The sequence below is a fragment of the Pteropus medius genome, unplaced genomic scaffold (assembly GCF_902729225.1).
Source record: "Pteropus medius unplaced genomic scaffold, Ma_sr-lr_union100, whole genome shotgun sequence".
NCBI classification, from domain to species: domain Eukaryota; kingdom Metazoa; phylum Chordata; class Mammalia; order Chiroptera; family Pteropodidae; genus Pteropus; species Pteropus medius.
Window position 1 is genome coordinate 12,412,789 of NW_024340701.1, and position 102,115 is coordinate 12,514,903.

The 102,115-nt window shown below is 34.3% G+C and overlaps 2 protein-coding genes across 3 annotated transcripts in view; one reads left to right on the forward strand and one right to left on the reverse strand.

Moving 5' to 3' along the window:
- Nucleotides 1-23,318: 23,318 nt before the first annotated feature.
- Nucleotides 23,319-78,092, forward strand: HOOK1 (hook microtubule tethering protein 1). 2 transcript variants are annotated; one of them, XM_039887754.1, is made up of 23 exons: nt 23,319-23,337; nt 23,586-23,725; nt 30,298-30,383; nt 36,576-36,648; nt 39,381-39,431; nt 40,600-40,732; nt 43,354-43,421; nt 44,720-44,782; nt 45,623-45,706; nt 50,808-50,974; nt 56,896-57,036; nt 58,132-58,333; nt 58,883-58,993; nt 63,481-63,568; nt 63,644-63,704; nt 65,303-65,443; nt 67,087-67,180; nt 68,891-68,925; nt 69,507-69,589; nt 70,212-70,312; nt 73,107-73,208; nt 75,287-75,355; nt 77,067-77,240. In XM_039887754.1, the coding sequence occupies exons 2-23, from the start codon at nt 23,663-23,665 to the stop codon at nt 77,235-77,237; spliced, it is 2,187 nt and encodes a 728-aa protein (XP_039743688.1). In that variant the 5' UTR covers nt 23,319-23,337; nt 23,586-23,662; the 3' UTR covers nt 77,238-77,240. The 2 variants fall into 2 exon arrangements, with proteins under 2 accessions (XP_039743688.1, XP_039743680.1); XM_039887746.1 differs by lacking the exon at nt 23,319-23,337 and having other exon boundaries at nt 23,459-23,725; nt 77,067-78,092.
- A 15,264-nt stretch (nt 78,093-93,356) lies between these two features.
- The window catches only part of CYP2J2 (cytochrome P450 family 2 subfamily J member 2), a 22,628-nt gene continuing 13,869 nt past the window's right edge, over nt 93,357-102,115 (reverse strand). Inside the window, exons 7-9 of the mRNA XM_039887763.1 lie at nt 100,152-100,339; nt 97,306-97,444; nt 93,357-93,869 (exon numbers count right to left, since the gene is read on the reverse strand). Of these exons, the coding sequence (XP_039743697.1) occupies nt 93,691-93,869; nt 97,306-97,444; nt 100,152-100,339 (506 nt within the window). The 3' untranslated portion in view covers nt 93,357-93,690. The remainder of the gene's footprint in view (nt 93,870-97,305; nt 97,445-100,151; nt 100,340-102,115) is intronic.

Sequence of the window (102,115 nt, forward strand, 5' to 3'; positions counted from 1 at the left end):
CCAACTTCTTTCCCCTCTGGTATCTCCCTAGATTGTCTTCTATATTCATCTGTTTTTGATTAGTTTGTTCTTTTTGTTTCTTAGATTCTGCATATAAGTGAAATCATATGGTATTTATCTTTCTTTATTGACTTATTTCACTCAGCATAATGACCTCTAGGTCCAGTAGCATCTTTTTATATGAAGTTCCAGGATGAGTAAGCCAGATTTAAAAGGGCCGGAATGGTATGGGTACCCTGACTCCAATATTCTGGCATTTTTCTGAGCAGGGGTGCTCTTTAGCCATAATGTATAAAAAACCCCTGATGGATCCGTCACTGGCATTGGCTGTTATGTCACTGGGATTCTGAAACTTCCTCCTCCCATTAGATTTTTCAGATCTTTTGGGACTGTCCAGAAAGCAATCCTAAACAGACTGTCACCAGCTCCTCTTTCTAAATGTCTCCATACCCTGAAGCCCAGGATTGTTATAGCACACTGCCTATATAACAGATAATTAGAAAACCAACCAGTTTCTTTGCCTATGGTAGCACTGAAAACCCTTTTTCCAGAGTTTCAGTCTGTCTGGAAAACAAGGAACTTTATCATGACTTTTGTTTCTGTCAGAATCTAACCAGGAAATAGAAGCCACCTGAGCATTCATAACAGGGATTTCAAACTCAGGAATAAGGTAATGGAGGAACCGAGGGCCTGAGGACAGTGAGGCAACCCACAGAATAATTACAGAAGGAAGCCACTAAGACCCTAGGCTAGAGAGACAGAAGAAGAGGTGATGTTACTGGCCCCTGGGCAAACGCTGAGATCCTGGCAGGACTGTTCGTGGAGAGATGTAGCTGCTGCTTGATGTAGCTGCTAAGGCAGAGAGGTAAAGGAAGAAAATCTCTGGCTTCTCCCTTCTTCCCATCATCCAATCCCCACCAGTGCCTCCCACTGGCCGTATTCAGCTGAAAACCAGCTGAAGTGGAGGCTGAGAAAGGCAGCCTGCAGGGGTTAGCCCCCTGTAAATACAGAGCAGAGTAGGGAAGAGTGGAGAACCTTACTGGAGGGCAAAATGCCTTGGAGAAGCTAATTGCTCTTCTTTGTCGACCTTCACTCCTGATCAGAATACTAGGGCCTTAGAAGTACTTCCACACCAGTGTTGCCCCTTGCTTCATCACACACAGTTTATCCTTATACTTCTGCCATCCTTACACCAACCCATCTGCTGTGCCTCATGGAGCCCCCATTCCATTCATATTACTGTGAACATTTTCTTCAAACTCTCTTTCTGACTTTAATTGAATCCTAACTCACATTTAGCAAAAACCTGTCATTCATTTTCTCATTGGGAATTGTATCAATAATAACTAATCTTGCACTATTGTGTTTTACACGTATTAAGCCCTCCAATTCTCACAATTACCTTATATATTTTTTATAGATGAGAAAACTGAGACATGGAGTGCTTAAGAAACTTGCTAGTAACATGGTTTATAAGTAGCAGAGCTAGGAATCAAACATTCAGCCAGGCTCCAGAGCCCAAAGTCTTATACTACATATATCCCTGTTCTAAGAATGTACATACAGTAGTGATCACTATAGAGATGATCCCTACTAATGTAGTTATAGTTTAGGGGGAGAAAATATTTTTAACTTCTCACTTTGAAATAATTGTAGTTTTACAGAACAGTTGCAAACAGGATAGAGTTTCCATACTCACTTCCTACTGTTCCCCCTAATGTTAACATCTTCCACAGCCTTCGTATTTATCATTACTAAACAATTAACATTAGGAACAATACTATTTCTTGAACCGCAGATTTTAATAGACTTCACCAGCTTTTCCACTAATGTTTTTGTTCCAGGACCCCACACAGGATACCACACTGCATTTAGTCATCATGTCTCTCTAGTCTCCTCCGGTCTGTGACAGTTTCTCAGAATTCCTTTGTTTTTTATGACCTTGGCACTCTTGAAAATTACTGGTCAGGTATTTAGTAGGAAATCCCTCAATTTGGATTTGTCTGATGTTTTCTCATAATTGCTCGGAGTTATGGATTTTGGGGGATGAATAATATAAGGGTGGAGTGCCCTTCTCATTACATCATGTCAAGGATATATGCTATAAACATGATTTATCACTGATAATGTTAACCTTAATCATTTAGTGTCAGGTTTCCTTACTGTAAAGTTACTATTTTTTATGCTTTCACATTCTATTAGTTAGAAGTGAGTGATTAAGTCTCCCCACACTCAAGGGGAGAGGAATTAAGCTCTGCTTTCTGGAGGGAGTGTACAACTACATTTCTTTGTGATTTTGTAGGAAACATCTGTCCCTTCTCTCTCAATTGTTTACTTATTTATTCAATCATCTATATCAGTATGGATTCATAGATGTTTATTTTTTCTTTAGCTATAATCTAGTACTATTATTATTTATTTTGTTGCTCAAATTATTCCAGCTTTGGCCATGGGGAGCTTTTTCAGTTTGACTACTGTGTTCTTTTCATGTATCACCATTTTTAAAAGCAATTCTTTGTTTTCTGTCATTACATAGTACTCTAGGCTCATCTCATGTATTTCTTGCCCCAGCCTTAGAATCAGTCATTTCTACAAGGAGCCTTAATTCCTTTATTGGAGAATAGAATTAGAAGCACATCTAGCACCAAGATTTGGGTGCTAGATGTGCTTCTAGGCTCTCTCAGTGGTCAATGGCAGAAAACTTAGGTACATATGTATACTAACCCATGTATATGCACATAGGAAGACTTCAAGTAAATAAAAGTACAAATAGGTTGTTATAAATGCCATGAAGAAAAATGCCACATTCTATGTACAATACTTATAGGTGTGATTTAATACAAATGGTGTGAGGGGGAGGTCAGGGCAGTCTTCTCTGCATCAGGAATACTCAAGCCAAAATCTATTAATTGAACAGGAATTAGCTAGGTGAAAGAGCAGAGAAAGAGCATTTCAGGTAGAAGGAGTAGCATCCAAAGAAGCAGTAAGTAGGGAGAACTCAATGCATTGGACAAATTGGAAGAGGTCCATCACTGTATAAGCAGAGTGATCCAGGGGAAATGCAGACTGCAAATGGGCAGAGGCTAGATCATGTAGGGTCTTGAAGATGGTAAGGATTTCAGATTTTTCCATGAATGCAATCGGTTTCCACATAAGTGTTTTAAACAGGGGAGGGAGGTGCATCCGTCTTCACATAGAAATTTAGGGCTATGTGAAGTAGTTACCTCCCCAACTTCCTCAGCTCTCCCACCCACCTCCTCTAAGATTTTCTCTGCCGGCAGTCATCTGCAGGAAGCTTTACATCTGGCCATATCACTCTGGTCCATACCACACTCTTATCTTTCCAGTTTGAGGATTTCACCAAGGCCATACCTACAAAATGCACTCACATGAGGGATACTCATGTACTATCATTGTAATGTATGCTCTCATTTATATTATTTGTTATTTCAAAGTATTTTCTGGACAGATTTCTATCCAATGCCTCACATAACTCCAAGCTCTACTGAAGATTAAGAATGTTTCCCTCTTTTCCTCAGTTGCTAAGAAGCTCGTGACTACATTTAATATATTCAGTTGTCTTTTCATCAGCTATGAATTCTTAATAAAATATTTCTCTTTGACTGATTGGTTGCCTTTAGTGAACACTAGGATCGTTTATTTTATTATACCTGTACTTTTATTATAAGAAAATTGAAGATCTTTTTTGAAATTAAGACAAATAAATTTTTTTTTTAATTAACAAAGAAATAAAAAAGTCCATCCTACCATTCATTGACAGAATTTTCACTTTGATACCACTACCAGCCTTAGTCCAAGGACTCCAGTAACATGGAGCTCTTGAGGTGATGATTTCTCTGAAGAACTCTCATTACTGCAGTTACTAGATGTTTATTGATTGTTGGGCCAAATGAATTAACAATGGTCTGTTCTTGTTAAATAATGAGGCAGTGGTTGTTTAAAAATGTTGGTAGTGTCTTATGTAAAATCTTAAGGTTTACTAAGTTTAAAACATTAAGAAAACAATTTTTTTTATTAAAAACATAGGTTTAAAAATGCATGGAAAATTCTAACTATAAAAATGAAAATAAAAGGTTCTATATGATCTACAGAGTAGTACTTTTAGAATGCAATAAAGACAAATAATTATCCCTAGAGGAACACTATTACCACCATGGCTTAATTATGCTTTATTTTCCTTTTCCTCTTGTGATAATTATTCACTCCTTTGGACTAAGAGATGCTGACAGTTCACTAACAGCATGGTTATTTTTGTCCCACGCGCCCCGTGGTTTCCTCTAATTTTAGTCCTAAGACAATGTGTTCAATTATTTTCAGGTCTTGAATTTGTTTCAATGGTGTTTATGTTTATTTAGATGAACGATTCTCTAACTTTTAAAAAATTAGAACGACTTCATTTTCATATTTAAAAAATATTGAATGCCATTTAACATGTTAAGGAATTCTCAGCCTTATATCATACATAAATTTAAGTTTGAAAGTCAAGCGAGAAGAGCATGAAGACTTGGAGTCAGAAGACTTGGGTTCGAGGGAACTCTATCACACACGAGCTATGTGTAAACTGGGACAAATCGATGAATACCTCTAGAGTGTTCTTTTTTCCTTTTTAAGATGGAGTTAGTAATCATTCCTCTGCCCAACTCACTGGATTGTTATGAAGTTCAAGTGGAATAATGGCTGGAAAACTGTTCACTTTGTATACTATAAAGTTCTTATAAAATATCAGTCATAGGAAATGTATTCATTCATTTCAAACACATTTGCTGGCACACACTAAGTGCCAGGCCCTGTGCTCATGCCAGAAATGTAAAGATGTTTGAATAGGAAGTTATAATGATGATGATGACAAAATTTCATAGGGTTAAATATGTGCATATTTCTTTTATCTGTGTAACATCAGTATTATTATGGAGTTATGATCTTTCTTCCTATTAAATCTTTTAAATTTGGGTTTTACTCATTTTGGAAGCAATAATTTTATTCTAACTTTGTCATAGTATATGCTGAATGTTATCAATTAACATAGCTGAAAATCTGGACTTGCAAACAGGACATAATTTATGATTGTATTATTTCTAGTGCAAAAAAAGTTTTAAAAAAGTTAATTTTTTATTAAACTGATAAATTTTATCAGGCTTTATGTTTAGTTCCCAGTGTTGTCTCTGATCAACTCTTCCAATTTTGGACTGACAACAGACCCAGCCAGAGTTTTAATACAAATTGTCTCTGGGAAAGACAACCTCTACTACCTACTTTTTAGGACTTTTTTTAAAAGTCGGAAACAGAAATGACAATAAGGACTCCAAGAGCAAGAAAAACATGAATTGCAATTGCAGCAGGGCAGCAAGGAATTATAATTACCACAGGAGAAGTAAGAGACAAGATAATATGCCAAGTTCAATCATATAGCAAATACTGATGGAGCATTTACTATGTAGAAAGCACTGTGCTTATGACAGGGGATATAGTAATGAATACACTGATTCTCCCTACTGTGGAGTTTAGAGAAATGAAGAAGATTTAAGAAAGGTTAGGAAGAATCTTCTAGGCATAGAAAATAGCACTTGGAAAGGCCTAGAGGTAGGAAGAAATTACTGCCTTTAAGTTGTTCCTGGAGCATAGAAGACGTGTTCTGATGTGTTCTGTATATCTGCATCTCCCTCACAGGGTCTGGTATTGTGATGAACATGCAGTGACAAATAATGAATATTTCTGAATTAATAATAAACTATGAACACCAATGACTCTGGCACCATCAGTTGATGCTCCTAGAGCTTGTCTAGTGCTAAATGCCAGAGCATTCATACATTCATTGGTAAAGTGTGAATCATGAGATCTACTATACAGGAATGGGAATATAATGAGATGGTATATGTGAAAGCAATTTTTCCAAATGTGAAGACATCACCAAAGTGTTCATTGTCCATCTTTGAAACAATTAGAGGAGTGGAAAGAACATGGAAAAGAACAATATCAAAGATGATCCATTATTGAAAGGGGTCAGAATCCTGAATGTGTTCTTAATTTTAATTCTCAAACATATCAAATAATAGAATGTTTCTGAAGCAGACATAGCCTCATCTGTGTCAATGTCAAAGTCTCATAAACTTGGGAGAGAAAGGAGAAGTGCTCAGGTGGTCAGCTTGAATCATTCCTCATTATCAAAGCTCACAGGCCAGTGCATGTAAGTTTCAAATGACAGAAAAGAAGGTGAACAATTTGGTTAAAGAACATATTAATGACACCGATCAGAGAGTTTGGATACTCCCAGGCACAACCAAACCCTCGTTTTAATTACATATTTACATACACATAGAGAGATTATGTGTGAAAAGAAACCTGTTAAAGATTTGTTTTGAGCTTATACGGTAATGTATGTAAAAACATTATAATCTATAAATATAGAACTCTAAGAAACTGCTATTATCAATATTTTGATCATTATACTGCTACATGTTGTTATAACCTTATAGGCAAGGCTTCTTGGTAACAATCCTTTGGGAACTTTCACTAAATGGTCTTGAATGGAATCCAAGTCTTGAATTGCTTAAATGAATTCCACTCTCCTAAATGGTGTTGTAGTGCTACTTCAGGATGTTAGAAAATGGAATTGTGACCCGACAGCTTTAGCAGAACTAACTCTATTAATAAAGCCAAATAGGCCTTTATCTGGAATGATAAAAACAAATGGCATGGCACTGTTGTTTTTTTTAATAATTATTGAGCTATCCTTGGAATAATGCCACAAATTTAATTCTGGAGAAGAAAAATTAATTATTTGGAGAGGGAGTGCATTCACATATTGCTCATCTTGCCTTTACTAAAGTACATGGAGTATGGGAAACAAATATAACGGTGCTCATCACATACAAGGAGCCTGAGTAAAACACTCTCAGGATGTCTGCTATTAAACATGGAAGCCTCTACCTCCATAGAGCATTTCTATATTAAAAATCCTGTAGTATCATCAGTTAGTTTACTGGTTATGTTATAGCAAGCGTAGCAAATAGGTTTCTACACCCCTGCCAGTACTAATTTATGGGTAGTGGCTGCTGGGGCACTTTGTTGAAAAAAACCATGGTGGTAAAACCAACTCTAAAGAAAAATCATGGATCTGTATGTTTGAGGGTGGAGATGAGGGGTTAGCAGTCCCTATGCAGTGACTATTAAGGCTTTGTATTAGGGAAAAGGCTGATTAAGCAAAAGCCTAAAGTTACCTAGTTACTCATTGATTCATTTATCCTTCGCCTCTTCTAAAGAGATGAAAGGAAATATGTAATATAAAAAGAAATAAATCAAGGCAAAAGGAAAGTAAGATAAGGTCCCTAAGAAATACAACCCATAAAATCCCGAACACTTAGCTGAAGGGGCTTAAAATCTGTCTCTGAATTCCCTAATAGCAAAACTAAAAATGGAGATCATAATCATTTATGAGATTCACATTGTGAAAAATACAAGCCAGGTCATATAAGTAAAGTGTGAGACAGACATTTTGGTAAAAAAAGAAATGGAACTAGAAGATGTGAATTTAAACCCTAGGTCTGCAAGTTAGTAGCCATGTAACTTTGAGCAACTAACACTTAACTGCCTCAACAACACTTAACTGCCTTCATTTGTAAAGTCTCGCTAATAATACTGCTTCATGACTTATTCTGAGTTAAATTATGAAGTGACCATGCTCTTTATTTTCCCTTCGGTCATCTAGATCCATTCCCTTCACTGCTCTGCCCTGCTCCATGCCCTGGAAGGTCGATCCTGCAATCTGCATCATCCAGGCTTCCTTTGCCCCTGGCTTCCTGTTCGGTTCAGCCAATAAGAAATAACCTCTTCTCGCTTGCCTTAATGCCAAGCTGTTCCTTTTATGACAATAGCTCCTGATGGGCATTTGCCTTCCATAGAGCCGGCTCTTACCAAAGTGCCAAGATTGCTGCCTCTCCTTGCTCCTTAAGGCACAGGGAGTAACAGCTTCTCAATGTTGTTCTCCTTAGGTGCCTCGGGATCATCCCTTGGTTTCCTCAAACCCCATCATACCCCTAAAAGTAGTCCCTTTATTAAATTCTCATCAGAATCCAAGGTGAACATGTATTCTCTTGATAGAATGAATATTTATAACAAGATAGAAGAAGGAGGGAGTAGAGTCCCATTTTTGAGCCCCCACTACAGGCCAACCACAGAGCCAGGCACTGTTCATAGTAGATATTCAACACGTGTTGATAAATCTGAAACGGAATGAGACAGGGTAAGGGAGAGCAGATTTCACAACAATTTGAGAAATGGAATTCAAATCCTTTCCATCGGATGATCCTCTTTCCCCAATATGGAATGTGAACAGAAGAGAAAAAAATCAGGATTTATCAGCTCATTTAGCCCGAGAAAACAACAACAAAATGCAAGCACTTATGAAGACATAAAATATTGTTCCAAGTTTTAATAAAATTCAAAGAGAAATGGTGCGACAAAGAGATTTTCCTTTGTGCCATTTTAGGTTCTGAATGTAGCATGAAGGTAAGAGGGCATAAAACAATTAATGGAATGCCTAGCATTACCATGTGCCTAACCATTTTTGTAATGATTTATACTTTTCAAATGTGCCATCAGAAAGGAGGCATTTTGCCTTCTTTTCACAAAGAGGATCAGCTTTAAGAATGACTTAGAGTAAGTAGTGCCCACAAAGTGCATTATTCACAGTGTCTAACACAGGCTCAAGAAGAGGTTTGTGGGCATCCAGCAAATTGTGCCTAGAAACCACCAAAGTCAGATCATTCCAAGTGCTTCTCTTAATAAAGTATCCTACATGTTATTGTGGTCAGGAGATACCCTTTTCCTCGGTCTACATTTATTGGTAGAGTTTTGTTTTGTTTTTCTGTTTTGACACATGATTTTACAGAAGAGCAGAGATGTTTTAGATCCTTTGTGGAAAAGTTGTACCCATAACCAAACAGACAGATCTTATATAAAATAACCACAGCATAGAGGAGAACTCACAAAGAAAAAAATTCATAAAAGTAAAATGTTTTGCTTTTCTTTTTGCCATTTTCATCCTGTTTTGATTTTTGACATGTGTAAATCGTTCTGTTGCTTATAAAACTTATTAAATGAAGTAAAGGAGCAAAGACCAAAAATATAATAATGAGGTGAAGTTTTAATCCTTTACAATTTTTTGGCATGATCGGCTTGATTATATTTGATATACACTTAAGGGTTTTGTGCTTCAGAAGGAAATTTTCTTAAAACTGTTCACGTGTCCCAGATGTGACCTAGTTTCATTCTGGGAAATAGATGCTGAGTGCTGCACAGGCAAGTCAAACAGAAATGGCTATTTTAGGAGCCATTAATGTATTATACTTACAGGAACCAAATATGCAATTCCAGATGGCCAGTGAAAACCTTTATTGAGCGTGTACTCTGTGCTGAGCACAGAAATGTAAACACAAAGGACAAGTCCCGGTCATGAGGCACTCATGAACCAGTAAGAGAGAAAGATAGCATGTCACATTGTAAAAGAAAACAAATGTAAAAATAAAAACCAAAGCATAATACGATTAAATATCAGAACCTGGAAAAAAGCGGGAAAGGATTACATAAAATGTCACCATTTTTTCTATCTTAGGAGTGTTAAGGGAATTCTTCACAGAGGAGGTGGAATTTTAAATTCTAGGAACAAATTCTAAAGTTTTAATTCCAATTTGGAAATTCTCCTCAATTAAGTCATGACCTGTTTATGGAAAAATATTCACAGATCAATGAGAAAACAGATGGAATATGCCCAGGATGAGGCTGGGCATAAAATAAGAATCATTAAATGCTTCCCCTCTCCTCCTGTATTATTTTAATTGAGGTAAAATTCACATAACATAAAATCCACCTTGGAATCACTTTAAAGTGTACAGTTCGTTGGTGTTTAGTACATTCAGTGTTTTGTAACCATTGCCACTACCTAATTCCAGAATACCTTCATTATCCTACAGAGAAATGCTATATCTAATAAATAGTCACAGGCCATTTCCCTCTCCCCCAGCACCTTGCAGCTACTAATCTGCTTCTTGTCCCCGTGCCCATTCTGTATATATCATCTAAATGCAACTATACAATACGTGGCCTTTTGTGTTTGGCTTCTTTCACTTAGCATAATGTTTTCAATGTTCATCCATGTTGTAGCATGAATCAGTACTGCACTCCTTTTTAAAGCTGAATAATATCCCAATGCATGCATATACCACATTTTGTTTTTTTCATCTATTGATGAGCACAATAAAATGACGGCATAATGTTGTACAGATGACCTCCAGAATTTATTAATCTTGCATAACTAAAACTTCATACCCTTTGAACGGCAACTCCCCATTTCTCCCTTTCTTCAGCCCCTGGCAACCACCAGTCTACTCTGTTCTAGGAGTATGACCATTTTAGGTATTTCATATAAGTGGAACCGGGAGGTATTTGTCCTCTAGTGGCTGTCTTATTTTACTCCGCATAGTGTCTCCCAGGTTTATCATGTTGTCACATATGGCAGGATTTCCTTCTTTTTAAAGGCTGAATAATAATCCATTGTGTGTGTGTGCATATACACATACATGCATCACATTTTCTTTATCCATTCATCCATGATGGACATTTCAGTTATTTCTGTATGTTAGCTATTGTCAATAATGTTGCAGTGAACATAGGAGAGCATATATCTTGTTGAGATCCTAATTTCAGTACTTTTGGATATAAACCCTGAAGTAAGACACCTGGATCATATGGTAATTCAGATTTTAATTTTTTGAGGAAACTCCATATTGTTTTCCAGAGGCTACACCATTTTACATTTTACATGTACCAGCATGTACAAGGGTCCCAAATTCTCCACATCCTCATCAACACTTGTTACCTTTTTAAAAATATAACACCCATCTTAACAGATGTGATTGATATCTCGTTGTGGTTTTAATTTGTATTTCCCTGATGATTAGTGATGCTGAACCTCTTTTCATATACCACTTATATGTCTTTGGAGAAATATCAACTCAAGTTCTTGCCCCATTTTTTAATCAAGTTTTTTTGTTGTTTTTGTTTTGCTGCTAAGTTGTAGGAGTTCTTCGTATATTTTGGATATTAATCCCTTATTGGTTTTATGATTTAAAATATTTTTCCTCATTCTGTAGTTTGTCTTTTCACTCTGTTGTTTACTTTACAAAAGCTTTTTAGTTTAAGCATTCATGTAGTTTTGCTTTTGTTGCTTGTGCTTTTAATATCATAGACAAGATATAATTACTAAACCCAATGTCAAGAGCTTTCTCCCTGTTTTCTTCTAGGAGCTTTATAGTGAATTCTAATTTTATTCCATTGTAGTCAGAGAAAATACTTTGTATAGTTTCAGTCTTTTAAAATGTATTGAGACTTATTTTGTGGCCTCTCATATGGTGATTTCTGGAGAATGTTCTATGTGCCCTTGGAAAGAATGAGTATTATGCTGTTGTTGGGTGGAGTGTTCTATATATGCCTCTTAAATCTAGTTGTTTTATAGTATTGTTCAAGTCTTCTTTTTACTTGTTGATCTTTTGTCTAGTTCTTCTATCCATTATTGAAAGTGAGGTATATAAGTGTCTTACTATTATTGTTGAACTATTTCCCCCTTTGTCAGTTTTTGCTTCATATATTTTGAGACTCTGCTTATGTGTTTATAATTGATATATCTTCTTGATAGATTGATCCTTTGATAGATTGATAGATTGTGCAATGTCCTTTGTTGCAGAAATTTTTTCTTATACTCTATCTTTTATGATATTAATATAGCCAATCCAGCTGTCTTTTGGTTAGTGTGTACATAGAATATCTTTTCGCATCCTTTAATTTTTCAACCTAGCTTGTCTTTGGATCTAAGCTGAGTCTCTTATAGACAGTATTGTTGGATCATGGTTGTTTTTTTTTAATCCATTCTGACATTATTTGTCTATTGATTGGAGTTTTTACTTCATTTACATTTAATGTAATTACTGATAAGGAACAACATCTATTTTGCTATACATTTTCTATGTGTCATATCTTTTATTATTCCTCAATTCCTGCATTACTGCCTTATTTTGTGTTAAATACACATATTTTTAGTATACCATTTTGATTTTTTTTCTGATTTTTTTCTATACATTTTCAAGCTATTTTCTTAGTGGCTGCCCTGGGGACTACAATTAACATTTTTATTTATAACAATCTAGTTTGAATTAATATTAACTTAGTTTTAATCATATATTAAAAGATTGCTCCTATACAGTTCCATCCCTCCCTTTATGTTGTTATTGTCACAAATTAACCTTTTTACACATTGTCTATCTGTCAACATCAACATAGATTTATAATTATTATTTTACGCAGTTTTCATGAAATTAGATGGGAAAAACAAGAAATTACAAAATAAAAATATATTAATATTGACTTTTATATTTACCTTTATCATTCCTCCTGTGCTTTTTTCCTTCTCTTCCCCACTTCCTTTTTTATTTATTCCTTTTTCCTTTGTTTCTGCCTTCCTTGTTCTTTTTGAGAACATTGGTTGGAAAAAAGAAAGTTGTATTTTTTTATTATTTTAAATTGGGAAGCTTATAATGTTCTCTTTTTTTATTTGTTTACTTTTCAATTAGAGTTGACATTCAATATTACTTTAGTATTAGTTTCAGATGTACAGCATAGTGATTAGACATTTATATTATTTATGAAGTGATCCCTCGATTGGTCTAGTACCCACCTGGCACTATACAGTTATTACAATATTACTGACTATATTCCCTATGCTGTACTTTACATTGCAGTGACTATTTTGTAGCTTACAATGTTCTTGGTGATTAATCCTTTCTCTCACCTTTGACACTCACATGGTATGTTACAATTATGTTTCTATGTTACTTATTTGCCTTTTTTACGCAAGTCTGGCATCCCCAATTAGATAGTAAGCACAGTAAGATTGGAGGCTCTGACTTATATTTCTCCACACTTCCAGTGTCAAAGGGAATGTTTCGTTTACAGAAACACTTAATATGTGGTTGTTGATGTTGTCCTCGACATCCTGCCTCCTGTTTTCAGGCAGGCAAGCTATTATTATCTCCAATAACAGTGAGAAAACTGAGAACCAAGGGAATTCAGGAACTTGACCACGGCAATAATAAGAAAAGGGAAAACACATGTTCTTCTGGGCTTTGTACCCAACATTGTTTTTCAAGCAGCTTGCCCCGGTTATCTCTTACAAGCCTACAACAAGCTTTCCCACCACTAGTGCTAACTTCTGGCAACAGACAGTACTTGTAATGAGTAATCCAACTGAGACAGCCTTCAACTTGAGATGCCTATCTGTTCTTTTAAATAAACACTGAAAGCAAATAAAATAGAATTGTTTCCCACAGACTTCCTGAGTGGTAGAAGAAAACATTTGAACTTTATTCTCAACTGAAGGGCAATGTTTGTGAGGGCAGCTGTGCATGCAAGTCACAATGACAGCTTCAAGTGAAATGAAGAAGGCAACATGGCCACAGTTTGCTCTTCTCAATCCTGAAAGTGGATGAACCTTGCCTTCTCAGCCCAAGGCTTGGAGGATGGCATGTGGCAGTAGAAGGCAAAGATGAGGCTATTTGGGTCAAACAAAAAATGAATTTTAGTTCTGGCTATCTGTCACACACATTGCAACTTTGAACAAGTTACTTCCTTATTTGTAAAAAGGATTGTTGTGAAGTTTAATCTAAATCGTGTATGTGATAGTGCCTGGAAGAGAAGAAATTGATATTAGCTTTCTTTCCTCCTCCATGAGTCCCTCTCACTTCTCCATTGCCCCTCCCACTCTCATATTTTCCAGTGTCCGAATTCTCTCAGCCTCCAATCCCTTGTAAAATAAATGTGCTGATACATACTTTCACCCTAAAGTGTAAGTGACTATTAGGTTAAATATTTTAGTTTTTACAGGATGTTTTTATTTTAACAAAGATTAAAATCTAATGTCCAAGGAATGAAATTATAATTATGAAATGGAACCTGCTTTGGTTAAATAGAATTCAGCCTTACTTAACACTATTCCTCACAAAATGGAGCCAAGTCTTCTTGGAGAAATGGCTGATTCCAGGATAAGAACGGGAAAGTACAAGTGAACCTGGAACATCTTGTGCCAGGAAATATGGAAGCGGTTAAATTAAAAAATAGTAGAGTATACAGAAGCCAACCTGAGGAGGTTCCCACTGGTGAACTTGGGACATTTTGATGATTGAATAGTGTGACAAGAATGAATTATATCATATTGAATTAAAAGTAAATTTATGAGTCCGTATTTACACTTAAAAATTCTTTAAGTGATTATGGACAGAAGAGGAAAATTTTTTTTAAAATAGAATAATTACAATGAATCAATGTAAAAGGAATAATGGAAATAGAAAACGACCATTTTATGACCTCCACAGTAATAATTAATTCAGGCAATAATTAACAATGGATACTAAAAGCATTGGGTGACAAACTTTTGAGGAATCGTATATTTACAGTCTCAAATTACTTAGCAATTACAATGAGAAAAAACATCTTTACAATGAAGAAATCTGGTGGACACCCATTTAACCAAATGACATCCCTCCAATTTGGACAGTTTGCTACCATGTTCCTGTCAATGTAATGCACTGTGCTCACAATATAATCTCTGCTAAAAATGACTGAATCGAATATGATCACAAAACAACAATCTGACAAATCTTACTGTACTAAACTATTCAAAACTGGAGCCATCATGAATTATCACATCACACACACACACACACACACACACACACACACAGCCACACACACAGAGGCTAGGAAACTGACCTAGATTAGAGGAGACTAAAACTACATGGCAATAAACCTAATACATGATCCTTAATTCCTTGATTTTTGGATCCCAGGATGAAAAAAAGAAAAAAAAAGTTGGAGATGATTATGTAAATTTAAAGAACCGTTGCATGTTAAAAAATATTGTGTCAATGTTAAATTTTCCAAGTGTGATAATTATATGTGGTTATGTAAGGAAATATCCTTATTCTTAGAAGACATATTCTGAAGTATTTAAGGGTAAAGAGTTATTTTTATTCCTTTTGAAATATATATAATATATGCATTATATATAATATAGAGAGAGTTGATAATATGTAGCAACTATAACCTTAAAAAGAACTTTGAACATAAAAAAATACACCCTCAAGAGTAGGCTAGTTATTTAATCCAAATGGTCAACTTAATTATTCTTCAGAAAAATCATCTGACATTTATAAGAAAATTATATTTGAAATAATAGTTCAAGCTCATCTTCAAGTAAACAATGTCAAAAGCTGAATACATTCAAAGTCATTGACCCTCAGTCAGCAGATTTTCTAAGAGATAATAATTAATTTCATTTATCTAGGCATGATGGTTTCGCTTGCTTCACAGTGTTGAACAAAAAGAATCTTGCCCGAAGAAGTATTTCAGTAACAAGGGAAAATATAGAAAAAACAACTGAAGAATTGTATGTGCAGTGATTATCTTTAAAAATAAATTCTTACCATAAAACACACACAAAAGAACACAAGGAAATTTTTGGAGGTGATAGATATGTTTAGGATCTTGCTCGTGGTGATGATATCATGGGTGTATTCATATGTCCAAACTCATTAAAATGCATGTGTTAAATGTATGTAAATTTTTATATATCAATTATATTTCAATAAAGCTTAAAAAGCCATTTATGATCTCCCCCAGAGGGTTCTCCTCTTCACATATGGAAAGAGATTTCTGAAATATGTAACTTATTCATTATATGAGCTTGGGTACCTCTTACATATCAGTTACCTCATCTCTAAAATAAAAAGCATTACTCGTCACATTTTTGAGGTTAAGTGAATTAGCATAGATGAATCACTTAGAATTGTGCATAGCACCTATTAAATATTCCATAAATTTTAGTTACTATTATTATTGTTGTTGTTATTATTTATAGCCTCTGGATTGGATATCTTCTTGGTTATCAATCATGTTCATACAAAACATTGTTACAATGTGAAGTCCCCTACTTTAATGAAATGTATAAGGCTAAGCCCTGATCAGTTTTTTTTCTTTATGGTTTGTTTTGTTTTGTTTTTAGGATCTCTAGAAAATGTTCCAATTACATTAGGAAGTATTTGTTTATTTGGTTAATTTCCTACAACTGCTCACATTAACAAATCCTTCATACATGTTTTCTGGCATTTCCTTACAGCCCAACGTGTTTTTTCTCAAGGTTAGGGAGCTCACCTCTTCTACTGTCCTTCAATGATCTGATACATTACTTCCTTTTGGATTTGGTATTTTAAGATGCATTATATTCTATGTAGGTTATATATTTAATACATGGAGAGTGAGCAAGATATATCTCCTCAGGCAAACATCACTTTAATGTATTTTCAGTTGATATACGTGTGGAGGTTTCAGAATATCTATAGTTTTCTCAATTTTTAATAAAATATAAAATATGTAAAATAAAAAATAAAATATAAAATAAATATAAAATATCACTGAGCTAACACAGGGATCTCTCCTCTTTAGAAATCATGCTCTTATCATTTTTGTGAATCCTGTCTCGTGAACATGATTTCATTTACTTTCCATTTATATAGTGTAAATGAAAGAACTTCTTGTTTTATAATATTACAATAGGAAGTACCTCGGGTAACTAATATTGTAAAGTTAGATTTTACTTGCTTTTTAGAGACAAACATCTGTAGATTAAATGATTAGCCACTATGTGTCACTGTTTGGTCTTTATTTTTAAAATCTGCTTACATGGATTAGAAGGAATTTTGTACATAAAAAAAAAAAAAATAGGTCACCAGAGGAGACAGAGTATGGATTATCTCTTATAACAGAGTATAAAACGATGACATGTCTTGCGATTTACTTAGATAACTGACAAAGTACAGGATTTATATCTTTAAATGATACTTTAGGTTGGTTACATTATCAGTACATTTTTACTAAATGTCTATTTTTGTTACCTATTGTTTTTAACTTTTTAAAAGTATACTTTGCTGTATACTATTATTTTTTCTCATTTGAGTTACTTAGCATAAGATAAAATAATTATGTCCAATTTTATTTGACTTGGAGCTTTGGGATGAGTTTAAACATGCTTAATCAATGAAATGGTTATATTCATTTTGACTCATTAAAAGGCAAAGTAAATATTATTTCCCATCAGTTTAAAATACTTCATATTATTGCCTTGCATTGCGATTTATCTTTTTGTAACTTTTGTTTCCCCAGGTACCTCAGTCTCAAGTACTCCATGACAGCATTCTTTAGTTGTTTAACAGCAAGCCCCTACACAAAATGATAACTGGCTACAACCTCTTTCCGTTTTGGAGCCTTCTTGATGCAAGAACCAAGAACGCCAACATTCTGCTTCTGTGACCATTTTAAATTTATAGTCATGACACTATTGATACAGTTAGAGTTACTTGTCCATGCTTGTTCTGATACCATGCTTTACCATCCTGAGTAATGGCACCCCTATACCACCCAGAATAACTGTGGGCACTACTTTTGTTCAGAGGATACTGTGATGTGATACCCAGATCTCCAACATCTGGAAGTGCTGTTGGTAGACAGCCATCAGCCTTGGAGATTTGCCTTGGCTGTCACACCACCTTTCCAGGGCAGCCTGCATCCAATTCAATAACTTGTCAGTATGGAGGCACAATGACCAGGTCCCTTTCATCCAAACTCAGACAACGTGGAAGGGCCATTCCAGCTTCAGAACTCCCCAGGGGTTGGTTGAGACTTTCATTAGGACTGCACCACCGCCTGCTTTCTCCCTCTGCTCACGTCTACTTCCTTTCCTTTCCTTCCACAGCTGTTATCCCCAAGAGCACTTCTTAATAAAACTCCTGCATGCTAATCTCCATCTCACAGTTTACTTCCTGCAATTTTTTCTTATAGTGTAATTTTAAAATCTCTTGCACTATAGATGTACATTCTCTAGTGACAGAGATGCCTTCACCTTTATTTTGAACTTGAACTTGGCTTGAACTTCTCCACTGAAATCTTAGAATAATCTCTCTTTGGGCAGTCCAAGATGTTAGTAATAACCACTTTTAAGCATTGAACTGCTTAAATTAAACACTGCATTAAAAGGCCATGTCATTAGTGACATAAAATCTCTTAAAGTCAAGCCTATTAAACATCCCAGAAGCAAGATTCTCAGTGTCACATACAGTCTCCAGATGAGCATTAATTTCCTAACAGGAGTCAGTTCCTGGCCAGAGTGAGGAATAGATAAGTATTATTCTCTTTTATATACAGTGGGAAGGAGTCCACATCTTCGATCCCTTTTCTCCAGTTTCTACCTCAATAGTCAAACTGGCTGAAAACATGAAAACATGAGGGGATGAAGTTTATCCCAACCCCAGACCCACTGATTATCTATATCAATTCTGTTCAACATTGTCTCTTTATCAGAACGTTAAAGCTTACCATGGTTAGTGTCTGGGACTGGTTTTGCTTCCCTAAACTCAGTATAGCATTTAATAGAGCTAGGCATTTGTGCCCCACTGTAGTCATAGGCCTAATAACTAGAAGCTGTTTTAAAATATTAATTTTAGTCACCATCTTTCTTCCCTAGGACTCTACTTAGGGTTTGTAAATCTCCTTTCCCAAGGCCTGGAAACTATTATTGCAAAGGATCTCTAAGATTCTGGAAAGTCTTACAGTCTAAAAGTGTCTGATATTGTATTTAACTGCCTTTGGACCATGATGCTCACCAGATGTAGCCTGAGTTTGCTTATTCTTTGAATATTGTAACTGAAGGCAACTCTCGGTATCATCCAGACAACCAAATTAACCTCTATGGTGGATCTTACATCATTCTAACTTCTCTTCGTTGCTGAGATCTAGCCTATATTGCAGTTCTTTCCTTTCTCTCTACTTCTCTCCCTTCCTTTATTCCTTCTTCCTTCCTTCTACCTTAAAACATCTGTAGGACTTCTGTTTGGGGGATTATGAAAAGTATAGCTGCACCTACGCAATGCTGTAAGGATCTTCTGTGTATGGGCCCAATAATTTGCTTCAAGAATCCATGCTTTGTTGGTGAGGTCCACTTGGACTGCTTGCTACTAATATGGTCACTCTGCTAGTATGGCTGCTCTGTCTAAATGTTTGGATCTATGCCTGTCCAGGCCAGAGTTTTCTTCTAGCTGGTGTCCACCCTCAGCCATTTAGGGTATTTAGATATCAATAAGGAAAACCTTAGACTTCTCCATTTCTTCATTCCATCACTTGTATGTGCAAAGCATGGAATTTCTCTTGACAAGTAGAGCCTACTACAGTTCTAATTACAGTACCTAATTAGGGACTCTCTTCTCCATCTATTTACATCCCAATCCAGAGCTAAAACTCTCATCCTGACCCTGTTTTCCCCTCTCTTAAAAATAGTTTGGTTTTATTTTCATTGAAAAGGTAATATTTGTCCATTTTTGTGAAATTGGAAAAGATAATAATCATGAAGAACCTCTACTAATAATATATTTTCTTTCAGGTTTTTAAAAAATCAGTACAAAAATACACACACACGCACATACACACACCAAGACATACACACACTGTATATAATAGCTGAAATGTATTGAGCAACTATAATGAGCTAGGGTTTCTATTAAGCATTTATATGCATTTGATGCCCACAAGAATCATATGAGATTGTGTGGAGACAATTGTTTTTATTTTTGTCTGCAGGTGGCATCCATCATCCCACCCTCCATCTACATTGGAAACCACCCTGTGATTTCACTTTGGGTCTGCAGTCTTGGTGGCATAGCCAGTCTAGGTGCTCTTTCCTATTCTGGCAAAGGGTTGGACACATACCCCATGAAAAACCAATCGTACTTGGATCTTGACTAGAATGACTCAGAAAGACTTAGCAACTATTTTATCCTGTTCATCCAGGTAGTGCTGTCCCAAAAAGACTTCCCATAGTTTTGCTACTAGGTTTAATGAGCTACTCTGTGACCTGCCTTTTCTCATGATGGGTTCCTCAGATTTTCCTTACAACAACATTGTTTTTTATAAAGTTACCTAATTTGATTTCTCACACACACTATCAAAAAAAATCCCTAACCAATATAAAAATATACAGAAATAAATAGGTGTTATTCTAGTTTACAGAGACTGAAACTGAGGCTTAATGAAATTAAGCAACTTGCCAGGCAGTAAGAAGAGGTATCAAGTCTCTATAACATTAAAATTGGTGCTTAATTTTAACCAACTCTCTTCTCATTCTCTGTATAGATAACGTAGATGTAGGAGTGTGTATTCTTATATATAGTCTTCCACAGTTGATATCTAACCATATTCACAATTTTAATCATTTCCAGCCTTTAATTTTTTTGGCTAATAATAAAATTACTTTAGAAAATTACTCTAGTAATTACTCTAGCAATTTTCTAAATTACTTTAGAAAATTAAACTTTTCTAATTACTTTAGAAAAGTTTCTTTAAAGTACAAAGAAAGTAAAACTTAACCATTATTCTAATACCTAGATAACATCATATAACTATGAACATTTAGGTTTATTTCCTTTAGTCTCTCTCCCTCTCTCTGTGTATACACATGCACACATGTATACATAAATAGAACATATATATATACACATATATAGATATATATATATCTCCACACACATACATACACATAGACAGAGACGGAGAGATCCATACTGTATGTATAGATTTGTATCATCACTTTTTACTTGGAACATTATTTTGTAAGCATTTTCCTTAGCAATTAAACTTCTTTCAAAATATTTTAATAGCTACAATATAGTTCATTGTATGGACATACCCTATTGTATTTAATCACTCCTCTTTCAGACATTTAATAGCTGTTTCTTTTCTGGCTTTTAAAAATAGCACTGTAATCAACAACTTTGTAGGCATCTGATTATTTTCGTAGACTAGATTCTGGAAGTGAAATTATTGACTTAAAGGCTTTGAACATTATAAAGACTTTTGATATATACTGTCAAAAAGTTATCAGAAAAATTGTTCCAATCTACAATCCCACGACTAGTGTTTAAAAGTTAGTTTCATTCAATGGTCCACACATACATGCCAACTTTTAGAAATGAATGCCAGTGTGTAGAAAATGATAGCTTACTTTGTATTCAACATTTCTTTTGATATCTTTTTTCTGATTATAAAGTAATACAAGCTAATTGCAGAGATTGAAAAACTTAAAAATTACAGAAAATAATTATGCCATCCATATATGAAAATGACAGTCATGTAACAAACATGTCTTCTGTGCACATATCAAATATATAAGTAATATTTATAATGTTGAAATCTTATGGCTCATACTTTTATATCTAAATTTTTAATTTAATGTTATATATCATGAAAACGTTATTATCAAATATTCCCCCAAACCATTATTCCATTAGTTGCTAAATATTCTATCTTATGAACCTGCGATAACATAGTTAACCTTTCATGCTTACTGGACATGTATTGATCAGTATATACAGAATTGCATTACATATTATTGTTCATAACCTTTGACTGCCTTTTTTATGATTTCAACAGAATTTATGACAAGAAGTGGAATTATGGACTCGGGTTTAAATAGAATGTACATTTTAAAGTTTCTTGATAAAAAATTAGAAAAAAACATTTTCTAAAATGCTTCAGCTGTGTATGAAGGTGCACTTCACTCTTCTTGGCATTATTTTTTGTTGTTTTAGTTCAACAATTCATGATTTGCATTTTCTAACTTTTTCATATTTGTTTAAAATATTTAGATTTCTTTTTTGAATCCAATGATCATGTTCTTTGTGTATTTTTTACATTAAATCTAGTATTGTGAAGAGAATTGAGCACCCTTCCCTGAGAATCTATTTTCCGTACAGAGCCCATCTTCTTAAATATTTTGAGTAGTTCAGTCATCTGTGGGTCTTGGTGATAAGGATCCTCACATGCTTCTAAGCATATATGATTGTAGTAACTAATGTTTGCAAAGGAGTTTTAAATTCACAAAACTCTTCCATTATCGTTTTTGTCTACCTGTGAAGTAGTCAGGGCAAGTTAGTGTCATTGGCATTATTTTAGGAACGTGGAGGTTAGGCTCCACGGAAGAAAGCTATCAATAGCCAGTGGAGAATGAAATCAAGAGTCTAACCAGGTCAATTCCTAGATCTTTTACTTTTCGTTAAGTCTTACTACCAATGTTGGTAATGTCCAGACATATAAAATGATTCTATATGGAGAAAGTAAGTTCTGGAATAATGTTAAGGGACTCAATAGCAAATGCATATACTGTATTTTTAGAATGAGACTGATTTACATTTAAGGGCTTTTAATTGCAGTCATCCATCAGTTTTAAACTTTCAATGTCTAAATATAAAGACGCAGCAATATAAATGAGCCAGCTGCATTTTTTTACACAGAGCATGAATTGATGAGTTTATGAATGAGTGATGGAATTCAATAACAAGAGTAACAATATTCTAGTCCATTTCAATTGCCCTAAGCCATATGTCAGTCAGTACCTTGGAGAGCAGACCCTCTCCCAAAAAAACATTCTCAGAAAAGACAGGCTTTCAACCGCCAAAGGAAAATAGGAAGCATTGCGCATTGATGTCCTCCATGTTTTCTGAAAAGTAAAATATAATTTTTCATTTTCCTACCTAAAAATGGTTTTCCTCTTTGCCCCATTTAAAATTGCCCATGGTTTGTGATCTTGTGACGCTCGATTTAAGCAGCTTTATGGTATTTCTCCTCCTACAGAAAACACATTTCTTTGCCACGTCTACAAATTAAAATATCCTTTTTCAGTAAGCGCTAGGAGATAATCAGCTTTCCTTATCTCCACTGGTTTTTATTTAAAGGAAAGATCTATTATGGAAGTTGAGCGTGGGTCTCCACAGGTGTAGCCACAGGTGTAGCCAGGAGCTGCCCTACAGCGAGGTAGGAGGGGAGAAGAAGCCTGAGCCAACCCTACAAACGTTCGAGGCCTCGCTGCCGCTTCTGCCCTTGGGGCTGCGCGAGCATTTGCTTCGCTAACTCCCCGCCGCGCACGCGCGCTCCTCGCCCCGCCTTTCACTGCACCTGCCAGGTCATAATCCCCTTCCCACCCGCTGGTGCCCGCTCGCGGAGGCTGTCTTGTCTCACGTTGATTAATAAGAGGCGCACCTAATCAACAATCCTCCTGCGCCACCATTCCTGCTCTTCCTGCCCCTTTCTCCCGTTCCTCCCCTCCCTCTCTCGGGCACTGCACCTTCTTTAGACTGTGCAAGCGCCCCAGGTCTCTCAGTGTGGCGGGGAGAGGTGCGTGGTAGTGGGAAGCCAGCGGGCTGGGAGGCAGTGGGAGGTAAGAGGTGGGGCGGGAGGAGCAGGCCCAGGGTGTGGGATGATGATGCGGCCCGCGCCAGTCGGGGAGGGGCACGATGAGCCGGGGGAGGGGCCGGGGGTTGCGTCGAGGAGGGGTTTACGCCGGCGACGTCTGCAGCGCGAGGCTTCGCGCGTGAGCGGCGTGGGCGCTGGGCCTGTCTACCGAGCTTTTCTTGGGCGCACAGATCGTCGACGCCGGCTCCTGGGGGAGCGCGGGGGGGAGGCGTCGGGGTCAGCGGCGTGATCTACGGCGGCCTCAGCCATGGAAGAGACGCAGCCGCTTCCGCAGTCCGAGCTGCAGCTGTGCGACAGCCTTATCATCTGGGTGAGTACCGTGGGGCAAGGTGGGCCGAAGAAGACGCAGCGACTTAACCTGGGCGTCCAGTTTTCCCCAGGTGAGCTCGAGGAGTACCCGGGGCCGCCTGCGTCGTGGACTCAGCGCATTGCCCTCCGCGCCTCCTGGCGTCCTTGACCGGGAGAGTGCCAACTGCGGGTCGCGGTGCAGGTGTGTGTGTGTGTGTAAAAGAGCGCCAACTGTGGGTCGCGGGGCAGGTGTGTGTGTGTGTGTGGTGTGTGTGTGTGCGTGTGTGTGTGTGTCGGCGTGCGGCGCGCGTGCACGTTTGTCGGGACGAGGGAGGGTAAGGGAGCTCTGGGGGACGGGACTAAAAAGGCTTGTCTTAAACTCCTGGCTCCTGACAGCTGTGGCTGGAGCCAAGCGCCCATCCCCTTTACTCCTCTCCTGTCCCATTTTCTCTTTCTGCCCCGCATCCAAGCCCTAGACTTTATAGATCGCAGACACTCTCGCCGTCCATCTTCTGTGTTACCTTCCCAGCAGGACCTTTGTGCCACTTGGGAGTGAACACCCCTCCGAAAAAAGCTCTAGTTGGAGCTTCCACCCCAACCACCTTGCTTTACTTGTACACAGGTGGCCAAGGGGTGATATTAGTTCTTGTATCAGCGTTTCTGCACGACCCCAGGTCATCCGATTTTGTTAGAAGCCGCTTAGAAGAGATGTTTACCTGTATTTCCTCTGTGGAGAAAAAGATATGTTGGCGGGGGGGGGCTCTTAATCATTTTTTCTGGCTACCCTCCTCCCCGCCCCCCGGCGGACAGGCATTTTCTTTAAAGGAAAAGCTTGGCATTTTCGTTTATACTTTAGCTATGCTTAGTATTTCTATTAAATTGTGTTGAGTTTGGACAGGTAGTATCTGTCCCTAGTATTCTCGTCAGCAAAATGAGGTCTAACCTTTTGGAGGTGCTCAGCGATCAGAAAGCTGACATGATGTGATTTCTCATCCATGTTGGGCAAGGTTGGTGCTGGATGATCCACAAGGTGGTGTTAATGATGCCCATCCCCAAACCATTTGCTTAGTTTTGTGTACGGGAACGTGTGCAGAATGGAATGTAAACAGACGGGATCATGAGGCGGTAATTGGTTGATGAGATTCCGAAGCGATCTCTTAATGCGTGTAATTCAAAAGAATGAGGGAAGGTTTCTGGCAGTGTATGAAGTGTATTAAAAATAACCACGACTTAAAGCAACTTTTACACTTCTAGGTAAATAACTTTCTCTAAGTGTATTGCAAGTGTCTAGGGTTTCTGAGTTAAAAGCAATTAGCTAACTATTCATCTGTATTTTCATTTAAAATAAGTATTGGGGTTTAGATGCTCTATTAAGACTAATGAAACAAAGCAACATTACTTTTAATGATGTGTTTTGTTAAAACAAATTTACTAATTAGAGGGTGTATTCTAATCTGTTAACATTGTTGCTCTAAACATCTGACTTAAATAGTAACCTAGTCTTTATGATGTCATCGACATATATGAAGTGGTAGAGAAGCATAGGATTTCTTTGAATTGCAGTATTTTTAAATATTGTGTGGATTTCTTTGAAGCGTACTGCAATATTTTTAAATATTGTGTGACTACATCTATTTTTTAATCATTATTTATTGAGTCCTACTTTGTATAAGGCACCGAGGAAAACAGATATCACGATAATCAAAGAACTTTCCATTTTAATTGGAGTGGTACGCATAGCTGTGTTTTTTTACAGTGGAAGGCAAAATTTCTTAAAAACTCCAAAATGTTATAAACCAAATGATAAGGAGTTATAGATGATGGTATAATTGGTTGCTTGCTTCTCCATTTCTCTAGAGCTGCAGAAACACTGTGGAGAAAATGGAATTATTGTGCAGACTGTTGCCTCTACAAATGCTACTACAGCCAAATTCACCTGTTCCCATAACACTGTCGAGCTTTATGATTAAGAAACGCCACACAGTTCCTCTCACATTTCTCTTCGTAAACTTTTTTCAGTACCCCAAGTGAGTCCTCAACTCTTCTCCCCCTTGGGAAAATGACCTCCTCCTGTCTTTGGCTCTGGCTCTAGATCCCATCCCTACCACCTCTTCTAAAACTTTGCACTGTATTTCCTCTTTCTGTATTTACAACTTCTTTCTCTCTATGAGCTCCTGTCTCTCCACATGTAAACTTGCTCAGATCTTCCCTATCTTAAAAAGAGAATGAAGAACCACCACTCGCTATTAAAACCACATTGCATTTCCTCTTCTCTTTACAAATTTCTTGAATTTTTTTGTACTCCTCCTTTACACTTTTTGAATTTTCATTCACTCATCAACTCACTGTACTTGAGCGTCTTTTTTTAAGGCCTCTACTTAGCTTACTTGATTTGGCAAACTGATAACTGTTATATTATCTTTATGTTATTTGATGGATCCTTTGTGAAATTACTTTCTGCCTTAGTTTCTTGGGTACCTGCCCTTTGGATTTTCTTTACCTCTCTAGATGAGTCCTAGTGAAATTTCCTGTCCTCTTTTGCCTTCGCCAGCCACTGCGTTCTTGATATTACCTCACCTTCCTAAATTTCTCCAGACTCCCCTTATGCCATACTCTTCCATGCCCACTATGCTACATTGACTTTATATTTCTTGAGGATGTCAAGCCCTTTTTTTTTTCTTTAATACATCAGGCTTTTTAATTTGTTTTCCCTCTCCCTATAATATTTTCCTAGTTCTTCTAGTCACTGGCTGGCTTCTCACTATTCAGTTCTTGGGTCTGTTGTCATTTTTCACAGAGACTTGATGAAAGCGAATGACCTATTTATACCCCACTCCTACCCCACCATAACCTGTTAACCACTTTCTGTCATGTCTGTAATACTTAACACTTTCTGAAGTCATTCTATTTGCTCCTTGGGGTCAGAGCTCTATCTGACTTGTTTTCTGCTTTATCCCCAGAATCAAGAACTGGCTAGGATCACCAGTAAAACATCGAATCAAAATAGTGAGAATAAATATCCTTGTCTTGGTCCTGATCTGAGACCAGCATTCTACCATTCAGTATTTCACTATTAAGTATGTAGGTTTTTGTAGATACTTGGGGTGAATTTTGAACTGTATCATAGAGGATTAATAGATTTTAGTAAGTAGAGGATATGAGTTTTCCAGACACAAGGAAGAACCCCTAGCAGTAAGATAATTGGTCTCCTTTGGCCATTGTTGGTTGGCTAAAGATGGGAAGGAGGAGGTGGAAGATGTGTTTGTCAGGATATCCCTGCTCTCTTACTGTGCCCCCTGCCATGCTATGTAATGTCACATGTTGAGGGAAAGTAATAAGAGATATAAGATTAAGAAGTTATAATGGGGGCTAAATCACAGAGGCGAGAAGGTTCTTTCAGCACTGGACATTGTTGTAGGACAGTAGAGCCACCATTAACAGAATTAAAGAAGTCACCAAGAAAAACTGGTTAGGTGAAGAGATGCCTCTTTTGGAAGTTTTTAATATGTTATGTTTTATGATTTAGATCTCTTCTTGAAATAACTAGTTCTTAGAAATATTATACTGCTCCTTAGCAAAAAATTCAGGGCTGAGTGATAAAATTGGACATCGTTTACATGGTGGAAAGAGTATATTAGAGTTTGAAGTATTTGTATGAAGGTAAATTTAATTCTGCCTCTTGGCTCTGTGAATTGGAAGTTAAAAATCTTTAGAATGTTTACTAATCTTTACTAATAAAATTGGAGGGCTGGACAGGATTTTTTTTTTACTGATTTCCGGGTTCTTGCATTCTTTGACTTTATAGGCAGGTGAAAGAAAGCCTAACATCAAATATACGCCCAAATTAGCAAAGAATATTAAAGGCCAAAACATTTTAAGATCTTAAAATTCAAAACAGTGATCTTTTTTTTTTCTGAAATGAGCAGCTAGAAAAGGAGAATGTGACCATACAGTTGACCCAAAGTTGAGTTTTTGTTGGTGATCAGTCCACATTTCTGATTATTCACTTTATTTAAAAATACAGAAGAAATCAGAACACCGTGCTGAGTGGTGGAAGCCCTATCTGTCCTCTTTGGTTCGCTCTGTAAAGACTTTTGCCTCTTCACCTCTATGAAGAGTAGCATGAAAGAATACATTTCCTTTTGTCCCTTTGTTTTGGTCTCATCCCTCCCGCTGAGCCTTTTAATTAATCTACTCTTCTAGGTTATAAAGTCTTTCAGTGTAGCCAAATGAAATTGCATTCTCTGTTTTCTAATTTATTTTGTAGCTAGTTTAACAACTTCCAAGACACACTCCAATATCCATGACTGTAAGAAGGAGAAATCAATCTTAATCTGAGCATGTGGGCAACTAGGCATCCACTTAGCACATATCTTCCTTTTACATATTTCTTTACTATTTTGTCTAATATTCCAATTAAAATTGCCTCTGAAATTGTCCTTTTAAAATTACTAATCATATCCATTTTGTAAAAAGTTAACGATGTGAAGTGTTAATAGGAAGAATTGAAAAGTGGGAGCCACAGTTTACCTGAAAGTATATGATTTTCTTCCTTTTAAAGATGTTCTAAACCCTGGAGTTTCTCATCTCTATACATCCACCCAATTGCAAAATTTTTATTTTATGTTTTAAATATTTTATGAATTCATCCTGTCCTCTCAGCATTACCTTTGTTGTCTCTAAGCTTAATCCATTTTACCAATACGACCATTGCAGGAGCCTTCTAACTGACTCAAGCATAAAGCTTCTCTCTTCCATTTTTTGTGTCACTATTGCTGTTATGGAAAACATACTGAAGATTTCACTCACTCACTCTCTTCCTTATTACTCTCTAGTGATTTTTCATACCCAAACTAATTTTTCTAAAAAAAAAAAAAAAAAAAATTGATGTGCATAAGAATCACTTGAGGATTCTCTGATTTAATATTATCTGGAGATTGTGATACATATTGTTCTTAGATCTCCCGTACTTTAGAAACCCTGACTCATAGCTGATGTGCTAACAGGCATTGAACTTGTACCACATGCCAGGCACTGATCTAAGTACACTGCTAATTCATTTAATTCTCACAACCATCTTGTAAGGTAGAAACTATTCTGTTTCCTATTATATAGAAGATACCATTAAGGATAAGGCCAAGCTTTTTGTCATGGCCCTTCAGAGTCCTGGCCCATGACTTTTCTTTAACTCTGTTGGTTGTTACTCCTCCCTGTCCATCTTTGTACTGGAAATCCAGTAATTGAACTGCATGTTGCCTAAAAATACCAGCTCTTCATATATCATGTTCCTATTTCTTGAAGTTTCCTTCCCTTGGCCCCTTCTTTACTCAAGACATTCCCTTTAGGAATCATCTCTAAGGAGTCTTTCTGAAATACGAGCCCTAATTCAATTGATTAGTCAACTCTGGTATATTTCTGAACATTTTGTGCATACTATAATCATGAGACTAGAATGGCATTTTTTCTAGAAATGATTTACGTCTTTTTATCCTCTCCTTACCTTTTGATTCAAGCTCCTTGAGGGTAGAAACCTGGTGACTTTCCTTTGCAATTCCAGTCTATACTACAGTGCCCCACAAAGATTAGGAGTCCAATAAAGTATCTACGTGAACTTTGAAAATAACTGTGGCTAGATTTAGTTTGTCTATGCCATTCTTCCATGTTGTATTAAGATAAGGGAGACAGATTTGTAGAATCTCGAAATATATAAAACCACTAAAGGAGAATTATAGTGGGAGAGAATTTTATTGGATTAAGGTAAGTAGTAAACTAGGGAATTAAACTGAGTAGTAAAGGAAATGGATATGTGCAGGAAAAAAATCATATTTAATTTAAGATAATTATGGGTTGAGATTAGATTTCTAGAAAGTATATGATACAGTTTAGCTTTGTTGTAATTTGCTTTTTAAATTTTTTTTATCTTGTGTTTGTTTATTAGAAAAAGACATCACCATTTCACTTCTCTTTTTAATAGGTAAACATGAATGTTTAACAAATAGAGATTTGAAAAATTATAATATCTAAAATGAAACGAGATAGAAACAACTTCACATGGTAGGTGGGCTCTGGACTGTTCATGCCCTAAGGCTAATTGTTAGATAGCAGGCACAGTTCTACCTTAAATTAGAGCTCATTGATTAAGTAGTTTTAGACTTGACATTTCTAGCCTTTGTTTTCCTACCAAATGATATGAGTGAAATTTTAATTTGCATAATGTTAGGTTATTTAAAGGGTTTTTTTCTGATGTTGTTCTCTTAAAAATAGGCAAAACACAAACTGTACTATCTTAAGAGTTCTATATATGCCTTTCAGAAATTCTAAAGTGCTTCATACATGACATCATTATATTTTATTATTTTAGGTACAATTTTTCACGATTTTATGAAATGTTAAATGTTTATTTTTATAAAAATATTACACAGCTACAGAAACATATTAGTATCATTTCATTTGTTTAGCAGCGTCTAAATTTAAACAAATAGGACAGTTATTAACTATTTTTCTCTCTAGTGTTCATATATACATTTGAGGGAGGATAACACGATCTCGTAGATATAAAGAGGCAGTAAAGTCATTTGCTTTATGTCATTTTAGCTGCAGACATTCAATACCACCGCACCTTGTCAAGATGTGAAACAGCTGACTAATGGAGTTGCCATGGCACAAGTTCTTCATCAAATGTAAGTAGGGCTCTTCCTGAAAGAATTGTAAACCCAATACCAAGGAAGAAAATTTAGACTTGTATTCTAAAGTTTATTGAAACTTTATCCTATTCAGTGGTGACAAGCCTATGACGGTACCAAGACATTCTTGCATCTAGGGAACAAAAAAGTTTTATCACCTGATTATTCTTTGTTTGTTCATAGAGATACATCTTAATTAAATAAGCAATCAGAATTCCTATCTATTCAAGAGAGGTTAATTTTAAACTTGTTCTCATCATATTCACAAGTTATAGTAACTGGGAAAGGAACAGGTTAAATAAATGATATAATTGCTTATAATGTTTCCTACTGTTATACTATTGTCCTTTTAAGGTATCAGTGTGTGGAGATTATTATTTTAGAGATAATTATGACAAATATAGGATTTGGAAAAAATATTAAATTTTAAAATATATATCCGAACTAATAGTAATGGTATAAATCCACCAATAATGAAACGATGTATAAATTCAATTTGAAGTCACAAATGCTGGGGAACATTAACTACTAATAAAGTGATTCTGGTTGGGTTAGGCCCATTTTGTATAATTACACAATATCAAAAGTTCTTGCATCCACTATTTTCTAATTTTTGCCAAACATTGTTCAAGGATTAAGGTTTATAACATCTACATTATGAGCTGTGCTCTTTGTAGGATAAACATGGCCAATTCTGTAGTCATAATTTATTCATTAGTAGTCATTGATTTTGTATTAGTTTACTTTCATGATGATATATCTTCAGTGAGTCCAGAATCCTATTTCTTCTACATTGTTTTATAGTCAGAAATTTTGTATTTAATTGTTGCCATCATTTTGTAAAGGTTTGTTGTAATTGACATTGTACCCTATAGATGAGTTAGGAGAAATACTTTACCACTCTTTAAAAAACAGCTTAAAATAGTGTCAAAATCCTAATTACCTGGAAAATTCAAAATGATCTAATTTGAATAGACAGATTTTATAGATAAGATTAACATTTTAAGAAACAAGTATAACATGTTAACTTTTTTGTGTCGATCATTATGACATATGCCTTACTTCCCTCCTTTCTTAAATATTTTATTCCTATGCTGATTAGTTTCAAAGAGATTTAACTGGTCAGAGCCAAGCATTCTGAACAAGATTCTTTTTTCTTTTTTTTTCTTGATAATTTAGGAAAGTTATTATTTTTTGTCATTGAGATATACACATTGCCTTTTCTCATTGCAGTATGTTGTAGGTATTGGTTTAGATGCAGCTACATTGTGATTGGTGTGGACGTAATGCTGGTGTGTGCTCACTCACTTCAACAGCACTATCCAAAGATGTAATTTGTATATATCATGGTGGCTTCAGTAACTTAATAGCACAGTATGAGACCTGTTTTTACTCTAATAGATAACTCTTTGATCTCCTATACTCTAGCACTGTACCTGATGTTTAGAGTATAGAGTCAGGTCAGTTTTAGTTAAACTGTATCCTTTATCAACTCATTTTTCTATTATCTGTTGGATGCTGATCCTCTGTCTCTCTGATTTTTCTTTTCTTTCTTTTGTCTCTTATTGTCTTCTAATAATAGCTTTTCTGCAGGAATAATAAAGTAGCCAATCAGAAAGCTCTCTTTCTTCATAAAATAAAGGACAGTGTCCTAAAATTGGACCTTAATCTTTTTATTTGTTTGCCTATTTTCACATGTGGTTAGTTAGATATCTAAGTCTCCTTATCATCTAAGTAAATTTTAAATTTGTTTTTCTTTAGAACTGCTTTCCAGTTTTAGCTTTTTAGAAGTCAAGATCCAGACAGTGAAACTTATAGCATACATTTTCCCCTAGCTGGGTCAATGTAACATATTTCTCCTAAAAGGACAGATTTTACCATAATTCTTCAAACACTTCAAAGCATTTCTTCTGTTACATTTTATTATGTATTGAATTGATGGCAATTCTGACATCAAATCACATCAAAATTGTTACTGAAGTTGAGAAGGAAAATTTTGCTTTTTAAGGAAGTAGCAAAATTTAATGAATAATTCTTTTATTATATACCTGAAGCCAGTAGGCTTCTAAATAGTAAAATCCTAAACCAGTGCCCAAACTATGTGATTTAGACATGGAATGTCATGAGATTATTGCTAGAGTTCTACAGCTTCTCAATTATTATCTTTAGTCTGAAATGTGTGTCGAAGTTGTTATTTAAAAAACAAATGGGGGAAAAACTATAACCACAACCGTGTGTTTCCTGAGGTTGCTGTAACAAAGTACTACAAACTTGTATGGTTTAGAGCAACAAAAATTTGTTCTCTCATGGTTCTGGAGGTTAGATGTCCTAAATCCAGGTATTGGCCTGGCCGTGCTCCCTCTGAAGCCTCTAGGGCAGGATCCTTCCTTGCTTTGTCCAGCTTCTGGTAGCCCCAGGCATCCCTTGATTTGTGGGAGCATAACTCCAATCTCTGTCTCCATCTTCACGTGGCCATCTTCTCTCTGTGTCTGTGTGCCTTCTTTTCTTAGAAGGGCACCAGTTATATTGGATTAGGGCACACCCTAATTTAGTATGACCTCATATTAACTTGATTATATTTACAAAGACCTTACCAGTTTCCATAAAAGATCACATTCACAAAGGTACTAGGGGTTAGCCTTAAACATATTTTTTAGGGGGACATAATTCAGCACACAACTATAAATACTGCTTGCCATTTCCCCTAAAAGAAAGGCTTAGCTTTGTCACTTTAAGTACCAGATAACTTCTCTGCTTTTTGCTATTGTCTTTGACAGTTTTTGCAAGCAAGAAAAAAATGAGACAGAGAATATAGTATATTCAGAGACCTCAGGTATCATGCACTTACTTGTTCATTCATTTATTCAGCAGATATTTGAGCATTTAAAATGATAAATCATGATAGCCAACATGAGTATTTATTAAATATATCATTATATAGCCTATACATGTTATTTCATGTATATTTACTGTTCAATGAGGTAGACATTTTTATCCTCAATTTATAGATGAGGAAATAGGTTCAGAGAAGTGAAATGACTTTTGTAAAGTCAAGTAATGAGTAATTAGAAAAGCCGGGGTTTGCCTCAGTTTGGCCAGCCTTGAAAGCCAGGGCTCTCGGTCAGCTATAATCATTGAAATCTAGTATTTTGATCCCCTCCTGATAGAAGTTTACTTTGGGGTCTTAACAAATGAAAGACCAGGTGTGCTTGTTCAAATTACAGATGACAATTTGATGTGTTAAGCATAGAAGTCCCTTTGATTATTTAAGAAGAATGTCGGGGTATCCATTGAAGCAACACAACTATGTTATATACAGTAATCAGTAGGCACTAATTATTACTTGTGTTTAGTTGGTGAAATTGTTGAAGACAAATACCATGGGTGGAGTTAAAAAATAATTGTGTAGTGATTCTTACCTAGTTTTAATTAGAAAACAATTGGACCATTCCTTAATCTCATGTACCCTTCTTATTTGGTGCCCCTTGAGTTTCACTGAATTTCTGGGAAATATGAGAAAATGAGCTAATTGTTGGAGCCAAGAGTCTCATTAAGGCAAGTAGATGTGGCAGAGCAAAAGAGTAAAACAAGGATATGTCCAGAGAGTTCTGAGTTTGCATATCAAGTTTAATAGGGTAAAAGATTGGCTGTCATCATGATTGAGAAGGATAGATTTGTTTATAAGAAGGAAAGCTGGAGACTTAATGGATAAGTTAGAAAATATTTCTCAGTTAGGGTTTAATGAACTGAATGTTTTGTGCCCCTTTGAAATTCATACGTTGAAGCCCTAACTGTGCAGAGCTTCACTGTGTAGCTATATGGAAGCTAGGGCCTCTAAGGAAGTAATTAAGGTTAAATAAGGTGATAAGAGTGAGGCCCTGATCTGCTAGGATTAGACCCCTTATAAAAAGAAACACTGAAAAGGTCATTCTCTGAACATATAAAGAAGAGTCCATATGATCACACAGCAAGGTGGTAGCCACCTAGAAGCCAAGAGACCTCAGAATGAAACCTACTTTGCCAACATCTCAATCTTGGACTTCCCAGCCTCCAGAACTGTGAGAAATAAATTTTTATTCATTAAGCCACCCAGTCTGTAGTACTCATCTGTAGTCTGATCAGACTAAGTATAGAGCCAAAGTCGATTTGGGATGGAAAGGAAGACAAGAAGGAATGCAAGACAAAAAGAGGAAAAACTTAGAAGAGGTTACCTTCTTCTAATAGGATCCATTTTCTAAAGATAATTTCAACATAATTATAGAATCAAATATGAAGATTTTTTGTTTTAGGGTCAAAAGAGCAATGTAGTAGTCAGGATTCTCCAGAGAAATAGAACCAATAAAATTTGTATATATACAATAAGATGTATACACACACACACACACACACACACACACACACACACACACACACGAGGAGAGAGAGAGTTGTTTTAAGAAATTGACTTATGTGATTGTAGAGGCTGGCAAGTTCAAAATCCACAGAGTGGGCAAGCCAGCAGGCTGGAGATCTATGGAAGGGTTGATGTTGCTGTTAGAGGGTGCACACAGTGTATTGGGAGAACTGCTCTTCTCAGGGGAGGTCAGTCTTTTAAAGCCTTCAGATAGATGTGGATCACCCAGATTATGGAGGATTATCTGCTTTACTCAAAGCCTGCTGTTTTTAATATTAATCTCATCTAAAAAAATACCTTCACTACAACATCTAAATGTGTATGACCAAAATATATGAGTACTGTGGTCTTGCCAAATTGGCACATAAAATTAATCTTCACAACTGGCATACCTCTGATGTCAGGAGAAAGTAAACTTACTTTGACAGTTTTGACTTATTAATTAAATCCAGACTTTTCAGGTAAATACCTGGTTAGCAATACATTATTTATACATTTAGTGAAATTATTTTGGTAATTGTAGCTTTAGCACTTGGGAAAAGTTAAACATAATTAACATTGATTTGCTTTAAAAAAAAATGTTTAAAATTCCATAAATGTATTAAAAATGGTGAAGCCATTTTTAGTCACTCCAGTCAGAAGTGTTATCTTCTATATTAGAACATTTAAGGTAGAATGATATCTAGAAAGCTAATCACTGTGTTCTGCTCTTGGCTTTGCATTTTTAAATTCAAGATACTGCCTTGGAAAAGAATTCCTTTAATTTCTTTCCTCATTTTAATTGGCTTACCTGTAAAGTAAAAATTTAGATGAGACTTTTGAGACCTTTTCTAGCACTGTATTCTGCGATTTTGTAGTGCTTGCTTAACCCTTAAAGCATTTATCACATTTTCCTTTGAGTATAGTTATTTGTGCTCTTTACTTTCCCCCTCTAATAGCTATTTCTCTAAAAGTCAGAATAGTAAATTATTCATCTTCATATTAATCTTGCTCAATACCTTACTCAGAGCAAGCATCCAAAAAGTTGTTTAGAACATAATCTATCAATATAGTATATAAAATATTAATAGGCTATTAATATAATCTATTAATATATTATAGTGAACTAATTATAGTTAAATGTTATTCTTCAAGACCTTATTAAATAAATATTTGCTATAGCAGTTTTTTGTCTTGGCCTTCAATATCAATAGGACTTACCTTGAAAGAATAAAGCTAAATTGATCCTTATAGATTTCTCATTACACTCATCCACTCAGTTACAATCAAATAGATTTATTTTGAGGTTTGTCAGATACTAGTGTCACTTGAGGCAAATTACTTAGGCTCTGTCATCCTCAGTTTCCTGAAGAATAAGATTGGGAATCATATTCTTGGCAATAAGATTGGCAATAAGATTGGCGGTAGATCCTTTGCTCAACATACTATGATATTTAAATGAAATAATATGGAAAAACATTAAGCACGGTGCTTGATAATAGTAGACATATTAAAATATTAGTTTCCCACCCCCGCATAGCATTGGGACTTTTACATCTTCTGCTATCAGTGTGCCTATTATGAGATATTTAGTAAATGTTTCTTATATTGAAGATATTAATTCCTTAAATAGTTTACTATGAGAAATTCCATAAAACTTAAGAATAACAAAAAATTTAGAGGGTCTTTTAAATTATATTTACTATTCTTATTAAGGACAGGCTTTAAGACATAAAATAACTTTTCTTGTTGATTAAATTTGGTATTTTTATGTTATAAAAACATTTTAATGTTTAGCATTTGTATTTTTGTTTTAGTGATGTAGCTTGGTTCAACGAATCTTGGTTAAGCAGAATTAAAGAAGATATTGGTGACAACTGGAGAATAAAGGTATGCAGAATGAATAGTAGAAGCACTTTATCCAAACAGTGGCTCTAAAATTAGCACTGTACTCAACTAACTCTTTTTTTAAAAATTAATTTAAGGGCGAATTTATTGTATACAATTTGAACTTTGATACATGTATGTTCTTATGAAACAATCATTATAAAAAGATATAAAAAATTTTTATTAACCCAAAACGTGCTTATTCTCCTTCCCAGTTAATCCTTACTCCTAACTTGGCTCCAGGTGGCCAGAGATCTGCTTTTTGTCAATATAGATTTCATTTCTAGCATTCCATATGAATGGAATTAGACTTTATGTACACTTTGTCTCTAGCATCTTTTATTCAGTGTATTGTTTTTGATACTCATCCACGTTGTCTGTATTATTAGTAAATTTCTTTTTTTGATCCATAGTATTTCATTACATTGATATACCACAATTTGTTTATTCATTTACCTATTGATGGATGTTTGAATTGTTTGTGTGCTCTGTCTTTCCTAATATTGGTAATTTATGTCTTTTGTATCTCTTTTTCTTGATAAGTCTGGTTTGATGTTTTTCAATTTTATTAATTTTTTTCAAAGAACTAGCTTTCGTTTTCTGTTTTATTGATTTCCTCTCTGATCTTTATTATTTCCTTTTACTTACACCTGCTCTTCTTTTTCTTACTTCTTAAGGTAGAAGCATAAATCATCAGTTTTAGGCCCTTTTTCCCTAATATTAAGCACTGCCTTAGCCATATCTCATGCATTTGACAGACTGTTTTGTTTTCATTCAGTTCAAAATATTTGGTAATTTTTCTTGTGATTTTACCTTTGACCCATGGGTAAAATAGAAGTAGATATTTCAAATTCTAAATATTAGAGGATTTTCTAGGTACCTTTTTATTTCTTAATTGCTAATTTAATTCCAGTTTGATTTAGGAATATACTCTATTAAGAAACTTTTTTAATTTCCTGAGACTTATATTGTGACCTAACATATGATCTGTCTTGGTGAATATTCCTTGTACACTTGAAAACAACATGTATTCTACAATTCTACAAATACAGATTATGTGAAATTTGTTGATAGTACTGTTTATATCTTTTGTATCTTTATTAATTTTCTGTATTTTATCAAGATAGAAGGACTTCTTAAATTTCTAACAATGATTGTGGATTTGTGAATTTCTTTTAATTCTGTTAAGTTTTAAACCAAGTAATTTGAATATCTGTTATTATGTTTATATACATTAATTTTTTATCTTATTGATGAATGAATCTACTTATTGTTATGAAATGCTTTTATTTATCCTTGATAATATTCCTTGTTCTGAAGTCTAATTTGTCTGATATTAATGTAGCCACTTCAGTTTTGTTACGATTATTTTTGCTTTAGTATATCTTTTTCTCTTCCTTTACTACATATGTCTTTATACTGGAAGTGTTTTGTGTAGACACCTAATAGTTGAGTCTTGCTTTTTTATCCACTGACAATCTCTTTATTTGGTTCTTTAAAAAAAAAAAAATTCATTTCTTATATTCATGTTTCATTTAAATCATTGGACATTTTTAAACTAGCAGTTTTAACATTTTCTAATTCTTTAATTTCCTATTTCTTGGCCAATTTTTATTGATTGAATTTTGTCTTCATTACAGTCCACATTTTCTTGCTTCTTCATGTGTAATAATTTTTTTGGATACAAGACAGTGTAAATTTTATTGATGAGTGCTGGCGTTTTTGTTTGGGGGTTTGGTTTTTTTGTATTTTTTAAAGAGTATTGGACTTTGGACTTTGTTCTTGTAGGCAGTTAAGAAACTTGTGAATCAGTTTGATCCTTTCAAGGTTTAGGGAGGCTAGAGGCAGATGTAGAATGATTTTTTTTCTTTTAGGGTTAGGTTAGACTCATTGCTAAGTTGTAACCTTGTGAGGTTGTTAGTAAGTGTTTGCCTATACAGCATAGTCTCTTCACTCTGGCTGGTGGGAATTTCAACAATTTCTAGCCAGTGTAATCTTTGGGAATTGTTCAATTTATAGTTCCCTGGATTGTTCTTTCCTTGGAAATTATTTTTATCTCATTGAGTTTCACCCATGCACATGCAAATTAGTATTCTGCCAAAAAGTCAAAGGATCCATTATCCAGATTTCTGGAGTTCTTTCCATAGCTCTCACCTCTTCATTTGTCTGCCCTATAAATTCTAACCACCTTCACCTTCCTGACCTTCTGATGTCTATCTCCTCAACTCAGCAAGAACATCAGGCTTTGTTTAGTTTCCACCTCCCTACGCCATGGTGTGAAAATTGACCCCAGAGAGAAATCTTGGTCTAGTATAGGGCTCATATTTATTATTTTCTTTCTCTCAGAAATTAGAGTTCTATATTGCCTGTTGGCAAATTTTGAATTTTTGTCCTTTTTTCTAGTTGTTTGTGACAGGAAAGTAAGTCTGGACCCTGTTACTCACTCATGACTGAAGGTGGACATGGTCATAGCTAAATCTTTAAAGTTGGTACTTAAATTCATTGCAGCTAACTTTAAATAGAATCACCGTGGTTAAACTATGTAAGCATGAAGACATTTTTTCTTTTGATCAAACTGATTGAAGCTTTGATGTTTAAAAATTATCATATACTTGTATTTTTAGGACTCTAACATATATTTTATCAGGGGGAAGTTTTTATTGTCTTTCACCTTGGCATACATTTTCTTTCATTATTAATATGAAATAATTTAATTATTATTTTCTCCCCATTAGGCTAGTAATTTAAAGAAGGTACTTCAAGGAATTATGAGTTATTACAATGAGGTATGGAAAACATCTGACTTTGTTTAAATACAAATGCTATTTGATAATTATGCTGACACTGAAAAATGACTTAGCTTTTTGTTTATAACATTTTACTGGAAAATAATTCATAATTGGAATATATTATTTTGCCATTTTTAGAACACTCAAATTTTGTGGACATAAACAGGCTTCAACTTAATATAACATTTCTAAAATAATGTTGCTTCTATATTGATACTCTTTAAATTGATTTTTTTCTGAAATAGAATTACCTTTATATAATAAGATTTTATGCAGTAATGTAAAATAGACCTTTAAATTGAAGTTATTCCCTATTTAAAACATGACATTTCTTTTCAATGTAAACAGCCAGAATATACTATGAAATTATGCTTGTACAAGTGAATTGGGGGAAAATGCAAAATGAAAGTAGTATTAAACTCATATTAGCTAGAACATTATTCAAGTAGTTTTGTTTTTTTTTTCTTTATTCAGCATCTTAAGTTCTCTGGTAGGATTATTTGATATAAGAAAGTTTATTGCTTAATGTTTGGAAGCTTTTGATTTGGTTTGCTATTAAAAAATTATGTTTCTGTTTTTTAAAGTTGTCACAGTTAAACTTGTAATTTCTTTCAAACAATTTTAAGACCCAAAATTCTCAATTTATTTATGCCTAAAACTCATTTCGAAGCTTTTTTTTTTTTTATGTTACAAAACTTTTTAATAAGCTAAAAATAGAAAGATAAGGCCAGGAAAGATTAATCCATTATATTTGTTATTTATGTGTGACGGTTTAATTTGTAGGTCTCTTAATCGATCAAAAATCAAAATATCTTGACTATGCTTTGGCTTAACATAGGTCTGTTTACTTTTTAAATAAAAGGCATAGGTTTTGTCATGATAGACCAGGCCATAGGCTTCCTAAGCAATTCCTCTCTCTGACAGTGGGACCAAAGGATATTTAGTATAAAAGCATTTCAGTTGCTTTTGGTTGGTTACTCAAAATTTTGGGATGTTGCTTAAACTTTGCTAACTGGTTTTAGTCAATAATTATGGATTTATCATTTGTTAATTTATCTGAATCATTTCATGAACCTATGTATAATTTATTTTCCTAGTAATAATTAAGTGTAGTAAATTCTTTGTACATAAATGAGTAATATAATTTATTATTTCAATACTGCAGTTTTTGGGGCAACAGATTTCTGAAGAACTTATCCCTGATTTAAACCAAATAACTGAATGTTCAGATTCTGTGGAGCTTGGGAGGTTGCTCCAGCTTATTTTAGGTTGTGCAGTCAACTGTGAAAAGAAGCAAGGTAAGTGTATTTCAATTATTTGAGAATATATACTTTCTAGAAACAACCTACATTGCTATGGAAAGTAGCATAAAAATGTACTATTTCAACTTGACAGAAAAGCACCCTGAAATGTAAACCAGGAGATCTGAATTTGATTGCAGCTCTGCCACTAAAAAGCTACAAATCTTGAGCATCCTAATTATACCTGGATTCTGAGATTCATATTTAGTGGCTAAATATAATGTATTTTAATTTAATTAGTTTAATATAGTCAATGCTTAAGACATTGGAGAATCAGTAAAAATTATACTTAATCGTCTGATACATTATCTCTTTCATATTTAAGATATAGAACCTTAGGTGGACACAGATTTTCATAAATAAATATACAGGTACTAAATTATAATCCAGGTTTCTTTCCTCAGGTGATATTCTCTTCAGAAGAATGTTTCCTCCAGATAAGCAGTCTGATGATATAAATGGAATTGGCGTATTATATTGATATATCCAAACACAGTGATCTGTATTCTACTGAATACAAAAAGATTATATCAGGTTGAATATAGTGAATAAAATAATGAACGGAACAGGCCAAGGGGCTTGGATAAGTCAGGGTTGTGAGTTTTTTTGATGCTGATGTTTTTTGCACAATTCATCCAAACTTGGCTCTGGTACATTATCCTTAAAAGAGAATGTTGAGTGCTTAAGTTTGTAAAATACTTTAAGTCAGGTCTTTAGAAAACAAATTCGATGTTATCTAACTAATGAATAAAGCATATGCATATGAGACAGGACAATTTCAATAAAAACAAATTCAGAAGGAGAAAAAATACATAAAATCAATTGTAGTTTATCAGTAGGAAAGGAATTGGGTATCAGAAAATTTTGATACTGGTTTATTTCTCTCATTAGCTATCTACTTTTTTCTAAAGTAGGTCATTACTTCTTTAGAGTCTGTTTCTCACATGTAGTGTCAAAGATCTATATATTATTGTGTTTTTTTTCCCATAAAAATGAGGAATGTTTGCTTGTGGAAAGTTAAAACTTCTGTAAATGTTTAATTACAAATTGTCAGATAGTAACTTATTTTTAAATCAGCAATTTTCTGTTATCGTGATCCTTTTTATTAATACTTTGTTTCTATTTCAATTACTGATAAAACCTTTTTGCTTAATTTAGCATATTTGTCCATTTTAATACTCTTTTTCAAAGAACCAGCTTTGGCTTCGATTCTATTTTATTCATACTATTTAATATCCTTTTATCTTATTTTTCTGTTGTGAATTAATCAATTTTTTTTTATTCTAAGCTATAATTGACATTTTAAATTGTAACTTTCTCTTGTTGTGATTCCGTTGCCTCCTACAAATTTAAATGTGATAGGTAGTATTTTGATAATTTAGTTCTAAGCATTACTTAGCAATTTTGTCTTCAGATGTTTAAAAGAAAATTCAGTTCTTGGATTCATAAGTAAAAGTTTACTAAGAAATGTAAAATAGTTTAATTTTCATTATTAAAAAAATTGGGATTATCCGATTGAATTTATTTTTGGAGATACACGTCTGGGTTCTTAATTTTGGGAAGTGAGCAGATAAATGGAAAAAAAACTTTTAACAATTTAATTGAGATTTAAAAACAAAACAGTCCAGAATATAAAACAACTTCCACACCTTTATACTTTGTAAAATTGATTTTCAAAATGATTTCAAGGTATTGCAACAATCTCAATTTGAAAGAATGAACTAATTAGATTTACAGTGTCCTGTTTATTTTGGTGGAGAAAGTGATCATTTTTATTAAGATTTCAGCAACCTTGAAACACTTCATTATCAAAACAACAAAAAAATTTAAAGGAAACTATTCCATTACCTGTGCATTCTCTAGTTAATTCTTTCCTCTCCCCTACCCCAGCAGCACTTTGGGAGAATCTTCGGTTTGGCTTCACAAATAAAAGAAAGGTTTAGAGAACTTTCTGAAATTTTCCAAAGGAGTCATTAAAACAATAAAAGTATTGGAAAATAATAAGTCCTTAAAACTTTTAGAAAATTGTTTTAACTGGTGAATATACAGTTGAAATGGATTTAAATCTGTTAATACTCATGATTCTTCATTTGTAAGTGGGGTAGAATCAGTTTAATTTATTATATGTGTATTTGTGGAAAGGCATAAGGATCTCCTTGAGATGAGAATAGGTAAAAGTTGAGCAGGTCTTTACAGGAAGCTAAATAAGTTCCTTCTCTGAAAGCTTTCCTGAAATGAACTGAGTAGGTAGTAAAGTGAAACATCCTGGGTTTAAGATTTTAGGAGTTCATTTAATACACATGAATTCATCCCATTAATATTGAATATTTAACAAGAGAAAAGAAGTTGTCATAATTGTTTTAAGATTAATTGCAATTTATTTTTCTCTTATAAGAAAATTAAAGGTTTCATTTAAAAAACATGTAAAATACTTAGTTAATATCATCAATTCTGCTTATTTATTTTCAATGGATACATTACTTGTGGAAAAATAATATACTTGCATAGAGAACATTATGCAGGTACATTATTTGCATAATGTACTGTTAATTGAGTGGCTTAAAAGTATTATGAGTAAAGAGTAGATTTTTTTCATATTTGATTTTTTTAAATCATAGAACATATTCAAAATATAATGACACTGGAAGAGTCTGTTCAACATGTGGTCATGACTGCTATTCAGGAGGTAAGTTATATTCACATATGTATGAAAACCCTAAACCAAAATATATAAAAGTTCACATAAATTTTATGGATGTTTATTTTTCTGTTTGTATAAACTTGCCATTTGCAGCAGGTTTACTTATCTTTAGCTATTGTGTCTTCCTTTTTTTTTTGCCTCCAAAATACGTTAAAAGAACGTCCAGCCCAATTTTAATCCCTGTGCATTTTAAAAGATAAATCGATATTATCAAGTTTCTTTAAATAACTTCAGCTAAGCAGTCTAAACAACCGCTGCCTAGATAAAAATTTTTATTTCTTCTCTTTTTTCTGCCAGTTAGAGCAATCTTTTCTGAAATTTTACAGAAGGGGAGAGAGGGAGAAAGAGAGGGTGTATGTGTGTGTCATGCATTTTTGGAATGTTAGAACTGTGAGTGAATGTGGTCATACTTAGGGTTTGGAGCCAGGTAGCCTGGGTTTATCTAAGTTGACCATAAAGATTCAGAATTTCTTTGGTGCATGTTTTTCCTTAAAATCAGACTGAAAAGGCTGAGACAAGTAGAGTGCAGAGATATGAGGGAAAGTAGAGTGTGGGATTAGTAAGGACAAATGTAGTTTGGAAGCGGGTGTTTGAATTAGAGGGAGATAACATTTAGGACTTTAGAAGTCTATATACTGTGAGTTTGCATTGTTGGTTAGGATCCAAAGCATCACTAAACATAAATAAATCTACCTTTCATATGCAAAATAGTTACTTTACAGGATTTTTTTCTCTGTAACTCCTACTTTTTTATTATTTATTGAGGTGACATTGGTTAATAAAATTATGTTTCAAGTATATAATTTAATAATACATCATCTGTATATTTCATTGTGTGTTCATCTCCCAAAGTCAAATCTTCCATCACCATATATTTGACTCCCTTTACCCTTATCTACCTCTTACTTTTAAAACGACTTCTCAAATTAGTAATTTTGTCATGTCACGTACTTAAAGGCTTTATTTTAAGAATTAATTTATGTTATGGAAGAATCATTTTTTATTATAGTGTTCAGTTTTATTTAGAACTTGGATTATAATTTTTTACTATATAAGTATTTTCAATATAACTACATATTTCAAGCACACTATTTCTTCACCAATATGTTCGAACATTGTATTATTAAACCTCTATAAAGTTTTTATTTGAATACTATTCAAAGGATTATCAAATTAAGACAAGGAAAACTAAAAGAAAGCATTTTACTGTTGTTTCAAGTAAACTTATTTTTACTGCATAAACATCACTTTTTGTACTTAATTTTACTCTTTTAATTTCCTAGTTGATGAGTAAAGAAATACTGAGCTCTCCTACAAATGATGCTGTTGGAGAATTAGAGCAACAGGTGAGTAAATATGTGAGGAAAACGTTGAAAACAATTATATAGCACTTTGCCAGTTGCTATATAAAGCTTACAGAGGAGAGCTTACACACATTATTTTCCTCCATGAAGTTTAGTTTATTCTGTTATGAGATCACAATTGAATATATGCATTCCTTTCTGAATGCAAGTAGTGTTGGTCTGCAGAGTTTTTTTATGTTTGAAGAGTGGTATTGAACTTTCTTTCTGACACTTGTAATGCATATATGGCCCATTTTATATGGTTACACAGTTAAATAGTAGACAATTTAAAAAATTCTGCTATATAATAAGGCAATATAATTTTTATCACAGTTATCCTGATTTTGAAGAAACAACTCAACGACCATGTACTCAAGTATCCTTTCCCTGGTTTTATTACACGACTATGTCACATGGGGGAAAAGGTATTCTCCTATGTATAACCCAATCTGGTTATAAGGGAAAGGTTAAGAAAAGACGCAAATGCCTCAAGTACTTTTGCTGTTATATTTTTGGTAATCTGTTTTTCATGAGTGTCATCAGTTATGTCAAGAAGTATTTTTTTATGTGATGAAATTAAGCAATGCATCATCTAATACTCTTGTTTAAATATTTCACAAGAATTTATATAAAATTTTATTTCTGTGGGATCTTAGTCTTAAATGTTAATGAAACTGTAAATATTATTCACACAAAAACAAGTTAAGACTTACTTGTTAATAGGTAAGGTAAAATTTTAAAATTGTTTCTAGTATCAGTGTATATATGTGTTGTGATAAAAGTATATTTTTCAATTTGTGTCAAAGCATGATTTATTAATAATTAGGACATTTTATATTTCAGCTTAAAAGGGCCCTGGAAGAACTTCAGGAAGCACTAGCAGAAAAAGAAGAACTGAGGCAAAGATGCCAAGAACTAGATATGCAGGTGCGAAAAAGGAACCTGATCTAAGAAAAATTTCCTCTTTAAGTTTAATTTTATTTTAATTAATTAATTGGCAAAGTGTTTTGGAGGTTGGATTTTATTTCATGGAGAGACCATTAAAATAATTTTTTATAGACTTGAATATTCAAGCATGCATTTCATAATTTTTCTCTTATAAGAGTTGAAAATTGCTGGCTTAACTATTTCTTTGAGAAGATCATTCTGATTGTAGAATTTCAACTACAGTATTTAGATGAAGCCTTAGTTTTTTCTTTTGTAAAAAGGAGAAAGAAAAGTAGCTACTTCATAGGATATGAATATTAAATGAGGTGATTTATGGAAGTACTGAGAAATGCTTAACTCCCAATAAATGCGAGTGCCAAGTTCATTTTGCTAACATGTACATGTGTATGTATTCTTGTGTTCATACACACATACATGTTAGCAGAATAAACTTGGCATGAGAGACAGTAGTTAATGGTTAAAGGGATAGATTTCAAACCAGGGCACCTATATTCAGAACCTGACTGTGTTAATTAGATGGTTGTAGACTCTAAGGCAAATTACTTAATTTCTCTATACTCCAATTCTCTCTTTTGTGAAATGGTGTGTTAATAGTATATATCTCCCAGAGTGATTATGAGAATTAAATGAATAATATGCATAAAGCACCTAGAGGAGGGCCTGGCACATAGCACTTTGTATGCATTTGCATATATCGTTGTTATATGCAAATGCAATGTGAAAGTTATGCAGTAAGTCTTGAAAAATTATACAGAAGATTAAATGTACCATCATAATATGCAGTATGTAAATTGCACTTTTTGTTCAAATAATGGGCTGCATAAGTAGGTGACACACCGAAAAGTCAAGAACAAGGGTTGTGGTAGCAACATCCTTGCTTAATGAGATAAATGTCTACGGTAATAAGGCTGTGTCATATTTCTAATCCTTAAGGGTTTGCGAATAAGGAAAAGAGAGATGATTCGGTCAGGGTGATTAGCTACTTAGGACAGTGACAATACCAGAATCCAGGTCTTCCTACTTTATTTCTAAAAATCAGTCCTCTGTGTTCACATAAAGCCAATGGTTCAATTTTAGAGGAAATTCTACCTGTTTTTCTTTCATCTTTTCTAACCATACTCATCTTGCACATTATAACACACACACGTAAGCATCTGAGATGTATCATTTTCAAATAAGATCATATCCACCCTCCAGAATACCTCATATAAAGAATAGAAAATTGAACCATTCAGATATTACCAGTATCGTATAGGATCTGCATATAGTTTTCTGAGAAATTCTTATTCAATAAATTTTGTGTTAAAATATTTAAGTGTTTGTAACAGTATAGAGTATGATGATCTGATTTTAGTTGAAAAGTACAGACATCTTAAGTTTTGACATTTTAATTCCAGTATTAAAATAGTGTCAACCTGTATCTCTTTGCTATGCACATAAAATGAATGATTACTGCATATAACCAGAAGAAAATAATTTATTTAACATGGAATCCATACAAGTATATATGATACAAATCCCAATTTTATAAGGAAAATTGTTTTTGAAAAATGTTTAATTTTAATCATATATCACTTGAGAATGATTTTAAAATTTGGGGGGATTCTTTTTTAATACTCAACCAAATGAAACAGAAAAGAAAAATAAGCTGTAAAGAAATTTACCAAGGACAGGTAAACAAGAAAAAAGACATACTTAATGAAGTGAAAATAAAAATACTGGTAATCAAGGAAAGAAGCAGGCACATGGCGTTGACAGAGGTACAGCACAGCAGGCTCCTACTATTGGTCCCTTATTCCCAGCCCATGTAGGGGAGTCAACAAAAATCTAAAATCTTGAGACTTCTCACTGCAGACTACCCAGTCAGAAGGAAATTCACCCTTTACTTCCTTCAGGGTTTTAGTTTTTGTTTTTGTTTTTTTAATTTTTCCTTTGTACTGGGGAGGAGTGGAAATGATGGTTAAGAAGAAACAAAGGCTATAGGGCTACACTGAATTGGGGAAACAGTTTGATGCTCAAAAGAGTTTCCCAATGGGAATGGATGGCATACACTTCTCACCACCCTGGTATAAGATACTTGAAAACCTCAAAAGTGAGAGCCTAGCCCATGTGTTGTAAAAAGGTTGCCCATTGCCTCAATTGATCAGCCCCCCACCCCCACCCCCGCCGCCCTTTCCTGACCATTCACAAGACAATATAGAGCAGTGTGGAAGAAAACAGTTCCAACCATAACATAAAGGGGAAAATATACTGGGTCTTGGGTATAGTAGAGAAGGTGTCAAGAAGTTAACACTGTACCGGAACAGATCAGGTATCTTGACTGCCAACAAAGCATGAGCTAGATGAAAAGAGGAAAAGCATGAGATCTGTGCAAACACTTCAGATGAAAAACAAAGAAAAAAGTGTGTAAAAGACAATAGCTAAGTTTAGAAAATAACTTTTGCTTCATATTGTATAACAATTTCATAAGAACAGATCAGTAAAATAGACTAGGTGGTAGGACAAAAAAGGGAGGTTTGAAAGAAAATTGCAGACATGTAGAAACAAATCAATTGAGTAACATTTAGCACAAGACTTATTCTAGTTAAGCTAATGAACTTTAAGAGTAAAGGAAAAAAAACTACTCATTTAGTTAGAAAAGATAAATCACCCAAAGACAAGAAAATCAGGCTCCCATACAACTTCAGTGCCGCCAGATTATAGAAGAGCAGTGTCCCCCAAATGCTGAGGCAGGGAAACAACTTGGAATCCAGATGAAGGGTTCGGATGCAAATTCATGAGCCCTTTTGGATAAAACTGCTTGTTGACACAATCCAGCTAGCAAACACGTTTCAAAGTCAAGAATGCAAGAATGGAGATTCTGCAGATCTGGTGGTAAAGTTTGAATCCATTTAAATACAGAACGGTGTCAGTTCTGTGCAAATTATGGTTATAGATATTGAGACAACTAAAATTCTGATTCAGTAAATCAGGAGGAAGGCGTGATTATGGGTACTTAGAAAAAAAAGAGGGAAGAAAACTCCACATGAGATTTTGAGGTGCAGTTTTGAGAAACTGATGTAGTCTTTTAGTTCTGTTCCAGTCAAGATTATTATGGGGCCTTCAGGCAAGTCATGACATGTCTACCAGTGGCTTTTTATTCTGCCTTTCCCAACCATTATTCATAACACTTGGCAGCAGCAGGTAGAACCTCACCTAACTGCAGTAGCAGTGGCTGGTTTGTCTTGCATATAATATGTTAAAGAAAAACGTACTCCTGCCTGGCATTATACAAAGTAAGTTTATGTTCTGAGGCAGTGTTCTTCAAACTTGAATATGCCTTAGAATTATGTGGGACTGGGCACAATGTGATAAAGAGGACTCCAATTATAGAAGTTTATATTATATTTTATATTCATAAATAGGCAAATATAAAAATATTAAATTTGGATGATGTGAGAAAATGAGTATTACCTTTGAGCTTTTTTTTTTTTTAGCTTTTTGAACTTTAAGATAGCTCAGAGAGAAAGAAACAGACAGAGAGGAATATATAAATATAGAGAGAGAAATAAAGGGGGACAGAGACCAGTGCAGAGTGAACCTAAAGAAAATACCACCATGGGAGTTTGTTAAAGGCGATGTCTGGAATCATCGCTGGACATTCTAAGTCATAGATCTGGGGTGAGTCTGAAGAGTTAGCACCCTCCTTCTCATCTGTGATAAAGGCAGCTGTGGAACCACAATGCGAAGCACATGAATAGGGGCAAGGTTGGTACCCACAAGGTGTTAAAAACTAAATTTGCCCTTGCTACTGCTCAACTTTCTTTAAAAGATTCCTACCCAGTTTTGAAGACTGAGGCTATTGTTTCTTCTCTACTAATCTTTTTATAACAGCCCCAACTTCAAGCTACAACGAGATATTCTTTTGTTTCTCAAAAGATCCACCTATAGTAGATCCTATCAAAGTGCCTTCAACATTTTCTGTCCTGTGCTTGTTTACATTTCTACCATAAAGATCTTAAGGGCACAAACTCTCCTTTTTTATATCTCAGTCACTTAGGACTGTTCGTGACAGGTAATAGACACTAAATTGCTTACATGACGGGTGGATACACACATTGAATTTAGGAAGAGAAGTTGTTTCCTTCTGTAGTCTGGGGACACTTTCCCAGCCTTTTTGTATTTCTCATTTGGAGGACAGTATTTATAACTTGACTATGTTGTATTTAAGGCAAAATTAAGGATTTTAATTTCCTATCGATTAGCTCAGCATGTCAGTATATAGTCTTATTTACATGAGTAGATTGAATTAATTCTATCTATTGAAAATGTAAATAGCAAACGAGCAATAATATGTTGGAAGTCACCATAGGTCTTTTTTTCAGGCTAATCTTAATAAAACTATATGTAAATTTCTGGTCTTATAAAAAGTTGCAGTCTTGTAAATTTTTAAAGATTTTTTTAAAGATGTTTTTAAGTAGAAAAGAAATGGAACCAAGAGAGCAAACATGCTGTTATGTAAATATATAAGAAAGATAAAAAGTGTTTCAGGTATTTACATTGATGTGATTCTAAAGTTAAATGTTTTTGTCCATTTAAATTATAAACAAACAGTCTCAATGTGCAAATGGATTTAATTCAGCTTTTTGTTGTTGATTCATCAACCAAATGTGCTTGTCCTCTGAACACTAGATGTGTAACTGATAATTTTCTGCTATGAAACTAAATTGGTAACTTTGTGAGTATATGTGTGTATTTTGGCTTACCAGGTTAACAGCATCCTAAAAATAAATTTATACCTAAAATGAGAACAAATTAAGTTTTTGAATTTTATTGGTACATCAAATTTTAGAGACTTAGAAACATTTTCTTTGTAGAACGAAAGCAAGTATAACATTTTGAAGATATTCTCTTTATATGTATAAGCTCTGTTTTCTCTATATTAATTCTAGATCCAGAATTCCAGAGTTGGAAGGATCCTTAGAAATTATTTCATCTGATTGACCAAGCTAATTTAATGGGTTAGTCAGAATTAGAATCCAGAACTCTGGACTCTAAGTTTTTTGCTATTGATACTTACATTCGTGTATTTGTTTTTTAGGTGACTGCACTTCAAGATGAAAAGAATTCACTAGTTTCTGAGAATGAGATGATGAATGAAAAACTTGACCAAATGGATGGATCTTTTGATGATCCAAATACAATGGTTGCAAAAAAGTTTTTTCATGCACAGTTACAACTAGAACAATTACAAGAAGAAAACTTCAGGTAGCATTTTTATTAGAAATCTTTTTATAGAATTCTGTCTATTAAACTGATAGCTTAAAAAATCATAGTATCAACAACTAATTATTAAGCATTATAAAGCATGTTTAGCACACTGATTAAGCTACCGAAAATACCAAATAGTATAAGTGGTTCTGCCCTCATAGGGCTTACAATCCAGTTAGACAAGTGGGATGCATGTATAAAAGCAAAAATTCAAAATAACATGTGATAAGGGCCAAATGAAGGCCATACACAAGTCCACGAGTAATTTAAAGGAGTGATTGCTGAAGCCTATGGAGAATGGGGAATTTCTTACATAGGAGAGGCAAACTGATAATTAAATGAAAAAAAATTCTAAATCTTACGCTAAAGAGATGCTTTTCATTTTAATTTTTTTATTCTTTTAAAAAGTGTACACCTTACCTTTAGTAAACATTGATTGTCTCTTAATATGCTTACCACTGAGTGTTACACTAGCTATAAGGCCTTGAGATGAGGCACTCTGGTTGTACTGTATATGTTCTTTCTGTTATTTTATTTTGATATAATTTCAAGCTTACAAAAAAGGTTGCAAGAATAGTATGCAGAATTCATTTATACTTTTCATTCAGATTCAACAATCATTTTATAGTTTTCTCTCCATTTGCTTTAGCATTCTCTGTATATTCATATAAGGAAACATTTTTTCCTTAGTCATTTGAGAATAAGTTGGAGAACACACCCTTTTATCCCTATATGCTTCTGTATGTATTTCCTAGGAATAAGGACATTCTCTGATAAACCACAGTATAATGATCAAAATTGGGGATCTTATCATTGATACAATGTTATTATCTAATACACAGGTCATATTCAAATTCTGTCAGTTTTCTCAAGGTGTTTAATAGCTAATTTTTTCCCTTCAGTTCAGAATCTAATTTGGGATCATGCAATGCATTTAATAATGGATTCTTAGTCAATGGACTATAAATCCATTTCTGTCATCATTTATTTTGATGCTCAAATTATTCCAGATTCAACCACTAAGAGGTCTTTCAATTAGCCCCTGTATTCTTTCAGCATGTCACTATCCTTCTTTGAGTACTTCTTGCTTTCTGGCACAACAAAATATTCCAGGCTCACCATCATTCCCTTACCCAACTCTGGAATCAGCCATTTCTCCAAGGAGCTCTGATTCCTCTTAGTGGAGAATGTTATTTAGAAACAAAGATCTGTGCTCCAGATGAATTTTTCTATCACTGCTTCTAGTCCACCCCTGTGTACAGAGCTGAGAAATACACTCGTACAGGTTCATACTTGCCCATATTCACACACTTGTATATACCTATTTCTGCATTTATTTTTATATCTGTGATTATGAAAAATGACTTTATATTGACATCCTTTATTTTAGTCCAGCGACTTCAGCGTTCATTCTAATCTCCATTTCCATATTGTAACTCCCTTCTCCAACAGTGAGAAACTTGCCTTAAGTTTTCTTCAGAATATTTACTCATTTACTCAATCCCAAAACACGCAGAAACTAATTTAAGAATTGTTAACCCATACCTTTGTAAAAAGCAAACTAATACTGGACTTCAGTATGTTTATAGTATTTTTTTTCTAACAAGGTAACATTTACATATTGTAAAATGAATAAATACTGAGTACAATTTGGCATGTTTTAACAAATAGACATTTGTGTAACTCACACTTTTATTATTTGATAAATCATCTCTATTACTACAGAAAGTTTCCTTATGCTTCTTCCCAGTCAACCTCTACCTCTCAGAAGCTAATTACTTTTCTGATTATTTTTCACCATAAATTTGTTTTCTCTCATCTAGAACTTCATATAAATTGAATCATGCAATGTGAACTCTAGTGACTTTTTTTGTTCCGCATGTTTGTGAGATTTAGCCATGTTGTTGAATGTATCAGTAATTAATTATTTTTATTGCTAAGTATTATTTCATTATGTGGAATAATTCCACAATATACCACATTTTGTTTATCTTTTTTCCTTTAGATGGGCATTTGGGTTTCCAAATTTGGGCTAATATAAATAAAGCTGGTATGAATGTTAGAATACAAAACTTTCTGTGAACATATTTTTTTTCATTTTTCACTGGCAAATACATAGAGTGGTAATGCTGAGTAACATGGTAGGTCTATGTTTAGTTTGAAAAGATACTGGAAAACCATTTTCCAAAGTGGTCATACCATTTTATATTTCCACTGGCTGTATTTGCTGCTAGTTGCTCTAGTTTCTTTGCCTATATAACATATTTTGGTCTTACCAGTCTTTGTAATTTCCGCTATGCCAGGGAATCTGTAGGGATATCTAATTGTGGCTTTAATTTGCATTTTTCTGATAACTAATGATGTGATAAACCCCTTCTCTTGTTCTTATTGGCAATATTTAATATTTTGTGAATTTTCTTCACACTCAGCCTATTTTTAAAATGAATTGCTTGTCTTATTATTGAGTTATAGGAGTTTTAAAAAATATATTCTGGATATAAATCTTTTGTTAGATATATGTGCAGTAATATGTCACCCATTTTGTGGCTTGCCTTTTCATTTTTAAATGGCGTCTTTCACAGTAAAGGTTTTTTTACTTAGTGCTTTTTGTGTTCTCTCTAAGAAATCTTGTCTACTCCCATGTCATGAAGATAGTCTCTAGTATTTTTCTTCTAGAACCTTCATAGTATTATATTTTACATTTACACCTGTGGTCCATCTTGAATTGATTTTTTTTTTTTTTTTTAAAATAGTGTGAGGTGCAGGAGCCAAGCTTTATTTTTATTTTTCTATATGAGTATCTAGTTGCAATAGCATTATTTGAAGAGATTATTTAACTTCATCAAAATGCTTTGGCACCTTTGTGAAAAATGATATAACCATAAAATTTGGATCATTTTCTGGATTTTCAGTTCTCTTTCATTGATCAGTTTGTCTACATTTATGCCTATATGACACAGTCTTGATTACTGTAGTTTGAGAATAAGTCATTTAAAATCAGGTAATGTAAGTATTTCAACTTTGTTCTTTTTTCAAAATTCGTTTTGGTTATCATAAGTATTTTGCATTTTCACATAAAATTGAGAATCATCTAGTAAGTTTTTGTAAAATAAATCTTTAGTGATTATGATTTGGATTGCATATAATAGAAATTCTGAATATAGTTAAGGTATCAGTCTGTGACTGTGTCATCTTCGTTTAAGTCTTTAATTCCGTTCAGCGATGTTATGTTGTTTCCCACCTAGAAGGCTTATCTGTCTTTAACTTTATCCCCAAGTATTTTATATTATCATACAAATGCAATTTAAAAAATTATTCTGAAGTGTTGCTGCTCATATACAGATGTACAATTGATTTTTTGTATATTGAAACTTTTGTATTTTGAATCTTTTATGTCTTGCAAAGTTTCTTAATTGACTTCATTCTAGTAGTTTGTTTATGCAGAAAATTCTAAAATCTACACTTATCTAATCTATTAATAGACCTTTATGTCTTTCCTTTATTATTTTGGCCTTGTATTTGTTTTCTTTGAGAAGGAACAGACATCTTGCTTCGTTCTTAGTCTGAGAGAGAAAATATTCTATTAAGTACCATCAAGTATGAAGCTAGCTATAGAGTGTTTTAGAGTGCTTTTTATCATTTTGAAGAAGTGCCTTTTTATTTCTGGCTTGCTAAGAGTTTTTATCGTTGATTGGTGTTGATTTTTGTCAAATGATTTTTCTCTGTCTTAAAAAGATAGTGTTTTTCTTTTTCATACTTTTAATATGATCAATTAATTTTTGAATGTTAAAAAACCTTATATATCAGGGATAAATCACTTGATCATATTTTATTATCTTGTATAAATTTGACTGGATTTGGTTTGCTAATATATTGAAAGAATTTTTTTTGTATCTGCATAATAGATATTGGTCTGTAACTTTTTTCTCTTGTAATATCTTTCAAGTTTTATTATCAGAGTTCTAGTGTATAGACTAATTGGAAAGTATTCTCTCCTCTATTTTCTGATAGTGTTTATGTAAGAATATTATTTCTTCTTTAAATGTTTGGTTGAATTTATAAATAAAACACTCAGAACTTGTGGTCCTCTTTGTGAAAGGGCTTTTAATGACAAGGGTTATTTCTTTAATGGCCATAGAGCTTTTCAGGTTTTTTATATTATCTACTGTCAGTTTGGTAAGTTATTCCCAAGGTGTATGTTTATTTCATTTACGTTGTTGAATTTACTGGCTCATAATATTCTTTTTATTGTCCCTTTAGTGATTGTAGGAACTGTAGCGATATCTCCTTTTTTCATTCCCAGTATTGGTCATTTGTATTTTCTCTCATTTTTTCTTGATTACTCTTTCTAGGGATTCATTAATTTTATTAATCTTTCAAATACCTTCTATTAGCTTTCCATATTAGTTTTAGACCTCTGTTCTTTATTTATTTTATTATACTTACTTTGGATTTAAATTTGCTCTTCTTTTTCTAGCCTCTTAAGATTGAATCTTAGGTGATCAATTTTTAAACCTTCCTTCATTTCTAATATAAGCCTTTATTTTCTTGCTTTAAGCAGGAACAAGACATCTTGCTTTGTAAATTTCTCTTCAAGCACTGATTTAGCTATGTCCTCCAAAATTTGATCAGTTGTATTTCTGTTATTGTTCAGTTTGAAATATTTTCTAATTTCCCTTACAATTTCTTCCTTGACTCGTGGATTATTTAGAAATGTGTTGTTTAATTTCTGAATATTTAAGGCTTTTCTAGACTCCTTATTACTGATTTCTAATTTAATTTCCTTGTGGTTAGAGAACAAATGCCATGAGATTTCAGTTTTAATATTTTGGGATACTTATTTTGTTGCTGATCATATGTTTTATTCTGGTGAGTGTTCCATGTGTACTTGCAAAGAATGTATGTTCTATAGTTTTTTGGCTGACATGTTCTGTACATGTCAGTTATCTCAAACTGGTTAATAGTATTATTCAGATACCGTCTTTATTTTTACTGGTATTTTGTTTACTTCTATCAATATTGGGAGACGTGTTAAAATTTTCAACAATGCTTGTAGATTTGTGGATTTCTACCTTTGATTCTATGTTTCGCTTCATGTATTTTAAAACTTTTTAGGTATGTACACTTTTATGGTATGTCTTTCTAATGAATTGACACTTATAATTATGAAATTTTTTTTGGTAATACTTTTTTTCTTAAATATTTTTTTATATATTAACATAACAACCCCAACTTTCTTTGCTTTGTGTGCATAGTATTTTATTTACATCTTTTTACATTTAATATTTTTGTGTCTTTATATATAAAAAGTCTCTTGTATTTAGGATATATATGAGCCTTGCTTTTTTTATCCAGTCTGATAGTCTCAGCCTTTTTAATTGATGTGTTTGGTTTCTTTGCCTTTTATGTAATTTTTTGATATGGTTGTATTTAGGTCTATTAATATGCTATTTTCATTTCTCATATATATTCTTTTGTTCCATTCCTGCATTTCTTGGAGTTGATCAAATATTTTTTTTTAATATTTGATTTTAATCACTGTATTGTCATTTTAGTTCTTCTCGTTGCTATAGGGTTTGAAGTATTCATCCTCAATTTATCACCAGTGTACCTAGAGTTAATATTTTACCACTTTATATACTGTATATTTTCTCGATAATTTTAATATGTACCTATACATTTTCTCTTCATCTTTTGAAATTAAGATTTCTGTTTGAACTAAAAATAACCAAAGAGAGTGTTTACTTCTCATTCGTTTCAAACCAGGAACCCAAAAGTTTCTTATTATTTACCTTTCCTTCTTCTGAATGTGGAATTAAAAATCAAAACATTTAGAAATCTCATAAGCTCATGTCTCAGTAAGAAAACAAATGATGGAAATTACATCATAAACAACCTATTTGTTTTCTTTATGCAAGACTTGAAGCTGCAAAAGATGATTACCGTGTTCACTGTGAAGAACTTGAAAAGCAACTAATTGAATTTCAGCATAGGAATGATGAATTGACTAGTCTTGCTGAGGAAACAAGAGCCCTGAAAGATGAAATAGATGTTCTTAGGTATGTCATATCTAAATATAATCATATCACTTCTAAGTTATTACTTAGTCATTTTAGTATTCCACATTTTAATCATGGTTTTTTAGAGTTATCCCTTTGTATCAAATACTGATTAGTTTTTATCCAGGCTCCTGGTCTTTACTTCTTTTATACTTGTTAATAATAATTGCAGTTTAAAGATGATATTAATTCTTGTTAGGACAGTTTCTTAGCAAAATCCTAAATGATACCTTTTTCTTAAAATTTTTAAGCTGAGTTACTTTTAGATACATTTGCTTGGCCTCCTTGTACTCATTAGTTTATCCTGTGAAATTTTTATGTAAGGAAATGCATTTTTATAAGCCATAGTTTAACATTTAGTAAAATAGAGATAAATATAGATAAGCATCCTAACATTTATTTCAGGGTCATGCAAGGATTCTCTTACTGTATTTAACAATATAAAATTTATATTTAGTTTTTGTCTATGAAATACTACTCACGCACACTATCCACGTTTTTTCTATTTTTTTAATTAGCCATTTTGTTACACAGTTTTTAATATCCATTTGAAACAAAATATTTATAACCATTACTTTGAACCTGCATGTGATAGTGAAGTGATATGGTTAGTATATTTATTTATTTTTGTTCCAGCCAAGTTGACCAGGTAAGCACAACTCTAAAGTGCTTTGCTGGACAAATTATAAGTTGAATCAACTTCTTAAGCATACCATACACGTGGAACAAAACTATACTAAGTGAATGCACACTATAGGCCATAAGCTACACAGCAGCTTAGAATTGTCCAATTACATTTACAAAACCGTGCATTTTTATACATTGTGCTAATATATATAGAACAGTTTGATAACTTAGTGTGTTAAATTTGAAACATTTTTTTATTTTGATGCCTTTATAACAAAAAGGCAGAGCTTCAGAGAGTTTTAGCCCTGAGTCTGTTTCCAAAGTTCTCCCAAAATTTATAATTCCTCTATTTTCTTTTTTCTTTTTTGCTACTTTATAGATTATTTGGAAGACTCGTTTTACAGTCAGAATAAAATGATGTGCATTTACCAGTTTTTACACAGTAATATTTAATATTTATTATTATAGGACTACCTCTGATAAAGCAAATAAACTGGAGTCAACAGTTGAGATATATCGTCAGAAGCTACAGGATCTGAATGACCTTCGGAAGCAGGTGAAAACTTTACAGGAAACAAACATGATGTATATGCATAATACAGTCAGCTTAGAAGAAGAATTGAAGAAGGCAAATGCAGCACGTACACAATTAGAAACATACAAGAGACAGGTAAGAAATATCTTAATTTTTTTAATTATTAAAATTGAAATACTTCAACTTTGCTACTCTATTTGATGCTTAAAGGATGGCATAGAAGTAAAAGAACATTGCCTTAGTGAACTGTGAACTTATGATTAAATTTCTATAATTTTAATTCAAGGATCGATAATTGAGTTTGAGTTATCTAAGTCTTTTACATTTTTATTGGCTTCTGAGCTTATATATTTTGGGGGACCGCTTTTTTGTTTATTTGCATTTCTGGTAATCAGTGATAAATACCTAGATAATGGAGCTATAACCTAAAATATTCTCTCGTTATTTATCAAACAACCTAGAGAAACATTAGTGTAGAAGCTTGGCTGTTTATTTTTGGCTAAATTGTTGGTCGTATATTTTTAAATTTATGTTAATTCTTATCTACATGCTGTTTCCACAAATATTTAGAATACACTGTAGTCTTACTATAAATTTTATTTACACTCAATTTCTCATATATTGAATTCTGTAAAACTATCAGTATCATATACTCTTGTTTTTTACTTTCGTTTCTGACAAAAGGTTCAGGATCTACACATTAAACTTTCCTCTGAATCCAAAAGGGCAGACACACTAGCATTTGAAATGAAGCGGCTTGAAGAAAAACATGAAGCTTTACTGAAGGAAAAAGAGGTAAACATAGATATAATTGATAAGTAATATGTCTGTCTGCTTTTAGTTTTTAATATGACTCTTGCTATTCTAAGAAGAGAAGTGATATCATCCAGTCATCTTTCTCCAAAATTGAAATTATTGTTGTAAAGGAAAATGTTGTAAAAACTCTTCATGCTGTTTTGATAGTTACCTTCACAAGGGAAGACGAAATAACGAAGCTGAACAAGTTCATATGTCTTGGTCCCTGTTTTCCAACTCTCGACTCAACTCCTTGAGAACAAAGATCATAAATGTGATTTTTTAAATAGCTTTATTAAGATACAATTTACATACCATAACTTTGCCCATTTAAAGTATACAATTCAGTATATTCAGGGTTCTGCAGCCATCACCACAATCAAATTTTAGAACACTGTCATCACTCCAAAAAGAACCCCTATGCCCATTGAGTTGTAAAAGTTCTTTATGTATTTTAGATACAAGTCCCTTGTCAGATATACAACTTGCAATTATTTTTTCCATTCTGTGGGTTTGTCTTCTCACTTTCTTAATTATATTGTTTACAGAATAGTTTTTCATTTGATGAAGTCATAATTATTTATTTTTTTCTTTTGTTTGTGCTTTTTGGGTAATATTTCTATAAAACCATTGAGTAACCTAAGATTAGAAAGATTTACTCTTATGTTTTCTTTTAGGAGTTAGTTTTATAGTTTTAGCTTTTATTTTTAGTCTGTGATCAATTTTGAATTAATTTTTGTAGATGGTATAAGATGGGGGCCGAACTTCCTTCTTTTGTGTATGGATATTCAGTTAGTTGTCCCAGTGCTATTTGTTGACAAGACTCTTCTTTCCTCCATTGAATTGTCCTTGTACACTTGTTAAAAATCAATTGGCCATGATACTGTAATGATGGTCATATTATACATTTGTCAAAACTCACAAAAGTAAAATAGAAAGAGTAAGCCCTAATATAAACTGTCCTTTTGTTAATAATAGTATATCAATATTGGCTTATCGATTCTTAAAAGTAACCATACTAATGCAGTATATTAATAGAAAAGGTAACTAGATTGGGGGAGGATGAAGGGAGTACATGGAAACTCTGTACTTTCTGCTCAATTTTTCTGCAGACCTAAAACTACAAAAATAAAGTGTCTCTTAATTTTTTTTTAAAGTAAAATAAGTTATTCAACCATAAATCGAAGAGTTTATTTCTGGACTTTCAATTCTTTCTCATTGATCTGTGTGTCTAGCTTTATCTTAGTACCACACTGTCATTATTACTGTAGCTTTGTATTAAGTTTTGAAATTGGGAAGTATGAGTTCTCCAACCTTATTCTTTTTAAAGATTTTTTTGGTTATTCTGGGGCTCTTATATTTCTGTATAGGATCACATTGTCAATTCCTACAAGAGAGCAAGCTTGAGATATTGATAAGGATTGCCTGAATCTGTAGATCAATTTGGAAACATTGCTACCTTCATAGTATTGTTTTTGATCCTTGATTGTGGGATAACACTCCATTTATTTGTCTTTAGCTTCTTTGAACAATATTTTGTAGTTTTCATTGTAAAAAACTTGCACCTTTTAAAACTTTATTTCTGAGTGTTTTATTCTTTTTGTTGCTACTACAAATGAAATTATTTTCTCAAATTTATTTTTGGATTTTTTTCAATTGAAATGTATAAAATACAATTAATGCACATTAATCTTATATCTTGCAACCTTGTTGAATTCACTTAGTATTTCTAATAGTTTTTAGTGGATTTTCTAAGACTTTCTGTAAACAAGATCAGGATATCTGCAAATAGAAGTTGTTTTGTTTCTTCCTTAGCAGTTGAATACCTTTTATTTCTTTTTCTTGTCAAATTGTCATGGCTGGAACCTCCAGTACTAATGTTAAATACAAATGACAAGAGTGGATTCTGTTCTCTTGGTTCTGATAGTAGAGAGAAAGCATTCACTCTTTCACCATTGTGTATCTTTTTAGCTGTGGGTTTTGTTTGTAGATGCCCTTTATCAAGTTGTAGAAGTTTCTTTTATTTCTTGTTTGTTGAATGTTCTTATAATGAAAGGGTGTTGGATTTTGTCATATACTTTTTCTGGGTCAATAAGATGACATGTGATTTTTGTCTTTTATTGTATTAATGTATATATATTACATCGATTTTTAGATATTAAACCAGTTTGCATTCTTGCACTGGAGGTAAATTCCATTTGGTCATAGTGTATAATCCTTTTTAAATGTTGCTAGGTTCAGTTTGCTAGTATTTTGTTGATTATTTTTCCATCTATATTATAAAGGATATTGATTTGTAGGGGTTTTTTTTTTATTTTTTATTTTTTATGTCATTTCCTGGTTTTGTTTTCAAGGCAAATACCACATAGAATGAGTTGGGAAATTTTTTCATGCTTTTTAAGGCTTTAGCTCACTTAAAAACTTTGTTTAATGTGTCCACCCACTTGGTAACCTCATTGACTTTCTGTTGAATGTTTTGTTTTGTTTTTTTTCTTATGTGTGGACTCTCCTGTTTCTTTGTGTGTTTTATATTTTTGTTGAAAATATGACATTGAAAATCATATAAAATAGTTTCAACCCTGGAAATCAGATTTCCCCCAACCTCAGGGTTTGTTGTTGTTGCTGGGGGTTTTTAGTGACTGTTTTGGACTAATTATGTAAAATCTGCATTCTTCGTAATGTGCAGCCACTGAATTCTCTGCTCAGTTACTACTGAAGTCAGTTAATGATTTGTCAGGTATTTTCATAGATGTCTTGAACAAATATCTCTCCCATGCTTTGCAAAAGGAATCAGTTTCTATTTTGGAAAACACTTTCATTTCATCTTTAGCTGTTTAAAACTGCCTTTGCCTCTATTTTCTGCTTGCAAAAGACCTCAAGTTTATCCAGAGCTGAGACATTGAGGCCCTCCCAGGTTTTTTCTGGGCATACACACAGCCCTGCATATAACTGGCCTCCCAGATCTCCAGGAATATGTCGGAGCTTTTGAAAATTTCTTTTGGATATCTCATTTCTCAGATCTTCCTTGTAAGTTTTTGGCCATGCTCTTGTTTTCCCTAACTGGCGTCACAGCCTCTAGCAGCTGTAGTGATAAATAATTAATTGCAGGTGATTATTTTTGACAGATGCCTTGGGAATAGAGATTTTTTTGCACAGCAAGCACCAATCAGCTCAAATGATGAAAAATACCTATGAATGGGGTTTTACAGGGCCCTGCAAGATAGGTCAGGTAGTGACAATGTCTAAAGATAGGGCTTTTTAGGAGGAGTTCTATATCCATATTTGTTCTAGTGGCTGCTCAGATGCTACTTTCACAGCTACAGTGATTGAGAGGCTGCTGATTTTCAAGGCTACTCCAAAGCTGGGGAAAGGGTGATAGTAGTAAGGCAAGATGAAAGAACAAAAGGCTCACCGTTTTGAGATTTAGTAGATTTTCTTTAACAAATCCTCCTCAGATCATTGCAAGCCTTCGGTTAATTTCCAGAGTTCTGGAAAAATTGATTTAGGCAAATATAATAATGTTTTTATTGTATTTATGAAGAAACAGATTTATAGAGGGCTTCATGCATGCTATAATTATAATTTATAGTGTTCAGCGGTCCCTAAGGCATCTGTGGACTCTAGCCTCAGGACTCCTAGAATTAGTTACCAATTTACTATTAGGTTGTTTTGATCCACATAATGGACTAAATAGGATTTTTTTACTAATTTGGAATGTAACTTTTAAAACATGATTTTATATTCAAAAGTACTTTTCAAGTTCTGAGAAAATGATTTAAACGTAAGCATTTTATACAGAACATAGAAATTTGTCATTGGCTGTGGGCTCTGAAATGATACAGCTAATGATATGAAGTCCTAGCATGCTGTCTTTGGGAAATAGTGTTTTTTTTTTACAAATTCATACTTTCAGGATCCTACTTATTACTTCTTTCAGTAGAATTTCAGAGCAGGGATAAAAAGAAATGTTTCCATCATCTTTTACACACCAGACTGTATTCTAGATACTTGACACAAACCTCATCTCATTTGTTACTCAGTACACCTTTGCAAGGGTTTGTGTACCAATATTTTCATTTTGCTGATAAGGATACTAAAGCCAAAGAATTGAATACTTTGCCCTGGGTAATATAGCTTGTAAATAGTGAAACTGGAATTCCAGCCATGACCTCTTTGCTTCCAAAGTCCATGTTTCTTTTATTACTCTACAATTACATATTTGTACTCCGTTGCATAATTACATTCATTTTATTCAAAGATAAACTGTCTAATAGGGAAATCACAAGCTTTGTGCTATATAAAGATTAAGACCATTATTTATGGGATTTATGCAAGAGAAAATTAGCCCTTAGCACTAAAACTTACTAAAATTTTTAATTAACTAAGCAACAATTTCCAAATTAACTTGTTAAGATAAATTATTGTAAGCATAAAATACACTGCCTATGGGCAGAATTAAATGTTTTGCTTAAATAATTCTTTTTTAGAGACTAATAGAACAACGTGATACTCTGAAAGAAACAAATGAAGAGCTGCGATGTTCCCAAGTACAGCAGGATCACCTAAACCAAACAGGTAAATGTTGGATTTAGAAGAGTTTTCTTTAATGGTAGAATTACTGAAATGTTAATCTGTTTTGTTATTGTTTAGATGCATCTGCTGCAAAGAGTTACGAGAATCTTGCTGCTGAGATTATGCCAGTGGAATACAGGTAAATTTGTTTTTATTAATTGAAAATCCATAATTAATATTAGAAATGCGACTCTTTTTTTTTTGGTAAATTTTTTAGCCTTTTAAACTTTTCATTTTGTGAGTCATAGAGCTCAAAATTATTTTGTCTCATCTGGTTGAATTTTCTAACATATCATTATTGCTATTATAACAGTTTTTAAATTTATCAGAAGTAAAATTTCTAAACCAGCTCAATGATATATTCTGGTTTTTATAATATGACCTTTTTTGTGTTGAATTTCTTTACCTACCCTTAAAGTCTATGGAAAACTCTTTTAATACATGACATTCAAATCCTCATTGGTTAAAAAAAAAAAAGTGAAGAGAGGAGCTGTCAATAATAGCAGGAGGATTAAGCAGAAGTTAAATGAAATACAAACCTTAGGGTCCCTTCTTCACTCAACTTTTATCTTGGTATTTTGGTATTTTACAGCTATGTTACTTATAGCCATTTGACTAATTGGTATTTTTATGGTTTTATTTTCATTTTAGGGACAACAATTTTATTTCATTACTTCAGATTCTACTCTTTATAAATGGCTTTATTGAAACATAATTCATATGTTTAAAAATGTAGTTTGGAAGGTTTTAGTATAATCACAGAGTTGGGCAACCATCCTTGCTATCAAATTTTAGAGCTTTTTTATCTTCCCCAACAGATACTCTGTACCTATAAGTATTTCTCCATTCCTGCTTTCCCTCTAATTACATCCCCAGGCAACCTATAATTTATTCTTTGTCTCTATCCATTGGACATTTCATATGTATGGAATCATACAATATGTGGCCTTTTATGACCGACTTCTTTCACTGAGCATAATGTTTACGAAGTCATTAATTTTAAGTTTGTTTAGTTTTCGGTTAAAATATAGATCCTTACATGCTAGACTGGAAACCAACTTGTATTTTTTAGTTATTAATAACTAGTGATATTAATATTGTTTTTAAAAGATGAGCCTATTTAACTTTATGATGCTGGCATTAAAAAGAACAAAAATTGAGATTAATTGAAATTAGTTGCTTTTGTGGAATGTGACTTAGGAGGGCAGCAGGTAGGTGATCATTACTTTTACATTTAATACCATTTCTATCATTTGCATTTTAAAAACATGTATGTAAACCTTTAATTAATTTTTTTCTAAAATCAAAAAATTCTGGAAATAGTCCTATGACTGCCATTATCATAAAAGTATATTTAAAAATTTTAGTCAAACTATAGTTCCTTAAATCTATTGCTTTTCTTTTGTATGTTTTCTAAGGATATGCTGTATACTACCTTTAGCAAATAACTTCAAAATTATCAAAGTAAAATAATTCATATTATCTGTTAGGAATTTGCATAATAAACATTTAGTGATATATAACATAATCATATCTATACCTTTAAAAATATACTACTTGTATTTCGAGACTTAGTTTTACAATGTATATAGTTTTTTCTTAAAAACTTTAAGAAGCTTTAGTAATATTTTAAAACAACAGCTATTGAGTGGACAGGAATTTCCTATTTCTAAAAGAAGAATATAAAAACTCTTACATTTAAGCCATTTAAAAACAAATTTTACTTTTCATCATCAGGGAGGTGTTTATTCGACTGCAGCATGAAAATAAGATGCTTCGCTTACAGCAGGAAGGTACTGAGAACCAACGTATTGAAGAACTTCAAGAGCAGCTAGAACAGAAGCACCGCAAGATGAATGAACTGGAAACAGAGCAAAGGTGACTCACTCCTTTATAATTGGCATGGTGATTTAATTACCTAATGACAAAGTCTTGATTCACAGAAGTGGAAAATATCATTGTAGTTAAAATATTTAGGATTTTTAGAAGAAGATTTTTTTAATTTTTTTTTTTTTTTTTTTTTTTTTTAGTCTCACTACCCATTACTTTTATCAGACTTTGTTAATCAGGTTGCTTATTCTTGAATTTTATTTGGATGTCTTCACAATTGACAGAAAATTTAACGAATGACATTCTGGCTTTTTACTGCAGTGTGGTGCATAGATGGGACAGGTTGTGGAGTGAAATTTGAATCCCATCTCTTCTTAAACTATTTGATTCTGGGCAAGTTACTTAAATAAACACTTGGTGTCTTCAGCTATAAATTGGAGGTGATACCTAATTGCAGGTTATGAATATTAACAGATAATGTGTTTAAAGTAAATGGTGTACTTATCTGATACCAATGAGGTGTTCAAAGATTGTCATATAAAAAAAAATAACTTTATGTAGTGCTTACTATATACCAGGTACTTTTATAAGCACATTTTTTATATTCAGCAAGTCTTCACAATAACTCTATGAAGTAATAACTATGACTATCTCTTTTTTTATGGATAAGGAAGCTGAGGTAAAAGGAGATTAACTGACCTAAAGTTTCATCAGTTCTGGATCCTACATTTGAACCCTCTGTCAATATGACTCCTCAGTCTTTGCTGTTGACCACAATGCTAATCTGCCCCTTATAAATAGCATACTTATAGTAAGGGTATTTAGATTTATTTGACCAACCTTTCTTTATTGGATTGTAGAGACCACTAGGAATTTTAGAGACATTTGAGCCTTGTCTCTCATACTTGTATGTATATTATTTCATCAACTGCAGTTAAAAAACAATAATATTTTAGCTTTCTGAAGAGACCATTAAAGATTATATCCTATACAATTCAATATCATTCGACACTGGAGATACTAAGTTTCAGTTTTTAGAGAGTTAACATAGGAAGATAGACAGGTGAAAAATTTTATATATTTCTATATATAATTAGAGGGAGAGTCAGAGAGACAGAGAAACAAAGAGTCATACAGAGAGTCGGACAGATGCTATCTAGCTGGTAACTTCCAATGGAGACAACTCTTAAGCAGGGCTTTAAGGAATGAGATGATGCCAAGTTAAAAATCTGCACTAGTTACTAGCGCCAGTCTCTTCAATAACAAGTCATGAAGAAATAACTGGAAAATGTTGACCTTCCTCTTCTCCCAGTACATTGTGAAATCTGAAATAAGAAAAGGAAACTTCGTGTTTATTCATTAAAAATACAACTGTAGGAAAATTGAGCTTGTTTTCTCATTTTTATACCAATGCGTACAGTGCAGAAATGCTGTGCTTTTGCCACTGACACATAAAGTACTTCAAATTTTTAAATGTGGGTATATGTGCTTTCAGGATAAAAATGTCTTCTTTTCCTTGAAAACAGACTTCTATATACTATATATTATACCTAGCTACAGGTGATTGTTTGGCATTTGTTATTGCTATTAAAAGTATATTTTATGAGTTAAATTGCATAAATGCAGCTTATAGATCCTTAATTACTTTGACTTTCAATACAAATAAACACATATGATTCATATTAAAATAGGCTGAGCAAAGAGCGCATCCGAGAATTACAGCAGCAGATTGAAGACCTCCAGAAGTCTTTACAGGAACAAGGCTCAAAGTCTGAAGGAGAAAGTGTAAGTAACTTAAAAACTGTACTAATTCTGCTGTGTATGGACTCTCTATAATAGTTCCTGATGCCCAAATTAATCTTGTATTTGAATGTGCTACTCTTATTATTAATGATACCCTTAAATACCGTATATATCTGCATAACAGATGCAGTGATTTTGCCAATTTGGAGCCTATACATTGATCATATGTATTGGAAGGTGATTTCTATCCTACTTCAACAGCTATACCTAAGTTCATGGTAATTCCAGATTGATAACATGCTATAATTGAGTTCTTCACAATTCTGCTGGGATCACAAAAGGGCTGGCCTGAGGAAAAACCTAGTGAGAGTAAGCAGCAATCAGAATTGAGGAAAACTTCTAATAGGAAAAGGATAAGAAAATGATTTCTACCAAAAGAACATCCAAGAAATATTTCATACCACCCTCCAAAAGGACAGAAACCTTAATGCAGTCTTGAGTACATTATCCCTTATGTCTTCCCTCTTTCCATAGTGACTCGTGACCTGCCACTTCTAATGGATTTTGATGGCAAATATTGTGAAGACAGAAATATGAGGACTTAGAAGAGATCAGACAGCCTAAATATGCCTACCAATGTTTTTTATAGTTTGATCTCTGTATATAGAAGAGGAAAGAAGTAATAATCAATAGAGGGATATATTTAACTAAAACAACAATAAAAAGATAAGACTAGCTATGTGTTAGGCAGATATTGATTAGATAGAATGGTAGGCGATTCTACTTGTGTTATTGAAGGGGAGAAAACTAGGGGAGCGTAAGTATTAAAGAGATGAAGAGGAAGATTGAAAGGGTTACATTTCCTTTCTGTCTTTTTTATGCTTTATGTGATTTTCTCTTTTTTCCCTGGGGGCTTGGAAAATAGAAATCGTCTCATGCATGGCGGCATCTCATATGTGCATATATACGGTATTGTAACCTCTCTAATACAAATATATTTTTAAGGCACATTAGGGAATACTTTTAAATGAGATTTATTTGAGGGAGTACATTTTGGATTGCAGTGTTTTCAAGATTTAAAATTTCGTTATTTTTTTAAAGTTTTTGGTATCTAAATTATGTTTTAGATTGTATATTTTAAACCGCTATAGCTATTCAGTAGAGATACAGAACTACTATTGTGATTTAAATTCCTGTTTTTTGAAAGAGGAAATTTTATGTTTTACATTTTATTTTTTAACAAAATTCAGTTGCTTCATTTTGATGTCAATATTAAAGTGCTTGCATTTATAATGGTAATTTAGTTCTTTAAGTCTGTTCACTAAATTATAAGATAATTTAGTTCTTTAAATCTATTCACTAAAAGCCTAAAATCTTAAAATTTTTATTTTAAATAAATGATTCTTTAGGCATTTAAGTGTTTGATACTCCTCCATATGTCACAGTTATCTTGCATTTGCTATTTTTTTCTTCAAGTTCAAATGTTATTTGCATTGCATTCAGAAATCTGAAGCATTTTTTCTTCTGCCGTTGTACTCTTCTAATTTCCTAGTCTCCTTTCGTTTCCCCTTTGAAGTGAAAAAATACCTAAAATTTTATGTTCTACAAGTTTATTATTAGAAATACAAATTTTTAAGACATTTCTAACTTTGAATAATACACCTTCAAAAAGAGGTAAAGAGATGTTAACATCTGGAAAATTTATCTTTACCACGATAGTTATCTTACAGCACCTTTTTTTAATTTTTATAGTCCAGCAAACTAAAGCAGAAGTTGGAAGCTCATATGTAAGTAAAACTGATATTTCATTTCAAATATGAGAGGGGAAGGGTTTTAAAAAGCTTCTAAAGTTAATATCCTTTTTCTGATTTTGTTTATAAAAGCAAATACCCTGCTTTTTTGTTTGTTTTATAAAAGCAAATGCCAATTGAACATTCACCACTGCCACCAAAAAGTGAAAAGAAAAACATGTAAAAAGGTTCAGCCTGCATGCCAATGATCCCAAACTTCAATATTTCTCTATTATTAATGTCATTTGAAGAGTTTATAAAGCAGGCAACTATCACAGCTAGATTATGTGGAAATGTAGGATATTTATCCTATAAAATATTTTCTTAAACTTTCTTAGAAAGCAGAGATAGTGAGGTGGAAAAATTTAACATTTTTGGCACCCATCATGTGCCAACTAGTTTACATCTTTACAACAACCTCTATAATATTTGGCAGGTGTTATTCCCATTTTCACAGGTGAGGAAACTGAGGATCAGAAAGTGACTTGCCCTTAGTCCACTAGTGTTATATAGTAGAAACCAGTTTTCGTTCTTAGATCTGTTTGGCTCCAAAGTTCCATGTTCTTTCCACTACTTAGGGAAAAACTAACAGAGGTCCATGAAGAATTACAGAAGAAACAAGAGCTCATTGAAGATCTTCAGCCAGATGTAAACCAAAATGGTAGGTATTTATAAAAACCTGAATCTAAGGACTTTACTGTTTTAGTTGACGGACACGATAACTGTGTATAAGTCTTCAAACAATGCATCAATACATATGTTGCAAATAAGTCCCATGATAATTTTTAGTGATTTAAGAAATTAAATGATCTAATCTTAAAACAAAAAGGCAAAGTAAATCTAATAAATGAACTGATGTATATGTAGGAGTATCAAACATTATAAAATATAATAGAATTAATACTATGAAATTATAAATAAAAGAATTTAAAATGAACTTCGAACAGTATATAGAAAGAATGCTTTATATTCTCTTATGATGATTGTACTTACATTGTAAGATATATTTGCTCATTGAAATACTTGGTAGAAAGGAGAGAAATAACTAGATAAAGCAGATTATAAATATTTTTTAAGAAAAAAATAATACAAAATGATCAAGGATGTATTGTTGTAGTTCAAAAGTTTTAGGTAAGAATTTACTACAAAGAATAAATAAAAGATATCTATCTCTGTGTTCTCTTATCAATCCTTAGAAAAAAATATGATAAATATTTTTTGTGTGAGGATGGAGAATTAAATAGGTAGTAATTGGTCATGTTTCATTTCATTTTCAACAATAGCACAAAAGATCAATGAACTTGAAGCTGCTCTTCAGAAGAAAGACGAAGATATGAAAGCAATGGAGGAACGATACAAAATGTACTTAGAGAAAGCAAGAAATGTGAGTGACTTATTTTACAGAATTCAAGTCTTTGTGAGTCAAGTTCTAAACAGGCCTGTTCCACCTGTTTGTACTGCTCTTGTATATAAATCATTGTCACCTTGCTCCCCACTACCCTTCCTTGCTGGTCAGGTTCCTGGTGTGTCTGTCTCCATGTCAATCCTTGTGTTCTCTCCTTCTCACCGATCAGCATCAGATAAAGCAAATACATGGCTTATAGAAACAGTTTAAACATGGACTGTAGAGACTTCCTTAGAGAAAATGACTACTCTAATATATGACATCTGTAGCTCTTAAAAGGAAGGCCCATTTGCTGTTTGTGAAAATTTAGCTTTTCAAACTTGTTTGAAATTGTTTTAGCATTGTCTACATTAGACAGTTCAACACAGTTGTAATGTTCACCACGCTAAATGTTCTTTTTCTTTATTTTACACTTTTTATTATCTGTAAGCACTGTTTTTATAAAATCTTTTATTTCCGTGAATACCATGCATTTTCCTAATTAACTGTAAGTGTTCTCACTCAGCAAATGCCAATGTACTCTATTTACTGAATAAAAAGAGAATTTTATGACAAAGCTTTAAAATACTGTAAATGTCTACTCTTTTATGTTTAAGTTTTATATAATATTCATTAAGGCATAAATAATCCTGCAGCAACAGATAAACCCCAAGATCTTAAGACTTAACAAGATAGAAGTTTACTTTTTGATCACACAAAATTTAGTCATCAGTGGGGAAGGTACTCTGCTCCATGCAGTCATTCACAGCCCTAAGCTGACGAAGGCTCTGCCTTCTTCCACATAGAATTTCCAAGTTCACTTGACATTGTCCAACTGGTAGATGAGGGAAGAGAGCACGGATTCTATAGGAGATATGTAACAAGTCAAGCTAGAAACAGTGCGAACAACTTTTATTTTCACTTTAGTGAGCAGAACTCAGGCAGTAGCCACATTCAGCTTCTAGGAAAGCAGGACTTGGTAAACATCCAGTTTAGTGTCTGTCCATTACAAAAGTATAAATGCCTTTAGTAAGAAGTGTAAAGTATAGAAAGGTCCCCAGAGACAACTGTTATTAACTTCTTGGTACATTTTCTTAACAATGAATTTTTTAATGCATATTTTCTCTATGCTTTTTGACCATTATATGCATACACACACACACACACACACACGTATGTATGTGTTGTATATATATCTTATGTGATTTGTATTTTTAAAACTTAAAATCATTTCCTCATGTGTTGTATAAATATAATTTAATATTTATTGAGTACATATTATACTAAGCAACTGGGAACACAGCACTAAACAAGATAGACATCACACTTATAGAACAGACTTTGCAAAAGTAAAAGAATGGCTGACTGCATAATATTCAGTTGTGTGGGATATATCATAGTTTACTTAGTCGTCATCCTACTGTGGGAAATTATTTCCATTTCTTTTTTTGCTCATAGAAATAAGGCTATAGGCAACATATTTATTCAGGAAGCTTTTGACTTATTTTGGTTTATTATCTTAACCTTGTTCCTAGTTTAATGGGTCAATAAGAATTATTAGGTCAAAGGATAGGAACATTTTATTAAGATGTTTGATATATTTCTAAATGATTCTCTAAAAGAATTATAACTAATTGGGAAAAAAAAAGTGACAATACCATATTCTTGCCATCATCAGTACTATCATTTAAAACACAGTTGCTTATTTGGTAAATGTAATTTCTTTTTTTTTTTTTCACAACATTTAGAGGAGAGGTTACAATAGTAAAGTAGGTCTATTACAGAAAATTTACAAAATATAGAAAAGTCGCAACCATACTTTTTATTACTTACAAGTAACAAATTACGATTTTTTTGTAATTAAATTATGATTTAATTATTTAATATGTCTATTTGTATGATATGAGCTCCATGAGGGCAGGCACCATGTCTATTGTAAACTGCTCTGTCCCCATCTGTTGCAGTGCCTACCGAATTCGGCACTCAGTAAATCATTTTGAATGAACCACAGTGATTGTTAGACATATTGCTTTCTGGTATTTCTTTAACTCTGTAAAATAATGACATTTTCCTACCTCATTAAATAATTTTAAATATTTTTAATAGATTTGTAATTACATCATACAGATGGCCTTATTATTGGAAACTTCTCATTTTGCTTGTAATTTATTCCTGACATTTCTGAAATGATTTCCTGCCATACTGCTGACTACATAGTTTAGCTAAATCTCTGAACAACATTCTGATCAAACATCTTGTTTTACAAAACTTTTAGTAATTTTCATAAATGTGATTGAGCACCAACCTAGTGTTTGTAGACAAAATCATTAATATCTATTATACTGATCTTATTTTAGATCACATTTAACTAGATAGTGGTAGTAAAAAAGATTGCTGCTAATGTACAAATATTACTCTTGTACAATCAGCAAGTTCCATTATAATTATTGAATTTTAATATTTTTAAAAATACTTAAGTTCGATAAATGTGGAAAGGATTCCTCAGTGCTCAAAGTTTGATAAGACTAAATAACTATCTCCGTTTACTGAGTTTCAGAGAAGGGAAATTTGATTCTGGGATGGGGATTGTCCCATTTTCGTACTAAATTTTTGTATCATTTCTCAGCTATAGAATAAGTAATTTTGTTATTCAAATTAGATTGTAAGACAAACTATAGTTAGCTCTTGGGCCACTTCTGGATGATTTTATACTTACCTCGATTTTATAGACTATGTTCTTGTATTTCAATATTTGCTAAGATAAAGTGAACGTAATTTTTTTTTCTTTAAACAGGTAATAAAAACTTTAGATCCCAAGTTAAATCCAGCATCAGCTGAAATAATGCTACTTAGAAAGCAGTTGGCAGAAAAAGAGAGAAGAATTGAGATTCTGGAGGTAAAACATTCATATTCATTCATTCTCTTAATTATTATGGGTAATCCCGACAATTAACTGCTCTCATACATTTGCCATTAATGATCAAGTTTCACAAGATGTTAGAAACATAATGTCTTCGCACTGAATATGTTTATTGTGGAGCATCTCACTAGCCCATAAACTCTGTAGTTTATGTACCCTGCTGCATTGTTTCTCCCTCTATAACAGCCAGTCATATGGATATCCCTTAGTTTTTGATAGAGTCCTGTTGTAATGTTCCTTTTAAAATTTGTGGATGTGAAACCAAGCTCACCTTTTAAAAAGGGTACTGTACTTAGTTAACCAGATATATCTTATCTCTCCTCCCTGTTCCTCGCCTGAACCCAAACAAACTTTCCAGTTGGAATTTATGAGAGAAGGAAGTACTTCAAAATCCCAGTAAACTTTTGAACTAAAGTGGCAGTCTGTTATTAATCTTGCAAAGTTATGTTGGTAAACGGCATGTTCTCATTAATTAGTGGAGTCTTTAAATTTTAAAGTTATTTTTGTGTCAGTGATTATATCATTTTTACAAGCTGGGTTAAGTATGTCAGTATGGAATTATTCTTAGATTTTACAATTGGGCATGCTCTAATTTCCTTTGCAAAGTGTTTTTCAAAACTACTGCTTTTATATTGTTGTGAGAGGTGATGCTGTTATTGAAGTCAGTATATACTTTCTCACAATAATGTGTGTAGCTGCAGAGCCATGTTCATGTCAGTTGTTGTAAAAAGCACTGGTTAGGGGTGTCTTTCTGAACAAATAATATTTATTCTTCAGGATCCAACTCAAATTTCTCTTCCTCTAAGAAGCTTTTTTTGTATTCCTTAGTCAGTTCTCTTCATAGCGATTTTATGTACTTTGAACTCATGAATTCATTTCACAGTAGCATTTTTCTTTTTGATTGTGTCAGAGTGAATTGAGGGCAGAGGCTGTATCTTATATCTCTGTACTTTACTAAATATTACATAAATCAGAGGCCAGGGTTATAGCTTTATTGGTAACTTGCTTAAATTGTCACCTTTCCTCTCTGGTCCTCAGTTTTCTCATCTGTAAAATAATGAAACTTGAGCTGAATCTCAGAAATCTAAGTCGCTCTGACTACTCACTTCCCAGTGAAAGCCAATGAGAATGTACACCATTGCTGATGTTTGAAATACAACTTCCTAACAAGTATGATGATAAAATGGTGCCTTTAACTCTAGAGCTCTGAGAAAAGCCTTCAGTTAAGTCACAGCCTGTGGGCCATTAATTTATGTGCATTCATCTGTACACACTGCAGAAAGTAAAAAGGAGAAGAGTAATGTAAATAACAGAGGTTACTCTGTCTGCCATCTTTCCTGGAGAGTCTTTGCCTGGAGTGGGTTTGAGCCAGAAGAAAGGTGTCTACCTCCCTCATTTCTTGTATGCTTTTTGTATCATCATGATCTTGCTGTAGGAACATTCAAGCGTTTCAAGATTATAATGTTTTATGATCTAACTTATACCTGGTACTCAAAAAAATTATAAAATTAGCTGAGTTAGGATAATTAAGAAATGGATGTTAGTCTCTAGTTGGCATGTAACTATGGCCACAGGCAATCTAGTATACAAGTTACCAAGAATTGAAAGAGAAAAATTCATGCTAAGCTTTATAGGAGATTTTAAAGGATTTTCTGGGATATTTTTTTACTATATCCTTTTTCTCCTTAATTTTGACTCCTCCACAGGTACAGCTGTGCTTTGTTACCTAAGCCAGTTGTTACTTTTTTTTGTAGATACAGGGGACAGTAGCATAAGAATCACTAGTTTCTTGGGGTTTTTTGTTGTTATTGTTTTCTTAAATATCTGTTCTGCCAGTAAAAATCCAGAAATAAATATTTACTAGTCACAATTTTATTTTTTCCTAAGGTGTTGTACATGCATTTCTCCATGATTCAGTTTACACTTTGACAATTTTATTTACCTCAGAATGCATTCCTCAAATCTCTCAATAATGAGCATTTGAAGAAATGATTCCATTTTTAGTAATTTGGAGTTATTTCTGGGATTTTAATAGTCTTCATATCTTTTTCCAGAGTGAATGTAAAGTAGCAAAATTCCGTGATTATGAAGAAAAACTCATTGTTTCTGCCTGGTATAATAAGGTGAGTTGAAATTCAGCTAATGATTAGATATTTAGAACAGCGTTTATCAAACATTTTGACAAGGAACCATTGAAAGAAATATATCTTATACCACGAATCAGTACATATACATGTTTATGAGTATAACTGAAAAAAAGTTACCCTGGTTGTATGCATCGCATTGAGGTATTTTCTGCCTTATTCTCTTCTGTTTTTTGTGTGTGTGTGTGTGTTTTTTAATGGTGGTCATAATCCAAATTGACTATATATTTTAGTTTGTTTTGAATTGGTTTTGACTTTTCCAAAATCAGTAAACTGATTTTATGACTTATGGACCTTTAATGGTTCACATGAAGCACACACACACAACAATCCATAAATATTCTAAAACATTTCATTTGGGTTTCATAGTTTCTTTAGAAATGTGAATATCTGTGTAATGTAAGATTAAGTGCTTCTTGTACTCAGCATTTATTTTCACATCCCCTAAAGTCTCTCAGTGTGTCTTTCAATGTATTTATTTTTTTTAATCTGAAATGTGTTTTACTTCTTTATTCTTAATATGGGTAGGATGTTTTCAAGAGTAGCATTTCATGATGTATATGGTTCTTTTGGGTTATTCTAATCAGCTAGAATAGATAATAAATGCAGCCACTACCTCAGGTGCTGCTTATTTAGTATGTGAGAATATCAATTTCTGGACTCCCCACAGGTGAATCCTTTGCTTCACTGCATAGAACTGGTTGTCCCTCCACAAACATGCTTTGTTTTTTCATGCTGTCATACTTTTTGTGCTCTTTTCTTTCCCTCCAGTCTATATTTGGTAATATCTTACTTAATTTAGCAAGGTCTTGAAGGAAATAATATGTGAAGCATTCCCAGAATCTTCCCTCATGGGTTAGTTATCTCAGTTAATATCGAAGACTGAGTATTGTTTATTTGTTCTCCTGTGGCCTCTTGATACATAAATCATTAAAGATACTAAGCCAAATAATGCCTTATTTGTTCATTTTTTCACCTATAATTTTTGAGCATCTACTCAGTTTTATGTATTCTACTAATTACTGGTAATGCTAATTTCAGTAAAATTGTATTATGTGGTCTAGTGAGAGAGAAGTAATGTTTCTCCTTAATAAGAAACCTGGCAGCCACAACTACAATAATTTTGACATGTATCACTATATAGATAGTAAATTTGAACTATACCGGTGGTTTTCAAACTTAGCATGCATCAGAAGACTTGTTAAAACACAAATTATTGGACTCATCTGCAGAGCTTCTTACTTAGTAGGTCTGGGTAGAATCTATAGGTAGAATTTATATTTTTAACAAATTCTCAGTGGTGCTAATGTTAATCCAGCAGACCATTTTCTAAGCTTTTGTGTTATTTCTGCTTATAGTGGGTGGAATGATGATCCAAACACAAAAATTTGTTTTGGAACCTTTTTTTTGTTGTTGTAATTAAGCATAATTCTAGAACATTTTAAACTACTGTTTTTAACAATTTAATATTTAGTGGATTAAAACAGAGATACCGGGTTTTATGCCTTTGTTTTCTCCTTACTAGCATTACCATATGCAGATTAATTAACTTCTGAACCCGTATTTTCCTCTATAAAAATGAAAACACCAGGTTTTTAGGATTGTTTTGAGTATTAAATGACTTTATGTATGTGATAAGCACTTTAAAACTCTAAATAGTCATTTTATTTGTTTGTTTGTTTTTGTTCAGAGTCTAGCATTCCAGAAACTGGGGATGGAATCTAGACTAGTGAGCAGCAGTGGTGCTTGCAAAGACACTGGTGCGTGTACTCCTGCACGATCTTTCTTAGCACAGCAACGGCACATCACCAACACCAGAAGAAACCTCTCTGTTAAAGTTTCTGCTACAACGTCTGATTAAACTACAAAAGAAAACATGAACAGAAGTGCCCTTAAAATATTTTGTATCTTTCAACCAACTACCAGATTGAAAAAGAAGTTTATGATGCTGAAATAGCTGTTCAAAATGCATGGAATTAATTTTCTGGCTGACTTTGAAAACAATATAGAATTAGCTATCTCTCTGAGGGAGCACATTTAAATAATTGGAAGATGTAATTAGGCACACATCTCAAACATTTATGTTTTGAGAGTATTATAATTTCAAATTCACTTTGTATATTTTAATTTAATGTTTTCAGTTGTACCACAAACTTGGTTAATTTGCAATGTATAATCAGTAATATGTACCTTAAAAATACATCTATATTTGTTTTGTGGTTTTGGTCCATATAAAAATCGTCTTAAGGTAGGCACATGTAGATCTATACAAGATTTATATTTTTTGACTTGATATATGCAGTTTTACTTCTACATTCTAATTCTGTGATTGAATGGGTATATTTTGTCATCTAATAGAAGAAGATGTAACATTTGGAAGATTTGACTATTGAAATGACTCTGTCATAGTAAAGTAACTAATTGGAAATCTTGTAGATTCAGAAGAGGTTATACCTCTCCTATGTACCTACTATAGACAAGGGCTTCTGTGCAGCCTGTTTGAAATGTTAAAGGAGCAGAAATAACTGACTTATAAGTGGTGACTTTCTGATGGAAAATAAACTAAAAAATATATTTTGCGTGAAATGTTCACATACACTTTAATATAACTGATGAAGAATACAAATATTTTGCTTTTAAGCATAAAAATATCAGAGTTTCTGCTAAAAAAAAAGATGGTATAATGGTTTTGCCTCTTCACTGAAAAAAGAGCACAGTGTTGAAGTAACTTGGAATCAATTCGATTTTGATTATTAATTGAGGACTCTTGGGCTGAGTTTATGGTATTCAGTTTGTTTCTGCCCAAAGCTCTTTATTTTCAGAGGTGTTACTTTCTAATTTTTTGGTCATTTTTAAGTCACACTTTGGAATTTTAATTTAGTTGAGTATGATATGTGCTGTCCAGTATTGTAGCCACAAGCCACATGTGGCAATTTTAATTAAATTAATTGAAATAAAAAATCCAGTTCCTTGGTTGCACCAGCCACAGATCAAATGCCCAATAGCCACATTAGCTAATAGCTACAATATTGGACAATGCAGATATAAAATATTTCCATCATTACAGAGAGTTCTGTTGGATAGTGCCATACTAAATCTTTTTATAACAGGGAAATCTTTAATGTGAGATCACAAAAGTTAAAAGAAGAAAATTGTTAAGTCTATTTCAGTATGAAAAGGAATTGAATTGTGACTTACATCTGGCATTCCTTATAGTTGAGTACCTTATGTTGTGACATTAATAATTAATCTTTCTAGTACTATTCAACAACTGCATACCTATCAGCATATGTCTAGACTAGGCAGGGGTCAGCAAACTTTCTTTATAAAGGGACAGATAGTAATTATTTTGGGCATTGTTGGCCATATGATCAGGAGCAAATACTCAACTCTGCCACTAAGTATGAAAGCAGCAGTCATATACAGTATATGTAAACCACATAGGTGTGGCTGTATTTCAATAAAACTTTATTTACAATAACTGGTGGTAGGCCAGATTTGGCCTGAAGTATGTAGACCATGGGTCTAGAGTTTATTCTTAGTCTTTTCTTGAAAATATGAATATTGTTCCATTAGCAGTATTACATATTTAGGTACTTGGTTTTTAGATTCTCTACCAGTACATTTTTTTAGTCACTGAAAATATAAGAATTTCATACTGCATTCAGATCTCTGACAGGAGAATGTGTCAGGATATTTTGTTTTATCAGGGTTAACTTCTATTTACTACCTCTTAGATTTTGTTGTCTTTTTTCAGTGCAAATATATCGTTGGTTTGCATTTTCATATATTCTTGTAGTCTCTGCTTGCCTGTGACTTTCTGTGAAATGAAACAAGCCTTTGACAATATTTTAGCATGCTTATTAAATTTTTCTAAATATGGCATTTTGGTATATTTTGGTCATATAAGACATCTGCTCCTTTGGTATTTACTACTTATAAGTGAGATTTTATAAGCTCTTCAAGCTCCCTTTTAATAGAATTTATTGTAAAACATCAATTTCAATAAATTAGTATTTTCACAGTTCAATTGCTCATAAATTTTCCATTATTATACTTGGAATTTCTAAGTAATTCATGCAATTTCTGAATAATGACATAAAGCTTGATTCTTTTTTCTTAATAGAGAAAAAACAAATTTTGTGATTTACCACTTTTCTGGTTTATAAGTAGAATTTAAATTGCTTGATACTTAAGTGTTTATACAAGACTAATGTAATTTAAAGTTCTGGATTATTGTGAGCAATCATAAGGAAATTCAGGAACTGATCAGACGTGGGATCCTTTCCCACATCTGGTTAATATAGTGAGATTGACACCCTGTGGGTGGTAAAGCATTATAAATATTCATTATAAACCATGAATTATACATGTCTGTGTTGTGAAGCTTAAGTGCATATACCAGGAAAGAGAAATTTAGCATTCATCTATGTGATAAGGAGTTGAATGTCCCAGTGATAATAAAGTAAAACCACAGACCAATTTGGAAATGATCTTTAATTTTGAGCATTTGCTCAAAGGAATATGAATTTCCCTTTCTTTTTAAAATAAAAAGTGTGTATACATATGACAGTGATGTTTATTCTAAGATTAACTTAATGTATTGAGAAATATTTTAAGTTCACTCTATTTTTCCAATGAATAAGGCTGTTGAACTGATGATATAGTATAGATTAAAATCAATGCCTTGCCTAGAAACATTAAACTGGGTAGCCCTCATTAAAGTGTCATCTTGGATAACTGGAGTGCTAATTTAAATCTTAGCACGATACAGCTACACCTGTTGCTGTATAATGGCACATTTGGCTCTGTGGCGTGGTTTTTAGGGCATAGTACTACTGTGTTAGGTTCTCTATTTGTATTTTTAATGATAATCATTCCTATGTAAATAGTGTTATATGGTTATATGCATACATTCTTATTGTGAACCTGTACCTTGCGGAGTAGTTTGGAAATTTTTAAAGCACTAAATTACAATCATAAAAGAAAATAGTGTGCAGTTATTAAACTTGATGTAGCTTAAATATAATGTTTATAAAAGGCTCTTTCTATTTTCTATGGTGAAGACTTTGACACTTGAAAAATAGAAGCAATACTTTATTTATTTTTGTAAGTATTTAGGATATTATTTTAAATAAATGATTGTCCAATAACAGTATAGTAGTTGTAAAGTGTTTTAAGAAATAAACTTTCTGATTCTGTGCTCATGATTCTTGTTGGATTTTTAGTAGGTACAACTCCACGTTTATTTGCTTTAAATAAAGGACTTGAAATATTTAGATTGGTAGAGAAAAATAATTTAATTCTAATTTTATGTTTGAATTTTTTTTTTTTTTTTTTTTTTGGTGAATGAGAAGATGTATAAAAGTGATTTTTCGGTTTGCCCAGTTATATCTCCAATTTCACCACTGGATATTCAGCACTAGATATTTTGCATTTTTGTGGAATTCAGAACATTTTTTTTTTTGGTCAGAGAATGCTACTTATCTCTCAATATTCATTCTCTCTTTATTTAGTAATAGAACCCCCATATTTTAGCTTATTATATTTACCTTCCTTCCAAGGAGGAAAAAATAAGAACTTCCCAGATGTCCTTGTAACGAGGCGGGGTCATTTAACAAAGTTCTGGCCAACGACTGTGAACAGTAGTGATGTATACCTATTAAAAGAATGGGTTTGCCTTCCCTAGCCTTTACCCCTTCCTCTATAGAATGTCATGTGCCTGAGGGTAACTGTCAGGAACAGTGGACCAAGAAGGAAAAAGGAACCTCGAAATCACCATTTAGTCATGTCAGCTCTGGAGCACCCCCTACCCCCACCCCCATCCAGATTCTTATTTAAGCAATTTTTATAGCTTCTTTATTTGGGGATTTCTTTCTTCTAGCATCCTATCTTCTTTCCCAATCTATACAGGCTTATCAGAATAAGTTATGCAATTTTTAGATAAGTGTAGGTACCCCATGTTCTTGGGTTTGGAAAGGTTTAATTCTGCTTTTAATGTATACTCAACAAGTATTTGTTTAATCCCATGAATGAAGTAGACATGCCAGATATGAAAAGATGGAGACAGAAGTCTTGTCTCACTTTAGATAAATCACCATGATCCCTAAAGACTATGATTCTATAAATTTAAGTTTCTGAATGGTACGGCAAATGCTGGCCCAACGTCATCACAAAATTTTGTAACTAGTTCATTTAAGAGTGTACCAAGGTTCTAAGACCTGCACTGATCAATATGGTGGCTGCTAGCCACATTAGATATCTAATCGTAAATTTTAATTAAATTTTATTTCCTCGTTACAGCCACACATGGCTAGTGTCTACAATATAGGACAGTACAGATACAGAACATACCTATCACAGGAAATTCTACTGGACAGCTCTGTACTAGATGTCGAGGTTGAATGTATACATTCTGTATTTCTCTGAAGTTCCACAAGACCTGAGATCACAGAAACGTGAGGTGAAGTTTTCAAACTTCACCTTGCACACAGTGATTTGCTCAAGAACACAGGTTCGTTGGATTCTTAAGTCGGCTGTGGCCTTGATGGTAAAGTTCTCCATTCTCGCTCACCTGCACTGTAGCAACTTGCTATCGGTAACTGGTAAAACCTGCAATTTTACCTCTTACTTTTTGCTTCAACTCAAACATTCCCCTTGTCTGAATGCTTCCATGATTTCTCAAACAAGGTGAGAAATCAATGTTTCAAAAACTCAAAGTTTTTGTCTTGGTGACATTAATGTCACCCACTTGTCTGTCATTCTAGACTATTTCTTGAGGTGAAGAGCCAGATCTGGTTCCTCTTTTTCCCACAGCACTTGGCACACTATCTTCCACAAAGTCAACAAATATATGCTAGCTGAAGTAAACTTGCGGATAATGGACAGAATATTTTCTTTAGAAATTCAGTCTCAAGTTTCTCTGAAGAGATCGAATGCCTATCTGAATAGGCAAAAAATTAGGAGACCAGGATATTTTTTATGTAACCTTCACAACTAACCAGCAAATATCCCTAAGCTTCTTTTTTAGTGGTATCACAAATCATATTTTTATAACAGCTTTATTGAGATGGAATTCATGTACCATATAAACTCATAAAGTGTATAAATCAGAAGTTTTTATTTCTTCACAATTGTGTTGAAGAGGAATTTTCCACTCAAATGACTAACCTTGTTATCAGCATTTTGTTCTGCTTCTGTAAACATGCTTGCTGCATAGGCCAAAGGGCAGAGTAACCTCAAAATCATCTGAGGACTCACCTTCCCCTTTGATTGTTCTGTCTAGATAACAAATGTATTGCCTGAGTGCCTGTTTGAAAATCTCATGCTCTGTAACTGCCTGTAGCCCATAGCAACTCCTAGTCTGTAACCAGCTGAGGACAAATCAATCAATCAGCCCATGCCAACTGTAACAGCACAGATATAAAAGCGAAATTGCCCCTAAGCTTGGGGCCCAGATCTTCAGAGTGCTAGCTCCTCTGGGACCGCCGGTGTAATAAACCTGACTTCTCCAACCCTCCAAGTGCTGCTTGATTTCTCGCTGGTCTGATTTTTGAAATTTTTCTGCAACTGTGTGGCCATCACCATTCTCTAATTTTAAAACATTTTTTCACCCCAAATAGAAACCTTTTACCCATTAGCAGTCACTCTGTTCCCTCCCCTCCTCCCAGCCCTTGGTACCACTAATCTACTTGCTATGCCTATTTTGGACATTTCATATACCTGGATTCATATAAGTATGTTCTTTTGTGACTAGATTCTTAAATTTAGCATAACGTTTTCAAGGTGCATCCATGTTATCAGTACGTCTTACCTTTTTATTGCTGAATAATATTCCACTATATGTATATACCACATTTTGTTTAGTCATTAATCAGTTGATGGATATTGGGGTTCTTAACACTTTCTATTATAAATAATGCTACTATGAACATCCATGTACAAGTTTTTGTATGGAAATATGTTTCAATGATCTTCTATATGTACTGCTATGGTCTAAATGCTTGTGTCCCTTCAGAATTCTTATGTAAAATCCTGACCGCCCCAAGGTGATAGCAATTAGGAGGTAGGGCCTTTGGGAGGTAATTAGGTCATGAGTGGGATTAGTGTCCTTATAAAAGAGGCCTGAGAAAACTCCCTAATCTTCTTCCATCATGTGAGGACAGAGCAAGATGGTGTCAACTATGAATCAGAAAGTGGGACCTCACCAGACACCAAACCTGCCAGCACCTTGATCTTGATCCAGCCTCCAGCACTGTGAGAAATAAATTTTTGTATATAAGCTCCCCAATTTATGCTGTGTTTATTATAGCAGCTCAAACTAATACATATACCTAAGAATGAAACTGCTGAGTCATATATTCCATATAAAACATCGAGGTGATGCCAGACTGTTTTCTCAGACGTCTGCAACATTTCACAATTCCACCAGCAATGTGTGTTACAGCTTTTCTGCATCATCACCAGCCCTTGTTATTGTCTGTCTTTATTATTTTAGCTACCCTAGGGTGTGCGAAGTGATATCTCATTGTAGTTTTGATTTGCATTTCCCTAGTGATTAATAAGATTGACCATATTTTGGTACTTATTGGTCATTCATTTATCATCTTTGAAGAAATGTCTATTAAAATTCTTTGCCAATTTTTAAATTAGTCTATTTGTATTGTTCTTTATTCTGGATCCAAATTCTTATTAGATATATGATTTACAAATAGTTTTTCACCACCTTATGGGTTGTCTTGACTTTCTTGAAAGTACTGTTTGTACAACAAAACGTTTTAATTTTGATGAATTCTAATTTACCTATTTTTCCTTTTTTGCTTGTGTGTTTGGTGTTGCATTTAAGAAACCCAAAGTCAGGAAGATTTACTCCTATGCCATCTTTTAGGACTTATAATTTTAGCTCTTGCATTTAGTCTGTGAGCCATTTTGAGTTAATTTTTCCATATGATGTGAAGTAAAGGTTCAACTTTATTCTATTGCATGTGGATATGTACTTCTCCCAGTACAACTTGTTGAAAAGATTATACTTTCTCCATTGAATTGTCTTGTTACCCTTGTCAAAAATCACCTGACCTTTCTTGTATGCTTTTATTTCTGAACACAATTCTGTTCCACTGATCTGTATGTCTACCCTTATGCCTGTAGCACACAATCTTGATTACTATAGCTTCGTAGTAAAATTTGAAATTAGGAATTATGAGTCCCCCTCATTTATTTTCATTTTTCAGGATTGCTTTGGCTATTCTGAAATGCCATAGAGCTCACTTCTTGCTGAAATCCAGCTTTTTTTCCCCCTTAAATGCTCAAATTATTGCAAGACTTCAGTTAGTTTCCTGAGTTCTAGAAATATTGATTTTGACAACTTTTGCTAGTCTTCTGAGTACTTTTATGGAGGAGTGAATTTTTGGAGGTCTTTACTTTGCCAGTTCAGAAGTTCTTCTCCCCAACAGTCAGATTTGAGGAAGTAGAAGTGACCTCAGTAAAGTCTTTGAAGTCCACATTTTCCAGAATGTGAAATTAAGGTACATAGCAGTAAAAGGCTTACTGAATAGAAACAGAAAATTTCTGACACACCGAAACATTAATATTTCTGCTCTGCCTCAGTCATCTAGCTACCCCAATCCATAGGTTCAACAAAGATTTACTGAGCATCAACTATGCAATAAAACTGTCAGGTATTGAGCCCATGTATGCAAGGCACAATTGCCTCTGAAACAGCTCAGAATAATTGGGAGAGTATATGGAAATGGAAAATTAAAAAGTTTGAATAAAATTCTCAGAGAATGGAAGAGAGTAACTAACTGGCTGGAAAAGTCAAGAAAATTGTTATTGAGAAGTTGAGATTATTAATACTGGGCCTGCCAGATATAATTAGACATTTCTTGCAGAAAAAATTACTTATGACATGAAGATGGTAAAGGACCTGGCATGCCTAGAGAATTGATAGGAGTTCAGTATTTTGGCAAGAAAAGTATTATGAGATGTGACTGAAGAGAAAAGTAGGTTTCAGATCACTAAAATTGTACCCAGCTAAAGAGCAGGCCCACAGATGGCTGTACACAGTCCAGCTCCAGAAAGTGCTGTTCACCTAACTACCAGTGATTGCTTCCTGGTTTCTCAGTGTGGTAGCCCTGCTAAGAAATTTATAATGATCCAGTGGTCAATAGAGGTTCTATAGCTCTGTGAACTCAATGAGAAGAAGATCAAATTGCTAGGAAAAAATGGTATAGAATTAAGCTCTCCCATAGCATAATATAACTGGAGACTTCGTACGACATAACCATAACAGGGTTACAATTGCAATTTAGTATATGCCAGGCACACTATGCCTTTAATATACATACTAAAGTTGTATTTTTATATTTATATATACATATATTTTTATATGTAATATAATGTATATGTAACAATATAAATTCATATGTATATATATTAAAGTAGCATAGTATATATATTTAAAAATTTTTTATTTTATCTTAGTTTCATATATACAGTACATTGGTTAGACATTTATATAATTTATACAGTGATCCCCCTGATTACTCTGGCACCCATCTGGCTCTACACATAGCCATTACAATAATATTGACTATATTCCCTATGCTATACTCTAGGTCCCTGTGGCTATTTTCTAACTACAAATTTGTACTTCTCAATCCCTTCATCTTTTTTCATCCAGCCCCCAAATCCCTCTCCCCTCTGGTGACAGTTACCAGTTTGTCCTCTATCTGTGAGTCTATTTTCATTTAGTTTGTCCATTTTTTCCCCTTAGATTCGCATATAAGTGAAATCATATGCTATTTTTCTTAGTATGATTTATCTCACTCAGCATAATACCCTCTAGGCACACCCATGTTGTTGCAAATGGTAGGATTTTATTTTTTATGGCTGAGTAATGTTCCATCATATATATGAACCATAACTTCTTTATCCAATAGTCTATCAATGGGCACTTAGTTTGAGTCCATATCTTGGCTATTGTGAATAGCACTGCTGTGAACATAGGAATGCATAGATCTTTGCAAACTAGTGTTTTGGTTTCCTCTGGATAAATACCCAGCAGTGCAATTGCTGTGTCAAAAGGTAGTTCTATTTTTAATTTTTCGAGGAACCTCCACATTGTTTTCCATAGTGGCTGTACCAATTTGCAATCCCACCAACAGTGTATGAGGGCTCTCTTTTCTCTACATTCTCACCAACATTGTTATTTTTTGATTTATTGATTATAGCCATTCTAACAGGTGTGAGGTGATATCTCATCGTGGCTTTAATTTACATTTCTCTGATCATTAGTGATCTTGAGCATGTTTTCATATGTCTGTTGGCCATCTGTCTTCCTTAGAGAAATGTCTATTCAGGTCTACCCATTTTTTAATTGGATTGTTTTTGTTGTTGTTGACTTGTATAAATTTTGGATATCAACCCCTTATCAGATGTATCATAATCAAATTTCTTTTCCCATTCAGTATTTTCTTTTCATTTTGTTGATAGTCTCTTTTGCTGTGAAAAACTTTTTAGTTTGATGTAGTTCCATTTGTTTATTTTGGTTTGTTTGATTCCCTTGCTCAAGGAGATATATCAGGAAAAAAAATTACTAATAGCAGTATCAGAGGGTTTACTGCCTATGTTTTCTTCTAGAAGTTTTATGGTTTCAAGTCTTACATTTAAGTCTTTAAATTTTTAACCTATTTTAAGTTTATTTTTGTATATGATGTAAGAAGGTGGTCCAGTTTCATTTATTTTGCATGTATCCATCCAGTTTTCCTAATGCCATTTGTCGAAGAGATCATCTTGACTCTTTTGTATATTCTTGCCTACTTTGTCATAGATTAAATGACCGCATAGGCATGGATTTATTTCTGGGATCTCTATTCTGTTCCATTAATATACGAATCTGCTATTTTGATTATTACAGCCTTGTAGTACAGTTTGATATCAGGTAGCATGAAACCTCCAACTTTGTTCTTCTTTCTCAATATTGCTGTGGTTTTCCAGGGTCTTCTGTGGTTCCATACAAATTTTTTGATTATTTGTTCTAGTTCTCTGAAAAATACCATCAGTATTTTGATAAGGATTGCATTGAATCTATACATTGTTCTGGGTAGTATTGCCATTTAACAATGTTGATTCTTCCTACCTATGAGCACAGTATATGCTTTCATTTATTTGTATCTTCTTCCACTTCTTTTAATGACTTAATTTTCCAAGAACAGGTCTTTTACCTCCTTAATTTGATTCCTAGGTATTTTATTGTTTTGATGTGATTGTAAATGGGATTGTTTTCTTAATTTCTCTGATAGTTCATCATTGGTGTATAAAAATTCAAGCGACTTCTGAATATTAATTTCGTAGCCTGTTACTTTACGGAATTCATCGATCAGTTCTAACGGTTTTTTTGTGGAATCTTTAGAGTTGTCTCTATATAATATCATGTTACCTGCAAATAATGACGGTTTTACTTCTTTCTTTCCAATTTGATGGCTTTTATTTGTTTCTTGTCTGAATCCTATGCCTAAGACTTCTAATACTATGTTGAATAGAAGTGATGAAAGTGGACACCCATGTCTTATTCTTGATCTTAAGGAAAATGCTTTAGTTTTTCCCCATTGAATATGACGTTAGGTGTAGGTTTGTCATATATGGATTCACTTTAGCAGGGTTCTGGTGCCTGCCCAGACTACCCTTTGGGTGTGTCCTCCTCAAATGAAGCTATGCGTGGTGCTTCAGCTCCTGCACTGGTCAAAGCAGACCACTGGGTGTGTCAGCTCAAGGGCCTCCTGTGAGGGGCCCAGCTGCAGGCCAAGTTCAGCTGCAGCCTGTGCACTTCCGGGGCTACCTGGTAAGAGTTTCCAAGCAATCTGCAGATCGCTGCTTCCCATGCTGGGCTTAGAGGTGGTGAATCGAGAGGCCAAGCTAGGAACTGAGGCTGGCTACCGCTAGTGCAGGGCTTAGGGCTGCTCACCAAAAGTTATGGGGCATGCCAAGGCCAGATGCTGCTTCTATGGGTTTTCTGAGCCTTTGAGAGGCTTTAGGAAAGTCCACATTATGAGCCAAGACAGATTATTTGTATGGAAAAAATCCAATGGAGGCACCTTGGGTGGGCCTGCAAATTGGGAGAGGTGGGGTCTCAGGGAATCACCTGGGCAGAGAGACCTGTGTTAACCATTCCAGAAAGCCAGCTAGGAAATGAAACAGTGAGGTAAGAATGAGCATGTATTTCTCCACTATGTTACTAATGAGTTAAAACAGAAGTTGGCATCAGGACTAAGGAATAGAATATCAGAGTTGAGCGACAAGGACAGAGGAGTAGTGGCAGAGATCTGATTTGGGTTGATAGGTCCAGTCTAGCACCAGTCCACAATGATTCTACCTTATTTTATTTATTCATTATTGAGCCTTACCACATTCCAGGCATTGTTCTTGATATTAAATAAGAAAGTTACTTTTTCTGCCCTCAAGGAATGTAGTAGTTAACTATTGTTGTATCACAATACACCTCAAAATGTAGTGGCTTAAAACAATAACCATTTAACTCACAAATCAAAGGTTAAAAATTTAGGCTGGATTCAGTTGGGCAGTTCTTGTCTCAGCTGGGATCATTCATGCATCTGAATTCAGCTATTGGATATACTTGGGTCCAGCTCATCTCTATTGTTCTTATGCACAGCTCTGGTGGTTGGCCAGCTGTCATCTAGGGCAATGTGAAAGGAATAACTAGGGTATGTGTTTATCATCATCCAACAGGGCAACATGGGCTTGTTTAAATGTTGGTAGCAGAATTCCAAAAGAACAGAAGCATGCAGGGTCTCAGAAAAGTAATTTTGTCATATGCTATTGGCCAAAACTGGTCAGCAGGCTAGCCCAAAATAAAGGAGAATGTAAATAGACTCTATTTTTTGAGAAGTTGTAAAGTTACACCGAAAGGGATGTAAATACAGAGAGGGGCATTACTGTGACAATTTTGGTAAATGAATGTTGTTCTCAGCTAATCTTCAGTTCCATAATAGCTAAACAGGGTGATGAAACTAGCCTTTCTATGATAAACAACCAGAAAAATAGGCAATGTAAAAAATAAGTTTTTAGATATTGAAAAACTGACAGTTCAAAACTGTGAACCCCAAGAGTAAAGAACAAACGTGATGAACTCTGAAATTTCTCTGGCTTTCTGCCTGGAGCATTTACTTGACCCCATTAAAAGAAGGGGAAACAATCACAACACAGTAGTCTCCTCTTGCTAAGATGAGAAAACATGAATTTGCATTGGGGGTGACTGATATGGCTGGAAAAACCAGAAAGGGGGAAGTTATGCCAAGAAAGAGTTGCACAGATATTCAGAGAGACCAGCCAAATACTAAATTTTGCATGTATAGAGTGAGACTTCATGAGGCTGGGCAAAGATCATCTACCAGGGATTAAAACAAAACACAACAAAACAAAAACAAACAAAAAAAACTAGAGAGAGCTCCCAGCTTAATGACTGCCATGACTTTTACATAGTTGGAATTATTAGAATTCCAAACAGAGTGGAGAGACCATGTTGAACACCTCAGGTGACCAGGAGAGGCCCCAGAAAGGTCATTCTTCAGGAGCCCTAGAATGAAGCCTACTCTAACCCCACTCTAACAAAGCTTTAAAACAAGCCTCAAAAGAATCAAGATGTTCTACAGGTAAATTAACTGCCTGTTAAAACAAAACTTGACCCTCTTTAAAAGCGAACAACATAATTCAAACACTCTACAATGAAAATTTTATATAGTCAATCCGTAATTACTAGAGATATAAAGTGGGAATATGTGACCTATAACCAGGAGAAAAGTTAATAAAAACAGATATAAAAATGACAGAAATGAAATTATCAGACAAAAACCTTTAAGTGGGTGTTATAAACATATTCAAGTATTTAAAGGAACACATAAAAATTCTAAAAATAAAAATCAAGTGATATTTCTAGAGCAGAAAAATAAAATACATGAAAAATAATAAATGACATACTGGCAGATTAGCCACTTCAGAAATAAGAAAAAGAGGAGAGTGACTTTAATATAAGGCAATAGACACTACCCAAACCGAAGGACAGAGAGGACAAAGGATGAATAAAATTAACAGAAACTCAGCATCCAGTAGGTCAATATTGAGGGGTCTAATGTGTGTGTGATTAAAATCCCAGAAATATTGGGAGCAGGAGGAATTCATAAAAATATATTTGAGAAAATAATGACCAAAATATCTAAATTTTAAAAATATATTAAACTCACAGATCCAAGAAGCTCAGTGAACTCTAATCAGGATAAACATAAAGAAAACTATATCAAGACATATAACCAAATTGTTGAAGAGTAATGATAAAGACAAATCTTTAAAACAACCAGAGGACTAAAGACTCATAATAATTAGGAGAGCAAAGATATAAATTATTGTGGATTTTTCATCAGAAAACAATGTAAACCAGAAAACAATAGAACAAATCTTCAAAGTGCTAAAGCAAAAAAACCTGTTAACCTAGAATTCTATAGCTGGTGAAATTATTCTTCAAAAGTGAAGGCAAAATAAAGACATTCTGTGACATTAAAAAAATAAATAAACATGGAGAAATCCAGGGCACGATGTAGCGATCTGTTCTCAAGAGGTGAGGTCAAAGAGCGGAGTCAACCTGGGGACTTAAAAAACACACATCCCTCCCCCTGAAGGTTATTACACAATGACGAAAGTGATGAAAGATGTTATGGGCTATATATATTTGAGAATTTTTTGCTTTGGTACCCATTACTGAGTGGGAACCACTATTGTAAATTTATTTGCACATTTATAATGCTCCATTCCCCACTACCACCAGTACTAGACTGTGAGCTCTGAGAAGGAACAGCCCTCCCTGTAACCTCCCCTTGTTTATCACTGTATATCTGGCTCATAGTATGTGCTCAATAAATAATTGTTGATTTGAAAATACTGTGTGAGGTTTCAAAATACAGCTCCATCTACTCTTTCCAAGTAGAAAAAACAATTTCTAAGGTTCAGCTTTTCCACATTTAGGAAGATACCACAATAGTATGTGGATATTGGGGGAATATTGGGGCAATGCAATTTTACAAAGTAAGAAAATGTGAACGTATTAGCCATATTGTAGGATCTCTCCATTCATCCAAAACTAATCAGAATAAAATAAAGGAGCATTTTCCATTACAAATATATTTAGAATTTTACTTTCAGAGACTAAATGGCAGAAATACCAGTGTGTACATGCGATGGAGTAAAAGTTAAAACAAAGCAAATTATCCTTCATAAAGTATGTCACAGGTCGGTAAAGGTTTGGCCCAATCTCTGCTACATTTATAGTCCTGTCCTGTCCATGCTGTTCGCAGTGCTGATGTTGAGAAAAAGCAAAATTCTGAGGTGTCCTACAGGTCATTCCTCTAAACTTTCATTCAACACAGGAAGAGATATTTAACATTTATGTGAGTCCAGATATTATGTTTGTAACAGGATATGGAAATGGGGTTCTTCCCTTCTCCTTTTCAGCTGGAGTCCCAAAGGCTGCAAGTCAAACAGTACATGCCAAGTGCTGGTGAAGCCCACAATTCTAAAGTCAGGCACTTGAAACCCCATGTGAGTCTTGTCACAGGGCAGCTGAAAACTTTGTGACTCTTGTAGCCCATTGCCTATATAGAAGGTATATAATAGTTGAGGACTATGGGAAAAGAGAGAGAGGAGACTTTTGTGGTAAGGAATGAGAAAGACTCTCTCCTAGAAAAAACTTTAGTCAGGCTCCTCGAAGTCCTCTAGGCCAAGACCTTGGTATCTGTCCTTACCAGGCTTGCAACTTGTAGCAACAATCATGTTGAGTAAGTTTAGAGAGAACCCTCCCCACTCCATCCCCAATATTTAATCACCTTGACCAGCCTTCAGAAAGAATCCTGCCAAGTCGGTTTAGCCAGAATCTCCCCTTACTCCTAATATTTCCTGGAAGTAAATACTTCCATCCCCTAACGCCCCACCCTGTGCTCTGTCTGCAAATCCCAACTTGTCCTTGCTGTATTCAGAATTGAGCCCAGCCCTATATCGAAATCTTTTTTCTCATATTGCAATAATCCTGAATAAAATCTGTTCCTGCCACTTTACAAATGTTTAGCCCTGGTTTTCTTTGACAAGAGAGTCCTCCTTATTTCTTACCCATCCCTCACAAAGAAGAGGGGAGGTATAGTTTTCCCTCACCAGGTGAGAGGCTTCAAGCCAAAAGGAATTTATCTGTGCTTTGTAGAGTCCATGGGGTACCGAGAACCAATGCCACATGGAAGATGGAAAATTCCTACAGGCAAGAGGTTGGTGAGGTTGACTGTGGTAGCAGCTAAGGAGAGAGGGTTCTTTGGGGAGGAAACTGCACTGATACTCATAATATGACAAATGTGTGGGACTTAGTACAGACCCTGTGGCACAGCCAGCCTGGAATCATCTTGGATCTCCACAAAAGGACTGCCTGAAGGGGTAATATGGCATAAGGGGAGCTGAATTGGCAGATGCCCGACTGGGAGAGGGACATTAGCTAAAAGCCCTGTCCCTATCAAGGACACTGCACAAGGAAGGTGCGGGTAGAATGGGGGTGGGAGAAGTGAGAAGGGTAGAGGATGGTCTTGGAGGAGGGAGCACAGGGTGCTGAGTGGAGAGTTGGCCGCACCTCCACCTATCTCACCTGGAAACCTTACAGTTCTAAAACTGGTGTGCACAGGGGAGCTATATTAGCTCATTCATAGAGTTACATAAATTGTATCCTTCCCAGATGACAATTCTGAGGCAGAAGCAAAATAACGCTTGCACAATGCTACCAAGTGTGAGAGTCTTTATGGCGAACCTCTGCGGCTGCCCCACTAGGGTTCAGTTCCAACTCTTATCAACCATATGGTGTGACTTTGACCTGAGCTGTCTCAACAGGCCAGAAGTATATTCATGTCTGAGGAAGGAAGCAGGAAAGAGGCAGATTACAGTTATAACTTTTATTTTGTGCTTTATGGTTTCCAAATTACTTAAAATCCATTATTTCCTGTGATTCTTACAGCAATTATTCCTTTAGAGAAGGAATCATTATCTTCTTTTCATCTCCTGGATGAAAAGGTCAATCATAAGATGCATGATTTGCTCAAGGCTACATTGGAGGAAGTAACAAAGCTGGATTTGGATCCAGTTTCCTCTAAGTCCAATTCCTACAGTCTTTCCTCAGAGCTCCTTTCATTCTGTTCCCTCACTTCTGAGCAGGCGCCTGTGTCTTCGGAGGACATGCTAATTCTTCTTGCTTTCCTGTCCCCTCTCCTTCCCCAACACCTTTATGTCCGAGGAATAGCACAGATGCGGTAGCTGGTTGGAGAGACGGTAAGCCCCAATCTGAATTTCAGGCTCAGCTTCTCATTGTTTGGGGGCTTAAAAGTAAATTTTTGCAAAAGGGAAATGAAAAAAATAAACAGCTCAGTCCTGGCCAACTGTTCTCCAAGGCATGCCCTCTTTCCTGAAAGACAAAAATATAAGATGAGGTTGGTGCTGACGCCCAGCAGGGACTAAAATCTTCTATCACATCTCCTAAAACCTGAACAAAGGAAGGGTCTACTAGGCCCTGGGGCTTTTTGCACAGAATAACATTTAATCTGACAACCACCTGGCTTAAGTAAGCAAAGCACAGAAAACATAAATCTGGACTCACAAACTCCAATATGCCTTCGTGGGTCAGGCAAGTGAGGCTCAGGGGTGAAGGTGCAGATTGTAGGGCAATAGAAGTAAGAGGCCTGGGCTGACCTAGAAAGTGGATGTCTAGCCTAAAGCTTCTCAAAAATCATTTAACAAACAACTGACGAAAGTGGAAAACAAAACTCTATGCTAACTTTTTTCAGTCTTTAAAAGTAAATGGTCCAAAAGTATAAGTTAGTAAATGTCAGAGCAGTTTCTAAAGTACAAAGCATCCTTCTCCTATGTCATGTTTTCCTCCTTAATGACTGAGGACCTCACTGACATGGATGGCTCTCTACATTGGAACTGCTTCAGCCTCCCACCTTGAATAGTCCACATACGTGGCAGTCCTTCCCCAAGAAAGGCCTTTGCTTCGAATGTGGGGGCTCCAGGCTGGATCCTTGACTCCATGGCTCATGCTTGGCCCTGTCCTGGCCACATCCCACTCCTTGTTGTATGAGTCCAGAAACAGAGGCAGGAGGGCAGAGATCCAATTCAACTCTTCCCACTTTATAGCCATGTGATTCAGGGCAAATTAAGTAACCTCTCTAAGGCATTAGTGGAAATGTGTATATTTAAGATGGGAACTTTATTTTATATATTATATGAGCTACATACCGAATCCAAATAATTTAATAATGTACACATCAAAATGAAGTATTTTAACACATCTTCTGGATAATAATAAACATTCTAGCTATAAAACAGCTTATCCTTAACTTCATCAGGTTAATTATTAAAAAAAAACACAGAATACAATTTAAAAGACTACCTTTAAATAAAGTTTTTTGGGAGGTAGCATTACTAAAATAACTTTCTATTTATTATAATTCTTTACTGTGATACTTTCCATATCGTGCTTTTAATTCTGAAATTTCAAATGTGCAGAAAAGTTGTAAGAATAATACAAAAACTTATCTTTTCTGAGTTATTTGAGTGTAAATTGCCTACGTCACCCATGAAATCTTCAGTATGCATACCCTCAAAGAAGGACATTCTTTGACATAACCACACTATAATCACCCCGTCAGGAAATTACCACCATCTTCTCTGCAGATCTCAATCAAGTTTTGCCAGTTGTCCCAATAATGTCCTTTTAAGGACCCAGTTTAGTATCACAGATTGCATTTGGCTGTCATGCAAGTGACTCTTCAACTTGTATCGCTTTGGCATTTTTGAAGATGACAGGCTAATTATTTGGTAAATGTTTCTCATGTTCTTCCTTGAGCTAGTTTCCATTGCTATTTCTTGGCCAAATTATTTATTACTCTAGTAGCTGCCAAATTGTGAGTTTTAAAATGTCGTCATTCCTTCCACATTTATTAGCATTCTACTAAAGGAAATTCTTTCTCTCTTCCTCATTTTACTTATTCACTCATTTTATCAGTATGAATTCATAGATTCTTATTCTTATTCAAAGGATTAAAATCTGTTATTTGTTTTGATGCTAAAGATATTCCAGATTTGGCTAGTAAATGCCCATTCAAGCTGGTATTTCTTTACTTTGGGGCACAAAAATATGTTTCAAGCTCAACTTATGCTTTCCCTTCCTCAGCCCTGGCATCAACCATTTTCCCAAAAGTCCTAGTCCCTTTAGTGGATAATGATATCCAGGAACTAAAAACTGGGCATTAGACATGCTCATTGGTACCAAGGTGGTGTTGCTCCCAGGGCATTTCTCCCAGGGTAAAGCTGGGGAATCTATGTATGTATACAATGTGAGTATATATTTAAATGTATATATATATCCATATTTATTTCTATATCTACCTACTTACCTGCCTACCTAATAAAAATCTGAATTCATAGGGATAACCTCCCTTTCCAATCCAATAACACAGAGTTCATTCTGTTACCTCCCTTTCCCTATTTGTAACTTCCTCTCATTATCCTCAGTATGTTTACTTATTGGCTCAGTATCTCATTTATATAACTTGTTTCCCATCACTGCCTCAAGCAACCCATGCAGATCCTGCCTCATCTTGCTCATGCACTGATGCCCACTCTAAGCTTCTGCCATCCCCTCCCCTTTGCTAATTCCTTTCCCACCCTACGTGGGCTATACACATTCCACATTAGTCACTACCACCAACTCTCCTGCATGTGCAATAACTTATTTTCTCCCTAAATAACACATATTCAATGCAAAAAGAAAAAAATGTAAAAAATAAAAGTATAAAAAGACCAGAGATGCAAAAATGCCGTAGTTAACCCCTCTAAGCCTCAGTCTGGTTACCTTTAAAGTGTTGACAGTGATTTAAACATTGTAAGGTTACACTAGAACACATGCTCCATGAGAACAGTATTTTTTTTTTTCCTCTTGCTGCATTCATTGTCATGTCCTCAGGGCTGAATGCTTGGCACATAATAGATACTCAGGATTAATGTTTATAGAACTAAGGGATCGGGAAATTACTCAAAATAATTTATGAAACATAACTTAGTCAATACTAAGCAATATACTAAGAATTTTTGTTATTCATTTTACAATGTTATGAGTTAAAACACCCCTTTGGAACTGGCTAGCTTGGAAACACGAGAGTTTTTTCACAGTGCCCTCTTATACCTTTCAAGTTGTCTACCATGTAAACATATTAACTTGATTTTAAAATCATAATTAAAATTATAAAAGGCAAAAGGACCTCTTTGGGGACTGCTTATAGAGTAGAATCCCATCCACTCAAGCCATAGCATTGAGTCACTCCTGATGATAATAATGACAAGCAAGCAGCTCCATTCCTTCCCCCATCTCATCTCCTTATTCTAAACTGGCTTTTAGTTCTGTGAAAAAAAAGCTTGGGACATTTAAAAACTATAAACATGGCAAGTGTCCAGTCTTCTTTGTGAGCAAGAGGCATGAGATCTGAGTTTCTGTCCCCAGGGAATCTCGAGGAGAAAGCACAGTCACAGATTCACACTGGGCAGGGCTCTCTGGAGACATTCTAATGAAAACAAAAGATGACAGGGAGAAGAGCAGGGAAGGGCCTAGAGAGGAACTCTGGATTCACACACTCATCAGGGAAGGGCCTAGAGAGGAACTCTTGGATTCACACACTCATCAGGAAGGCCTGAGAGAAACTCTGGATTCACACACTCATCAGGGAAGGGCCTGAGAAGAACTCTGGCACACACTCATCAGGGAAGGCCTGAAGAACTCTGGATTCACACACTCATCAGGGAAGGGCCTAGAGAAGAACTCTGGATTCACACACGCAACTCACCTACTGAGAAAGGCAGAAAGGCTTCCCTTTTTTTAAACTGTCCATTCTCCAGAAAATGCTCTGGATTGAATGTGTCGGGGGTAGCCCACTCTGTGGGGTCCTTGTGTAGTGCAGTCAGATTGGTCAGGATCGCGGTTCCCTAGAAAAGGCAGCAAAAACTCAGGCAATGGTTGACCTGCACGACACACTTATGCAGAAGGGTGGCAGTCCCCTGCTCCCAAGCCACGGCTTGACCATATCCTCACCCTTTCCAATCCACTGTCTTTTGAGCCCAAACCACACATCCCCCAAGGCCCTGCTCTTTGCCATGGGATAACTTACAATGATGGACTGGAATTGCCTGCTGGGAATTTTATTACGGAAGTGTGGCTACTCTTGACTGCGGCATGGATCTTCTTTATAGGGACAAGTCAGTGTAGGACTTGGGAGGAGACACGTATGCATCAGTGAGAGAATAACAGCCTGCCAGTCAGTACTATACCAAAATCAACCTGGCTGTTCAGTGAAGTGATAACTACAGCAGCTTTACCAAAGTATAAGACTTCTTATTGACCCATTTCTCCCATTTTTTTTTCTCCTCCACTGTCTACTACACTGCACAAGAGGTTTAATAATAGAATCAGGTTGATCAATAAAAAAAGCCACTGTCTATACACTTATACAGGAAGAAACCCAAGAGTTCTCCTTAAAGCTTCTCTTTCACTCATTGTGCCTTTACTTAATCCTTCAGTGAGGCTGGTTTTTACTTTAAATTTCTTTTGATTCTGTCACCTCCATTCTATGTCCACAGTTGCCATCTTAGTCCAGGTTACCACCCTGCTTGTCAATACTCCTATAATAGTTAGCTAACTATGCCTCATATCCTCTCTGTCACCTTTCAATCTGTTCCACACTCTGAAAGCAGAGTGAGCCTTGAACATGATTTAATCATGTCACACTCATCTACCCACGCACCCACACCTTGAACTTGATACCCTTCAATAGCTTCCCATCACTCTTAGGTGACCGATCGACCCATTGTCTGACCCCTGTCTGGGCCACACTCTCTCTGCCTGCACTCCCATTACATTGGCTCTCTCTCGGTTTTTCAAACATGCTATGTGACCACTCATTTCCATGCCTTTTTAAATGTTGTTTACAGTGTCTGGAATATGTTTCCTCCTTATTTTGTCACTGAGCTAACTCTTAACCATTCTGTTATCCGCAGCTCCAACCTCGCTTACCTTGAAAGCCTTCTGTGACCATTCCTGCTCTTACTCCCCATTCTGGCCAGCCTTCCTCTTTATAGAAACCAATGAATTTTTTCCCTTGGGGAGTTATCATGGTTTCTTTCTCGACTTGAGCATTTTAGGTGCTTAACGAACATTTGTTGAATTAATAAAAAATAATAACTGCTATTTAAAGCACTTTCTATATTTAGTACTAGATTAAATGTTCTACACGTCCGACCTTATTTTATCTCCATCTGTAAGGGAGGTTTAAATGCATTTCGCAAATAAAAAAAATCGAAGCTCTGAGAGGTTAAATAATGTGCCCAGAGTCACATAATGGGAGGAGGTAGAGTCATGATTTGAACTAGGTTTATTTGACATGAAAGCCATGGCTCCTAGCTTCTACAACATAGTCAATTAGATCTCTTAGTTCCCAGCATAAGTATTAAAGTCGAAGTTAAAAATCAGAGGTAGAATGAGTGAGCTGCACTGATTCTCTGGAGCTAAATGAATTGTTAGAAAAATGCTGACAGCACCTCTGGTTCTGCCTCTTGAGATCGTCTCCAAGTATGACACATGCAGAGAAACAGACAAACTGGAATGGATCCACAGGGGCTGGCCACGTGGGTAATGAGAAAGTGCGGGAAATGTAAACATGCAGTGTACAGAGAGGACACTAGGGGACACAGGAGAGCTGTGTGCTTAGATCATGAGACCCTTGGGCCTCTAGAGATAGGAATTTCCTTTGTTGAGGACATGGACTTGAAATGGACCAACTGAGAACAATTGCAAGAAGACTCTTTTAAAGTCAAAGTAAAGTAACTCCTGTGTAGAGAACATGGTGTAGTTCAAAAAAAGATGAGCCTGGTAATCTGGAACTCAGTTCTTGTCACTCTGTAGTTGAGAGATCTTATGCAAGGTGAATCGCTCTGAGCCTTTATTTCTCAATTTATAAAATAGAAATGACACTCTGAGGACTAATTAAGACATTTTGAAAGAACCTATGTAGTCTATGGCACATAATATTGCTTAATAAGCGTTGGTTCCTTTCTCTCCTTGGATTGGTTTCTTACGAGATAGTTCCATCCCAGGGCTGTAAGTAAAAGCTAGAAAAATACCTGTGGGGATAGTATGTGAGAAACACCAGCACTGATGTGATGTTGGCCCAGGTGGTCTCAATTGTCCCTTCATATTTTAATATTTTATAACCCCAAGATCGTGAAACAGATTTATTTTCAAATTCTGGCAGGTCCCTAGCCCTGTAAGATGCTCTATCAAGGCAAAGAAAAAAATTCCATGGCAAAGTCTAACTAAGAACTGCTGTCTGCTGTATCTTCACAAAGATTCACAATACACATTAATAGCAAAAACACCGAGAAATCCCACAGCAAAGAAAAGCCAATCTTTGCCTAAACATATTTAACCTAAGATTCCCCTTCCCCTCCATAACTATTAATATCTAGCTGAACTACTGTTCTAAAGGCCACACAAGGAGGAAAAAAACTAGTATTACACATGGCTCTCTCCCCATTTAAGTGATTCACTAGGACAAGGATATCATGTTACTTTTCAAGTTCAGATTTGTACTGTTAAAAAGATGAGCTTGAAGATCTGAGGCTGAGAATCCCCACTTACCTTGCGTAGGTGGTATCCACCCAGAGTGGTATCAGCTGTCACTTCCCTGGGTACATTCAGGGGGATGATATCTCCCATTCTCTGCACCTCATGGATGACGGCATTGGTGTAGGGCATGGACTCTCGAGCAGCTGTGCTTGGCTGCTGTGACTGGCCAATCACTCTGTCGATCTCAGCTTGTACTTTTTCTGGAAAAGAAGAGAAAGTTCTGTTATTCTATTATTCTACAACTTTCCTCGAGCCTGGTTAAGCTAAGGAATGGAATAACAGAATGGAAATGGCTAAAATTACAGTCGGCTCTACACACTCATTATCCTTGGAACGGGCCCTTAAAGAAAGGGTGTGTGCTTCCTTCCCCTTCTTCCCTTTCTGTCAGTGGAAAAACAGCCTTAGTGAGAAGCCATCTTTGAGAGTGCCAACAAGGGCATCATTTTAGACATAACAGAGCAATGCATTGTTCAGATTTGCATGACAAAAACGTTCTGCAGATTGACTGCATAATAATGTGAGTACACTTAAACACTATTAAACTGTACACTTAAAAAAAGTTATTTCTCAGGTCAAAAATTTAAACTGGACTCTGCAGAGCCCATTTAAATTTTTGACCTGAGTGAGAAATAAACTTCTATCTTCTTATTTTTGCTGTCTGTTTAAAAAAATTTTAATAGTGATAAGATACACATAACATAAATTTAGCAGGTTAACTTTTTTAAAGTATACAGTTTAATAGTTAAGTATATTCACATTATTATGTAACCAATCTGCAGAACTTTTTTATCATGTAAAACTGAAATTCTACATTCATTAAACAATAACTTTTCATTTCCCCATATTCCCCAGCCTCTGGCAATGACCCTTCTACTTGATGTTTCTATGAATTTGACTACCCGATACTTCATATAAGTGGAATCATACTGTATTAGTCCTTTTGTGTCTGGCTTATTTCACTTAGCATAATGTCTTCAAGGTTCATTCATATTGTAGCATGTGTTAGAATTTCTTTCCTTTTTAAGGCTGAATGATATTCTATTATAGTGCACATTTTCTTTATCTATTTGACCATCAATGGATACTTTGGTTACTTCCACCTCTTGGCTACTGTGAATAAAGCTGCTATGAACATGGGTGTAAACTTTTATCATCTTAAGCCATTATTTTTTAGGAGCCTTTATTATAGAAATCAAGTCTATATTACAACTAGGAAGCTTTTAAACTTTTTAAAATTGTAATTCACAGTCATAAAGGCATTTTACATTAAGATTCAGGATACATAAACATAAATAAATATATATATATATATACATATGTAAAACATATATATACACACATATAAACCATATAAATATGAGTAAAGTTTAATGAACAAACTTATCCTTAGTACATGAGAAGCATTCTGATCTATTCTATTTTTATTTTAGGAAAAAAGTTGGTCTTGATCCACTAAATTGATTTTATGTCCTGTTAATAAATGATTACCCATAGTTTAAAAAACCATATCATGACAGATTCTGGGACCTGGAGAAAGAAAAAAAATTATAACAGCCACTGTCACTGAATGGGGAAGATATACAGTCTCTGGGGAAGATGTATAAATAATGTGTAATAGGCACCTAATATAGGTGCATTAGGTCTTCTCTAGAGGGAGAAAGTGCTTAATTTCCTAGAGGAGTGGGGAGACACCTTGTTAGAGCTAGTGGTTTACCATTTAGAGCCATTAAGGAAATACATTCTTGTAGAGGGAAGAGCAGAAGCATAAATAATGACAGTGCGAAACAAACAACATGTAATTTAATGGGGCTATCACATAGGGTGGGTGGAGTTGAGGCTGCACAAGCAGAAAGAGGCATGTCAGAGCGTGCGATATACCAGACTAAGGATTTTGAACAGGGCAACAGAAGACAGTGCTTAAAAGGACGGAAGGCTAGGACCAGATTTCTTTCTTTCTTTTTCTTTCTTTCTTTCTT

Excerpts from the sequence above, each read along its gene's own strand:
- HOOK1 (XM_039887754.1), top strand. The coding sequence starts at position 23,663 with ATGGAAGAGACGCAGCCGCTTCCGCAGTCCGAGCTGCAGCTGTGCGAC. Across the intron at positions 65,444-67,086 it reads GAACTGGAAACAGAGCAAAG|GCTGAGCAAAGAGCGCATCC; the intron begins GTGACTCACTCC and ends ATATTAAAATAG. Across the intron at positions 67,181-68,890 it reads CAAAGTCTGAAGGAGAAAGT|TCCAGCAAACTAAAGCAGAA; the intron begins GTAAGTAACTTA and ends TAATTTTTATAG.